Here is a 144,179-nt window from a genome sequence, read left to right on the forward strand (position 1 = left end):
TTTTAAATGGTGGTACTGAGACCTAAGAAAGTTAATAAGAATCAGAAGGAACTGGAAATACTAATCTTTATCCTTGACCCAACCTTCATTAAAAAAAAAGTCATATATCCCCTCTTTACCAGTTTTTCCTTGACATAATAAAGAATCAGTTATTTATCAATAAGTGAATTCTAGTCCAAGGTTTGAGGTTCCAGTTACAAAATTTTTGTTTTTAGAGATTTATAGTTGTGAGTCAAGGCAACCAAAAGAAGTTTTTGGGAGTCCCCTGAGGTTGTGTTGATGCAAGATCTACTGAGTTGATTAGAAGTAGTTCCAGATGATTGATCTCAAAAATTAGCCCGTTTATGAGAAAAGCAGAACCACAACACAAACTCCCCAACCACTCAACAATAGAAAATACCGATTTAAAAAGTTTCCCTTTCCTCATAGGGGAAAGGGAGAGGAAGTTTGTTTTCCCACCCACAGTTTCCCCAGAGATGGTTCATCTATGCTGTTTTAATTTCCCTACTCAGAGGATTTTTTCCATTTTTAAAGCCTCATCTCTTTGATTAATGTATTGTTGCATCCATGGCAGAGTTCTGAGACTTAAGAAGACATCTTCAAGAGTGCTATGGGACTCAGGACTACAAAGCAGCCTGGGCTAAGGAGAGAGCCACTCCCTGGTATGTCAAGCGTGTATGTCAGTCATTTGGTATGTCAGTCATTTGCTGGTTATTTTTGAGCTGATCAGACCAGGTGATATGGTCAATGCCTAGAACATGGTTAAGTGTTTAATAAATGCTTATGAGGTGATTGATATTAATATGTACTTAGTCTGTGACATTAACAATATCATGCGCTGCTACAAAAATGGTACAAATCCCATTTTTAGGCAGTGGGCATCCTTTGTAAACAATTTCTTGTAGAAAAGGGCAAGAAATTACCCAATAATCTATTTCATCCTTGTCTTCCTAAATATGAATGGCAATTAGGGAATATTACAATCCCGCCAAACTTCTACTTATTTCAATGTCACCACATATGTGTGGAAGCTATGTGATTAATAATGGCTTTTATGAATACTTGGAAATATAACTAATTTAAGTATATCTTCTTTATGTACATACATACATATGTACTACTACAGCTTCTATACATACATTCACATATATATGCACATATACATAAATATGTGTGTCTGTCTCTCTATCTACCTATGCCTTTCAGCATCATGGTTTAACCGATATACAGCCAATCTTGGACTTAGGAAGATCTGAGTTCAAGTCTTGTCTGTGACCTTTGATACATACTAGCTTTTGTGACCCAGGGTAAATTACCTAAGTTCTTACTACCTCAGGCAACTTTGAAAATACAAGTTATGGGAAAATTCCACACCAAGAGTTCCCTACACCAACAAAATCATAGATCCAGACCAAAATACACTGATTTGATTCAATTCAGCAAATATTTATTAAATGCTATGTGCTAGGTGTTGGGGATAAAAAGTCAATAAATAAGTCTGTGTCCTCAAAGAGCATGTATGTAGAAAATTTAATACAGAATATATACGAGGTGATTTTCATCAGAAGGGTATTAGCAACTGGGATCTGTATTGGGGAGATGAAGCTAGGCTTCATGTAGGAGATGACATTTGAGCTGAACTTTGAAGAAAGCTAAAAAATTCCATGAGGTGAGGTGAGGAGGGAGGGCTTTACTGACTAGGAAGGAATCCTAAGTCTCAGTTACCCTTTGTACCTGTGTGACTTTGGGTAAGTCTTTTAACCTATGTTAAGCATGAAGTTGTTTCTTCATCTGTGATCCCTCTGAAGTCGCTTTCACCTTCAGATCTGCCGTCATCATAAATTAAATCCTAAGCTTTCTTATAAGAATTAAACTTCTCCACACTAATTCACAGTAGCTATTTCAGTAAAAAGCCTAGGTACTGCTAATGAGTTTTGCCATGAGAATCATCTTTTCATTCTCTTTGTTGTAGTACTTCCCCGGGGGAGGTCAGGTAATGACTAATGCAAAAAAGAAAAAAAGTCAAAATAGAAATTATTAGCATGTACTATCATGCATCAGAACCCCGTCAACATAAAGATCAGGAAATTGCTTAAATATCAGACTACCGTATATATCCCAAAGCACGCCTGCTGTTCACAGGTAGCTCTGGGGTCCTACCTAGGGTAGCATCCGGTGAAGTTCCCTGCGGTCTGCCTTAGGTATAGTGGGACTACGGCTACCGTGAGCTAAGGTTCATCATCTGGTTCACCGTCCAACTCCAGAAGCCCGGTCCCGAGCTACAGCTAGCTGGGGCAGTCGCGGGATCGGTCCTCGCGGCTTCAGCGGGCAGAGGGGTGGGCAGGGCGAGCGGCGGGGAGCCCCCGCTCCAGCTCCGAACCTTCCGAGGGGAGGGAGCTAGAGACGCTCACCGAGGGGGCTCCTCTTCATGCCCAAGCAGGAAGTGAGGACAAGGAAGAAGCCAGCCTAGACACCAGGAGGAGGAGAAGGAGAAGGAGGAGTTGGGCTGTTTTTATCAGACCGACCCGGGAAAGCTGGAATTTCCATCCTTACCCTTCCCGGTCTTCCTTCCTCTTTCCTTTCGCTGCCCCCCTTTGCCTACGCTTCCCCACTTTCCAGCGGGCTCCCCAGCCCCGAGCTGGTGGTACTGGGTGCTGCTCCCCCACCCCGCTTCCATGGCTTCTGCGGAGGACCCTCTGCTTACAGGTAAGTGGACCTTGAGGTGGGGCGTCCGCTCACCTGCGGGTGAGGGGCGGGTAGCGGTGCGGGAGGGCCGGCCTCTGGGTCTAGGTGAGGGAGGAGGATTGAGTCTCAGCTGCTGCCCGGACGTGGGGAGGCGCGGGATGGGCACCCAGCGTGGCACACCCCCACACCCACATTCCCCACCCGGGGCCACATTTGGAGCAGTGCTTGCTGTACAAGGAGGGGCTCCGTGGTCGTTTGCGAACTCTTGAGAAACAAGGTCTAGGGTGGGCAGTGGCTGATTCTCCTCCTGCCCGTCCCCAGTCCCTACTCCCCATCCCGGTCTTCTTTGCTCCTTGCCCTCTTTCCATATCTTGGCCCCAGTCGCTTTTGTTCTGGACCGGGAGATGCCAGGTTGAAACACGTCCAACCAATCTGCCTGGCATAAAGCAGTTTAAGCGTTTGATTCCGTCTCTTATTTCCACCTTTCCCACTTGCATAGTGTGTAGTTCCTCCTCCCCCCCCCCTTCCTACCTTAGTCCCACAGTGGGGGGGTTGGATGAGGAGTGGAGAAAGTGAGATGTGTCATTCCCAACTGTAGTTACTAGAAAGTTTAACAAGTCAGGATCCTTAATCATTTATTAAGCTCTTACTATATGCCAGTCACTGTGCTGAGGGCTGGGCATACAGTGAAAGGCACAGAAGCAAGGGAAATGCAGCGCACCGTGAGTTCATATCTATGGTGGGCTTAACCGGAATGTTTTCTACTATATGTGTACTGCCTCTGATGCTGAAATCGAGCAAAAACCTTCCACTGAACTCACCATGAACTCACTACCTCTCCCAATTACATACTACGGCATCCTCTTGGTCTTGTTCTCTACAGAGTCCAGGCTGTATCAGTGCTGTTTCTCTGGAAGTTTCTGGGGTTGACCCCTTTAGAGAGAGCCAAAAGTAATTACTTGAAATGAGTATGCTTCATAGTTAGTTATTTGAACTTTGGCAGAAGTTGTAGATATTGTTACGTTGAACCAATCCGTACATCAATAAACACTTATTAAGTACCTACTCTGTGGGAGGGACTGTGTTAAGTGCTGGGGATACAAAAAAGGTAAAAGACATTAAGAAATGGAGATGAAGAGTGGACCAAAAATTGAAATCAGAGTACCCACTTAACTACTTGTTAATGTGCTGTGCCTTGAGGAGTTTCCTAGAGTAGCAAACAAGTATTTATTAAGGGCCTTTTATTTGCCAGTCACTGTCAAAAATGTCTTTGATTATTAAGCAGTGGAAAGAGAAAAATGGAAGAAAACGCTCACCTCCAATTCACTCCTTTCCCTTGAAAAGAGGCAGGAAATGGAGATAAAACATCATGGAAACTCCTGGAGTGGAGACCTGATCTTTTGAATATCCAAATGTAGAATTTAGTGGCACAAGTGCCATGTCCTGCTAGGTGATTTTTGCCTGCTCTTAGGCTATTAATGCTCATACTAATCCTTTAGGAGTCCCCACTTAACTTCCTGGATTCCTCCTTCTTACCTCCACAATCATTATCTCTTTTTCCCCTCTTCTTGTACTTGATGCTAGGAGTACCATCAGAGAAATTTAAGCACTCAACTCTTGGGGTTCAACCTCCATCCTGTTAATCTTTGTTGAATTCTAAAGCTTGATAATGGATCTAGTTTATATGCCTGGTACCCCAAAAAGTATTCAGTGTTAATGGTGAGGCAGCTGGATGGTGCAGTGGATGGATGGAGAACAGGCCCTGAACTCAAGAGGACTTGATTTCAAATTTGGCCTCAGACATTTTTTAACTTTGTGTTCCTGAGCCAGTTACTTAGTCCTGATTATCTAAAAAAAAAAAAAGTTAATGGTTATGCCTTTTTCTGATATTTCATTAAGACTTCTGTGATTTTCAGGATGGTAACTCCCTCATTTATATAAAGAAATCACAGTACACTACTATAGTATTATAGTATATTATTATATATATAATATATAGTATAGTATTATAGTATAATACTATAGTATTAAATAATTTGGTATAACTCGAAGCTGAAGAATAGATAGAAAAGTTAAACACTAGCTCTACCAAGCTGACAAAAGAAACACATTCTTGTTTTGGTATCTTTTTTTAAAACAGGGTTAGTACTTTAACTGGATTCATTACTTAAAGTAAATATGTGTATCTATATATTTTACATGACAGATACAGACACATATCTACATATACACATATACATGAGAAGTAGAATAAAAAAATATAATTTTTTTCCATTAAGAAAACCCATGTCAGTTTTGGGTTTTCCAAAATAAAAAAACTCCAGGACATATATAACCATTAGGAAACTAATTTGTTTTTATATTTATCTCACTAACTCGGTTAGTAATATTCAGCATGACCCTGACCAAATCAGAATTTTTCTCCTAGAGGGAGAGAATATGTAATTTTGATTTTATCTGAATTAATGATAAAGAAATGGTCTCTGATTTATATGAGTGATAGCATTTACTGATCCATTTTCAATCCTACTAGAAATTATATTCTTTCATTTGTGTTAACATTTAAGACTAAAATTTTAGTTTTTCTAAACTAAACTTTTAGTTTTAACTGTACCTACTGTACCTATCACTCTAAACCTGGTGTCAACATTAGGAAAAGCTTCCTGTACTATTGTATCTACCATCCAGTTAGTTATGTTTATCTATCATACCAGAATATGTCTACGTAAGGGCAAAGCCAGAAGCTTTTATCTCCTGCATTCACTCCTCACCACTGTGTTTGTTTTTTGCACTTGATAGTATTTTATTTTTTCCAATTATATATAAAGATATTTTGATAAGACTTTGAGTTCCAAATTTTTCCCTCTCCTCTTTCCTATCCTCTCCCCTAGACAGCAAGCCATGTGATAAAGGGTTGTACATGTACCATCATGTTAAACGTATTTCTATATCAATCATATTGTGAAAGAAGAATCAGAACAAAAGGGAAAAGCCATGAGAAAGAAAAAACAAAAAACGTGAAAATAGTATGCTTCAATCTGCAGTCAGGCTCCATTGGTCTTTCTCTGGAAGTGGATAGCATTTTCCATCATTAGTCTTCTGGAATTGTCTTGGATCATCGTTTTGCTGAGAAGAGCTAAGTGTTATCGTTGATCTTTGAACACTGTTGCTGTTAACGTGTACAATGTTCTTCTGATTCTACTCACTTCACTCACTATCAGTTCATCTGAATCTTTCCAGGTTTTTCTGAAATCCACCTGTCCATCATCTCATAGAGAACAAGAGTATTCCATTACATTCATATACCACAACTTGTTGAGCCATTCCCCAATTGATGGGCATCCCCTCAATTTCCAATTCTTGGCCACCACAAAAAGAGCTGCTATAAATATTTTTATACATATGGTTCCTTTTCCTTTTTTTATGATCTCTTTGGGATACAGACCTAGTAGTGGTATATTGTTAGGTCAAAGGGTATGCACAGTTTTACAGCCCTTTGGCCATAGTTCCAAATTGCTCTCCCAGAATGGTTGGATCAGCTCACAGCTTGACCAACAATGCCTTCGTGTTCCAATTTTCCCTCATCTTCTCCAACATTTATCATTTTCCTTTTCTGTCATATTAGCTAATATGGTAGGTATGAGTTAGAATTGTTCTAATTTGCATTTCTCTAATCAATATTGATTTGGAGCATTTTTTCATACGACTCTAGATAGTTTTAATTTCTTCATTTGAAAGTTGCTTGTTCATATCCTTTGACCATTTATCAGTTGGGGAATGATTTGTATTCTTATAAATTTGACTCAGTTCTCTATTTATTTTAGAAATGAGGCCTTTATCTGAAACACTGGCTGTAAAAATTATTTCCCAGCTTTCTGCTTTCCTTCTAATCTTAGTTCCCTTAGTTTTGTTTGTGCAAAACCTGTTTAATTTAACATAATAAAAATTATCCATTTTGCATTTCATAGTGTTCTTTGTCTCTTGTTTGGCATAAATTCTTCCCTTCTCCGTAGATTTGATGCGTAAACTATTACTTGTCCTCCTAATTTGCTTATGACATCACTCTTTTTGTCTAAATCATGTACCCATTTCAGCCTTATCTTGGTATAGGGTGTGAGATGTTGATCTGTCTATTCCTAGTTTCTGCTATATTATTTCCCAGTTTTCCCAGCAGTTTTTGTCAAATAGTGAATTCTTGTCCTGAAAGCTGGAGTCTTTGGGTTTATCAAGCAGTAGATTACTATAGCCATTTATTGCTGTGTCTTGTGTACCTATTTCACTGATCTACCATTCTATTTCTTAGCCAGTACCAAATAGTTTTAATAATTGCTACTTTGTAATATAATTTTAGATCTAGTATAGCTAGGTCACCTTCCTTTGCATTTTTTTTCATCAATTCCCTTGATATTTTTGACCTTTCATTCTTCCAGATGAATTTTGCTATTATTTTATCTAGCTCCATAAAATTATTTTTGGTAGTTTGATTGGTATGGCACTGAATAAGTAAATTAATTTAGGTAGAGTTGTTATTTTCATTATATTAGCTTAGACTACCCATGAGCAATTGATGTTTTTCCAATTGTTTAGATCTGACTTTATTTGTGTGAAAAGTGTTTTGTGATTGTATTCATATAGTTCCTAGGTTTGTCTTGGCAGATGGACTCCCAAATTTTTTATATTATCTCCAGTTATTTTAAGTGGAATTTTTCTTTCTATCTCTTGTTGCTGGGCTTTGTTGACAATATATAGAAATACTGATGATTTATGCGAGTTTGTTTTATATCTCACAAATTTGTTAAAATTAATTGTTTCAAGCAATTTTTTAGTTGACTCTAGGATTCTCTAAGTATATCATCACATCGTCTGCGAAGAGTGATAGTTTTCTATCATTGTTTCCTCAATGTTCTTCAATAGTTTCCTCATTGCCTATTTTTATTCCCTCAATTTATTTTTCCTTTGAGATACAGTTCTCAAGAGTTACAAGTATTTTCTTCCCCTGTAGGAATATAAACAGTTTAACCTTATCAAATAACCTGGTTTTTTTTTTCCATTCCTGTTTACCTTCTTATGATTCTCTTAAGTCTTGTATTTGAACATCAAATTTTCTGTTCAGCTCTGGTCTTTTCATCAGAAACGATTGAAAGCCCCCTATTTCCTATGTCCATCTTTTCCCCTGAAAGATTATGCTCAATTTTTTCTAGGCAGTTGATTCTTGGTTGTAATCCAAGCCCCTTTGCTTTCTGGAGTATTCCAACCCTTCCATCTCTTTAGTGTAGAAGCTGCTAAGGCCTATGTAATATTGACTGTGTCTCCACAATATTTAAATTATTTTTTTTGATTGCTTTCTCTTTGACCTGATAATTCTGTAATTTGGCTACAATATTCCTTTGAGTTTTCATTTTGGGATCTCTTTCAGGAAGTGATTGGTGTGTTCTTTCAATGACTATTTTATTCTGTGGTTCTAGAATATCACAGCAGCTTTCCTTGATAATTTCTTGAAAGATGCTGTCCTGGCTCATTTTTGGATCATGGCTTTCAGGTAGTCCAATAATTCTTAAATTATCTCTCCTGGATCTGTTTTCCAGGCCTATTGTTTTTCCAATGAGCTATTTTACATTTTCTTCTATTTTTTCATTCTTTTGACTTTGTTTGACTGATTCTTGATGTCTCATAGAGTCATTAGCCCAATTCTAATTTTTGAGGAATAACCTTTTCCATTTGTCCACTGGCTTGCCTGGACCCTGCCTGCACTGGACTATGCTTCCCTTTTACCCAAGTGAGACAGACTTTTCCTGAAGTTCTTATAAGTTATCTTAAGCTGGAAAATTGTTTCACTCTATCTTTTTGTGGGTTCTAGCTCTCTAGTATCTGTTTAGAGCCTTGATTTAACATTGTTTCTGAGAGAAACTAGGGAGAGTTTCCTAGAGAAGCAGCTTCCTGGCTTCTCTTTGCCATCTTGGCTCCCCCTCCTGCTGTTTACTATTTTCACCAACCATTAGAACAGAAAAAATACACCCTACCAGAAGCTCCCCTTCTCTCCAACTCCCTTCCCTAGCCAACCATACCCTTATTCTGGACCTGCTAGACAGAGAGAACACTTAATTTTGGCCTTCTTACATTACTTATTTCCTCTTTTTCTGTCTCTGCTTTTTATGTTTTCTTTTCCTCACTTGAATATGTTCCCCTTGTCCAGGTCTTTCTTTCATGTCTCTTTGTTATGTGTCTCCTCCCCCTTTCTTCTCTTCCTCTCCCTCCAGTTTGATCCTCTTGAGTATTCAGCAAACTACTGAGTGACACCTTTAAATCTGTGAAATACTGGCTGCATAGGTGCCAGAGAAATCAAAGTTAGAGTCTTATTTCTTTATCTCAATGCCTTTCTTTCTTTCAATCTGCACCTCCTTCTGAGAATTGTCATGTGCAGAGCCATTTCAAGAAACTGCAATATACTTCTACTTAAGAGTGAGATGAATCAAACAATGGGTTTGGTTGGCATATCCATCTCTCCTTGCTTTGGAGATGATTGTGATCATGGATATAATTCAAGATTTCAGGAGTTCTTTATAACCAGTAATGGACACAGCTCTAGATCAAAAGAAAATCCATGGTGCCCAGAAAATAGATTCTGCAATCACATGTTCAAAGAATCACCTTTAATTCTTCACTAGAAAGCTCAAAGAGCCATGATTTTGGCTTATGGCACACAGTGTTGCTTGAAAGCATCTAGTCATTCTCCTGCTTAACTGCATTTGCTCTGAAAGAAGCAAGCTAGGTGTAGTTCTTTGAATCTACTTTGAGTAATTTGTGATCTAGCATTTACTCTTAGAGGCACACATTTTATACATTGACTTGATGTATCTACTGTCTTCTCTCAGATTTTTCTAGCTCCACGTGGAAAAGGCATCAGATTATTTGGCATGGAACCAACAAATGATTCAACTTGAAAAATGTGACTATCCCTAATGCTTCCGTTTCCTCATCACTGATTCTCCTTGGCTCCCTGTAATCTGGCCAAAACCTCAAGTGTGGCCTTTTGACTGAATCCAAACAAATGAATCCTGGAGATTTGTTTTGTGAAGTTTGGATTCAGCCAAAAGGCTAAACTTGAGGTTCTGGAGGGCCATGTGTGGCCTTGAGTCTACATTTCCCACCCCTGCTTCACGAAGTTGGAGATGCAAACCTGGATTTTAGTTCTAAAGATAGAAATTCAGCAGCAATTTACAGAGGTGGTAATTGATGGTGTGGCAGTACAGGAGAATGCCAAAGGGGCTGGGTGAGACAGACAGACAAACAAGAAAGCTAAGGAGAGGTTTTCTGGATTACCCAGCTTGAGGGGGCAACAAGAAGAAAAGAAAATTTCAAAGAAAGAAATGCGACATTAGCCAAGAGAAGAGAAAATATGCAGTAGAGAAAGGCGCTCAATTGTATCAAATGTTAGGATGAGATGTAAAATGGCCACCAGTGATTACCTTTTGAGGCCACTCATTCTTCTTTTAGGCCTCTGTTTCTTAGGAAGTTTTTCCTTACATCAAGCCAAAATCAGCTTCTCTGCAACTTTCATCCTAACTGTTCACTGAATCCTAATTTCTCTTCCACATACTCTTCAAATGCTAGAATGAAACTGTCATGATTCTCCTAAATCAATCTTCTCTGATCAGGGAAAACTTCTGTTGCTTCAACAAGTCATTGTATGGCATGGTCTCTTTTCCCCTGTCTGTTGTCATCTGGAACCACTCCAGTATGTCAATATCCTTCTTATTATATGGGACCCAAAACCAAACATAATGCTTTAAGACATATTTTGACCAGGAAAAGATACCATAGGACTATCCCTTCATGTGGACATTATGCCTTTGGATTTCAAAGTCTAAAATCACTTTAGCTTTTTTGGCTATGTTAAACTATTGACTTATGTTGAGTTTATTAAAACTGCTAGTATTATTTATTGCCTGGCCCCACTTTCCCCATATTGTACTTATGAGTTTTTGAAGCCAAGAATAGGCCTTTGCATTTATTCCCATTAAATTATATCTTATTAGGTTTGGCTCTGGTTGGTTGAGATCTCTTTGAAAGCTGACCCAGTCATATAATAGATTTGCTATATCGCAGCATATTAGAGATAGGAACTAGATGTGTTATTTCATTGCTATAGGGAACTTCTGGGTAAGAAAACTCCTTCAACCAAAGCAGACTGACAATTTTTCTCCAATTTTTAGTCTTAAAAAGAGTTGCCTAGTGGAGCAGTTAGGAGGCAGCAAGTGGATAGAGCACTGGCCCTGGAGTTGGGAGGATCTGAGTTCAAATCCAGCCTCACTTACTAGCTTTGTGAGCCTAGGGCAAGTCATTTAACCCTGATGAGCTCCAAGAAAAAATTGCCTAGAGCAATAAAAGGTTAAGTTCCTTGTCTAGTGTCACATAGAAGATATATGTCTGAGGCAGGGCTTAAATCCAGGTCTTCCTGACTTTGAGACCAGTTCTCTATTCTCTTTGCCATACTGTCGCTCATCTCATCAGCAAAGATGAGAAGAAGCATAGGAAAGACAGTACAGTGTAGAGACTGAATGATGGATTCAGGAATGAAGAACTGAATTTGAACCCATCCTTTAAACACCTACCAGCTATGTGACCATAGGGGAGTTTGACACTTACTAGTTATGTGACCTTGGGCAAGTCACTTAACCCCAGTTGCCTCACCCTGGGTCATTTCTAGTCATCCTGATGAATATCTGATCACTGGATTCAGATGGCTCTGGAGGAGAAGTGAGACTGGTGACCTGCACAGCTGTCCCTCACTCGAAAAACAAAGTCAAGTACAAGTCATGTCATGATTTCTCTGATGGCATGGTCTTCTTCGACAGCAAAGGACAAACACAATCTGTCTGATTCTCAGCTTTCTCATCTGTAAAATAAGCATAATACCTGTACAGAACCTAAATCACAGAATTGCTATAAAGCTCAAATGATGTATCTGAAGTGCTTTGCAAATTTTAAAACACCATAAAAATGCCGCTTATTCTAAGTATGTCTTTCACACTTTCATGCAAGTCATTTGTTAAACAGCACAGGGTCAAAGGTAGAGCCTTGGGGGCACTCCATTAGAGACTTCCTTCTAAATTGACACAAGCTCATTCATGAGTGTTGGGTGCAGGCATTTAAACTGGTTAGGTTCTAAATTAACTTTTTTTTAAAGAAGGTACCTTAGTGTTCATCTAGTTTTATACTGCTACCCTCCAGTTTTATTTGCTTTTTTAAAAAAATATTTTTGTCAGTTTTCCCACCTGCCTTCCCACCCTCCCACTTCAACCCCCTCTCCTTCTGCAGTTGACAACACAAGAGAAACGAAGTCATTACAAACAAGGGGGAACAAATTTCCACACTGGCCATGTCCAAAAAAAATTTGTCTCATTCTGTATTCCGAGTCCTTTCACCTCTCTGTCAGGAGGTGAGTAGTATGTTTCAGCATTAGCCTTCTGAAAGTCTGGTTGGTCATTACTCTGATAAGAGTTCAGCACAGTAATATTCCATCACATTTATATCCCATAACTTGTTAATCTATTCTCTAATTTATGGATATTCCCTCAGATTCCCATTCTTTGCCATCTCAAAAAGAGTTATAAATATTTTTATATATCTTTTGAGATTGTTTCGCTTAGGGCTAATCCCTCCCTTAATCTATCCTTCCTCTAATTCCCCTATCACCTTTCCCTGCCACTTTTCTGTTGAGTGAAATGGACTTTTGTACCCAACTCTGTGGCATACAGGCATGTGCTTATGCAAGTGTGTGTGTGTGTGTGTGTGTGTGTGTGTGTGTGTGTTCTTCCCTCTTTCGACCAATTCAAGTAAGAGTGAAGTTCAAATGTCAGTCATTCCATTCCTCCCCATCCTTGTTTGTGTAAATGTCTACTTGTACATCCTAATCATATGAGATAATTTTCTCTAACTTTCCTTTCCTTTCTCTCCATATTCACTCTCACCCCTGGTGTATTTCTCTTTCCCTCTCTTACCATTCTTTTCTAAAGATCATCGAGATATAACAGAACCATTCCCAGGTCTTGTCTAATTGAAATATCTCTATGAACCCTAATGATGACAAGGGTTCAGAGGGGACATATGTATCATCTCCCCATATTTGAATGTAAGCTTGTCCTTGTTTAGTCTTTTATCTGTTTACCTTTTCACTCCTGTGTTTGAATTTTAAAGTTTCTCTGCAGCTCTGGTTTTTTCACCTGGAACACTTGGAATTCCTCTGTTTCATTAAAGATCCATTTTTTTTCTTCGTGGTATTATACTTAGTTTTGCTGGGTAAGTTATTCTTGGCTTTAACCCTATATCCTTTTACTTCTTGGATATCATATTCCAAATTCTCTGCTGCTTTATAGTGATGGTTGCGTGTGATCCTGTGGTTCCTCAGTACTTTCTCAGTTCTTTTTTTGGGGGCTGCTTGCACTATTTTTCCTTTAACTAGTTAGCTCTGGATTTTGGTTTTGATGTTTCTGGGGTTTCTTTCAATTTCCACTTTGATCTCTGGTTCTAAGAAATTTGGGCCTTTGTCTTTTAAGATTTCTTGAAATATAATGTCTGGGCTGTTATTTTGGTCATCGTATTCAGATAGTCCAATGATTCTTAAACTTTTCTCTTCGGTCTGTTTAATAGGTCAATTGTTTTTTCTATGGATTCCTTTATATTTTCTGCCATTTTTTCTCAGTCTTTTGATTTTGTTTTAGCATTTCTTGTTGCCTCATGGAGTCATTGGCTTCTGTTTGCTCCAATCAAATTTTCAGAGAGTTTGTTGCTTGGGAAATTGGAAAGAGTTTGTTTTGTTTTGTTTTATCTTTTGTGCTGTTATGTTAATTCTCCTTCCAGTTCTTTCTTCCATAGCTCTCATTTCTTTTCTCATTTTTTTCTCAAGTACTCACATTCCATTTATTACAAAAAGAAAAAAAAATCCAACCATTTGTAGACTTTTTTCTTTACCTCTTGCTTCTTTTCCAGGAAATCTTGTTGAGTTTATGCCCTAGCTGTGTTTTTTTTTTCCTGAGGTTTTTGCTGGAGTCACTCTCTTTTTCTGTGTTTGTTTCTTGAGCCAAACTGTTGCCCTAGTAGTTCATTATGTTGTGGGGTTTTTTTGTCTGCCCATTCTTCCATTCTGTGTCCTGATTTCACACCCAATATTATGGCTGGGCTGTGTAGCACTTCTGGATGGAAGGTGTTAGCTGGTTCTGTTGCTGCTCTCTTTGGGTTTTGAGAATTGTGTTATTCCAGGCTGGGGACTTTCAAACTTTCAGTGTTCCCAAAGGGTTTGATCCAGCGCAAAATCCGATCATTGACTCCTTTCTCTAAGCTCTTCATGTTTCTGAACTGTGTTTGAGTTGACTAATGCTGGACTCCTCCCCTACCAGTCAGTTGGAAAGCTCTGTTGGTTCAAAGTGGCAGAATTGTAGGCTCCTCTTTGGTCTGACTTTCTTGCCTTAGTCGTTCCTCTGTAGACTGGGCTATATGCTGGAAATAAGATCCTGCTTTGCACCTGAGGTCTCCTTTCTCAGTACGCAACCTAGGCCCTCCCCAATCTGTTCACACATCCCCTTTTCACTTCATCCTGGATCACCCAGCATGGTAGTGGGCAACAAAGTTATTGCCCCAGTTTTCATCAAAGTACCCTGATATGGATCTGGGGGTCTCTTAGTGTGGGTCAGGGACCCTCTTTGGGGCTAGTGTACAGCCTCTCCATAGACACTGGAGTGTTCTCTTCACTGTGTGCGCCTATCTTGATTCTGTCTCTAGTGTCTGCAGACCTCTCCATCTCCATATGCTGACCTGGGCCAGACAAAGAACCCACTGTGATTTTTTTCTGGATTTCTTTATCAGGGCTGGTGAACATTTAGGGTTAGAAATTGTGGGTGAGAGCTCAACAGCATTGCTTCCTTCATCCTCAGCCATCTTGGTTCTCTAGCATAAGACACTTTGTCTTATTTTTGCAGTTTGCAGAAATTCAGGTGTATTTACGTGAACTTCATTCCCCTGATCTTATCTAATAAATGTGTCATAAAAGAAAGTAGTCTGTCATCACCAGCTTTTTATGGAGCCATGTTATGATGGTAGAAGACTTTGTGATAAGTGCTTTCCTTTCTAAATCTTCATTAACCAAACACTGTTCTTTTTCCTTCTTCAATTCTCTATTATCTTTCAAAGATAACTGATAGCACCTTTATGATCTGTGATTCACTTAATCTCCCATGTCTGAAACTTTGGGGTTATCTTCAACCCTTCCTTCACTTCTCTTAACCAATAAACTACAAAGTCCCATGTGTTCACAAAAGCCCTCCATCATCTCCCCCCTTTCCTCCCTTTCCAGTCTTCTTATACCTTACTCCCCACCATATATTCTTTGATACCATGACACTGACTTCCTTGATGTTACTTGCACAAAACACACTGTCTCTGACTCCTAGTGTTTTCTCTAGCTGTCCCCCATTCCTAGAACTCTCTCCCTCCTCATCTCTGGCTTCTGGATTCCCTAGCTTTCTTCAAGTCTCAGCTAAAGTCATCCCTTCAGCAAGAAGCCTTTCCCAGTCCTCTTTAATCTTAGTGCCTTCCCTCTGAAATTGCCCTCCAATTTATCATATACATACACACACACATATACACATGTATATTCATACATATACACATGCACACACATATATACACATACATACATATAAGTGTATATGTATATTATGTACATATATATGTGTGTGTATGTTCATTCATAGTTGGTCTCAGGTTGTCTTTACCTAGATTTTGAACTCCTCAAGAGCAGAGACTGGTTTTTTGCCTTTCTTTGTGTCCATAGCACGTAGCACAGTGCCAGGACATATAATAGGTGCTTAAAAATTCTCGTTGACTGACCGACAGTTCTATATTTGTAACATCCCACGCATATCTCCCCACTTCTCTATTCCTACTACCATTGCTCTGGCCTAGGCCCCCATAACCCCTCTACTTCAACCCGGAACTACTACAATAGTTTTGTAACACGATTTCTGCTTCTACTCTCTTGTCTTTCACTCGTTCTTCATGCCTCTTCCACATATCTTCCTTATATAGACTTTTGGTTATTTAATTCTAAACTGAAGGTTTTTTGTGGCTCCCTAATGCCTGTAGAGTTTAGTTCCAATTCCTTTTCCTGGCATTCAGGGCCACATAGAATCGATCTGGAATTGCTCTATTTTTCTAGTCTTATTTCGTATTATTTTCTTCCATATTCTTTATGCCTAGCCATCTTGGACTATGTCTCTATCTTTTCTGTCCCTCTACCTTCTCTCAAACTATTTTTTTTATGACTGGAATATCTTTACTCCCCTTTGCTACCTGATGAATTCCTACCTATTCTTTAAACTCCAGCTCAAATTCCATCTTCTCCATAAAGTGTTTCCTAATATTCCTCCTTGTAACTCACAGAGCCCTTTCCATAACACACAGCTCCTACCCTCAGGGAGCTAATGGTCTAATAAGATGCATATCTAACAATAATTGTAAAAATTACATCATACCTGTATTTGAGAGAATTGAGAAAAGACCATCGGCTTTGGCAACTAAGAGATCATCTGTAACTTTGGAGAGAGCCATTTCAGTGGGACAATAAAGTCAGAAGTTGGATGTAAGGAATTATGAAGAGAATGAGAAGAGAGAAAGTGGAAGCATCTATTGTAGATAGCTTTTTCAAGGAGCTCAGTCACAGAGGACAAAAGCAACATAGGATGATAATGGGAATAGAAGGACTGAGATCCAATACTAACTTGGCCTATATCATAATTTGCTTTGGCTTAATCTGCCTTGATGTCCTGCCCATGTCCTTGCTTTCTTTCTATCATCATAACAAATACATCAGAGAAAATACAAAATAATGGAAAGGAAAGCCAAAAAAAGAAAAAAAATCACCCACTACAGATCTTTTTGTATCTTTCAATATGTAGCTGACCATGTGGTCTCTTCTCTTAATAGATAATCTAGGACCACAAGTCTGACTATGTCACATACAGCCCTTCCCTCTGCCCCTTATGAAACCTTTAGTGACGAAGTTTAATAAATTCAGCAAATGCATAAGTGCCTACTGATTTCAAAGCTGAAAATACAATTACAGACACTACCCTCAAGGCAAGGAATAGCTAGGTGGCACTGTGGATAGAGCACTAGACCAGGAATCAAGAAGACTCATCTTATCTTGCTGGACATTGTACTTTAGTTTCCAGAATTGAATGGTGATACCAGTTGATAAAAGTAGAGAATTCTGAATGAGTATTCTTGGTCTGGGTAAGAAAACAAGAGAATGAGAGAGATATCTCAGAGTAGATCTCTGGGGAATATCTATGCTAAAGACACAAGTGAGAGATAATGGTTCATCTAAGGATATTGACGAGGTATGGTCAAAAAGGTATGAGAAGAACCAGAAGAGACCGATGGAGAAAGAGAATGCTAGAAGGAGAATGTGGTCAATTGTATCAAAAGCTGCAGTGAGGCTAAAAGAGGATGAGAAAAGCCTGACAAACTTAGCAGTTTAGAGATCATTAATAACCTTAGAGGGAGCAAGTTCAGTTGAGTAGTGTGTTGAGAAACCAGGGAATTGAGAAAGTGCAGACAGCATTACGTGTGTGTCCTTTGCCTGACATTTAAGACTCCACAACCTGGCACCACTAAGGGCTGACTCCAATAAGGCAGACATTTCCGGCCTTGTTTTAGTCTACACCCTTCACACCCTCTACGTTCCACCAGCTGTCCCTTAGTGTTATCTTGTGCTCTCCTGCCCCTCAGAATGTACTGCTTATACATTTTCCCTCATTGAAATCCTTTTCTTCTTCTTCCTTCAAGGTTTATCTCAGATGCAATACCCTCCTAGAAGCCTTTCCTAATCTCTCTTTCCAAAGTGATCCCCTCCAGCCTCAACTTTCTCTAGATCCTTCCTTTGTCCTTATTGCATTCTATCATCTGTCACACAGGTTCTTGTAGTCATCTCCATTCCATCCCAACCCCACTAGACTGTAAATTTCTTGAGAGAAAAAAGCTGTAGTATTTTTCATCTTTCTACTTCCAGCTCCTACCACAGTGCCTCTGGCACCTAGTATGTACTTAATAAGTATGTGTGAAATTAATTGAATTGAAAAGTTTATAGGCAGATAAAGTATCCTTTTTAATTTTGTAGAATTCCTAATAAAAATCTTGTACAGTTAGCATCTTAATTAATTTTTGTGAATGTTGAAAGATTGCTACAGAGAAATAAGGCAGGTTCAGAATAAGGAGGCACAGGTTTAACCTTAAATTCCCATTTTTTGTTGTTCTGGTTTAGTCATTTCAATCATGTCCAGCTCATTTGGGGTTTTCTCGGCAGAGATACTGGAATGGTGTACCATTTCGTTCTCTAGTTCATTTTACAGATGAAGAAACTGAGTCAAACAGGGTTAAATGACTTGTTCAGGGTGACACAGCTAGTGTTTGGAGCCAGATTTGAACTCAGGTCTCCCTGACTCCAGGTCAAGTGTTCTCTACATTGCAAATTAGCTATCCAAATTCAGCATCTACCAGGATTTAAAATCCATATCCAGCATGTAATCTATCTTCAAACAGTAACAAGTATATTTCTCTATATACAATATGTATGCATCTACATATCCCAAAAATACATAGTTATGTTTAATTATCTGTAGAATTGTAGGAGTTTTTAATCAGTAGCCTGTCCTAAAAAAATTTTTTTTACCAATTTTTTAAAAATCTAACTTAATGTTATGGGGAAACTCTTTCCCCTTTGAGTTTGTGTAATAGGTTACCACTGCCAAATAAATCTGTCATAATGCAGAAATTATAGAGATTAAAAATCTAAGCTTTATTATGCTTAAGAATAGATTCCAGAGACAGAAGAATAGCCCTGAACAAAGATTGGAGTTCCTGACAAAGTCGTTTTGGAGAAAATTATGTCAGAGAAACAATTTTTTAACATATAAAAATTTTTATATCCATAAAGGTCACCCTGCCTAGTAAAAGAGATTTGTTATCTCATATTTCCTTCATCTAAGACTGAACAAACTGAATTAAACAAATTAGTAAACAGACTGATTTAAATAGTGAATCTGCAAAATCCTACACTTAAAATTACAAGGCTACATTTTAAAGAAGTCAGAGTAGGCTAATTGAGAGGAAGAAATTTACATGTCACAAAGATAAGCAGAAGTTTAACGTAAGGGAAATTCTTCCACAAATAAAATTAGCTTAATCTGCTTGGGAAGGCTTAAAAATTTCATAAATACCATATTTCCTTCTTCCTTTCCTTTGGCCTCATCTCAGGGGTGTAAAAAGTCTTTCCTTAATACTGTAATTCCATGAGTCAGGTTTTAGTTAGGTGAGGTTAATATTAACAGGAAACAGGCTTCAGTTAGCCAAATGTTCCAAAAGAAATGGCCCAAAAAAGCTGAATAAGAGGAAATTTAAAATTCTCATAAAAGTAGTTTTTAAAGGGTAGATAGGAGAAAGGCCTGGGATTTCATGAGTACAGGAAATTCCCGGGTGAGGAAGTTCCATCTACCAATGCAGGTTAACACTTTCTTCAATATTTATAGCCTTAGAAAGTTTCCTAGAGGCCTTAAAAGTTGCTTGTCCCAGGTCATAGAGCCTGTACTTGTGAAAAGCAAGATTTGAACCCTGGTCTTTCAGGCTTTAAATATGTACCTTGCCATGAAATCTCCCAGAAGGAAAAAAAAAAGTGGTTTAAAAAATGTGATTCAGGTCTTATATCAACTTGAAAATCATTATCAGAAAGTAAATTTCATTTTGCTTATTTATTTTTTACAGATCATGCTACAAGAGAACCAGTAGAAGATACTGATCCTAGCACTTTATCTTTTAAAATGGTATGTTCTCATTTTTGTTTACATGGAAATATGTCATTTGATTTCGACTGGCTCATTATTCAGTACTTAACCAAATGCATCAGGAAACATAAAGTGATATTTTTCTGAGATGAACATCTCATCAAATAAGATAAACTTTGTGATAGAGTAGACATTTTCCCCCTCAAGATTTACAACAGAACTGTGCCCACATGCAGGAAATAATTAACTGTAGTATATGCAATATGTGTGTGTGTGTGTGTATACAAAGTTATAAACAGAGATGTATCTAGAAATCCTATTACCTGAGACAAATTCACTTTGGGGGAGAAGGTGAAAGGAGGCGGAGAGGAGGGAAAGATAGCTATGATGAGCTCCTAGACAAAGGGTTCTTAATCTTTTTTGTGTCATGGACCCCTCTAGAAGTCGTGCAAAGTCTATGACCTCTCTTTAGGATAATGTTCTTAAATACAGAAGATTAAAAAATTATGAAATTATAAAGAAAACCAATTATATTGAAATATTTTTTTAAAAATTTAAACAGCTTTACAGATCTCAAGTTAGGAATTCCTACCCTAGTGAATATTTTTGGTGTTTTCAAGGATTTTGGAGGGGAAGGAAGGTGTGCTTGAGAAGAGTCCAACTATAGATACATCTGTGAGACAAGTAGGGACAGCTTTTTTCTTTCCCTCTTGTTGCAAACTTCACTGGCCCAATACCTCTTTGCCTCAGTTCCTCCTGGTGCCTGTCTACACAGAAACAAGAAACAATGGAGGAAAACGTGTCATGGTGACAGAAGTCTATAGTCCACTTTAAATCAAGGATGAAATTTACCTCTCCCAAGTTGGCACCTGTTCAGTTACCCAGCCCTCATTACGACTTTTTGTTAAATTTTGCTTGTGACTTCTATAACACATGCTCTGGAACTACGTTGAATGGGTTAGTGTGATTTGATGGGTTTATTCAACCAACCCCCTACCTTATAAATACTGAACTGTTTTTTTTTCCTAGAGACTTTAGAAGGAAATAACTTTTTGTTGATGAATCCATGTTTTAATATTTGGATAATAATACTCTTACTATCCCTGCTTGGGTATTGAAAATGAAATATTAACAGAAACATTAAGATTGCTTACATTTGTTTCCTATTATTAGAATATAAGCTCTTTGAGGAGGGGAACGGCTTTAGTTTTACCTTTCTATCCCCCAGCCCTTAGTACAGTGTATGTAGTAAGCATTTAATAAATGCTTTTTAATTGACTGAGTGTAACAAAGATTTTGTTGTTTTTTAAATATCTCCTTTGGGCCTAACAATATTCTGAGGTAAGTAGTCTTAGTACAATTATCTCCATTTTACAAGTGAGGAAGGAAATTAAGGCTTGGAAAAGTTAAGCAAGTTGACCAAGGTCACATAGCTAATATATGCCTGATGAGAAACATAAATTGCATGTTTTCTGACTCCAAATCTGATATTCTTTTGACTTTACTACACTGTCTCTAATACATGGGCATGAAAGGGAATATAACAAATGCCTTTGAGAAAGTTAATTTGTTTCTAACTATGATTATAATAGACAGCAAATATTAGCATTAGTTAAAGAATGGGGTATTCTGTTTAAGTAACTCTGGTAAATTCAGGTTTACCACAGGCCACATTTGGATTGTAAGTTTTCAAAAAATAATTATACTATAAAATATCCTTAGCACTGAACTAAACCAAACATAATTTAATCTTTCCTTGATGATTCAGAATGCATTTTTAAGGAGCTTGCCATTTCTAAGGCTTATCAGTTAACATTATTTAGTATAAGAGATACAGAAGGGTAGGAAATGAGGTTGAATATATACTGATCATGTGATGTAACCAAGGAAATAGTTTTATTTTATTTGGGGTTTTAGAAGATGTTTAAAGATAAACCCAATAGCATTTTGCTTGCTAGTTACTTGCCTCTTATAAAAAGTAGACTACAGAATGAATGCTTTTTTTTTAAAAATAGACAGCAGAATGTCAGTGGTATCAGTATTCTTATAGTGTCAGGCTAGAAAACTTGGATTCATCTCTGATGAATTAAACTATTATTATTATCTTGTCCAGTGATATTAAACTTAAATAGAAAGGAGAGCCGTTAAACCATACATAAGGATCCCTGTGGGATGCATGTTAACTTAGAAAACCATACATTAACATTACCTATGTTTTATTGCATTTTTATTTATTTTGTTAAATATTTTCCAGTTACATTTTCATCTGATGTAAGCTGCATTTATGAGTGTAGTAAGACTCATGCTGCCCATAATCTGTGCGTTTGACACCTCTGATCCTACTTTCATCCAATTTTTCAGATCCTGTTATAGCTTAAAAATATTTCCAAGATCCTCTTTTCATTCTTATTGCTGTCACCACTTGCCCTAATCCTACCATGGTAGTCTCCTAGTTGGTCTTCCTCACATCAGTTTCTCATACAGTATGCCCTGCACACTTCTACCAGACTAATCTGACTTTATGATTCCTCCCTCTGGAAATCTTTAGTGTCACATATAGTGAAATTCCTATGGAGGACCTGACATTTGAAAGTTATCCATGATTTTTCCTCTGCCTACCTATCTCACTTTATTTCTCATTGCACTTCACACACACACACACACACACACACACACACACACACACACACACACGAAAGTAGCCTCCTTGCACTCTGGTCAGGTCAGGCCAGTTTCATACCTCTCTTTAATATACTCCATGCTCATTCCTCTCTACTTGTCTGTTTACATATATTTTGTGGTATCCCCTCCTCCCTTTTCTCTGCCCATCAAAATTCTAGACTCTATTCAAATCTCACCTTTTCCATAAACACTTTTCACTCTACCTCAATCACCTTAGTCCAATTAACCTTCCCCTCCTTTAGATTAAAATTATTCACACACAGTTAATTAATGGATTATTAACTCTGTTAGATCTCGTTTTTCTTCTATATTTGCCATAATGCTTAAATGCTAAGCACATAGTAAGTGATAAATAAATCTTATTCATTTGTTGATTGAGACTGTGCCTCACCAAATCTGGCTGGAGCTCCTAGTAACTTATTTTCTAAATAAACATGTATGTGCTTATACTTTTTAAAGGTCACAGAAAAAATCCATTTAGATTAAATGGTTTGTTAAAAAAAACCAAAAGGTTAAAATCTGTACAGATATAACTTTCTGATCTTTAAAAAATGCTATTATAATAAATGTGGATAGAGAACTGGTCTTGGACCTAGAAAGGCCTCTGCAATGTACTACCTCTATGATTCTGTGCAAAACATTTAACCTCTCAGTTCTCTGAAAAACTCTCTGAGACTCTAAGACGCAGGTAGGTGTTACAAAAGGTAAGTGGCCCAGTGCATAGAGCACCAGGCCTGAAGTCAGGAAAACTCATCTTCCTAAGTTCAAATCTGCCTTCATACACTTACTAACTGTGTGACCCTAGACAAGTCATTTACTTAACTTTGTTTGCCTTGGTTTCCTCATTTGTCAAATGAACTGGAGAAGGAAATGGCAAACCACTCCAGTATTTTTATAAGAATACCCCAAATTGGGTCATAGAAAGTCAGACACAACTCAGATGATTCAACCACCACAAAAGGTGTCATTATTGGGTAATGAGGTGGCACAGAGGATAGAATGCCTGGAGTCAAAAAGATCTAAGTTCAAATCTGGCTTTGGACCCTAGTTGTATGACCTTGTGCCAGTCATTTAACCACATTTGCCTCAGTTCCCTCATCTGTAAAATGAACTGGAGAAGGAAATGGCAAACCATTCTAGTATCTTTGCCAAGAAAACCCCAAATGGTTCCCGATGGATTGGATACATCCAAATAACACAAGAAAGGTATCACAATGGGTAGACTGCTAGACTTGGAATCAGGAGTACTTGAGTTCCGATCTTACCTTAGAAACTTACTTAACTGCATGACCCTGGGCAAGTCACTTAACCTCTCTCTCAACTTTAGTTTCCTCATCTATGAAATGAGCATAATAGTATCTCCTACGTTACAAGGTTGTGGTGTGGATCAAATGACATAATAGATATAAAAGCACTCTGCAAGCCTTAAAGTACTATATAATTGCTAGCTATAATACTAATTATTATTCCAATCTAAATTAGAGAGAGTTTACTAGTCCAGAGTTCCATTTAATAATGAAATCATAGGTTGTATCCCTATTCTTATTACAACAAAAGAACCTTAAGTCCCAGCTGATGTCAGTGTTGGAAACAAAAATCCAAGTCCAGCAAGAGAATCTGTGGAATTTGTTGCAATCAGATTTATAAATTAGAAGACCTTATTACAATTCTCATATGTGCTAACTCTTCATCACGTATCCTTATGATTAAGGCCTGCCTGTGGAACATGTTCCGTCAGTATTCCTCCTGTTGTACTAACTCCTCATTCCCTATTATCCTGTCATTCTACCAGCAGGGTAAAATGGCATACCATTAACAACATTTCCCTAAACTCCCATCTCTGTCGAAATTGCTACCAATCAGTTTATCTTCACTGTGCCCTAACACTAATCTACTGCAAACACTCCTGCATTTTCAGATATTTCAACCAACATTTCTTATACCTCCCTCCTTTAACTGAAATGGGCTTTCCTCTGAGGACATTAAATCCTCTGCACCTTCTCTATCAAAAGCCATTCATTCTCCTAGTGCCCCTCACTCTCAGGTGCAGAAAGTGGGATGAGCATTATCTTATGCTCCTTTCCTGCTTCCATATTATTCCTCTACCACTGTCTCTCAATGACTTTTTATGTTTGGAGGTCCACAAAATCTTTATATACCACAGTCCCCACCCCATTTCATTTCCATGGGTTTGCCTTATAGTAGATGTCACCATCTCATGGAATTGTATCACCAGTAGCTGCAACTTTGAAATTCTGTTTCCCAACAAAGCCTCTCTCCCAATGTTATCTATCCTATGCCAACTCTCTGATTTTATTGCAACTTTACACCCCTCAGCCCATCCCTAGTCTCTCCATCTGGCTGACCCATTCTGCCTTCCCTTACCTCCCTACCCCACCTGAATACCATCTTTGACTACTTTGATAATTCACCAGATAATTCTTTAGAAGCTTTTGGGTTTTTTTTACCTCCCCTTATCCATCAACCTGCAAAATCATCATTCCTGCAGAATCTCTACAATTCATTCCTACTCTGGGACTAACAAGCATTGGTAGAGAAAATCATGAAACTAGACTAACTTTAACCATTACAAAGCAATAATGATGATGAGGGCTGATATTTACACAGAATTTTAAGATTTATAAGGTATTTTTTCAGTCATCTCAATCTTGCAACATAGTTATTGCATGTATTATTATCTTCATTTTACAGAAGTGGAAACTGAGGTCCAGAGAAATTAAGTTCAATTCAACAAGTGTACTTTAAGTGCTACTATGTGTGAGGCACAGTGCTAGGTACTTGGAATAAGGAGACAAAAATGTAACATTCCTGGTCCAGAAGGACAGTCTGTAGGGATTGGGGTGTAGGGTGAGGAGAAGATACAACACGTTCATAGAAAATAAAAGACAAAATGAATAAAAAGTAATTTCTATGGGGAAATCCCTAGTAATTGTTGAAGAAGTGGGATCAATATAGGTTTCCTACAGGACATGTCTCTTGAGCTGATCTTTGAAAAAAAGTAGGTAGTCTATGAGGTTGAGGTAGGTAGGGGGTGCATTGCAGCATGGGGAGATACTACAAAGGAAAGAGATAGAAAGTGTTCTCTCATATAGAGAGGCTGCATAGGACAATGGAAAGAGCACAAGCCTTGGAGTCAGAAGATTTGGGTTCAAATCCTGTCTGTCACTTATTTCTCCCTCACCCTTCTGAACCTCAGTTTCCCTGTCTATCTTAGAGCTTACCTGTGATTTGATAGGGCTGGACTAGATGGCCTTTCTAGCTCTAGATCCATGACACCATCTTGAAACAGTAAACAGGCCAGTTTAAATGGAACACGTCATTCAGGAAAAAAGCTGATTGTGCAGGATCCCTGGAGAAATGGGTTGACTGTAGATTCTGAAAGGATTGTAGAAGCCCAAAAGAAGGAATTACATTTTATTCTAGAGACAAGAGGAAGTCATTGGAATTCCTTGAGCATGGGAGTGACATGGTCAGGCCTGTGGTTTTAGAAGATCAATTTGGCAGCCTTATGGGGAATGGATTGAAGGTGGGAGAGACTGGAGGCCAGGAAGCTGTTAATTAAGAAGCTGTTGCATTTGTCAGTGTGAGAGGTATGAGGACCTAAATTAAGGTGGTGGCTCCTTCTACCTGAGGAAGAAGAGGAGAGAAATAAGGGGTATTATAGACGTAGAGTCAATAAGACTTGTCAGGTGATTGGAGGGTTGAAAAAGAGGGAAGAGTCAAGAATGGCTGTAAAACAGCAATGCGCCCTGCAGAGGTAGGGAAGTTAGAAAGAGGAAAAAATTATAGTTCATTTTAGTCAAAAGGCCAATAGATTTCTTTTACAGATTTTTGCTCTTAAAACCCTTGTTGCTTTATTTTTCCCCAGTCTGTTAGCATTTTCAATAACTGACTCATGTTACTTTCCAATTTAGCTAGAATTAGAAGAGAAGAGTGGAGGTGGGAGTAGGAGGTGAGGTCACTACCTCCCTTCCCCTATCAAGACTTAGCTATGAGGAAAGACCTTTATAAAGAAAAAAACATTTATTTAATGCCTTCATTTCAGCAAGTATTAAGGGAAGGTATGTAAGCTGGACACATGAAGAGTTCAGAGAAGGAAGGGCAGCTCTGCTGAGGCTTAAGTATAGTCTGAGGAAGAATGTTTTCCATTCCAGTTATGGAGTAAAGAACAGGGAATTGAAACAATGGTGAGCATTTCTGGGAGAGAGACTGTGATAGGGAAGCCAAGTAGATATTTAGCCCCTTCCAAGTATGTCACAATTCTTTATTCTACAGTATCTTAAATCCCCAAGCTACTAGATTCCAAATATCCATCAGTGGATGTGGGATCTCATCAATGTAGACACTTCATCTTTTGGTGTGAATTACAAACTATCCATGTGCTTTCTTGTTATGTGTAGTTTTTGTCCATGTTCTTCTGTAACACCCACATGGAGGATCCATCCCACGTGCCTTCCTCTAGTTGAATCTTTTGCTTGATGATGTTTTGAAGATGATGATGGGTTCTTGAAGGCTACCCAAGAGAGCCTAAACTTTGGCAACTTTTCTTATGCTAGAAAGGTTTCATTTATAGTATCTGAAGACTGAAAGACTGACCTAGCTAGGAACAGAGACAGACAAATCACCAGGAGGTTAACCACAAGGGGATGAATTTTTGGACCATGGTAAACCAATATGTGAAAGATAAGTAAATTTCAAATATAAACATAAAAATTTACTCCAGAAGTAAATATAAATGATTTTTAAATTATTTGCTCTTTGAAATGAGTAGTGGTTATATAGGAGCACAGGTCCTAGAATCAGAAGACTTCAGTCTGAATTCCATCTCCTATATTTACTTTTTGTGTGACCTTGATCAAATCACTTAACCAATCCAAGTCTCAATTTTTTCAGTTAGGATTATAATATTCTCACTATCCACCTTACAAGGCGGTGGTGAGGAAAATACTTCATAACTATTAAAGCACTATAAAAATATGGCTTGTTATGGAAATGAGTTCTTTAATAATTATTTTTATAACTCCCCTCCACTGGTACTGATCATTATGAACTGATTATAAGTCTTTATCTAATTAGATAGAAACTCCTACAAAAATATATAGTAGGTACCCAAATGTTTGTTCAATATAGAATAAATTGCATGCAGAAGTCATGACATGAAAGTCACAGCACCCTAGATTTGTAACTGGGAAGGATCTTAGAGACCATCTAGTATAAACCTTTCATTTTACTCATGAGAAAGATAAATCTCAGAGAGGTTAAATTATTTAATATCTATTCCCTCTCCTCTCCTCAATCCTTTTCAATCTGGCTTCTGATTTCATCTCTTAATCGCCAGCCTAATAGTCTATTTGTTTGTTTTGTTTTGTTTTTGTCTTTGTCTTCCTGAACCCTTTGTAGCATGTGACACTGATTGATGACTATCTCCTCTTAGGTACTTTCTCTTCTCTGAGGAAATCTCACTGTTTTTTGGTTTTCCTCCTACCTATCTAACCACTCCTTTGTTTATTTATCATCTGTACTATGTCACCTGACTATGGGTGTTCCTCAAGGCCCTCATCTTTCCTCTTTACACTGTCCCACTTAATATTGTCACCAGCTCCAACCAGTTTAATTATCATCTTTATGCAGATGATGACCACGTTATGTCTGGTCTTGGTATCTCTTCTGAGCTCCAGCCCTGAATCACCAACTGCCTGATGGACATTTTGTACTGAATGTCCTATAAACATTTTAAATTCAACACATCCAAAGTAGAACTCATTTCCACATACGCTCTACAAAAAATGTCCCCTTTTATTGTGGATACTACGATCCTTCCAGTCACTTAGTTTTATATCCTTCATTTCAATCCTGACTTCTCACTCTCACCTCACATTTTCAGTCATTGGCCAAATCTTGTTAAATCCACCTCCACAATTCTCTCCCATGTGTCCTTTCCTCTGAACTCGCACAATCACCACCATGTCACCCTGTCTCAATTCTTTTCCACCTCCAATCCAAGCTTCCTATAACTCCCAAAATAATTTTCCTAAAGTACAAGTCTGATTATGGCAACCCCCAATACAATAAATTCCAATGGCTCCTTATTAATCTAGAATCATTTGTACGTCTATGGTTATACAAATAGTAAGTGACAGAGCCAAGATCAGAAGTCTTTTACTCCAGATTCAGTCCACTTCAAACTAGGATCGTAATATTATAGATATGGAGCTAGAAGAGACTTCAGAAGCCATCTAGTCCAGTTCCCTCATTTTGCAGATGAAAAAACTGAGGTCCAGGGAGTCTAAGTAACTTATGTGAGGTCACACAGCATGAAAGGCAGAATTCAAATCTAGGTCCTCCAACTCCACATCCTGTGTGTAGTCTTTCCACTTACCACCGTATTGCCTTGTATAATGAATAAATGTGTAGTTACAATCTAATATGAAAGCAAGTGCCTCTCAAATGAGATAGGGATACTTAAAATACAGGAAGTAAGATATGTAGAATAATACTGTATAGAAGAGAAGTTTGGTTTAGCGGTCAGAGCCAAAGCTAGGAACTTAGGAGCATTTGTTCTACCAGCATCAACTCTTTGCCACATTAGACAGATCACATGGTTGTCTGAGCCTTAATTTCTTCTTTTGAAAAAATAATATTTTATTTTCCCTAATTATGTGTTAAAACAATTTTTAGCTTTTTTTTTTAGTTTTGAGTTCCAAATTCTATCCTTCCCTCCTTCTTTCCCCTCTTCTCTCCCCAAGATAGTAAGCAATTTGATATAGGTTATATATGTGCAATCATTTCATCATCTATAAAACAGAATTGATAGCACTAACTAAACCAGTGCAGTTGGTAAATCCTTAAGCAAAATGCTTAAAATGTTATAATTTTAATATTTGTTTCCCTTACCAAGCTTTCCAATTTACCTTTATCTGATCTGATTATCAAATATCTTGATATTGATACAACAGCTTCCTCTTTTTTATTGTTGTTGTTTTACAGTCAGAAAAATATCCTGTTCAAGATACAGGTCTCCCTAAAGGTATGTACAATCGTAATTATTTTAATTTTAATGTAATTATTTTTATTTAACTAAGTTTGGTTAAATGATAAAAGCTATTTTGAATTATAGATCAGTCAAAAAACTATCCTTTCTTCAGAATTCAATAAAATATATCATGAATAATTATAACTCCCATTTGATAAGCAGCAGCCTGTGTATGTATATGCATACATACATGTATGCATATATGTACATGTGTGTATATGTATATGTGTGTGTATTCTGTGCATGCATGTGTTTCTATATAAACAATCTGGCATATGACTTATTATACAGATATCTCTAAAATGGATTTTATCATCAAAATCTCTAAAATATTTCTTATTTTGTCTCATCAAAACTTAAATAAATTCCTTAATTGAATGACATTCCATCTATGACCTGCTTGTGCCAAATTATAAAGGGTTCCACTTGTGCATTTAAAACTAATGAACCTGAGCCCTTTTGACCTGCAGTGCCAATACACGGCATAGACCACTGAAATCACGTGGCCAGTTGTCTCTTGCTTACACTGCAGGGCAGCTTGCAAAGTTAGATTTTGTCATTGAAGCAAGCCAGGTGATTGTGAGACCACAGGCCTGAACACGTATATGGAACATTTGAACCTGACACCACTGCCAAGTCAGAAATTTTGCTTTCGATCTGAGAGCTTCCTTGGGGGGAGGAATGGGGTGGAGAGGGAGAGAAGGAGGAGACAGATTAACTCCCTGCAGTCAGATACAGCTGCAGATACCTGCAGTTTCTACAGAAATGGCAGAGGTAGAAAATCTCTCTCTCCTCTCTCAACATTACCCAAGTGGATAATTTTATTAGCTTTATCACTACCATGGAAACAGTGGGAATTCCCACCAAACTTGGGTTTCCCCAACAGTTTTCTTATACAGCACATTATCTCAAAGCTACCTCTTTGGAGAACTTCTGGGTAAAGTATAAGTACAAGCAAAGCAGTTGTCAACTACATAAAATGTCTCTGAGAAACTTACCCCTCCAATCTGATAAAAGTAAAACATAAAATGTATACAGAGTATCCCCCAAAGTCTTAGTACAATTTAAGCACTAAGGCTTTTGGGGATACCGTGTCTGTACATTTTATTCCCTGATGTTAGAATTTCCATAATTAGAGATTCATTCTTATTCTCCACTTCCATTGCCCTCCTCAGCCCCTATCTTAGCAACAACTCAGGGAAAAGAAACATATGACATTATTTACTTAGGGTAAGGAAACACATTGCCAGGTTTTTATACTAGTGAGAAGAGAGAGAGCGTGCAAGCTGTGGGTACCTGAATTGGAGGGAAATTCAAAGATGGGGCACCAGGGAGAGCACAAAGAGTGGCATAAAGGGAAGTCTAAGAGTGCCCAAGGTAAACTCTGTCCACTATATTTAAAAGAATTTTTCAGGAGAGATCAGATTTTCTAAACTACTTGGAGATTCCCACCACCACCATTTTTAAAAAAACAACTCCATTTTATATTCAAGAAAAATTGAAAATACCTCAAAAGAAGGGTGTTAAACCAAATTATTTTTAAGATACTTTCCAGCTTTAATTTTCCATGAAAAAAATAGTTGCTATTCAAAGATACAATTATTTACCTAAAGCTGCTAAATGTCCTGAGTGACGCCCCCCTCCTCTCTCTCTCTCTCTCTCTCTCTCTCTGTCTTTTTTTATTTCTTTGTCTTTCTGTCTCTCTCTCTCTGTGTCTCCATATATATATGTATATAATATATACACACACATACAAACATATAATTACATACTATATAATTTTAAAACTTCTTTGGAATGAATCACATGTATATGATCACACCTCTCTCCCTCTCTCATGTATAAATATGTGTGATTCATTTCAAAGAATATATACATATATATATATATATATATACCCACAGAGAGAGAGAATGTGATCATATATGTGTGTGATCCATTTCAAAGAAGTTTTAAAATTTTCACTAACAAAGCCATTTTTCATGTCTGTTTCATTGTCTTCCCATCTCTTCCCCCACCCCATCCCTACCACCTTGATGGTCCATGCCATAGTAGCTATGGTCCAGCCATCTTCCAGGAGATAGTCTGACTCTGATGGACTAGATAGCCCAATGAGTATTTCAGCAAAGCAATTAAAAGTACAAAGTTGGGCTTATCAGAGTTAACCCCACAGGTCTAGAGGCTTAATGAATTTAAGTAAATAAGGAGTGCTATAAAAAGGAAAATCGAGGTAGAGAGCAAGGCACATGGAAACAGAAAATAATCAAAGATTTTATTGTAATGCGTCAAAAGTCAACCATCAATGCTACAAACTGAAAACAGAATTGGCCAAGAAAAAAACCAAAGCTCTGAGAATAGACCTTATCATGCAAAATCACGGTTTAACTCTTCTAAAGATATTATATTACGTATACAAATTCCTGTTTTGAAGGCGAAAGCTTGGTGTTTATCATGTAAATACTATGTTAAATGAAAATTCCAGAATCTCCTAGAATTTGAATTTTGTGAAATCTTAAATGATTTAAAATTAGAATGATGTTCATGTGCTTGCCCTTACCTACTTGATTTGAAGAGATTATATGATTTATATCTTTTAAAATGCTACTTTTCAAAAGCAAAGAATTCTATAAGTTAATAAAATCTGCTTCAGTTTTGCATCAGGTGAAAAGTTTTAAATTGTCTCCTGTATTTATTGTATAAATTAAACCAACAAGAGTCAATTTTACTTCACAATTAAAATTAGATTTTGCTGATTCAAAATAATTGGGGTGTAGAAAAAAAGGTCTAACTGAATTAGTTAAAAAAAAATAGTTTGGTTTAAAAAAAAAAAACAAAGGTTAATTACTTTCACCTTCACTAAATTCACCCTTACATGTTTCCATGCCTTGGTGAGATGACTCAGTGTTCTCAAAGAGTGTGTCAGTGGGTCACAAGCTCTGGCAAGTCTTAACAAACACGAAGTTCTAACAAAGTAGAGATTTCTTTGGGCTTGCCTAATTTAATAGATGAGTAATTTGTAATTGTACGTATTTGTATATAGTTAAAATAATAAACTTCTTTAAAAGTTTACTGTTAGAGGTAGGTTAAACATACCCTATGTAATTTTAGCTAATTTATTAACAAAGCCTGTTTCCATAGATAATACAAAGGTAGTCTGTAGCCCAGCCCAAATTAGAGGGCTTCATGTTAATATTGTTTTACTTTATATGTCAAAAATAGACCTGATGGACTTGCAGTGATCAACATCGCTGATGAGATGCAAAGGTTCTTTGCAATTGTGTCACTGCCATTGATTGACATTTGAGTGACATTAAGCTGACATTTCTCTTGTGGCAGCACTTAGACTTATCTGATCTGCTAAACTTTTCCATAAAGTACATGAAAACTTTGTATGGGGACCATACTGAAGTTTGGAACAAAAGCTCAGAGGATTAATGTATAGGATACTTTCATCGGCATCTCATGGGAATGGCTGATTTTCAAACTTCCTGAGACAGTAGATCCCATTTTGTTGCAGAAGCCTCCCTTTTTGAGTATCGTAATCCCACCACTATGGAAGTACATAGTTAAGTGCTCCCTTCAGCTATACACAACCATGTTATTGAACATTTTATGACCTCTACTTGCCCTAATAAATTATTGCCCAGCTACACCCCTGCTATATTTTTATAGCATTCACTAAAACTTTGTTTTGGTGCCAGGTCTCTGAATGAATTTATAGCGTATTTAACCTCACAATGACCCTGGAAGGTAGGTACTGTTATTTTCATCCCCATTTTACAGAGGATGAAACTGAGACTGAGGAAATTTAAGTGACTTAGGGTTGAATAGCTAGAAAGTGTCCAAAGGCTGGATTTAAATTTATGCCTTCATGGTTCCAAGTTCATTTCTCCAATATCCATAATACTGTTTGTGGTAATAGTATTTTTTAAAAATACTAGAAAATCACACCTGTGTAGATCTTAATCTTTTGATTTTTCCTTAGGCTCTAAAAAAACATAGTAAACACTCCTTTATCCACTACCACACCTAGCCTCCCCCAAATGATGTCTACATTACAAATGTGATGTACTCTGTAGTCTACATTTGCATCTGATAATAATCCTTGCTCACCAACTTCATAGCAACTGGTCCAGTCTTAGGATGAGCACCCTTTCACTCATACTCTTTCCATGAACACCCCTTCTCACACAGACTTCGACTTCTTTCATTTTAGGTCAAACAGATTGATTAGAATAATAGCAAAAGGTTGAACAGTGTAATAGGAAATCACATTTGAGCCACTCCTCCCTGTTTGTTCTTTAGTTTTGGAGAGGGGAGGAAAGTCAGAGAGAGGAACAACCAGGGACCTATGTTCAAATGTATGTTCAAACTACTTCAAACACCTTATTTAAATAAAAGCTGCCAAACTCAAGTTGTTATAAATATTGACCTAGAAATTCAGGAAAACAAACAGAAAATACTGTGGATTTGTTGAAATGACAGTGTCAACTGTTATGAGAATGAGGATTTATGTCCAATATCTAGAACCTTCTGAAGTGAAGTGTAAGGAGATGCTAAGATCCATGCTTCCTGTTAGAATGGTTCAAAAGTCAACAGGAATAGGGGAAAGAACAAAAATCACAATTCCTATCCTAGCTTATTTTTTTTAATTAATAAGGTTCTGACTTTAAATGTGAAAGGTAAAGCCTTTGAAAATTTTAAGTATAAAGAATTAACAAATCTGCTTTGAACTTCCTAGCTTTTTTAAAAATTAAAAATAGTTTGAGGATGTACGACTCAACCTCATTTGGGTGATATAGAAGGAAAAGATTGTCTTTAAGTTATATGATTCAAGCTAAAAAGCTGGCTGAACCTCATTCTAATATTTAATTGATGTTATGACACATACACAATGGGACTCTTATCACAGGTTGGAAGCTGTGAAATGGAATCATGGGTGGAAGAAGCCCAATAATGAACATTTCAACTTGAAGCCATTTTTGGAAGACGTTATAAATTAACCCCCTCCTTTTTCCCCCCTCCCCCTCCCTCATTCCTTTCTGTCTTTTAAGTGTTCAGAAGGAAACCACATAATAGAAACTAGTTCGTTTTGATCCTTTAGGGGTGAGTCCTAAAGAAGCCAAATCTGAATGTACTGTCTAATTTGTAACACAAACAGTAAGATGCTGATTGGGGACCTAGTGCTACTTGTTCAAACAGCATTTGGCAAGCAAATGACCAAAGTCACTGAGAGTGCCATTTGTAGAAGGGATAAATGTGTGTCAGTTCTTTTGGTATTCCTTTATATCAAGTTTTGTGTCTTGTCTTTCTTAGCTGAGGAATATAATTCAATTACACTGAAAATGCCACCAAGTTCTGACATAATACATCAGGTAAGGAAAATACTTTAAACAATATTTTTTGGAACATTGTCTACTCTTATAGTTTTGATTTTTTCTCCCCTTTTGGCCTCCTTTAAAAATAATTGTGAGCTAAATACAGAAATGGTCCGTTGGTTCAAATATAAGAGAAAATAGAAATGAACACTTGGAAAACCAATAAAGGAATTAAAGAGTAAGAATTCCTGAAGCAAAATAAGTTCGATTATATTAGAAGAAGGTGCATTTAAACAAACCAAAATTTTTATGACAGTTTTCATCAGAGGCAATGAACAGATGGAAAACAGACTTTCTAAATAAAAATTAGTGGAATAAAATTTTTTTAAAATAGTTTTTGTAAATTTTTTCCAATTAGATGTAAAGACAATTTTTAACATTCATTTTTTAAAAATTGAATTCTAAATTTTCTCCCTTCTTCTCTCTCCTCCCTCTTCTCTCCCTGTTCCCTAAAAAGGTAAACAATTTGATATAGATTATATATGTGCAATTATGTAAAATATATTGGAATTGTTATTTTGGAATGTTATTGTATTGCATCCCAGTAAAACCAGTCGTCTCTATGATTTGCCTTTCTTTTAGTCATTTTGGTATTTTTTTATTCATAATCTCAATTTTGAAATACATGTCTGTCTACCTGATGAGGGTAAAGGATTTATGCTCTATAAGCTAGAAATGATAGATTTTCCACTTGGTGTGATGGGAAAGGAAAAGTATAGTGGTGTTTTGTTTTTGGTCTAGTAAAAATCGTTGTGATTATTTACAGTACTGTATTCTAGGAATCAGTTTCAATATGATTAGGAAAATAACCAGGTGGTACATGAAGAATTAAAAGCCAAGAATGGCAATAGAGGAAATTAAAGATAATTTAAGGGTTTTTTTTTAATTAGTGGGCCCACCTGGAGTACTAGGCTAGCTTGTTGGCCTCAGAATCTGGAGAACTAGAGTTCCACTTTCACCTCCAACACAGACTGGGTACATGACCCTGGGCAAAGCATTTCATTTCTCTGTGCTTGTGGGCATCTCTTTAAGATGATCAGTTGTAGAACCTAATACTTGTCTGAATTGGTAGATGAAGGTTCTTAAACAGGAGTTTCCCCAACAGTTGAAATCTTGGGTCTAGTCATAGAGAAAAAAAATGTGAGTGTAGAGTTAAAGGAAGCTCAAGTAAGACATATTTAATGGCAAGAGTTCATTCCTTTTGTGAATCAAAATGCCATTGGGGCAAACATTTCCAAATACTCATTTTGGGGGAAAAAATCTGATACTCAGAAATTTGTAAACCAGAGAATGTGATTTTAAAGTTATTTTCTCGCTTGTTGTATCATTCTGTGCAAAATCAGATCTCAAGGATAGATTCTGTCTTTTTAGTGTAGTTTGTTTTTCAAAGAAACATCTACATTTGTTATCAAACGAGGAAGCAAAATCTCAAGTTGAGGTTTTGGATTTTTTGGCTGGTTTTGGTTCTTTTTGCGTTGGTTGCACATGACTCAGCTTATAGAACTTTTTACCATAAGGCACTCTTTGTTATTTTGTTTTTGAGTTGTTTTTCAGTTGTGTTCAATTCTTGATGACCACATTTGAGGTTTTCCTGGCAGAGATACTGGCGTGATTTGCCATTTCCTTCTCCAGCTCATTTTAGAGATAAGGAAGCTGAGGCACGCAGGATTGAATGATTTGCCCAGGGTCACATAGCTAGAAAGTGTCTGAAACTGGGTTTGAACTCACAAAGAGGAGTCTTCCTGACCTCAGGCCTGATGCTCTATCCATTGCACCACCTATTTGCCCTCTATTGGGCAGTAAATACTTTTTTATTTTCAAAAGTTCTTAGAAGGTCCTAGAATTTCAATTTGGTGAAGGAGATGTTTTATGAAATGAAACCATTCTTCTATACTATAACCTTGTGAAATGGGGAGGAATTAATTGGTTTAGGGATGTTTACATTGGTCTCTTAGCACCTCATCACATTTTTAGTATTGTCCATTTCAGTAACTTAAAACTCATTAGCAAAATTGTGCAATGACTAGCATGTGCTAAAACTATATTTAGAGTATTAAATATTTCCAAAAGCATGTCTAGCCTCAAGGTATGCTGGTTCTGTCCTGCACCTTCCATAAACATGAAGTAAATTTTTAACAAGACAAATTTGTAGGTTTGTTTAGTCTTGCTTTTAAAAATTAGTCTGTAATAAATCTTTTATTATTAAATTGTGATATTCTCGGGCAGGTAAAGCACCTTGGTAATAAAATGAAACTGTACATTAGTTGTGGAATAGGACATTGTATCCCATTTACAATTAAACCTACTGCAATTAATGCTCTCTATCCTCTGGAATCTTCGGACCACATCTCCCTGTCTATGTGGCCTTTTCTCTTCTTTCTTAAACTTTCCCTGTCTATGTAAAATGAACAACATAATATGGCATAAAAATAAAAATAAAACATTTTTTAAAAACTTCATCCAATGCCATTATCTCAAATTTATTGCTTTTTTCATTTTAAGCAAGCTCTCAATTACCAAGTGTCAAGCATTGTGATAGATACTGGGAACAAAAGAAGTAATTAAACAGTCCCTGTCCTTAAGGAACTGACATTTTATTTGCAAAGTAAAGTGTTTTGTAAACCTTGACACACTATAAAAATGTGAGTTGTTGTTTTTATTTTGAAAATGTAGATTAGTAAGGAAGCTCACTTTACTAGGAAAAGTTTGACCTAAACCAAGGGGTAGTTTTGATAATAGACAAACTTTAAATTTTAGGTTTGTTGTTATTGAGTTATTACTCTGTGACATTGTGGACCATACTGTCTATGGGATTTTCTTGTTAAAGTTATTGGAGTCTTTTGCCATTTCCTTCTCTAGTGGATTAAGGCAAATAGAGGTTAAGTGACAGAGTCTTACAGCTAGTCAGTAGCTGAGGCCTGATCTAGGACCAGCGCTCAGTCTACTGAGCCACTTGGCTGCCTCGTAAATGTTAGATAGCATCCAAAAAATGTTGGTACCATACCTTGCTTGAATTTAGCTTCATAGCAGAGTGATGGATTTAGGTTGCTGTTTAATAAATATTATTAATTCAGATTAATTTTGAAGGGAAATTTCAAACTGATAGATGGGGAATTCTGTTCCAAGTTAAAGGAAATTAAGCTCACTCCCAACTCCAGTACTTACCAACCACGTGACTGTAGGCAGGTCAACTCTGTGAGCTTCAGTGTCCTCATCTACAAAATAGGGAAAACAGTATTAGAAGCACCTACCTCACCAGAGTTTGTTGTGGGGACCCTATAAAGTAATGGTATCACCTGCGATCGTTATTGAGAGACTATATGACTTTTTGGATATTGATTGGTCCTTGAAATCAGAAAGACCTGTGTTCTTCAGATATGTATTGTTGACCTGAAAACTTGGTTAAAGAAGAGGCAACAGGCTAAATGCATACATTTTATGATTTAATTAATTAAACAATTCCCCATAAAGTAACGGTTACATAATATTATGGAACCAGAGATTATCTGACTATCCAGTACAGAAATCTTCTGGTTTAAATACATTTTGCCACGAGAAAGGAGCTCTCTTAGTTGAACAAATCATAAATTTAGTAAGACAAGACAATTAACAAAGTAGTGTCAATTGAGTTTTATGATCCCAAGCTGTGTGAATTTCCTCTGTGTAGCATATGTCTCTCTGACATGATATGGAGAAAATCCTACCACTCTGGTGACAGGCCTCCTATCATAAATAGATCCTTGAAGTTGCTCATAAAAGAAAGGGTATCTTAACAGAGTTGACAAAGGTGAAATTACAACTCAGCACATCTGTGTTTTTCCATATCACTAATATGCCAGGAAAAGGGTCTGGTAAGGAAGTTACCATTTGGGACTGACTGGTAAGTCAGTCCCATTTGCTTCACTGAGACTTTCTCTGAGTTTACTTAAGATAACAAAAGAGACTATTAGGTCCAGACTCTTCTTAATTCAAGCTTTGGCCCTTATTAAAGTCCAAAATTTATATGAAATATTATCAGTATTAACTGTATGACCATGGTCAAGTCATTTATTTCTTAGCTCCCCCAGACAAATCTCTTAATACTGTTAAGTTCCAGGTCAGTTGCTGCGAGTTCTCTACCTGAATACAATTCAAGGTCTTAGACAACAAAAACCTATATCATGATTATCATATATCCAAAGTGCAGACTCTTTTCATAGTATCTTCAGATCCTTTCCCCAAAAATGTAATTTTTCAAAATGTTTTTGCTTCAAACTATAAAATCCCTAAATGACAATATTAGAGAAAAAAACATTTATTTCTATCCTTTTCATGACGCTTTGTAATTATTGTGTCCTCCTCCATCAGAATACCTTGGCCTGGAATCTGTGTGTCTAAAACTGAAAACTTAATACTTAAGCTCTTCAAAGATCTTTTATCCTAGAGGATTGTAAAGATCATTGTAAAGATCAGAACCTATTCAAACCTTGAGTAAAGAGCATTTGTAAGCTTCTGTGGCTGAAATAAATCTTGAACTGATGGCCAGCCTTGAAAGTCTTTGAACTTAGTCTAGATTAGAAAGAAGACAGACAAATAGTTTATCATGGGACCAACACTTGAAACTTTTCCTACTTAGTGGTACCTGCCAAGAATCATAGCTCTGGGCTCTGCCTTCATAACTTTTGAAAATCCAGGGTCATTTCCACGCTGCAAAAAGGCCTACAAGTAGGACTTTAGTAGAAGGGTTGATATCATAATAAAATTGATAAATTAAAATTCAGTGACAGAGTTGAAAGGGACTTCAGAAGTCAGCCTGTTTCTGAACAGGAATTCCTCTGCAACAAATCTTCTTAGCATTTTCTTTTGCCAAGTCCATGGACCACTTCTCAGAATAATTTGTGAAATGCATAATGTAAAATACATGGGATTATGGAGGAAGTCAATTATATTGAAATGCAGTTATCAAAATAGAAAAAACAACAATAACAATACAGATTAAGCTGCACTGTCACAATCCTGAAAAGAGATAATGCAATCTTTGCTTGAAAACCCCTGGTGAGAAAAGAATTCACTATCTCCTACAATAACCTATTCCACCATTAGACAGCTCTAATTATAGAAGGTTTTTCCTAAAATCAAGCTATATTCTACCTCTTTGCAACTTCTACCTATTACTACTAATTTTGTCCTCTAAAACCAAGACAAATAAAATCTATTTCACAGCAGGAATTTTCGAATATTTAAAGGCACTCGTCACATTCCCCCTTAAAATCTCTTTTTTCTCCAAAATAATTACCTCGATTTCCTTCCCCTGATCCTCCTATGGCATGGCCTCCAGTTCCTTTATCATCCACAATGCCCTTCTGTGAATCCAACTCAAGTTTATCAACAACTTCCCTCTCAAGTGATTTCTAGGGCCAAACACATACTCAAGATATGGCCTGGTCAGGACAGAGCACACAAAGCAGGATTGTTAGCTCCTGCATTCTAGACAGTTGAAATCTATGGAGGTTGCTTTTGGGTTTTTTGGCTGCCATGTAAAATTGTTGACTCATATTGAGCTTGCAGTCTGCGTTGATGTGTCATGCCTTGTTCAACTTGCATTTGTGCAGTTGAGCCTTTGAACCTAAATGAAAGAGCTTAGATCTACCCCTAAGAAATCTTGTCTGTCTTGTCTGTGAGGATATAATGACAAATTATCTGTAATGTTTACTAAAATCTGGGTATGTGATGACTTTGACATTCCTACTAGCTACCAATTTATTAACTCTGTCAAAAAGTAAATCATGTTTGTGTGGTAATCTGTTTTTGACCGAGTCTTACCTAAGTCATATCAAGTCAACATGGATTTGTTGAGCACTTACAATGTGCCAGGCTCTATGCTAAACAAAGAAGGACAAAAACAGTCCCTACCCTCAAAGACCTCATTGTCTAGTGAGGGAGAGCATGGAAGCAACTATATACAAACAAGATACACATATATATATACATATATACACACATATATGTATATATGTATGTGTACATATATGCATATTCAAAATACATACACATGTACATATAGAAATATGTAGATATTTCTATATTTGTGCATATATGTAACATATAAAATAAATTGGAGATAATCTCAGAGAGGAGGCATTAGCATTACAGGGAATGGGGAAAGTCTTCTTGCCGAAGGTAATCTTTTAGCTATGTGTAAGTTTTGCAAATGACTTCCATGACGGTCATGTTGTGTAAGACTAACTGTATTTCCCTCCATCCTATCCTGCCCCCCATTTCTTCTATTCTCTCTTTTGACCTTGTACCTCCCCAAGAGTGTTTACTTCTAATTGCTCCCTCCTCCCATTTGCCCTCCCTTCCATCATCCTCCCAACTTGTTTATCCCCTTCTCCCCTACTTTCCTGTAGTATAAGATAGCTTTTCATACCAAATTGAGTGTGCACGTTATTCCTTCCTTGAGCCAAATGTGATAAGAGTAAGCTTCTCTTTTTCTCTCTCACTTTCCCCCTTTTCCCCTCCATTGGAAAAGCTTTGAGATAATTTGCCCCATTCCAATTCTCCCTTTCACTTCCCAACATAGTCCTCTCTTACCCTTTAATTTTATTTTTTTAGATATGATCCCTTCCTATTCAACTCACCCTGTGCTCTCTCCTCTCTCTCTCTCTCTCTCTCTCTCTCTCTCTCTCTCTCTCTCTCTCTGTGTGTGTGTGTGTGTGTGTGTGTGTGTGTGTGTGTAATCCCTCTAACTACCTAGATACTGAAAAGTTTCAAGAGTTACAAATATTGTCTTTCCATGTAGGAATGTAAACAATTCAACTTTAGTAAGTCCCTTATGATTTCTCTTTCCTGTTGACCTTTTCGTGCTTCTCTTGATTCTTGTGTTTGAAAGTCAAATTTCCTTTTCAGCTCTGGTCTTTTCATCAAGAATGCTTGAAAGTCCTCTATTTCATTGAATGACTATTTTTCCCCCTGAAGTATTATACTCAGTTTTGCTGGGTAGGTGATTCTTAGTTTTAACCTTAGTTCTTTTGACTTCTGGAATATCATATTCCAAGCCCTTTGATCCCTTAATGTTGAAGCTGCTAGGTCTTGTGTTATCCTGATTGTATTTTCACAATATTTGAATTGTTTCTTTCTAGCTGCTTGCAATATTTTCTCCTTGACCTGGGAACTCTGGAATTTGGCTACAATATTCCTAGGAGTTTCTCTTTTTGAATCTCTTTCAGGAGGTGATTGCTGGATTCTTTCAATATTTATTGAGCCCTCTGGTTCTAGAATCTCAGGGCAGTTTTCCTTGATAATTTCATGAAAGATGATGTCTAGGCTCTTTTTTTGATCATGGTTTTCAGGTAGTCCCATAATTTTTACATTGTCTCTCCTGGATCTATTTTCCAGGTCAGTTGTTCTTCCAATGAGATATTTCACATTATCTTCCATTTTTTCATTCTTTTAGTTTTGTTTTGTGATGTCTTGGTTTCTTGTAAAGTCGTTAGCTTTCATCTGTTCCATTCTAATTTTTAAAAAACTATTTTCTTCAGTGAGCTTTTGATCCTCCTTTTCCATTTGGCTAATTCTGCTTTTTAAAGCATTATTCTTCTCATTGGCTTTTTGGACCTCTTTTTCCAATTGAGTTAGCCTATTTTTAAAAGTGTTATTTTCTTCAGCATCTTTTTGGGTCTCCTTTAGCAAGCTATTGACTCGCTTTTCATGATTTCTTGCATCACTCTCATTTCTCTTCCCAATTTTTCCTCCACCTCTCTTACTTGATTTTCAAAATCTTTTTTGAGCTCTTCCATGGCCTGGGACAATTGCATATTTACTTGGGAGGTTTTGGAAGCAGAAGCCTTGGCTTTTATGTCTTCCCCGATGATAAACATTGTTCCTCCTCATTTGAAAGAATGGGAGAGAATACCTGTTCACCAAGAAAGTAACCTTCCAGAGTCTTATTTTTTTCCCCTTTTTTGGGCATTTTCCCAACCAGTTAGTTGACTTTTGAGTCCTTTGTCAAGAGTAGGTTATACTCTGGGGACCTGTAAGGTCTCAGTTCCTCCAGGATGGCACAATCAATGGAGAGGAGTTTACTCCCTGGCTGTGCTTTTGGCTGTGATTTAGATCAGCTGCTCAATTCCCCCAGGGGCTTTATCCAACAATGGATGTTGACTGTGGCCACCATAGCCACTGCCACCAGCTGCTGCTGTTCCTACCACTGGGGCTGGAGCTAGGGGGGGACCCTGCGCTCCCTTGTCATCGATGTAGGTTGAGGTATATGTGAACTTCCGCTGCTGCTGCTGGGGATTCTGCCCCCAAGCCTGCTCCTACCAGTGCCTGTGGCGCCAAGGCTGGACTGGGCACTACTCTGTGTCCTGGTGCAACAGACCTTTCCTGTCAGCCTTCCATATCATCCTGGGCTGAAAATCTCCTCCACTGCCTCGTTCTATGACTTCTGCTGCTCTAGAATTTGTTGAGAGTCTTTCTTTACAGGTATTTTATGGGCTGTGGGGGAAGACCTAAAATATGTGCATCTTTCTACTTCACCTTCTTGACTCTGCCCCTAAAGGCAATTTTTAACATTCATTTTTTAATAAAATTTTGAGTTGATACTGAACTTCTTGATCCTCTCTGATCCTCTGGTCCTCAGTTTCCCTACCTGTAAAATGGGAATAATAATAGCACCTGCCTTGAAAAGTCATTGTGAAGACCAAATGTAAAACACTTTGCAAACCTTAAAACATACTATTAATGTCAGCTGTTATTCTCCATGATTTTTAGAAAATCTCAAAAAAAAGTTTATCTGTAGGTTCTTTCACTGTTATTAGATGCAGCTCATCCAAACTTTGTAACTTGAACTCATTGAGAGCATCTAGATGCTCATATAGCCATCTCCTCAATTATCTTGGTTTTCAGTTCTGTTAAGTACTCTTATTCTAAACTTTCTAGTCTGAAGGTTATTATCCTTAAACGAAAGAACAGAGGTAAACAGCAAATCTGATTTTTCTCCATCATTTATTAAATTTGTCCTGTCCACCCTAAGTAGTATTCTGATACCTTCTTTGATATACCTTCAATACCTGTCCTAGCTGAATAAATACTTTTTGTCTTAATTAGCATTCATTGCTCATTCTAGCTTTATGGGTCCTGCCAGACAAATCTACTTTTTCTGATTATGCTTTTCCTGGAATGTATCTTGTGTACCAGTCATCATTGGTAATGTTCTGCGGCTTACTTACTCACCATTTGTCATTCCACTAACCTTTGGCTCACCCATAATTTTCATTCTGTGGAATTTGTATTGTGCTGTGATTTGTAGGCATATAACATCATTAAGAAAATATTAGCATTAAAGAAATGAATCATTTTCAAAGAATAACTTTAAAGCATTAAAAATGCTATATGGTTCATCAGATTCTCTCTACCTTCTTTAGTTAGTATGTGATTGTGAAGATATGCTCTGCTATACAATATCGTTTGCTAGAACCTTCTTGTTTATTTCACATATGCTAATAAAGTATGTTTTTAACATACATTTAAAAGTAGGCATAAGTTCATGAGACTATATGGGAAGAGGGAAGTCAAGTGTCTGCTGCTCTCGTCACTCACCAGAGGGAAGATGTAAATTCCAAAGGAGAAACCGGCAGATGAGAAGGTGCACGTAGCAGCAAAATCATCATTCATGCCCCAACCCAGGGGATTTAATGAAGTATTCAATAACATTTGGTTACAACTTGATAATGATAATTTCAGGGAAGGAATAGCTCACACATTTGTAAAGTATATTATGGACCATTTTACTCCAGGGAAAATTAAATATTTTAAAGAGCAGGTATTCAATGGGTAGCTAGCTAAGTGGTGTAGACCTGGCGTTTGGAAGACTCATTCTCATGGGTTGAAATCTGGCCTCAGACACTTTCTTTCTAGTTGTGTGACGACCCCAGGCAAGTCACCCAGCTTGCCTGAGTTCCTCATCTGTAAAATGAGCTGGAGAAGGAAATGGCAAACTACTCTAGTATCTTTGCCAAGAAAACCCCAAATGGGATCACAAAGAGTCAGACACGAATGAGATTAGTGAACAACAAAAGTTTGGTTAGAGCATGAGGTTCAGTTAATCAGTCTTTGCTTCTCATTCCTGTTTCGTTGTATTCCAAGAAGATTATAAATCACATTGGTTGAAAGGCTTTTATTTTTTAAACTGAGAAGAGGTGAATCCTCAGGTTTTTGGTTAAGAAAAAAATTAGTGTACAAAAGCTATCTTTATATGCAGTAATCCAATATCAATGTCTTTTGTGGAATGGAGAGTTTTTTAAAAATTCATCAGATTCTTTTTAATGGGGTCCTAGGTGGTCCTTTATAGTTTACAGTATTTAATTGTACGTGTTACTCAAAAAAATGTCTCTTTTTTCCTCTAGCATTCCATGTATGTAAGATTGAATTTAAAGGGGAAGTACTTTCTATGTTATTTGTGTTTAAACCTTTCAAGATAATTATTTAGCTGGCTTAGTGTTTAACTAAACATTTTTTAAACAAGGTCAAGTTCTAATGTTTGAGATTTTGAGGTTAAACAAATATACTTACTTTAGAACTCTAATAATCTTTTTTCCTGTGACATTTAATCATTTGATGGATTCAATCTACCTTCAAGTTACTTGTTATCATACAACCACAAATGTATATAATAAGGCAAAGTTTAATACAATATGTCCCAAAAGTGTGGGTGCTTTTAAGTTTTAAGCTACTGAAGTTTAGAAGTTTTAAAACTATAGTTTTAACCTGTATCAATAACCTTATATTCATGACTCTGTCTCAGTTTTCTTTTTTCTTGGATTGAAATGTATTAAAAGTAAATGTGACATTAAAATGCAAATTTCCCATTTATATAAAAGTCCCTAGAAAGTTAAAAAAAAAAAAGTAAGCACAGAAGTTGTTAGTTGCTGATATCCTCTTAGTCACAGCTTTGAAAATGATACCATTCGTGTTTAATTCCCTACTCATTTGTAATCTATGTTCTTTTCTCTTTTTGAAATCTTGAAAATCTATTTCTCATTTCTCCCAAAATTGTTTTGCCCCCAGGGTAAATTTCTCCTATCTGTTTTAATCTTGGTTCAACCTGTCCTCCTAACTACATCTTCTTCTTTTTCCCACTTAATAGTATTTTATTTTTTCCAATTACATGTAAAGATAGTATTCAACATTCATTTTTGTAAGATTTTGAATTTAAAATTTTTCTTCCTTCCTCCTTCTCTCCTCTCCCCCTGCCCAAAGCATCAAGCAATCTGATATAGGTTGTACATGTACAATCATATTAAGCATATTTCCATATTAATCATGTTGTTTAAAAAAATCACAACAAAAGGGGAAAACCATGAGAAAGAAAACAAACAAACAAAAAGAAAATAGTATGCTTCCATCTGCATTCCAACTACATAATTCTTTCTCTGGATGTGGATAGCATTTTCTATCATGAGTCTTTTGGAATTATTTTGGATCATTGTATGACTGAGAAAAGCTAAGTCTGTCATAGTTGATCATGGAACAGTGTTGCTGTTATTGTGTACAATGTTCTCCTAGTTCTGGTCCTGGTTCTGCTCACTTCACTCAGCATCAATTCATGTAAGTCTTTTCAGGTTCTTCTGAAATTTATCTGCTCATCATTTCTTAGAGAACAATAGTATTCCATTACATTTATATACCACAGTTTGTTCAGCCATTTCTCAACTGATGGACATCCCCTCAATTTTCAATTCTTGGTTACCACAAAAAAGAGCTGCTATAAATATTTTTGTACATGTGGGCCCTTTCCCTTTTTTTATGATCTCTTTGGGATACAGACCAAATAGTGGTATTGCTGGATCAAAGGGTATGCATAGTTTTATAGTCCTTTGGGCATAGTTCCAAATTGTTCTCCAGAATTGTTGGATCAGCTCATAACTCCACCAACAATTCCTTAGTGTTCCAATTTTCCTGCTTCTCCAACATTTATCATTTTCATTTTGTGTCACGTTAGCCAATTTGATAGGTATGAGGTGGTGCCTCAGAGTTGTTTTGATTTGCATTTCTCTAATCAGTAGTGATTTCTTCATCTAAAAATTACCTGTTCATATCCTTTGACCATTTATCAATGGATATTGATAATGACTTATATTCTTATAAATTTGTCTCAGTTTCCTATATATTTTAGAAATGAAGCCTTTATAAAAAAAAACACTGGGTTAAACTACATCTTCTTAAAATGCTTTATTCACTTCCTCATATAATATATTGTCATGGATGATGAGAATCACTTGTCATAAATATGATGGTAAATCTGTTCCATTTGCTCTATTTTAGTTTCTTTTTCCCATAGTGTTAGGTAATAGAGTTTAGTTGGGTCTCATTCTAAACTTTCTGCATATATCTTTTCCCTTCCACTTTTTTTTGCTGTTTTCTGAGGTGATATTGTAAATAATCTTTAGGCATATTCTCTTGCAGTGGTTTAGAAACAAGTTTGTCCTTTAAAATGGTGAATCACCTTAATTAGAGTCTCACTATCTGTCAAAGAAAGCAGCTACTTGCTGAGTAGGGCAGTTTCTGGGTTCCTTTGGCATGCCAACGCAACACTGTTTTCAGTGGATGCAACTTTTGTATGTCAGAGTGATGGTCAGAGTCAATGTCTCTACCTTTATTTGTTACCCATTTTTCAGAGTTGCTGCTTCTTTGAATAGATCATATTGGAAATGTTATAACTGCATGTAGTATATTCCCATATTATCCTTTCTGCCCCTTGAGGTAAAAAATTGATGTGACTATAGATTACTGCTTCAAAAATTACTTCTCCATCATTAACAGCTTCCTATTTTTTAAGGTATAGTAAATTCTTTCTTTAAATACTGTTCCATGTTTATTATGACCATTATGATTATGATGATAATCATAAATTATGACCAAGTTATGATTTATTGTTTGAGTACTTTCTTGAAAAAAGTATTAATGATATGTAAATGAGTCTTTTTAGTAGTCTACAAATCTTTAAGCTCTGTCATTTCTGAATTTGACCTATAGTTTTGAACACATTTCCCCCTCCTCCAATGAAATCTCCTTAATATTCAAGTTATCTAGTATCAAGGTATAGATTGACTTGGGTTGTAGAATTTTAGATTCATAGTATTTCAAGCAGCAGAGGACCTTAGAGATCACGTCAACCAACCTTTTAATTCTATATTTGAGGAAATTTAGATCTAGCAAGTTTAGGTGAGTATTCAGTCAAGCAGTTAGCACAGACAGAACTTGAAATCCAGATCATGATTCCAAATCTATGCTTCATTCTACTGCAGCACTGTCTGGTCAAGTTTATCATAGACAAACTTCCCTGCTTTTTTGTGATTTCTAGTTTCATTTACAGTAAGAAATCTCAATATTTACATAATCCATTTTCTTTGTAAGTACCCTTTAGAAAAAATATCTCACATTTAGAATTCTAACAGTTAACTTGACATTTATAAATGATCTTGTGATGTTTAGCTTACTCCCATTTCTCTGTCACTGTCATTATGGAAATGGAAGAGGGGATACAGAGAACTGAGGGATATTTTGTATTTTTCTCTTTTTCATGGATTGCCATGGCCAAATAATTCATCACCTAGTGGTTAACCTACTGATGATGAGTTTTTCCATAGTTATCCAGGCTGGTCCTAAGATAGCAGACAGCCTGCCGCTAGGGTCACGTAGGAAGCTTTCTTGATAGAATCCATTCCACTGGCACAACTTCCAGTAATAATAGTAACTTATACAGTGCTTTACATGTTATCTCATTTGAGTTTCATTAAAACTGTATGAAAGTAGATACAACAGGCATTGTTATCCCATGTTTTTCAGATGAGGAAACTGAGACCCATAGAGGCTAAATGACTCACCTACAGTCATATAGCTTTGTTGTGGTTGTTCAGTCATTTCACTCATGTCTTACTCTTCACGACCCCCATTTGGGATTTTCTTGTGTTTGCCATTTCCTTCTCCAGTTCATTTTACAGATGAGGAAACTGAAGCAAACATGGTTAAGTGACTTGCCCAGGGTCACACAGCTAGTAAGTGTCAGAGGCCAGATTTGAGCTCAGGAAGATGAGTCTTCCCAGCTCGCCTCCAGACTGGGCATTCCATTGTGCCACCCAGTCACCTAATCACATCGCTCAATGTCTGAGGTACATTTTTAATCTGGGTCTTCCTAACTCTGAGTTTAGCATACTTTTCATTTTGCCATGCTGCCTTTCAAGAAGACAGAGTGCAGCATCAGAGCAGGACTTTTGTGATGTAAATGACTTTATCTTAATTTATAGATCTACTCCACCACCCCTTTTCTGTAGTCTATTCTTTTTTTAAATAAAAGATAACTTCCTTGAAAGCAGATACTACAATGGAGCAAGCACTAGAATTGGAACCAACGGACCTGGGTTTGAATTCTGACTACTACTTACTGGCCATGTAACTTTAGCTCTTGGTGCCTCAGTTTCTTCATCTGCAAAATGATCCCTAACATACCTTCTAGCTTTTGGTGCCTCAGTTTCTTTAATGTAAAATGAAGTAAAATTATTTCTAAGGTACCTTCTAGTCCTAAGTCCTATAAACCAAATGTTATTATGGTAAACATAGTATAAAATATCTGATTCATCTATAAGATAGACACTTCATTGTGTTGTGCCATAGTAAAGTGGTTTTTAAGATCTCAGTTGATCAGACAGCTAAAATTGTCTACGTATATGGCAGCTCCATTTTTGATGTATCCAGCAGTTGTAATTAGAGGATAAAGTACCAGTCATTACCACTGCTCTCCATTAACATCTCATTCTTCTGGCTAATGTCTCCAGTAGGTATAGGGATGATTAGTCTCTTCTCATTTTTTTCCTCCTCTATCCTCCAGGTGTGCAAATAGCTCAGACAAGTAGCAGTTGGATAGTGTCCCCACTCACTGATATAAATGGAAAACATGATAGACTTAAGTCAAGTCTTGGTTTCAAGGCTTGGCTCTGTAAATTTATTAACTTTATGACACTGGGCTACACATTAAACTTCCCCGATCCTCATGGTCCTCATCTATAAAATGAGGAGGCTGGACTAGTTAATCTCTAAGGTCCTTTTTGTTCTAAATCTGTGATCCTAGTTCAGGCAAGGAGTCAGATGGAGGGAGTCATTGGTTGTTTATTATTGGAGGAGAGGTGACGAGGAGAGTAGGATAACAAGAGTATGGATTTTTCATAAGGTGGGAAATAGAATGGAAAGAAGTTTGATGGTTGCTAACAGTCATGTTCTAACAATAGTTTAGTCAACTTATAGAAATAAACCATTTTAACCATAAAGGAAAGACCATTCCTTTAAGCTTTTCTTTTTGTTCTTAACTATTTCATTTGTTTGGGTCAAATCATATGGAAAAACCATTTGGGGTGGCAGGAATAGCCACTTTTTAAAGGTTCTATTACAGAGACTTATGTGAAGTCTAGGAAGACAGATAAACCTTGACTTCCTTCCATTATAACAGTTTCCAGTGTTTACCTTTTATCCCTCAATGACGATGATTTACTGATTGACTACTGTCTTGGCTGAGTTTAAACTGGCATACTGAACTTAGAATATGAATATCTCTTGTCTCTAACAAAATTTCTCCCAATTTCTTGCAGCAAACCGCATTCTCTCAAAAACTATAGGCTGTATTGTTTGTTTAGCTAACTGTGAGCAATTTTCCAGTGTTCTTTAAGGTGTTGTTGGGTTTTTTTTCATAGATTGTGTGATATCATAGATGTAGGCTGCTTCTGAGAAGGAACTAAAGAATTCCCACCTCTCTGCAATTAGAATTACTTGGAGCTCTGACTTCCTGCACTTCACACAGCTAGTATGTAGGATATGTCAGAGACAGGACCACCCACACTACCATGTTGACTCTGTCTTTTTAAAGTTTGGTCTGTAACACACTGTAACTAATTTAAGATTAGGTACATAATATTAATCCTTTTATACCTACTTGCTTTTCATAGCTTAGAATGAATTAGATTGAAAAAGACTCCCCTGAAAGATAGTACATTTACAAAAAAGCATAGTGAGGGGGGGAAACATTCTACTTTGAAAATAAAATTCCTCTTTTTTTTGTAGACACTGGAATGGAAGTAGCTATTTCATTAGTTTAGGGTCAAAACTCAGAGGAATTAATAAAGGAGAATGAGAAGTTAGGGAAGCTAACTAGTATAGCCTCATGGCTTAAGTAAATAGGAGGTCACTTGGAAATGAGAGAAGAAAATGAGAAAGTGGAGCTCAGAATGCTATTAGGGTAAAGAAGGTTGAGAATGGCTGCTGTAGATAGGGAATGAGATTGTGAGTCAACACAAAGAGCTTAAAACAGGATTGTCAAGCAGTACTGAACATCCAACGGAATTTTTATTTTTATTTTTAAATAAGTTTTTATTGTTGCCTTCTTTGTTTACATCATCATTATTCTCCCTAGCATCCCTTTCCCTCCCCCTCCCAGAGAGCTATCCCATATAGCAAACAGTATTTTTTAAAGACAAAGAAAAAAAGGAAAAAATCAGTACAATTAATTAATACATTGAAAACATCCAAAAATGTGTATGAAGTGCAACCCCTGTGGGCCATTCACTTCCACAAAAGGGTAAGTTGGAGCTATCCTTTCAAATCTCTTCATTCAAGTCAATAATTTTCAATTAAATAATCATTAATTAAGCAACTGCTCTGTGCCGAGCACTGGGGATACAATTAAGAGAAAGAAAGACAGTTCCTGTCCTCAAGGAGTTTACAATCTAAAGGGGTAAGACAATGTACAAAAGGAAGCTAGAAAGCAAGGGATTGGGGAGACAGACCCCAAGCAGTACCTGGTGGGGGGCATCATATTCTTTAGAGTTCAAACAGAGCTGCAGGTGGATAGTGGAGAGTCAGCTGGAGAGTCTAGATTCAGCCTTCTATAAAGGAAAGCATTGGAAGGAGATTAATGCTCTACCCTCAAGCCCTTTAAATCAGAGAGGAGAGGAGACTTAGGGAGGTTGTAGACTATCTAAAGCTGAGTTAAATATCATATTGATGAGATTTGAGGGGATCAACTTATCCAGGGTGGGAAATCATGTTCCTTGGAGTAAACCAAGCAGAGTTACTGATGGAAAGTGGAAAGTCATACTTGATCTTTATAATTTTGCTACCTTCACATTTTATTTTTTGCGCATATGGTTTTTCTTTCCATTGACATCACCCTAGTCACATTTATTGTTTTCTCATTGACAGTCATGTTTATTGTTTTCTCAGCTCTACTTGATTCAGTCAGCATCAGTTCATGTAGATCTTTCCATGCTTCTCTGTATTCATCATAAAATATCATTTCTTACAGCATAATAATATTCCATTACAGTCATATACCACAATTTGTTTAGTTATTTCCCAGTCAGTGGGTGTCTACTTTGTTCCCAATTCTTTGCTTTCACAAAAGTGCTGTTATAAATATTATATATTATTATTATAAATAGGAAGACTTCTTATCAGTGGGGGTATGAACCCGTTAATGGAGTCTCTGGTTCAAAGAGATCAAAAATAATTTCAAATTGCTTTCCAAACTGGCTGTATCATTTCATAATTCTACCAGCAATGTATTAGTTTGCTTCCAACATTGGCTATCATTCATTTTTGTTATCTTTGCCAATATTCAGGGTGTAATGTGAAATCCCAGAGTCCTAACATAGAATCTCAAGATTTGGAATGAACTTCAGAGTTCATTTAGTGTGTTCTTGAACCAGCCTAATTGACAAGTGGTCACCTAGGGTTCATTTGAATACATTCATTGATGAGGAACTCATTACATACAGACCACTTCCCCAAAACAACATATTCTATTTTGGGAATAGCTCAAAGTCTTTCCTTAGGTTTAAACAAAATCAGGCTCCCTGTATCTTTCACCCATTAGTCATAGTTTTATCCTTCCAAGTAAAGGAAAATGAGTTTAATCCATCTTTAACATGACAGGCCTTCAGTCATTTGAAAATAGCTATCATACCTCCATCTGCCTCAACAAAGTTTCTCTTCCACAGGCTAAATATCCCCAGTTCCATCAACCTATACTTATATGACAAAGTTTTAAGTTCTATCTCCACACTAATCTCCAACTTTGGATGTTTTTATTCTTATGACATTCATGCCTTCTAGATATGGTTTGACCACATCAGAATACAAAATGGGCAGTTCCTTCATTCTCAGCACTGTATTTCAACCTAAGATCATATCAGTCTTTTGCAGATTCTTCCTCTATTTCTGAGCCCACAGATTTATCAAAAGATTCTAGTTTTCTGGTTTTTGCTTTTTTTTTTTAAATACAAGACATGGGGTGGAGGGTGTGTGTCTTCACAAAGTCCTCCTCTAATGACTCATCATTATTTGGAGGTAGCCCTTGGGTTCTTGAAGGGTCTTCTAAACTGGAAAGACTTTGAGCGTGAGTCTCAAATGGAACCACCTATTAAAAGACCAGTCTAGAAAACAGTAAGAGACTCAGCCCCAGTTTGGCCACACGTAATGAATTATTTGTCCATGGTAACCCGAGAAACACAAAGTAAGTGAAAAATGTGTATTGCCAAGATTACACAATGTATTTTGACAAGCAGCCCATTGAGGGTGTGTGTGTGTGTGTGTGTGTGTGTGTGTGTGTGTGTGTGTGTGTGTGTGTGTGTGTATTGGACAAACACTGCAGACAGATACTGAACTGGACTCAGAATTGAATTGGATTGCAAGCCAGAGTGCATTTGGAGAATTGTGCAGCATTTTCAAGTTTCTTGTTCCAATAAAAGACTCTCATGTTATTCACTCTTCCATTGACCCCATATAGGCAACCTGGGATGGTGAATATAATACTAGCTTTGCTGTAAGGACATCTTGGGTACAAATCCTGTGATGTTTACTCACTGTGTGAATATGGGAACTAAACAGCCACTGTCAACTTTATAAGACAACTACTAAATCATAGATGGGTTGCTATTTTAATTAGTTGAAGGAATTTCCATACAGATAATTCTGCACCTCCCTCCCTCCTTAGAAATCTCCACTACCTCTCTCTGCCTTTGGAGACATCTGTTTGACATTTAAAATCCTTCACAATCTGGTTTAAGCCTCCTACCTTTCCAGGTTTCTCATACATTATTTCTCTCCTCTCCCTTTAACTTCCGGCCAAATTAGCCTTCTTACTGATCCACCTCCGTAACATTCCATTTTTTATCTCTGCAGTCCTCCATGTTCAGGCTGTCCTACATGCTTGGAATGCACCCCCTCAACTTCCTCCTAGAATCCTCAACTTCCTTAAAAATTCAACTCAAATGCTACTTCCAGCACTTAAAATTATCCTGCTCATCAATTAATAAATTAATTGATGTGACAATTAATAAATGTGATTTAAATAGTCAAGAAAACTGTAGCCCAAAGAATCTCTTGCCTAGTTCATTGCTTTTCTCCTACATCAAAAACTCTTCATCATGAGAATTCCACAACACTTTCATCTAAAAATCAGTCAATTAATCAAGAATTTATTAAGCATCTACTCTGTGCCAGGTATTGTGCTAGGTGATAAAGGTACAAAGATTAAAAAAAAAGAAACAGTTCTTGCCTTCAAGGAACTTATATTCAACAGAAGAAAATATTCTCCTTACTCTCTGTTTAACTCTACAGTCTGGTTTCCAACTTCATCATTTAACCAAAATTTTTCTCTCCAAAGTTACTCTTGTTGTTCAGTTGTTTCAGTTGTCTCTGATTCTTCATGACCCTATTTAGAAATGATGTCATTTCTGAGCCAAGGTACTCGAGTGGTTTGCCATTTCCTTTTCTGGTTCATTTTATGAATAAGAGGCAAACAGGCTTAAGTGACTTGCCCAGGGTTACACAGCTACTACGTGTCTGAGGCTAGATTTGAACTTGGGAGGGTGAGTCTTCCTGACTCCAAGCTGGGCACTCCATCCACTGTACCACCGATTTGCCCCACAAAGTTACTAATATTCTCTTACTTGCCAAATCTAATAACCTTTTCTCAATCCGTGTCCATGACCGTAGCCTTTGACACCTTTGATCATCCTCTGCTTGACACTCTCTTTTCTCTAGGTTTTAGTGATACTTTTCTTTCATGGTTCTCCTCCTACATATCTGATCACTCCTTCTCAATCTCCTTTGCTGGATCTTCATCTACATCATGCCCTGTCTATCCTGAACCCTCTTCTCTTCTCTTTCTTCACTATTTCACTTGGTGATTTCACCAGTTCCCATGGATTCAATTATCGTTCTCTATATTGTTGATTCTCAAAATCTACTTATCCACCCCCCTAACCTTTCTGCTGATCTGAATTCTCTACCTGCCTATTGGACATCTCCCACTGGGCATCCTATAGCCATCTAAAATTCAGTATATCCAAAACTGAACTCATTATCTTTCACCCTAAATGTTCCTGTCTTCCTAACTTCCTTATTATTGGTGAGGATATCACCATGTCACCCTAGGCTTGCAACCTAGGTGACATCCTCAACTCATTTTCTCTCACCCCCTATAACCATTCTATTGCCAAGCTCTGTTGATTTTACCTTCACAATATCTCTTCCCATATGATCCCGTCTTTCCTCAGACACTACCACCAGCCTTGTGCAGAACCTTATCGCCTCACATCTGGATTATTGCAGTAGTCTGCTGGTTGGTCTCTGTGCCTCAAGTCTTTTCCTACTCCAGTTCTTTCTCCATTGAGCTGTCAGTGATCTTTCTAAAAACTCATCTCTCTCTCTCCCCTACTCCACCCCTCTCTCTCTTTCACACACACACACACACACACACACACACACACACACACACACACACATACACACACACACACCCCACTGAATAAATTCCAATGGCTCCTTATCACCTCCAGGATCAAATATAAAATTCTTCTTACACTTTATTCTTATCCCCATGTACTCTGTGATCCAGTAACACTGGCTCCTTGCTGTTCCTTGAACAAGATATTCCATTTCCCAACTCTGGGCATTTTCACTGGGTGCTCCACCCATGCATGGAATTTTCTTCCTCATCTCTCCTACCTAAATACCAATAAAATAGAAGATAGAATTAAACATTTTTTTTCAAAGGATATAAACTCCTTGAGGGCAGGAACTGAACCTCACTTTTATCTTTGTAAACCCAATACATAGAAAAGATTCTTAAATCTAGTAGGTGCTTAATAAATGCTTCTTGATTGATTAGTAAATACAAAATTTATACAATATAATTAAGAATTTGGGGGTGGGTTCTAGTACCTGAGGAGATCAGGAGAGTGTAGATGGGATTTGAACTAAACCCTAAAAAAAGCTAAGTATTCTGAGCACCAAGGGTGAGGAGAAAGAGTATTACAGACATGAGACATAACTTGAACAAAACCTTCAAGAATAAGGAATGTTGTAGAGAACTTATATGTTTCTGTTGAAAGTTGGACTAGAGGAGGCAGCTAGGTGATGCAGTGGAGAGAGCACCAGCCCTGGAGTCAAGAGAACCTGAGTTCAAATATGGACTCAGACACTAGCTGTATGATCCTGGGCAAGTCACTTTAACCCATGTGCCCCTCCCTTCCCCCCCAAAATTGGACTAGAATCAGTGGTATGAAACTAAATAGAAATGGATCCCTGCTGCTCTGTATTGGCATTAAAAACCACGAATAACATTATTTATGTTGTCTTTATTTTTATTTATTTACAATATTGAGACATACAGAAGCTAAGTCACTTGTCCAGGGTCACACAGTATCTAAGACTGGATTTAAACTTGGGTCTTCCCAGACCCAGGCACAGCATTCTATCTACTCTGCCACCCAACTGCCTCTATAAAGTAACTTGTCAAGAAGATGGGTCTATTACTATTCTGATCACTTACTACAAGGAAGGGTACAGGAAACAAGGAGGGCTAAGGTCCTTCAAGAAAGGTCCTAAAGCCCTTGGGCCCCAGCAGAGAAAGTAGCCATCTAATATTCCCTTTTCATGTAGTATGTGCTATATTAAGCCTTTTGTAATATGTTTTGTTCTTTAAAAACCTAGGAGTTTTCAGGGAGATATGTTCTCCTCTTGAGCCAGGGCTTAAGCTATGAATGATGCACTGTTTCTAAATTGGCCCTCAATTCACATTTTATCTATACATTTTTACCTTTTAAAAAACTCTAGGAATGTGTTATCTACCTCATTATACTAGTGTCACCATTGTCCAATTTCTGTAGCAGCACAGACTACAGCATTATGAGGCTCCTCCCACCCCAATTAAGCATTAAGAACTAAGGTCTATTATAAATAATATGTATGCTATAAATTGGGCACTGCCAATATTTTACTCCCTGGTAGCCTAGTTGGAAAATGGAGTAGGAGATGGTAACTAACTACCTTGAGTATTCAAAGAGCACCAGGAGTTTTCACTCATTCATTCATTCATTCACTTGTTCATTCAGAAAACACTTGTTCAGAATACACCAGAAAGCTTATCAAAGGTGTTTGTCAGTATCACGTAAGATTACCCATGCCAAGTTCAAATAAAGATGGAATCCATGTTGATTGAGAGATTCTTTACATTCTCCTGCAGCTAGGTGATGCAGTGTGGATAGCACTCCAGGCCTGGACTCGGAAAGACCTTGAAATCAGGCCATAGACACTTACTAGTTGTGTGACCCTGGGCAAGTCACTTAACCCTGTTTGCCTCAGTTTTCTCCTCTATAAAATGAGCTGGAAAAGGAAATGGCAAACCACTCTGATATCTCTGCCAAGAAAACGCCCATTGGGGCTACTAAGAGTGGGACATGATTGAAATGACCGAACAACATTTTGGGGATCATGTTGTGCTGATCACATCAAGCTTAGAAGCACTAAAAAGCCTCTTCAGTGAAATATATAGTGGTTCACAGGAGATTGGCTTAGTCATCTGTGTTGGGAGAAAAGAAAAATTAGATAAAAATACATATTGTCTAGATTATGATATGAAGTTGGATGGGAAGCCCATAGAATGAGTCCATAAGTACATGTATTTTGAACATTCATTGCAGATAGCACGTGGTAACAGTAATAAAGGGAAGAACCCACCTCCTACTTTAGAAAAATCACTTTGGCAGCTGTATAAAGGATAGATTGGAGTGGGAAAGGACTTGAGACAGTCTCAAGAGAGTAGAAAGAAAGGGATATAACCAAAGATGGTGCAGAGAAAGAAACAATTTGACCTTTCTAGGCTTCCATTTACTCCCTTCTAAAATAAGAGTATGGGACTAAATGATCTCTAAAGCCCCTTTGAATTCTGAATCTACAACACATACAGGTAAATATATTACAAACTTGAATATGATGAACTGTATAAGAGGAAAAATAAATTTAAATGTTATGGAGGCTCTGATAGGGGAAGAAAACACTTTCTGAAGGAGTTGGGCATTTTCCAAGAAGAGATGGCTTTTGATCTGGGTCTTAAAGAAGAGTGAGATCAATCAATGAACCAACAAAGCATTTATTAAGCATATGTTAGGTACCAGGCACTATGCTGAGCATAGGGGAAACATTTTCCTGGGAGGATGTACCATGTACATAGTATGCCTATGACACAACCTTTCTGGAATAGTATGTGTTGGATCCTATGGGCAACTTGGGTTCTTGGGGTAGCCTTGTAGGTGTATGCTCTTACTCTTGTAGCCCATGAGCTCCCACTGATGTGATTCCCATTAATAATCATGCCAGTATATTTAATTATATTTTCGCAAAGACATTTACTAAGATAATATAATAAGAACAACTGGAATAAAACATACCTCAAAAAATCTGGGATGCACTCTCACACAAATAGACACATCCCTGGGGAAAGCAGGGTCATACTTAAAGTACAATGTTAATAAGGCATATCTGTAACAATGACAGCTTGATACTTTTGAGCCTAAAAATCCTTCCCCCTCTCCCCCCCCCCCCACAGAGTCCTTGCCATAGCTCTCCTTAGGTGAGGCATCTCTGCTAGTGGGCCATTCAGCTCAGCCCCCAGGCTCTGCTCCTTATTTGAGTTCATAGAAAGTATTCTTCTATATTGAGAAAGGTCACGTTCCTTGAAACCAGTATATGTGGGCAGAGGGGCTGACCTGAGTTCAAATACAGCCTCAGCTACTAACTGTGTGATCCTAAGCAAATTGTTCAACCTCTGTTTACCTTAGTTTCCTCATCTGTAAAATGGGAATAATAACAGCATCCTTGTCCCAGGGTTGGTGTGAGGATCAAATGAGATATTTGTGTGCACGGTTCCTGGCACATAGTAAGCCCTATATAAATGTTAGTAGTAGTAGCAGCAGCAGCAGCAGCAGCAGCAGCAGCAGCAGCAGCAGCAGCAGCAGCAGCAGCAGTAGTAGTAGTAGTAGTAGTAGAAGTTGGAGAAGTAGTAGTACTAGAAGTAGCTGTTGTTCTTATCTTGGGTCCCAACTGGATGCATTTTTTTTTACTGAACCAGTTGCCCTAATGATGTGGACAATTGAGGAGAAGGGATCAGAGAAGAAAATAGAGAGAATCCCCTCTTCCTCTCCTTGCTGTTCTACGGTTCTTGTTAAACCTATGTGTGATGCATTTGAAGAAGTCCACCTCCACAAAGTACTCTTCAAATTTACGTGTTGGAGAGATAGGTAGAGAGTAAAAAGAAGGTAAATTTGATAGTAGGACTAAATTGGGGGTAGGAGGAAGGGAGGGAAACTGAGAAAGCCTCCTGCAGAAGGGTAACATTTGAACCAAATCTTTTAAGCAGCCCAGCATGTCAAGAGGTAGAGGTGAGAAAAGATAGTATTCCAGTGGTTGAAAATATTCAGTGGTTAAAGTGGAATCTTCCATCACTAAATAACTTATTGCTTTTATATATAGACCCAGGGAGTATAACTTTTTCTCAGCCACTCCCAAGATATTTCCTGTGTGGTGTTGGTTGTCTTAATCCAATGGCCAAGGGCCTATAATTCTCTCAAACTGATTAAGTATGCCTTCACATATTGTGTTAGGGTTGTGGAAAAATTCCTTAACACCTACCTAATACTTTGTGATTACTTTGGGACCCTTCTGACCACATCAATTGATGTGGGGAAGGAAATTCCCCCTCTTATGTATAGGAAGTAAATGCAAGGTAATTTTTCAGGGGAGCCACCAAAAGCCACATGTAGGAGAGTGGTGTTTCCTCTCTTTTCTCTGAGTTTTCAAGACAATGCTATCTCTTATTTCTCTTGCTACCCGCCTGACCCCTCCTTCTAAGTCTCCTTTGCTCTATCTTTGTTATCTTTGTCACTCCACTGACTGTGGGTGTCCCATAAGTCCCTCTCCTGGGCTCTTTTCTCTGTTGTCTCTATACTGTCTTCATAAGTAATCTCATTAGCTCCCATGGGCAATTATCAGATTTATGCAAGTGATTACCATATCTAATTTATTCAGTCCTAGTTTCTTTTCTGAGCTCCACTCCCATATCTTCAAGTACATGTTGGATATTTTAAACCAGAAAAGATGTAGGCATCTCAAACTCAACACATCCAAAGCAGAACTCATTATCTTTTCCCTAAAACATACCCCTCTTCCATATTTCCCTGTTATTATCAAGGGCAACACTATTCTCCTAGTCACCCAGGTTTGTAATCTTGTCATCCTCGATTCTCCAAATTTATACAATACATATACCCTATTAGTTGCGCCATATTGTCTTTTCTATCTTCACAATTTGTTTCAGTCGCGTCCAATTCTTCATGACCTCATTTGGGGTTTTCTTGGCAGAGATACTGAATTGGTTTGTCATTTCCTTCTTTAGCTCATTTTACCAATGTGTAACCGGAGGCACACAGGGTTAAGTGACTTACCCAACTCACACAGCTAGTCAGTGTCTGAGGCTAGATTTGAACTCAAGAAAATGAGTCTTCTTGGCTCCAAGCTCAGCATTCTAACCACTGCACCACCAAGCTTCCTCTTACCACTCTAATTTAGGCCCTTAATATAGTTGCAATAGCTTCCTAATTTCTCTCTTTGCCTCCATTCTTTGCTTACTCCAATCTCTTCACACATCTGCCAAAGTGATTTTCTTAAAGTTTGGGTCCCACCATGCTATTCCCCTGCTCAGTAAACTCCTCCAACCAACCTGAGTCTAGCAATATTGACATGCTTACCCTTCTTTGTGCACAATGCTCTATATCCTCCTCCTTTGTACTGGCTCTGTACTACTTATGCAGGGAATGGTCTTCCTTCTCACCTCCACCTGTTGACATCCTTGTCTTCTTTCAAGATTCATTTCCAATGTTACCCTTCTGCAGGAGGTCTTCTCCATCTCCTCCAATTATTTCAGTCCCCCAGGGAGTTTCCTCCCTTCTGTGTACCTATATTATATGTCTACTTATTTACATGTTATGTCCCCAATTATAGGTAAACTTTTCAAGGGCAGGAACTGATTTTTTTGTACTTCTGCCTTTCTTTATATGTATGTGTGACCCATAATAAGACCTTAAGAAAATCTTGCGGATTTACCAGTGATTCTAAAATAGGTGGAGTTGAGAAGGAGATGAATTCTAGGCATGCACAGCTTGTGCAAAGATACACAAATGGGAGATGGAATGGTGTGTGTGAGAAATGGCTGAAAGGCCAACTTAGCTAACTTGTGTTTGTCCTTCGTTGACGAAGACCATGCCATCAGAGAAATGATGACATGACTTGCACTTGACTTTGTTTTGAGTGAGGGAGGGCTGTGCAGTTTACCAGCCTCACTTCCCCTCCAGAGCCATCTGAATCCAGTGACCTGATATTCCTCAGGGTGACTGGAGATGACACAGGATGCACTGGTAGACCCTGGGCCCTTTAGGTCAAGGTCTTCACAGGCATTCACTTAGGGCGAGGCAACATCCATTCATTGAGTAGGGCTGTTTGAGAAGTAGTCAAGGCATGGCCCCTTCAATGATGTCAAGAAAAAGAAAGACGTCAGGTTGAGAACCAGCAACAGTTACTATTGATGATCATTCTAAAGCTAGGAGGGTTCAGAGGAGCCCTTAGGCAGGGGCCCACTGGAGTCCCAGTTGCAGAGTGCAATAGGTTTAAGGTTTTAGGACAGGAGAGGAGAGGAGAGGAAAGATATTTTTTAGCTAACTAAAAAGTGTCTAAAGGGAGGAGTAAGGTATAATATGTTTGGAAAGGGAGGGCTTTGAGTGCCAAACAGAGGTGTCAGTGTTTGATCCTACAGGTTCATTGAAGCATATAGAACAGGGAAATGGCATAATCAGCCCTGCTTTAAGACTTTCACTTTGGAAACTATGGAGGATGGTTTGGCAGTGGAAGAGAATTGAAGGAGAGATACCAATTATGTGCTTATTGAAATAGTCGAGGAAACAGGTAATGAAGTCCTTACCTAGGATGATGGCCTTGTGAGTAGAGAAAATGGAAAGGATGTAAGAAATATTTTAGAGGTAGATCCAATAACAGTTGACAAAAGATTAGTTATGTGGGGTAAGGGGGAATGAAGAGTTAAAGAATGACTACAAAGTTGTAAGCTTGGGTGCCTGGAAATATAGTGGTACCCTAGAAAGAAATTTGAAAGAGAGATAATTTGGAGGGGGAGGGGGAGAGGGGAATAAAATGAGTTCTGGTTTGAAGATGTTAAATTCGAGATGCCTATGGGAATATCTAATTTGACATAGACTGTTGGTGCTGTAAGAGTGGAGTTCAGGAGAGAAACTAGGGTTAGAGATATAGATCTGGTAGTCATCCACTCAGAGATGATAATTGAACCCATTGGAGCTGAGAAAGTAGGTCATCAAGAAGCAGAATGTAGAGGGAAAAGACAAGAGGGTCCAGAGCAGAACCTGAAGATACCCTCAGTGGTGTGCTGCAACCAGCTCTATCTGGCTTCAAATGGCTCTTGATTATTAGATTTTCATTGTGATCATTTAGACCTCACAAATCGCATCTAGAGTTATTGTTGTATTGATTGTCTAGACTCAGGAGAGTGATGAAGAAAATGTGCATGCCTTCCCATCTTCCAATCGATATTCTAGCATCACCCTTTGGGAGAGCAGTGGATGGTGGCAATGTCTGAATCAGGAGTCAATTCCACAGTCATCTCAGATTCATAGCCTTACCAACAGCCCAGCAAAAATCTATGCCATGTCTAGGGGGAATCTTCTTGAGCACCTCATGGAGTGGGGGGAAAAAACTTCAAAGCAACAAGGAATTGTTAATTACCACTTGGCTGTAAGTGCTCACTAAGCTTGAGCCCACTTTCCGCTAGATTCTGTATAGAATGTTGTAAAAGTATGTTACAGACTTTTAGGGGAAAGAGGGACATTTTTGTACCAATTATTCTCACCGTGCCACTTTAGTAAATACCCTTTTCTAAAACTACATAAGTCTGACTGAGTAAATGATTCTCAATTAATAATCATAGCAGGAAACATACCACTGAGGGCCCATGAGCTGTATTGTATTAGAAAACCATTCCCCAACCCCTCAGGGGCATAGAGAAGATGGAAAGAAAAAAGATGATGATCAGAAAAAGAATTTTGGAGTTCTTGAACTTGAAAGGGGTTGATACTTGTGGTTGATAGCAGGTTCAAGGAAATAAGGCCATCCTTTGTGTAGCTTGGATGAAACTGAATAATAGGTCATAGGAGTTGAGTACATTGAAAAACTGTCAAGTTAAGATATTTGAAGGAAGAGCAACCTATATACTAAAGTCCCCTAGTGTAAGGACAGGAGTTGGGGAAGTAGAAAAAGTGAAAGACAGAGTCAGAGAGAGCACCAGGTACACTGAATTCATTGAGAAAGGAGGGAGGAGATAGCCTTACATCTGGAGTTACCTCACACAGGCAAGAACCAGAGGTGGTATCTCCTAAGGGCCTTCTGAAGGCAAGCATGAACAGATCCTAGTGGCTTTATAGCCCCTGTCATTGGAACCTTATTGAGGAAGTAGGAGGTGGTACATCCCTGTCAGGAAGAGCAGCCAGAAGGCAGGAAGTTATGTGTCCTAGGATCCACCTTGTGATCTTGTGTCTGGGGAGCTTTGGAAGCCTATCCAAATACTTGAAGTCATGGAAATAAATGAAATTTCCGAGAGAGAGAGAGAGAGAGAAAAAGAGAAGACAATCAGCCGGGACCTCAGAGAATACTCACCTAAACCAAAAAGAAAAAAAAACATTAAAGAGGTAACAGGAAAACCAAAGAAATGAAGGGAGAAGAAAATATCCAGAGGAGGGCATACATGGTCAAGTGTCCAGTGCTGCAGAGAACTCAAGGAAAAATAGGGACTAAAAAAGACCATTGAATTTGGCAATCAAGAGGTCTTTGGTTACATAATAATGATAGTAATAACTAGCATTTCTGTAGTATTTTAAGGTTTGCAAAGTACAAATATGATCTCATTTGATCCACACAACAACCTTGAGAGGTAGGTGCTATTAATTAACTCCATTTTACAGATGAGGAAACTGAGGTTAAGTGACTTGCCTAGAGGTCACCAAACATTTTTATACTTGAATGAGATCTCAGAAATTAACTAGTCCAGTGTTTCTCATAAGCAGCTAGATGGTGCAGTGAATTAGAGCGCTTTACTTAGAGTTAGGAAGACCTGATTTCAAATCCAGTCTCAGACAGTAGCTATGTGCAAGTTATAACGTCAGTTTCCTCATCTGTAAAATGAGGATCATAATGTCATACTTTCCTCCCTGGGGCATTGTGAAGAACAAATAAGTTAATATTTGTAAAGTGTCTCACAAACTTTAAAGTGCTGTATAAATGCTAATTTTAGTATTAGGTAATGAAAAATAGTAAAATTCACATACATAGTCACTTTCCAGCTTATGAAATTCTTTATAAAAGAAGTTGATTACAACAAAATTGAGTGACTTGTCTTGGGTCATATAATTAGCTAGACATAGAAATGGGACTAGAATTAAGTTTTCCGCTCCAAATGCTTTAGATAATACTCTAGAAAGAACAGTGTCTATGGAGACAGAAAACTTTAGGGTCAAGTACTGTCCTTGACGCTACTTGTGTGACTTTGGGCAAGTCACTTAGCTTCCTTGGTCCTGAGTTTCCTCATCTTTGCAACGAGGGTGTTGGGTTAGATCACTGATGTTAAACTCAAATAGAAAGGGATCATTAATGCATGAATAAGGACCTTTGCTAGCCACATATTGGCTTAGATAATAATGTAATATTATCTATGTCCTATTGTACTTTTATTTACCTTGTTAAAATTTTTCCAATTACATTATAATCTGGTTCTTCTGGCCCTTGAGAAAAGTGTATGATACCTCCGGATGAGATGTCCTCCCTTCCGGACCCTGTTTGTCTATATTCAGAGTGATTGGAGGCTTCTCTAAAATTACAGATTTTTTTGGCTGGCAGTCCTGACAGGCAGTCAAGACGTATTTATACTTACAATAATGCTGATAAATAATAACTTATCTTTTACGTGGCACTTGAAGGTTTACAAAGTGCTTTCCTCACAACCATCCTGTACAGAAGTAGTACAAGCATTACTATTATTTTTATCATTATTATTTCTACCACCATTTTACAGATGAAGGGTTTGAGGCACTGAGAAGCTGCCCAAGTTTACACCTAGTAAGTATCTGAGATAAAATTCGAACCCAAGTCTTGTGATTCTAAGCCCTAAGCGCTACCCACTTTCCCATGAGACTCCCATGAGAGGTGATCTTTTAAATGCTAGAGGGAAGTAATAGGAAAACTGTCCACCAACCAACCTCTTTGTCTTGGCAATAGAATGATTTGCCCAGACTATCTGCAAACTGAAGGGAATTGTAGTAACAGGGAATGTAACACAGCTAGTACTTGCTACAGGTGACCCCTTCGTGCGAGTCAACACAGCATGTTCTGACCTGCTCCTTTTCATATGTTGAAATCTTCTCAAGCTTCGGCAAGATCTACTTAATAGAATAGTAAGTTCTGCTGGGTTCTGACCCTAAGGATGAAGCTATCACATTTGTCATTTTAGAGGATAGTTCCCCAAAACAGTCTTTAATTTTAAGGGGGAGGAAACATAGAGAATTCATCCTTTTGTCTCCTCTTTCTGGGAAATATCATTTGTGATTAATTCTGAACTCTGGGAAAAAAGAAATCTCAACTCAGCTTCCCACTCATTATCTGCAAGTAGAATCAGACTGTCTTCTCAAGACAGGCTGTGGAAGTTTTCTTCATGTACAGTTATACAGGGGAGTAATTGGACTAAGCCTTCAAAATAATCAAAGATCTCTTCACTGACAGATCTCATTTTCTTTTCTCTTTCCTAAACATCTCAACCTATTTACTGCATTTGACACCATTGATCTCTTTTCCTCACTGGGTTTTCATGACACGATTCTCCTGGTTCACCTTCCACCTGTCTAATGGCTCCTCAGTATCCTTTGATGGCTCTTCATTTATTTTTTATATCATACCTTCTAACTGGGGGCAGCTAGGTGGTGCAGTGGATAGAGCACCAGTACAAGAGTCAGGAGAACCTGAATTCAAATCTCACCTCAGACACTTGACACTCACTAGCTGTGTGACCTTGGGCAAGTCACTTAACTCCAATTGCCTCATCTCTAGTCATCCTGAAGAATATCTGGTCACTGGATTCAGATGGCTCTGGAGGAGAAGTGAGGCTAGTGACCTGCACAGCCCTCCCTCACTCAAAAAACAAAGTCAAGTGCAAGTCATGTCATTATTTCTCTGATGACATGGTCTTCTTCAGCAACAAAGGATGAACACACACATCTCTCCCTCTAACTGTGGATATTCCCCAAAGTTCTGTCTTGGGACCTCTTCTGTTCTCCCTCAATATTCACTGTCAGTAACCCATCAGTGCTCATAGGTTTAACCATCATCTCTGTGCAGATGACTCCCAGATGTACTTGTCCAGCCTGTTTCTCCCCTGAACTTCAGTCCTATATCACTAATTGCCTATTGGACATCTCAAATTGTATGACCCAGAATCATCTTAAATTCTACATGTCTAAACCTGAACTCATTATCTTTCCCACTTAAACCCTCTCCTTATCCAGACTTCATTATTCCTACCAAAGGCACTACCATCTTGCTGTTTGAGGTTTGTAATCTCAGCACCACCCTCGCCTCATTATTCTTCCTCAGCCTCCATTCTCCAATCAGTGGCCAGATTCTTTCTTCACATCTCTTGCATCTGACCCTTTCTCTCTACTTATATTGCTACCCACCTTAGCTCAGGCCCATATCACTTTCTCATGTAGATTATTGCAACAACCTCCTAATTGGTTTCTTTACTGACTCCAGTCCATCCTATGTACAGCTGCCAAAGTAATTTTCATTAAATGCACATCTGACCATGTGACTCTGCTATTCAACCAAGTCCTGTGACTGTCTCTAGGGGAAAAAAATATAAACTCCTCTATCTAGCTTTTAAAGCTCTTTACAACCTGGCCCAAATCTATTTTTCCAGCCACGTTGAGTATCGTTTCTCCTTCTACACTCATTAATCCATTCAAACTGGCATTTTCTTTGTTCCTCATTGGCATTACTCCTCCCACCTCCATGCCCTTGCTCTGTGCAGCCATTCCCACTGCCTGGAATGTACTCCCTCCCTCTCCCTCCTTCCTGCCTCAGACTCAACCTTTTCCTTTGAGAGGCAGCTCGGATATCTTCTTTCACCTGAAGCCTTTCCTAATCCCCACCAGCTGGTAGTGCTCCTACCCTATATACACTGTGTGTGTATATATGTATATTTATTCACTACACACACACACACACACACACACACACACATGTATACACATGCTACCTGCCCAACTACCTGGCATAAACTGGGGATCATGATGAACTGAGATGCCCAATATAGTTTATCATTAAAATGTAGCTTGATCTGAGACTATCTGCAGTCATTTTATTTTTCCCTTAATACTGTCTCAACAAAAAAGGCATGGAACATATTAGTTGGCTTTCCTATAGTGAACTTATAGAAGTACATGGTCAAAGTCACATAGAATGGACAGGCATGGATGTGCTGCAATTTGCATCAGTGGAGGGACCATCCACATTGATAAGATCATAATGGATCCACCTGAAAACTTTCTCAGCATGAAGCACAGACTCTTGGAAAGCTTTCTGAGTTCAATGAAACTCAGATAATATCTGATCCAGCCAGTACCTCTTTTCTCATTTTCTATTTTGTGTTATACTTATCTGCATATGTATAATATCCCCCCACTGAATTGTAAATGTTTTTAGAAAAGGGATTGTGTCTTATTTGATCTCTGTATCTTCAACACCTAACACGGTGATTTATTCATAGCAAGTAATTATTTTTTAAAAATACAGTTACATAAAGAATTTAATAGGTGAGTGTAAGTGACTATTAAGTTTTTTATATAGGAAAAACTCTCTTAGAATGTTCAAGGACACTTGAAACATTCAGTTCTCTTAGCTTTTTAAGTATTCCCCTATAATCTTATTTCCATGTAATTTGCACCATGAAGAGTTTGTTAAACAAACAGCTTAGCCCAGTCCTGTCTAAATGATCACAGATTCCTAATTAGTGGAGTTGCAATTAATGAGGCTTATATACTTTAAAAGGAATTCCAGCTGATTATCTGAATGTGAATCTGACTTTTAAGTTGGATTTAATGTTCAACTCCTACTTTCCCAAGTACTCTCACTTAAATTTGGAATGTAAATTTTTATATGTAAAGTTGTAGTAGGGAAAATGAACTTGAGAAAGGTGAAAGTATATATAAAAGGAATGTGGTTCTCTCTCTGGTCCACAATTCATCTGAACAATGACTCCCTTGAAGAAAAGATGCCTTGACTTTTTTCAAAGGAAATCTAAACTCAACATATAATTTTTTTTTTAATTTATCTGAGCTTAAGTCTTCCCATATACTAGAAACATCTTAAGTAGGCCTCTGTTCACCCAACATGTTAATCTCAACATCAGAAGCTTTTCCTGGGTTGTCTGTCCATAGCTACAGCTTCTTTAGGTGTCAAATCACCAGGTTCAAAGCTCCATTTGGTTGGGGTTTTTTTTGTGTTACCAGTGGTCTTAACTTCCCTAGTGTGAGTGAGCTCCAACTCCATGCTTGTAAATTAATAATAGGAAAATGTTCTTTTGCTTTTGCTAATGTCCCATCTGCTCTAAGAGTTCCTGCCACTCATTGTTTCCATGGCCTCTCAGCCCCTTTTACCTCAATGGGGCAGAAGCCAGAGAGAGAAAGATACCTGTGGTTCCTTTTTCTCAAACAGAAGAGCTCTACAGCTCCTTTGTGAAATTCCTCCAACTCCCTCTTCTCATTCACACTCTTTGATCTTAAGTAAGCTGTCCATGAACTAAAGTTCAATTTGTTGTTTCCCTTAACAAGTAGCATTTTTACAACCCACTTTCTGATGGAGATTGTCTTCTTCTAACTCTTCCTTTGTGGGAGGTGGGGCAGGGTTTCAGTAGAGGAAAAGGGGACCTAACAAAAAAGAAAAGAAAGGAGGATCATTGAAGTTTTTATTTAATGGACAGAAGGAAATTCAGAAGGAAACACAGAGAAGCAGCACAGTTTTGAAAGAACTGAATTGATTATTTTCTTTTAAAGCAAACTATCTCTAATAGATAGTCACAGTCTCACAATAATCCTCTTTCTCTGTTCTACTTTGTGTATGGAAATATTATTTTAGAATTTGTTAAATTCAGGAGAATTTTTTAAAAACAAATCAACTCTTTACTTTTTTAGATAGAGATCCAAGCTTACAACAAGCTCTGTTATCTAAGAGCCAGGATGTTTTGCAAAATTAAACTATTTAGAAGATATTTAAATAAAACTTAGTGAGGTTTTTAAAAAGGAAATGAATTGTGGTTTTATGGCAGTAGTATTGTTAAAAAACATTTTTAAAAAATCATCCCAAGTTTTTCTGGGCTCACACAATTAAAAGTGCTCTCTCTGGATTCAGAGAACTTTGGTTTAGATACTGCCTCCTCACCTACCACATGACCATAACAAGTCACTTAAACTTCCGTAGGTCTTAATTTCTTCATCTGTAAAATTAGGCAGTTGGATTGCATGACTTCGGAGGTTCCCTGTAGCTGGAGAGCCATGATACTGTGATTCAATTTCAAGAACCATCAGGGATGGGGAACCTGCAGCCTCAAGGCCCTAGATTATATTTGAATTCAGAGTCTGAAATCATAAATTGTGAGCAACACCTCTGTTTCTAAGTTAAATGCTTAAGATATGGAAATGAATCTCTTTTTCTCAAAAATCTGTGATATCATTAAAGCAGTTTTATGAACCACAAACATTCCTATAATTCAAGTGAGAACAAAAAACCCACAAAACTACTTAATTTTATAATTGAAAGGCTACCTGAAAACAGTCTAGGGTAATGGTCAGAGCAGATGATCATTCTAGATTTCTAGACTTTAGTAGGGCAGCTAGGTGGCAGTGGATGGAATGCTGGGCCTAGTGTCAAGACAACTCATCTTCTTGAGTTCAGATCTGGCATCAGATACTTCCTAGCTTTGTGACCTTGGGTAAATCACTTAATTTTGTTTGCCTCAATTTCCTCATCTGTAAAATGAGCTGGAGGAAGAAATGGCAAATTACTCCAATATCCTTGCCAAGAAAATCCCAAATGGGGACGTGAAGAGTCAGACATAACTGAACAACAAGTACAAACTCTTCCATAACTTTAAGCTTGAGGTCATGTGTAGTAGTAGACAGTCAGCCTCACAGGGGAAAAAACCCTGGGTTCAAGACCCTCTTGGAAGAGGTTTTGAGGGTTCTGGACCCCGAGAGTGCCAAGGTAGAGTCCTACTCTTAGTCAAGTGGCAAAAAGTTTATTGTAATGCTTTAGCCAAAGTGGGAAAGGATTGTTATGAGAACCTGAAAGAGAATGAGGACGGTGCTAGGTTTTATATGGAAAAGGGGCATGGGAAAGGAACATCAGGGATATTAATTAGGTAATCTGAGGGTCCAGGTGTCTTTGGAACTATGCATGGGAAAGTGTAGGGAGTATGCCAGACATTGAAGCAGTTGTCAGAGGTATGGACCTTGGGGATCTGGTGGGAGGAAGAGTCCTTGGACTAGCCAGGGACAAAAATCCTTGGACAAACCACTCCTCTTGTCTGTTCTGATAAGGGAATGTGTTCTACACCAAGAGAAAATTTCCTCACAGGACAGAGTCCTACTGAAAAATTGGAATGCTTCCAGAGACATGATCTTAAGGCTGGGTCTGAGGACCTCATCATCTTCTAACACACATAAGCAAGTCACTTGTGTCACTCTCCAAGGCAACTCTCTAATAACTATAATTTTTTAGAGAAGTTTCTGATCTACATTGGAGGAGGAAGTTACCTCACTGAGAGTTCCCTAAACTAATGAAATTACAGGTTTGGTTAAAAATAATTTTTAGAAATTTTAAGCAAGTTACTTAATGATTCTTTTAACCATAATCCCCACCAGTATATTGAGGATGGCACTGCCCCCAGCATGTAGCTCAGTAAAATATTTTCAGGGTAAAGATTTGTAATACCCCAGTGGAGTTGTGATCTCATCAGTGCTCATCAGTGTGGGCATCCCCTCTAACCTCACAGCTCTCAAATTATCCACACTGGCTCATCATGTCCAGCACTCATCTATATCCTCCTCTAAATCTCCCATAGCAGTGGTCCAATCCAAGTTTATTCCAAGAACTACCCATTCAAAAGGCCAGTATTCTTACAGTTTTTAAACAGCATTCAAAGGTTTTTTCTTAATGTGCAAGGGTTTTAATTCCAGTAAAAATTACTAAAATATCTTACATTTCTCTAATTAAATGCTCCATATAACATATTAGTTATTAGTACCTGGATTTATATTTTTAACCACCTCTTCTTGACAAGAGGTAGCTAGGTGGTGAAATGGATAGGGCATTGGATCTGATATCAGGAAGGCCTGAGTTCAAAAATGACCCCAGTCACTTAATAGCTGTGTGACCATAGGCAAGTCACTTAATTTCTATCTGCCTCAGTTTATTCATCTATAAAAAAAGGGGGGGAGTGATCATAGCATCTACCTCCTAGGATTGTTGGAAGGATCAAATGAGATGATATTTTTAAAGTGGTTTGTGAACCATAAAAAAAACTACAAAAATGCTGCTGAAAAATGTGTCCAAGTACTAACATTCATGTCTCTTAGCATTACCTCAGAAAGTTTCTGCTTCCATTCCTTCAGCCCAAGTTTTCAATTCAGTGGTAGTAAGGATACCATAACTAAAACGGGGAAAAAAATCAATGTATCATGATCCAGGATTTCTGAAACTATGCAAGAAGTAAAAAGGCAGGCCTCTGCATGACCTGCTGAATGAGATCCTTAAAATTTTAGAATGTATGTGTATAGAGCTAAAAGGTCAAATGGAAAAGGATCTATTCTGTTCCTTCCACAACTGTCTCTGTACACATTACAAAAAAAATGCTACTAGGCTGGAGGGGCTGAGGGGAAATTACACAGCCTTCAAGTTTGTGAAAAGATATTGCATGAGTGACAGTGAGGAGTTTTTATTTAGTCCACTAAAGACAGTTTTGAGGGGAGGAGATTTAGTTGAAGCAAGTGAGTCATTTAAAAAAAAAGTCACACGCACAAAACACCTCTGCAATTGTTAGATGTGGGAATTCGTTTATCAAAGAGTTTAGAAGAAGAAAAGGGAACAGTCTTCTTTATAGACTGTCAAGGAGAACAAATCATAGATTTAGAGCTAGAAGGCACCTTCGAGGTCAGATCCAACTCTCATTTTATAGAGAAAGAAAAGTGAAGCTCAGGGAGGTTACAGTGACTTTAATCCAAGGTCAGAAGGAAAAGGGACTGAACTGGACTTGGAGTGCAGCTCCTCTTATGCCAAATGTAGAGGTCTTTCCATTGAGAAATCTCTTTTGTGAAAGGTCTTCAATATGGTGCTTTCTAGAGACCAGGCTTGGTAATTTCTTGAGCTCCCTTTCCCAGCTTTTCCTGTGATGCTTCAAAACTAAGTAATAAAAATAAGAACCTTGTTAATACTGAAACTGAAACACGGATGTAAGTACAGCTGCAAATTTAAGGATCAAACGAGATAGTAATTGTAAAACACTTAGCCCAGCGCCTGACATTCTTGTTCTCCTTCCTGTCTTAAAGACAGTCTCTCAAGTTGGAGGTAATAGCAAAGGGCATCAAATTAGAGAGTTTTAGTGCTGGAAGGGATGACCTAAGATCCTATAGACCAAACCTTTTATTTTATGGATTAGGAAGCAACATCTCAGAGAGACCAAGCAACCTATTCAAGATCACACAGCTAGCTAGTTAGGACTGGACTCCTAGTTGTCCAGTTCCCTAGAGGTTAGGAAACACAAAGCCTTGATTTTGGAAAGAACTATATTGAAGACATCTCCCACTAAATTTTGTTAATGGAAAGAATGCATTTGGCAGATGAGGAGCTGAGCTCCAAATCTGGTTCGGTTCCTTTTCCTTCCAACCTTGGGTTAGTTACTATAACCTCACTTTCCTTTGCTATGAAATGAGAGTATTGGACTTGACCCTCGAAGGTCCCTTCTAGCTCTACATATGTGGTCTTTTTTGTTCTTGACAATCTCAAAGAAGATGAGTCCCCTTTTCTTTCTTTCCTCTCCAGATTCTTTGGTGAATGCATTCTTACGTCTGGAGAGGGAGTTTTTTATTTGGTTTTGTTGGGTTTTGTGCTTGGTCTTCTGGTCACCACAAGTATAGGAGGAACAGGTGCTACAGAGAAGGAGGCTTATTGTACTGAGGTGAATTTACCATAAATGTGTTGCTTTTGAATATGCTGAGGCTGGGATATACTAAAATTAAAAACCTTTTTAAAATCCTTTAAAATAAAAAAAACTATATTAAGTTATAACCCATAATTAGGTCCAAATTATTCTCTCTCAATATATATATGTAGATATATAGATATATAAAATATATATCTTTGTATAACATATATACACACATGTATCCACATATATATACATATATACATACAGATAATATAAATATATAAAATGTATTTAAATATACGAACATGTAAAAAATATATGTAAAATTGTGTACAGCTCACCTGTACATTATATATAATATATACATATAGATTTTATAGATTTAAATATATTTTATATATTTATAGTATATGAAATATGTATTGTATATTTATATGCAATATAAATATAACTGTATGTATCCATATGTATATATTATATATATGTATACATAAATATTTTCCAAAGAATTTTTAGCTAAACCCTTTAAGTTGGTAGTGCAAATATTATTTATACTCCTCATTTTACAGATGGAGAAACTAAGATTCAAGGACTTGTAGTGACTTGCCCAATGTCAGATGGGCTTCAAAAGCTAGGTTCTCTGTCTCCAGTTTCAGTGCACTTTCCTTTCTACCACACTTGCCAAGCAACCATTAGGTTCTTTATCATCCTTGTGGAAACAGCACCACTCATCTAACACTTCACCAGTGGCTGCTACAACTTTGTTTGTTGATGGTTGAAGAGACTTAGGTGGTTGAGGAGGCACAGGCTTGACTTCCGTCCAGGTACCCCCCACCCTCCCCAGGCCATTCTCTAAGACTATAAATAGCAGAACTGCCCATCCACGTTGAAGAGGGAACTTCCTCACTAGGGATTGATTCCCTACATCATAAAATCCTAGGCCCAGAACAATAACAACAACAAAAGATTTGGGTTGGTATTTATGGTGAGAGGCAATAATTAAATAAGCAATGATCTATTCTGGACACAGCTCTGCTGAAAATTTAAACTACTCTACAAATCAGGGCATGATTTATTGTCTGAATGATTGTCACTTAAGGAAAGTGTTACTAGATTGTAGATTGAACTTTAAACTGTGTCATTGGGCTATCTTGGAGAGCATACCCTTGTCTAAAATGTAAAAAGATAATTAAGCAATTCTTTCATGCTTTAATTTTTTTTGAAAAAGAATATCTCCTTTAAATTTAAAATATATTTCACATCATTAAAGATTGATTATCTGTATTTTCTCCCTTATATGGCATATATTACCCTATTACAAAATTCTACATGTATAGTCATCTAGCTGATTAACTTGGATAACTGTCATTAGCTTTTTTCAACAGTGTACATTTAATGAAGTTTGCTCTTTTTTGTTTGTAGCAAGAAGAAAATGGCTATCCAGACAGCACTGGGGATCCGCTTTCAGGTAACCTCTTGACCTTAATTATGACTAAGCTGCAATGAAAGCCAAGTTCGAACTTTAAGAAGAAAAGAATTTCACAAAATAACATTTTCCAACTGAAAACAAATCTGTAAAACAGAAAGAAGTATTTTGAGAAATTGCCAGGCTACTATTTGTTAAGACTTGGTTTATACTAATATGAAATTTCAAATGGTTTAATCCAAGGAAGAATCATCGCAAACAAGTTTAAGTGACTTGCCCAGGTCACTCAAGTCTACTAAGTGTCTGAGGCCAGATTTGAACTCAGGAAAATAAGCCTTCCTTGGACACTCTATCCACTGTACCATCTAGAGATGCAGCATGTGCATGTGGCTAAATTACATTAAGTTAAGATAATCCTTAGAGACAGCAAGTTTTTAAAATTGAGCAACCTTAAAATTATTTGGCAGTGCCAGTTTGACTCACTGTGTGTACATATGTGTTAATTTAAGTTTTTAATTTCCTTTGGGTGTTCTATAATAAGTCAGTAGCTTCCAAGATCCCTGAAACAGCTTGGTTGGTATTTGTCTACATGGAAGCAAGACTTAATCTTTGTCCACATAGCCTCTTTTGTCTTTCTTTTTTTTATAGACAAATCCAAAATTTATTTAAAACTGCACTTTAAAGTTACTAAACAAATCACAATGAAAAATAAAAAAGAGAATGGTGCAGCAAGCCCTTGTGGATGTATCATATAAATTTTCAGAGAATCAATCTTAAATTCACTTCTAAAAGGGAATGTGATATTAGTGGAAAAATCATTGAATCTAGGAATCAGAAGACTTGGATTCAGATCCTGGTTGTACCTCTACCTCCAATTACTCTCTATATGAACTTGAGTAATTTGATTTAACTCAACAAACATTTATTAAGCACCTACTTATGTGCAAGACATCTTCAAAGAGCTAGGAATGATAATACAAAAATAGTCTTTTACATGGGTTATCTCCTTTCATCCTCACAACAACCCTGAAGAGTAGGTGCTATTATTATTCCTATTTTACAGATGAGGAAACTGAGTCAAATACTGGTTAAGTTATTTGCTTGGGGTCACATAGTAAGGATCTAAGGCAAGATTCAAACTCAGGTCTTTCTGATTCCAGGTCCAACGCTCTGTTCACTGGACCACTTAGAAAACACTGCCTTCAAGCATCTTATATTCTGCTGAGGGATGTGACACATCCATAGATGAGTAAAGATAATTTGAGAAGGGAGAGAGTGTAAATAAATTAACTTCTCCAAGTCTCGGTTTCCTCAATTGTAAAAATAGGTTAATTGGACCTAAAATAGGTTAATATATAGTCTCTCATATCCTTTCCACCTCTAGAGCTTATGATTTTTTCTAGCGTATTTTTTTAATGATCTGCAAATATGTGCTATCTTTCACAATCCTTAACAGATTAGAACCAGCTCATTGGAGTTGAGAGACAGGGGGAAGAAGGGGGTTTTAAGATTACTAGACAATAGTAATGATAACAGTTGAAAATGAAAGCCTGATTGACTATGAGATGGAGAAAGATGAGAATTAAAATTCTGACATAAAACCTAGAAAAGTCAGTCACTTTGGGTTATGTGATATAAGAGCAAATAGTACCATTAGAAAAATCAATATTCACAATGTTGATCCTAAGCTATTTAGAAAAGGTCAAATTATCATGGCATCCTGGGGTTTTGGACCTTAGCAATCATCTAGTCTCTCTTCAACATTTTGAAGATTAGTAAAGGAAATAGATTATCCATGTTCTTACGTATGCTTAGTATATTCTGTTTTGAAAGGTATTAAAACACGTGATTCACTTTTAAAATATTTCTATCAAAGATAATTAATAGCTTTTAATTTTGTCCTTTAGTTTAATATCTTTCACTCTCGTATAGCTAGTTCAGATTTTTTTTTATTTGAAAAGTACAGTCATGAAAGCTTAAGTCATTGTAATTCCAAAATGTTACTTAAAGTAATATTCTAAATAATAAAAGATGACTCATCCTGTTTGAAGCAAATAATTATGCCATTTTGATAGAAACACGCTCTCAAGAAGGCCTTCCAGTCCCCATTCTACCTAGGAAAGTACCTGTTACCTTAGAGTTTTCATTAATAATTGAATTAAACAAGGACAGAAATAAATAATCTTGCTTCCATATGTAGACAATGCAATATTTCTATCAAAGATAATTAATTGTTTTTAATTTTGTTGCTTAAAGGGACAAGAGTCAGTTACTTGGGTGTTCTAGTTAATTGTAATAGTTGGGACCTTCCTGAAAATATAAGATATCGCCATAACGAGGTGAAAAATTATTATGTGATTTTAAAAGAAACTTATTAAACGTAAATAGTTATGGAAGTGATGGGTATTATTAAGCTACTAATGCCTTATATTTTTATTTAGTAGTTTTCTTCCAGCAGAGCTCAGTTTACTTCATTTACGTTATTCCATGTCTCTCTCCAAACATTTCTCATTCCTGAGAATGAGACAGCACTCCTCCAAGAAGTAAAACGAGACACAGAACAATTCAAACAATTGGTCAAAATAGCTCTCATTAGCAATGGTTATGGTATTGGGGCCACAGCATCGAAGCTGATACCATCTCATAAGAGGATTTTGGGATAGAGGAGAAAACCCACCAGCACCCTAAGCCAGTTTCTTCTGGATAAAAAAAGAATCATCTCGTATCTCACCAATATGGGTACTCCCTCCAGTGATGCAGATTGCAGCCTATCCATGTTTGCAGACATGTTCTGTCTTTCTCTTCCCCATGTCCTCCCATAAGTACACCAAACTGGCCTCCTGTTGCTAGTTTGAGATTAATAAGAATGATTCTTTATCACCTTCCAGCTTTCAGTGTGGTAACTTCATCTGTTGTATATGTACCCATGACTGGACAGTTAATTTGTCAAAACCATGAAGTGGCATTTAAATAGTTTTTGTACCAACCACATTGAAAACCACATAGAGAAAAGCTGTGTGCTTGCACATCCATGATGAAAAAATAGCCCAACTCTGACACACAAATACATTTTATTTTACAAATCCTCTAGAATTTAAAGTCACTTATATATGATAAAGAAACATTTTCTCATCCATAGACTTTAACATCTCAAAATTCGCAAACATAAAAATGCTAACTACATCTTTTTTTAATGTATGCTAAAGGATCATTTTCTCATCCATAGACTCTGACTGTCTCCAAAGGCCCCAATATAAAAATGCTAAATGCTAACCACGTCTTTTTTTTTTTAAAGTTATCAGATGTCTCAGCTCCAGCCTCAGTTAACCTGGGGAGCATCACCAGGAGTGATTTGAGATCTAACAATTGTGCTTCAGTGCCTTCATAAAGTTCTGGGAAACACCTATATGGTAATAGGTCTCTAGCAGCCAGAACATACAAGATAAAAGAGCATCTCACCTGCAAGTAGATCTATTAACTTAATCTATGATCCACTGCCAACATCCTGATTGCAACCATTTTCTAGGCACAATTAATAATGACCTTTGTGATTTCTGAGTCTTGTTCAAATGCCCAATTAACTGTTAATTGACCAGTATTTTACAATCTGCAAGCCAAAAAAAAAAAAAGCTAAATGCAATCTAATTTTACGTTGGGTGTTACGAGTTGCTTCTAACTGCGTGCATATTTGGTGCCTGAATCCCTCATAAAGGTGTAAATTTCCACTGAAGTAGAAGTAATGCATTCAGCAATTTTCTGAATTACATGAGCACTAGGAAATATCTTCCACTCTCATATAGTTAGTTCAGATTTTTTTCTTATTTGAAAAGTACAGTCATGAAAGCTTAAGTCATTGTAATTCCAAAATGTTATTTAAAGTAATATTCTAAATAATAAAAAATGATTCATCCTGTCTGAAGCAAATAATCATGCCATTTTGATAGAAGTATGCTCTTAAGAAGGCCTTCTAGTCCCCATTCTACCTAGGAAAGTGCCTGTTATCTTAGAGTTCTCATTAATAATTGAATTAAGCAAAGACAGAAATAATGTAAATAAGCTGAAGAGTTTCTAGTCAACATTTGCTGGAGAGAACTTTTTGTGATATTGACCAGACACTGGCAACTTTATTATTTCATCCTTTTTGTTCTTCCCCTGTCTTTCTGCTTTAAAATAAAAAATGACATTTATATGCTATCTACTCTGTGATGCTATAATACATTGCCCAGAAGTGTGGTTCTGGGATAGAGAGCTGGCCTCAGAGTCGGGATGACCTGGTATCAAGGATCACCCCTGACACGTACTAACTGTGTGACTCTGGGCAAATTATTTAACCTCTCAATAATCTAGACAATTCTCTAAAACTTTCAACTTCAGTGAAGGTGTCCATTTGCATTGGTAGAAAGAATTTCCTCACCTGGGAGTTCCGTATGTCAGTGAAATCACAAATGAAATTGTATCTTTCATTTAAAATGCTATACCCTATGAAAATGGATTTTCATTGTGTGTTTTCTAAAATAGAATGAGAGGAAGAGATTGAAAGGGGGAGAAAGGGAAGAGAGAGACAGAGACAGAGAAACAGAGGCAGAGAGAGACACATACAGAGAAAACTTATTAAGTGTTTACTATGTGTCAGGTACCATGCTGCAGTACCTATATGATGCTATTTGATGATACAAATAAAAGCAGGCAAAATGTTTCCTTACCTGAAGCAGGTTTTGAAATTTAAAATTTGTCAGTCTTCTCTTTCTTTCTAACCCTATAATGCAGGGTGTCCCAAAAGTCTTAGTTCCGTTTTAAGCTAGTTTAAGCACCCTGTAGTTTACTTGACTTCCAAGAAAGAAAAAGCTTGGAAGTCAGGATCATAAATGTGGAACTGTCAAGGACCTTTGAGTTCATCATGTCCAACTCCCTTATTTCAGATATGAGGAAAATGAGACCCAAAAAGTTAAATAACTTTCCCAAGACCATACAGCTAGTAGGTATCTAAGATAGGATTCAAAGTCAGATCTAATTAACTCTTAAGTCCAATACTTAATACCTTGTTCCTCAAGGTATATGCATTATATTACCAGTTTTTCATTTTATGAAGATCTCTACCATGCTTGAATGTATATTACCCCTGGGAGACAATTTCATCTTGATGTAAAATCTCATAGCAATTCAAATGACTCCACTTGAGCTTGATTTAGACAGACAGATGGCATAGGCAGACTTTCCAAATATAGAAAATGCAAGACATTTCTCTCTCATCTAAGTAAGCATGTAATAGCCCTCATGGTTTACCTGCCTAACTGTCCTTTGGCAAACTGCTCAACCACAGTTTAGAGATTTTCTGTAAATCTCTCTCCTTATGATAGATTTGTTGTTGTTATTCGGTCATAATTCAGTCATGTCCAATGACTTTGTTACTCCCTTGGGGGTTTTTTGACAAAGATACTGGAGTGACTTGCCATTTCCTTCTCCATCTGACTTTACAGATGAGGAAACTGAGGCAAACAGAGTCACACAACTAGTAAGTGTCCGAGGCCAGATTTGAACTCAGGAAGATGAATCTTCCAGACTCCAGGCTCAGAACTTTATTCACTGTGCTACCTACTGCCCCATCATAGATTGCCACAATACTATTCTCAGTATTCTCTTTCTAGTTCTTCCTTATATTCTCAGCAGTATTCAAATTAGCATCTCTTACAGGTATCAAATCTTCTCAGTTTTGGCTTATTATAAGAAATGTCCATCTAATCTTCAGTACTTAATAAGGGTTAATGAATTTCTTGACTAATTATGTATGGTGGGACTCATTCTTGCTTTCAAAGTTCAAAATAGAAGGGCACCAGGCAAAAGCAAATCTAGATAATGGGGAGAAGACCCTATTTAGGTAATTGTTATTATAGAATCCAGTTGAGTTATGAACATTATTAGTAGCTTCATCCCTTTTACACCAACTTTAAAAAAAATTCAAAGGGCACCTACCCCTTTGAATCTAAATCTGCCCCTTCCATGAATTTTCTGCTATTTTCCAAAATTACTTCTGTTTATGTATTATTAAGCACCAACACCTTTTTCTCTCATCATCATTGTTCCTTTAGGTTCCAACATCTCTTTAAGCAATAATAATGAATCTGTCCTCTCATTTAAAGAAGATAGAAATCATAATCAACAATTAATGCATGCCTTTTCTACATGCTAATAAAATTTCATATGGCTTCAAAGTTATTTTTTGTCTAAAAAATTATTTTCCAACAATATTGACATTTGTTAAAATTGTTGATTAACTTGGATTTTGTGATTTCCAGGTCTCCCCTTCTTCCATTATTTTTCCTTTTGGCATTACCCACTCTACCCTTTCATGTGTGACTTTACATGATAGGTTTTTAAAATATGGCAGAACAAAATGTATCTGGTAGATAAAACATGTTCCACCTCCCACACCCCTCAGAGGGGCTAATTATAGTCTACGAGTCTCACGAGCTGCTTTAAATTCACTGATGTTGCCAGCTCAAATGAATTCCAATATACTAACTGGTTTGTCAATTTAGTGATTGAAGTACAAAGAACAAAACAAACCCCACAAAGGCAATCACTCTTTTGGCACATCATACTTTTTTAAACTGAAACTAATGCAGGCTCTCACCCGGGATTTAAAGAAATAAAATTATCTTACAAATTGAAGATTGAAAGTAGTTCTACTAACTTATTCTTTTCCTTGATTATTTCTTTTTCTTGAATATAAAAACAAAGGTAGCATAGAATCGTACACGCACATGGCCAGAAAAGATGATTTAAAACTCCTACCCTGTCTTCAGAAAACATTATACATAATCTTGCCATGATGGACATCAACACTACATTTAAAGGCTTCTAAGATAAATTTGATAATCCCCCTTACTAGTTCTTTCTGACCTTAAGTAACTCTCATTGTTGGGAAGTGCTGTCATATCTAACCTAAATCTCTTACATCGCAGCCAAAATCTGTGTCTCCTTCTTCTCTCCTTCATGAAGATAAGGGTGATTTTCTGCGTATTTCATTTAAAAGATTTCACTCCCTAAGCTACTGGATATTGCTGTTCCTCAAATTTGTTTCTTTTTTCCAGTCTTTTAGTGCATTCTAATTAATAAATGTGTATTAAGTGCCACGGTACCATGTACCAATTCTCCCTTAACAAACCCTTCACTAGGGACCCAAGCACTATTCAGACTGGAATTACTTTTCCAGATATCCAATCTTCCCAGAACATTGATGGTTCTGAAAATGCCCATCCTCACAAAGTGGTGGAGGAGGTACAAATATCAAACATGTTCCCTATCCTTTGGGAGATTACAGTCTAATCAGAGTATGACAAATATTACAAATGGAGTACATATTATCAGGTAACAGTAATATAAAGTAACACGTGATATGAGAGATAGGGTGGCATTGTGAATAGGGTGGGGAGGGTGGACTCAGAACTAGGAAGACCAACCCATGCAAGCTGTGAATCTGGGCAAATCCCCTAACTTTTCAGTACCTCTCAGGTCAACAGGGTGCTAACCTTCATTGGTAGAGGGAGTTTCCTATTGCAATGGGATCATAGGTCCAGGCCCTAACCATGCCAGTACATAAGATGGCAAAGTCCTTTTGTGAACAGAAGGGAAGCATTAGTAAGGATCTAGCATGGCTTAAGGGAGGAATCATAAAATTCACTCTGAGATACCTATTTCTTTCAGCTAGAGATGGCCAGAATGAGATGTGATATTCTACTAAGGGTCCTTTTGGCCACTACTCAAATCAACAAGAGCCTTTATAATGCCTTTGTAGTCAATCACAATTTTAACCTGCCCCAACTGGAATCTTGTAGGCATTTCATGGCACTGTGGCAGAATTAGCTTCTTTGCCCTGGTTACGTGGAGACACCTAAAGTTAGGTGGTGTGAATTGCTTGCCAACCACTATTGCCAACCAGCTCCATTTTCCTTTATCTTCTCTGTAAGATACTTAAATTCACCTTCAACATAAAAAGCACCTCAGATGTGAATGCTGTCTTGCACTGGATCAGAAAATTCAAGCTGCAGAAGAATTGTACTTTTATATAATGAGAACTTGGGAGAAGAATCTACAGCTGTTGGATTTCTTTTTTTCTTTTTTTTTTTCAGCTTGATTCTCATCTCATGTACATAGCTAAGGTTTTGGCTCAGCTTCAAAGAGAGCCCCATGGGTGAAGACAAAACAGAAGGATGATAAATTGGCCATAATTTTTTTAAAAATCAGTATTTTGACATTGTCAATTATCACTCATTTTCAAATATGTGTACAGGGTGGATTTTCAAGTTTGTGTGTATGTTTTTAAAGAACTGTTTAAGGGTTTTTCAATCATTTACACCCTAAAGTACTGTGTTTGGCATTTAAAAGCTGTCAGGCTTGACTTTTAAAATTGGAAGGGGGATGGGGCAGGGAGGAGTGGGGCTATGTGCATGCCTGGGCTGGTTAGTTCAGATGGGGTAGAGCATGGTGCTAATGAGGGTAACTTTGATACACAGATGGGCAATTTATCTTTGTTCAGAGAAAACCCTTTTGGGAATTCCTAACTCAGGCCAACTATCTCACAAATGCATGTTACTAGTTATTCTGAAAAAGTTATAAAAGGACTAGGAAAGGGATTCTTCTGCCAGAGTCCTCCTCTGATGCCTAATTGTGCCATGGAAGTTACTGTTGAACCTGGAAGTCTGTGCCAGCAGCATACAAGATCTGACAGGCAGATCCTACTAAGGAAAAAGGCTTTACATGCAGACCTAGCAGCAAACCAACCACTCTTCTGTAAAGAAACTCATTGCCAGAGAGGCCACAGAGGGTAAAGGTTTTTGGCCATAGCAACTCCCAACGACCATCTGTCTGTTGAGTCATAGAGGATTGTCCATTTCTGTCAAGAAAGGGAGTACAATCCTTGAGTTGTTAAAAAGGAAGGGGACTGTAGCTAGGGGCAAGCCCTTCGTCATTACTGATCCTCATGTAAAACAGAGGTCCACTGTGGCTAGAAGGCCATTTGCCTTCTTTTGTACTTCCTGAGAGCTGAGTAGTTCTTACATTTTTAAATATGTAAAGTATTATTTAAATTAAAATCTGTTCAGGCAATACAAAAACAGGTAGGTATAGTTCGGCAACCTCATTGTAGAGGAATGCAAATTCTTGTGTATGTAAAAGAAGATACATACACATATACACATAGCTCTGTGTGTGTATATACATATATGTATGCATATATTATATGTGCATATATTTGTATCTATAATATCCCATGAGATATACATACCTATCTCCTTTATGTATCCATTATTTATAATATACATCTCCATTACATGCATGCATAGAAAACAGTGGCAGCATAGTGCGGTAAATAGACAGCTGGACTTAGAATAGAGAAAATTTGGGTTCAGATCCTCCTTCTGATACATACTGACAGTGTGACCTTTACTTTCTCCAGATCTCTCTTTCTCTATAAAGTGAGGGGGCTGAACTGGATGATGGTCCCTTCTAGTTCTAGAGGAAGTTCCTCCCTGGAGTTCCCCCACATTGGAGAAATCATAGATCTAGTACAAAAAAAATGCTAGAAATACTTATTTTACTTGACCATTCCTGTCATGTTTATTCAAATGCTACTGACAACTCAGAGGATAATGGGATTAAAGCTAGAAGAGGTAGCCAGGCGTGTTGAGGCAGACTAAAGCTAATGGATCCTTGAGCTCAGGAATTCTTAGCTGCAGTGAGCTAAGCCTGTAGAACTAAGTCCAATTCCAGTATGGTGAGCTTCAGGAGTGGGGGGCCACCAGGCTATCTAAGAAGGGACAAACCATTACTGGGTGGAAATGCAGCAGATCAAAGTTCTCTGGTTGACCCATATGGGGCTAAGCCCATCAGTAACTCTTGCTGCCATTCCAGCCTGAGTGAGATGAGGAAAATCTTTTCAAAAAAGGAAGCAAAAAACCCACCTATTTGTGATTTTCTTGTTGACTTACTGGAACTTACTATTTCTCCCCTACAGATATAAAGAACAACACTTGCCAAGAAAATTGCACATGTTCCTTATGCTCAGTTCAGGTCCCCAACATCAGTGACTTACTCAACGATGAGGACTTGCTAGATGTGATCAGAATAAAGCTAGATCCATGTCACCCAACAGTAAAAAACTGGAGAAATTTTGCAAGCAAATGGGGAATGCACTATGATGAATTGTGTTTTCTGGAACAGAAGCAACAGAGTCCTACCTTGGAATTCCTGCTCCGGAATAGTCACAAAACTGTGGATCAACTGATTGAGCTCTGTAAGCTCTATCATAGAGTTGATGTGGAAAAAGTCTTGCGGAGGTGGGTGGAAGAGGAATGGCCAAAAAGGAGGCATGGAGGCTACCATAATCACTTTTAAAAGCTTTCTTCCTTTATTCCATTGGTTCTTTGGACATTAAAAACCACTATAGCTTGGGATGGAGGGGAGGATAGGACATTAGTCACTCTTTTTTAAAAAGTGTTTACTTCAAAAAAGATGACATTTGCATCCCCCTAAGCAGTTTTTGGTTTGTTTTTTGTTGTTATTCTATGTATGTATGTTTGCACATCTGTATTTTGATTTAATGTTTGAATCCAGAACTTTAGGAGGATAAAATAAAGCGGTAGGCAAGCTTATACGGTAACCAATCCCTATAAGCAAAATGTTTTTGTTCCTTCATAGAATCAAACTATCCATTGACTTTAATGATACAGACTATAAGAACAATTTCCAGGGCCCAAAGCTGCTGATGACCCCAAAGGAATCACATACAGTATCTGCCATCAGTGGCCTTGATGTCCATTGCTTAGAGGCCAAACACCACTAAATGATTGCTGTTTTATTTTCATGTCATTATCACTCATCCAGTGTAAGGTGCTATAATGTCCAGTTACTGGGTATTGCTATCATCTTGAGATTACCTTCAGTTGGTATATCCACCTGCTATCGCTGAATACCATTGTACCCTTTCAGGGATCTAAAGATAGATATTATGTGTTCATTTTTCAAAGAAAGAAATTTTTTTAAAATACAAGTAAATACAGTAGAAGTTAGAGTAAAACCTTAGAGCAAGATCTTAGTTCTAGGTATTTACGCTCTAGAAGGAGAGTTTTCCATGAGTGACCTTCAAAATGCTTTAATATTAGCTATGAATTATTTTAAATTAATATAACACTCACTTTTGCATCTTCCATGTGAGACTGAGACTGTGTGTTTTGCTAGTGAAAGGTTTTAAGGCTCCATTAAGAGGTCAATATGGATCTACTGACCTCTCACTGAAACATAGTTATCTCTGGCATCTGCTTTACCAGCTATAACATGCCCCAGCAACACTATAAAAGCACTTAGCTAGGAAATAAAAAACCTCCACTAGTGGCAATGAGAATCCAGGAATTCAAACAAGTTAATTAACAGTTTAACTGAGAGACTTTTTCAGTGTTCTGGCTTGATGGTTTAGAAAACAATATAGAAGCTGCGTTGGGTCATATGGATGCTAAGAAAGACTGCCCAGCTCCCCAAAGTATCATCTTTTCTTTATCCCTTGGTGGAAATAGATAGCATCACCTCTCACAGAATCATAGAACATTAGAGCTAGAAAGAACCAAGAGTGTCATCTAGTCATGGAGTCACAGTCTCAGAGCTAGAAGAAACCTGAGAGATCACCTAGTCCAACCCCCTTATTTTAGACAAAGAACTTCAGATTTAGATAAGTGCCTGTGTTGCTCATGGAGAACACAAACACAGTAGGAAATCAAGCCCATTTCCTTTGACTCTTTCCACTACACCATCCGTGCTACTTCCTACCCCTTCATTTGATAAATGAGGAAACTGAGGCCCCCAAAAGTTAGCTCATTTGCCCAGAATCACAGAGTATATTAATAGTAGAGGCAGAAATTAGACCCTAAATGCTCTGACTTTCAGTCCAGTGCTTTTCTCAGTATACCAAATTATCCTCATCAAAACTGATTAATTAGGCAACAGTAATGTGGTTTCTTGAGAAAAACAAAAACTAGTTCATTTTTAAAAGTGTAAATATTTACATTTAGTTCTGGGCTTAATATACATTAGGGCACTTTAGTCTGATATCTGGTATTCAGCTCTGTCCAAATCCCTAATACATATATGAAAAATAAGTGTCATGAGTGAGAATTAGGTACCAAAGTCCTGAGGCTAACACTTTTTTGCTTTGCTTTTCTTGAAGCACAATGGCTCTCAACATCAATAAAGTTTAAAGGTGACTTAGAATAAAACTGTTTGCTAAGCCACCAACACTTTCTAACAATGTCTTATGATAATTTTCATTTAGAGCCTAATGTTGCTAATTTAATCAACTCTACCATGGCAAGATGAACTTTAACTTTAAAATAAAAGAGATAGTTGCTAAAATTTCTGACCCATTCTTAATTATTCACAACTCACTTTCTTCTCTGGTTAGAGTTCCTGTAAGATGTGATGGAAACAATTTTCAATGAAATGTAATTTTTAAAAATAGATGATTAATAAGTTGTTAAATAGAACCGATAAACTATTTGTTGAATTTTTATTGAATGTTGACAATGGAGTAGGCATTATGCTGAACATTTAAGTGAAGGTTCCCCTCTGGGTGCCTGTTTAACATAAATATGGCTGTCTCATACTTCTTCCTACAGTTTATTAAAGGAAAATGTAATTATAATTGGTATTCATTTAGACCTTGTAAATATGTGAAACTAAAAGGGCAGTGGTTATTTAGTGGTACATAAAGAATATCAGAGATCTAGATATGGATCTCACTCACAAGCTAGATTCTCATTGCTTTTCTTTAACCTTTTTAAGGTATTCGGTTTTTAGAAATGTAGACCACCTTGAACATACTTCCATCCCCTTTGTAAAATGACCATCTCTGTTGCATGAGCATAGGAATTCCCTTCCCTCTCCACTATCCCAGGAGATTGCCTTCCCCTTTTTCCTTACTACTGTAGACTCCATGCTGCCTTAGATTCCAATTTAGCCAACCCCATTTCTAGGTTCTCACTTTGTCCCAGAGGCCAGATCTGTAGCAGATGAATATACTCATTACCATCCCTGTCCTGGGTTCTTAGCCACTGACATCCCAAAACCCATATTGCCATCCCTCAGCCTTCCCTAAATCCAACCTTGCTAGAGCCACCTATTATATATTATAGATTAGGAGCTATGGGAGCCCCAGACCCCAATACCCACCAGATGTAAAGAGGTTGAATCCCTGCTATCTTGTCAGGGCTTCAAGTGAAAATAAGAGGAGTCTATGTGGTACATTTTTCCACAATACTGGCAGTACATTATTAGGTATGACACAAATAATACAGTAATGTAACACTCTTCTTTATGTACATTATGGATAATTGTGAATATGGGAATCCACCATATGGGACATCATTTCCCTGGGAAAATGTGTTCTCGGACCCAAACAATCCACTTAGAAATGAACTTTTGTAGCACACATAGCCCTTTTGTACATATATTGGATATGTTCTGTGTTGTCATTAAATTTATAGACACATCGTGAAATGACCCAGTTTTTATTTATCTAGATTACCTTTCCTTTCTTAAGTTAGGTCAGAAAACTTAACTGAATTAAACAGAATGTAGACCAAAAGTTGTCCTTAGCTTTTCATTTAGGAATTAAAGGGAATTCCACTGAAACCTAAGTGAGAAATCAACCATAGTATACAACCCACTCATTTGCATCACTTTTTCCAAAGTAAGTAGATACTTGAGGTTAACAATTTCCACTCTTACATCTTCCAATTGCTTATTTTACCAGCATGGTTATGAAATTTAAAAGTACTTGGTGTTTTCCTTCCTATAGCAAATATAGAAGTTGACATCTATTTATCACTGGATTAATTTTTCTCTGCCCATTTATTCTAAAATCTAGCATACTCTGATCTTTTTGAGACAATGTTGACTATATTAGATAAAATCAGAAATTAAATGTGCACTTACCAAAAGCTTACTGCCCCAGGGCAATTAAATGTAGGGTGAGTTTTGCATACATAGATCCAGAAGTTCAAAGAGTAGTCTGAGCCTGAAAATGAATGTAGGAAAGTCAAATATGTGTGCTAATCCAAAACTACTTAATAATACTTCTTTACATTAGGTAATCACTACAATATTATAAATATGCTTGGGAAGGGTTCTATGGACGAGGAGAAATGGGAGCAAAGAGAAAGTGAAAAAGAGGATGGGAATGTAGAAAATAACATCATAGTAAGTGAATCAAATTATCTCTTATTTTTTAAAGTCTAGCATATGCCCAATAGCTTCATTCTAATGCTGTCCTCAGAGTCTACGCAGGGTGACCACTTTATGGATTAAATTGTCTTACTATGAGGTCCTTTTGATTTTTTGATAAATTAAGCTCCTTGGATATGGCGCACAACAGATTCTTCTTATTCCAAATTTTCATTTGTAGGGTTCTATAATGAGATTCAGTCAGTAATATGTGGCACAATTTGTAAATACGTAAGTAAGCAGCGTGCCTTCTGGTTGACTGCAGTGTATTGCTTCTTGGCTAGTTTAGGGATTTTAAGTCAATTGTCATTTAGACTCATTTTATGCCAAGGAAGAAGGAAAGAGAAGACATATTTGATGGTTGTCCTCTCCCTAAAATAAAGGAGAGAGATTACAGTGAAGTGCATTTTAAGACTGTACATTTTATGGTATACAAATTCCCTCTTCCCCCTCTTGTTTTACAAAAGAGCATTAGACTAGTATATCTCATGGGAACAAATAGAAATGGTGAGTGGAAGGCAGCAATAACAGCTGATGCTTAAGCTTTTCTAACCTTAAGATAATAATGACTTTTGATATGATACTGCCCTCTGCTGGAATTTAAAAGCTATGGAACTGGCAGCATTATTTCTGACATACTGCTCTATAGTGATCACAGATTTAGAGCTGGAAGGAGCCTTGGGGATCCTGTGACCCAACTTCCTTATTTTACAGAAAAGAGAACTTACCTATACAGGTTCAGTAACTTATCCATGAGTCTACCACAACCAGCCACCTTGTACTTATGTACTTGACTGCCTTCTCTAATTCTTACAGGTGGCACCCAAAGAACTCCTAGAATACGTCTGTAATACCCCCATAAAACAGAAAGAAGGCAAGGATCCATATTTTACAAATGGAGATACAGAGAGCCTAAGTGCATTGTTGAGTATCTCCTACTGAGTGAGTGGCTAAATTTTGGTCCCCTGAATCTGACATCATCCTACATCACCCTGCCTTTCTTAGTATCAACACGTAGCTCAGCTACTTTAATAGTGCTTGAGCTGAAAGTAAAAGTACCCAATGGCCACTGATAATAGCACCTTCATTCTGGGTCTTATTTCATTAAAACTTCTCCCATGTAAATCCTGGGCTTGCCATCTTTGATATTTTTTCTTTCAGATAAATGAAACTTTTGACACAACCTACATAATTAAATGGTGCAGAGGCCAAGGGTAGCTTTTCTTATTAAAAGGTATAAGCGTGGATTCAGTAGCACTAATCTCTCTGACCTGACTTTAGGATGTAATGCAAAAATGTGATTTATTTTACACTTATCCATTCTAGTAACAGCTTTCACACAGCCAACTCTTCTGCTTACCTTTTCTTCTAGAGGAGTAAAGCATACCTTTATGCAGTTTTTACTAAAAGCTACTACCTCTGTTGAAAAGAATATTTCATATCTGGTAGGCTACCTTCTTCCTTCCTTCTCCCTCTCCTTAGTTGTCCTTCTCACTGATCTTGGTGATAGGCCCTTGAAATTTTTCTCTGGTTTCAAGCATCAATATCTTTTTTATATGCACTACAGCCTCCTTCCTTGGTGATGTTTAGTGTCTGCTTGCTTAGCTTATGAATGCAGATGGGATTTGTTGAACTTTTCATGTAATAAATTGTTATTTTAAATAAATAGGCATATGACTTGATAATGTCATAACTTTTTCCCCCATTTTTGTAATGAGAACATATATACACACACACATCAGAATCCTAAAAACTACCCTTGAAATATATTCCATGAATTCTAGCTTAGTTAATTCTGTCTGTGACTCCACCTTTTAAACCACATTACTGCTGGTGGTAAGATGGATATGGGTACATCTCATTCCTGCTATATTCCTGTTTAAAGTGATGTTGCCAGATTTTGGGTTGGACATCTCTAGGCTACTCAGTTCCTGGCTAGAAGTGAACGACTCTGGTGATGAAATCAGTCCCAGAAGGACAGGTCCCTGTTTTCTACCTTCTCATATGCACATGGCAGAAGCTAATAGACCTTTTCACTGTTGTCCTACTGGCCATAGTTAGATCCAAGAGAACAGAATCTAGTTGCAGAAATGCACATTCTACAATCAAAGACCAGAGTTTTTATCAACTATTTCAGTGATTTGAAAGAGAACTATCTATTTCATCTTCCTTTAAACTAAGCTGGGTTTCCTTTCGTCATCTTGTAAAAGAAAAAAATATATTGCAACCTATGAAAAACAGTTTGCTCCTTTGAACTTGACAAACATTCTCTGAGACTCCATGGGAATATTTCTCCAGTGAGTAAGGAAGATTTTAGTTTCTAAACTATGGGCACTCCTTGTGGTACTCTCCTGTTGTGGGTCTTGGTACTGTACTTTTTTATTTGTGTTGTATGTGAGACTTCAATATGGATCTCCTTTGTTATTTTGTATTTCTCTTACAAATAAAGGCTTTTTTAAAAAAACAATCTACATAGTGATAGATGCTATCATAGCTTAAGTAAAGGTCAACTACCACCACGTACTGTAGTTCACTGTAGTTTCCTGCCACCTACATACGGGGAAACTTTTCCATTACACTTTCCAGGGCACAGAAAGGTGAAATGTGACCAAAAGTGAGGGAACACGCCCACTTATCAGAGCTCCTGTTTCTTCTACATTTTTCCTCCTACCTCTGCAGAGGGAGCTGCTTTAGAGGATCACAGGATTTGTCTCTGGAAAGAACCACAAAGATCATCCAAGTCACTTCTCATTTTACACATAAAGAAACTGAGGCCAAGGGGGATTGAGACTAACTAGCCCAAAGTCATACAGGGAGCAGTCAGTCAATCAACTAACATTTACTGTGTAAGGCACTGTGTTAGGTCCTGGGGACGCAGACCATCAAGACAAGGACTCTACTGGGGGTGTCCTTCATGGTCATAGCAAAATATAGTCTACATGCAAAGTAAATACAAAGTGATGAGGGGTAATGGGGGGGGGGAGACTAACAGCTTGGAAAAATCAGGAGAGATCTCTTAAAGAAGGTAGCAGTTGAGTGGAACCCTGAAGGAAGCTGGGGATTCCAAGACAGAGAGATAAAGAAGAAAAGTATTCAAAGATTGGGGTCAGTCTATATAAAGGCATGATGATAGGGAAGGGAATTCCATGTACTGGGCCATTAGGCCAGTTTGCTGGAATGTAGAGTTTATAAAGGGAAGTCAGTGTGTAGTCAACTTGGAATTATGGCAAATGTCAAAAAGAGTTTGTATTTTGTTCTGAAGGCAATGGGAAGCAACTGCAGCTTTCTGAGTCAAGGAGTGTCATGGAAAAACCTCTTAAGGAATATGAATTTGGTAGCTGTGCTGAGGAAGGTTAGAGGTGAAAGACTGGATATTGGGAGACCAATTAGGCATGTAGCCTATGTAAGACTTCTTATCTCAGCTCCTATTTCTAATGACAAGTCCGGTCCCCAGAGCCTGACTAGCTACATCTTCCCCCTTAGGGATTTAGGGTTACCTTTAAGAAGTCAGGGTGATTCTCTAGTGACATCACTTCACTGCCCCACCAAATTGTCAGTTGAGAATCATTTCATTAGCCACCCTTAAAACAGCTTTAGAAAAATATATTTACCAAGGTGGTGCAATAAGAACAGCTGATACAAAATATTTCCCCTGCAGTCTGTGATAACACTCTCCCACAGAAACATTCAAGACCAAGGGAGAAGCAAAAATGACAAAGGGGGTACTTCACAGCTCTCCTTGCTAGAAGTTCTTTTCTCTCATTCCTGGGGTACTCAACAAGTTTCCCCTAAGCATGGTGAATCTATATTCATCTATTCATGGCTCCTGATATAGACGTCAGCTGATCCAAGATCATTACTAGGACACAAGGGAAAATGGAAGGCTTTCAAGTATCTCCCCTGGTCAGAGAGAAAGGGAGGAAAGGAGATCCAGCCACGACTGAATCCAAGGCTCTCTATACCCCCCCCTTCCCCTCCACCCAAGTTCCTGGCAGGGGAGAGGGGAAGGGAGGAATTAGGGGGTTCAGCCAGAATGCCAGGTATTCTCCAATTTTTCTGGAATTCCATCACTTCTCAACTTACTTGATAATTTATAAATAATCCCTAGGGCATGGCCAAGTTTCCTCAGTCTACCCAAACATTGGGGTAGCTAGGTGGCACAGTGGATTTTTCCTGGAGTCAGAAAGACTCATCTTCATGAGTTCAAATCTAACCTTAGACACTGGGCAAGTTACTTAACCCTGTTTGCCCCAGTTTCCTCACCTGTAAAATGAGCTGGAGAAAGGAAATGGCAAATCACTCCATTATCTTTGCCAAGTAAACTCCAAATGGGGTTGCAAAGAGTCAGACATGGCTGAAAAATGACTCAACAGCAACAATCCAGATACGATTCTTGTGCAGTCAAAAGTCTTGTAGCACTTAGTTTGAGGTCCATGCATATTAGATTGACTGAGCATGTTCTCACCTAGTTAAGATAGCAAGGCAACAGTGGAATGGTATGGTTTAGACCCCTTTCTTTCATCTAACTATTTTCATAATCCTGAGAAGAATTGATAAGGGCCTGAACTATGGTAGTAGCAGAGAAAAGGCACCCATCTGATTCCTAACCCATGATTTTCTGCTACCCTTTCCTTCTTCAAGGCTGTCCTGGGGAAGAAAGCCAGAGAAGTCAGAGTGAGACTAAGGCAAGAGATTCAGTAGGAGAAAAGGAGAGAATCTACTAGCCCTTCATAACAGTAGAGTTACTACTGACCCTTTAACATTTAACTTGAGCAAATAACTTTCATGTATGTAAATTCATTAAGCTCCACAGAAACTGTGAGATTTGTGGTGCAGATATCATTCCATTTTGCTGATGAGAAAATTGAGGCACAGGTAAGCTAAGTGATGGACCCAAAGTCAATGAAGGTTAATTGGTGCAAAGTATAAAGGAACTGGCTTAGGAATATATTGAATAAACTCCACAAAGCAGAAATTTCAGCTCTCAGATTATATTGTGCTGAGGCTATGGGTGTGCTGGTAAGTTTTAACGATGGGTTTTATGAAAAAAATATACATAGGACACACTTTTTAAAGTTTAATCTGCATCATTAACATTTCCTCCATGATTTTTATTAAATCTAAACAATCAAAAAAGTAATAAATTAAGTCTAGGCTTGTAAAGTTTGCAGATTTCCAAGGCATAAATGCTCTCACTGAAAATTTAACAGTCAGCTTTCTCTAACTGGCACACTGGTTCCAACACACCCCTGTCTCAGGCTAACACTGATATCACTTGTATCCCCTGAGTTTGCACCATCTGGATGGTGAGGGGAAGTACCCAGTACTGTTACAGCTAGCAAAAGGAAGTCTCCTATAAATATTTTCCATTGGTGCTTGACCAGTGTGGTTCATTGACAAATAGGTGGGTGGTAATGTTAATGGTTGATTGGTTTGTAAGATAATAATAATAACAGTTCACATCTAAAGAGCCTTTAAAGAGCCATTTAGGGTTTTCAAGGTGGTTAATCCTCACCACCATCTTCTCCCATTTTACAGATAAGAAACTGAGGCTCAGAGTAGTTAAGACTTTAAGTCACAGCTCATAAGTATCTGATTCAGGAATAAACACTCAAGTCCAGTTCTCTATTCTACACTGCCTCTCAGATCATTAGGATATTTGGGGTTGTTATGAGTATCAAATAAGGTAACCTATGAATGCAAACGTTAAGCATTATATCAGTGCTAGCTATAATAACTATTACTCTCCATGCCTAGGGCAAGAGGAAAAATAATTTAGGGGTATGTTTTAAATGATAGGAAAGAGAAGATGTCTTAATATATATATATATAGGGAATGGTTACTACTTTCTACTGTTTTAAGGTACTTCTTCCTTGGGTTAAATGTAGGTTGCCATTTTAGACGACTCCTTGTCAGTGAGCTAATACTTGAGCTGCGTGTCTAGCTGAAGGAGAATTGTTGGGGGTGGGGGGAAGGAGGGGAGAATGGTCTTGGAAGCACATTTCACGTTTTCATTCAAGTCATAAATTGTAACCCATAATTGTCACTGGAGCCTAACTGCATTTCCCAAACTCCATCCAATTCAAACAAAACACCTGTGGCCAGAAGCAAGGATCTGTTCAGATCTTTGAAGAATCTATTTTTACTTCCTTTCACGAAAACAAAAAATCCTTTTACACAATATCCAACAGAACACTACATAATGGACAGTGGCTTAGTGGTGTTGGCAAGGACAACAAAGGAAGCTTTAGACAAGTTGGTAACCAAGTAGAGGGGCTGTGTTTGGCTCCAAGCTAACATTTGAACTTCTATTTGTTTCCCCAAACTGGGGTTTCACTGGGAAGTTGCCAAGGGCTTGGAGACCAGTCTTACCAACTACTCCCTTATTCCTCTCTTTCCACCAGCTACCCCAATCACAAGTCACCAACTTATCGCCCACAGCAGCTCTTTGTTTTGTCTTCTATTCCCATCATATTTCGTCTATGAATGCTGTACAAGCTGCTGCTAGCCTGGGTGAATGAGGTACAAATTGATTCCAGTCTTTCTAACCCATCCCTCTCCTACCCTAGGCTAGTCATGAAGGACATATGTAATGCTTTATGGTTTGTGGAGTACTTTTCTCATAAGGTTCTCTGGGGTGGATAGTACAAGCATTATTAGCCCCCTTGTTACAGATGAAGAAACTGAGTCTCTGAAGAACTAAATGTCTTTCCCATGGTCACATAACTAGTAAGAATCTTAGACTTGAGCTTGGATCTTCTAACTCTCAACAATTCTTTGAGGCAGATAGTTTAAATAATACCATCCCTATTTTATACAAAGAGTAAACAGGCTCAGAAAGGTTCAGTGGTTTATCTTAGCATCAATAAGCTAGTAAATGTAAGGACCAAAACCTGATGTCTTCTTTCTTCTAATTTCTCTTGATATAAGATACTTCTAGTCATCTTACCAAGATTGTTGCTTCAGTTTTGGTTTTGTATCCCCAGAATCTGTCACAGTACCCGATGTATAATAGAGGTCTAATAAGTACTTGTTGACTGATTGATGGAATGATTGTTTTCACTATAATACTTCAATATGACAAGGATCTGAGATTTCATAAGGAGGCAAGTAGCAGTTTCTCTGCAATTAAATGGACAATCTTTTTGCAGAGCTACTGTGGCTGAAAAATTCATTATTGAGCAGTCTACTTGATAATGAGTCACTGAACTTAACTAGACTGGTCTTCAAATGACAGACATGCTACAGGCAAGCAGGCCTCTACTTGAACCCTTTCCAACATGGTGGAACCTGCCAAGGTTTGTGTTTTGCTGGCATAGCTCTTGAGTGCTCAGGGTTGTCTTCACACCATGATGAGTCATCAAAGGAGGACTTTGAAGATGCCCCATCTTGAGTGAAGAGGCCTAAGGAGATGTACATCCAGATATGCTTCTGACCTTCTGCCTAAGTGGCAGTCAGCTTATACTTACAGCATAATAATATTCCATTACATTCACATACTGCAATTTGTTTAGTCATTCCCCAATTAATGGGTATCTACTTTGTTTACAATTTTCAGCCATCACAAAAAGTGCTGTTATAAGTATTTTGTTGTTTAGGGGACTTTCTTCTTATTGATGGCTTCTTTGGAGTTTAAACCCGCTAAATGGAATCTCTGGTTCAAAGGCTATGGACATTTTGGTCATTTTATCTACATAATTCCAATTTTCTTTCCAAAATATTTGTACCACTTCACAGCTTCACCAATCAGGATGCACCTTAAAAAAAATAAAAACTCTCAGTCATCTTATAAAACCTTCCCAGGTTACCCAAATCAGACATTAGATTTTCTACATGAATACAAAAAGTGACTTCTTGAAATGCCGCAACTACAATCCAAAGTGAGAAATTGACAAAGGCTTACCCATTCCATGTGAACAAAATGATAAGTTGGGCATCCAATGATGTGGTCACTTGCCACAGAATATACTGGTCTCTGTGTCAGTGGAGCTTTACCAGTTGAGTAAATACTACCCAGGAAAGGGGCAAGGTGGGGACAAAGAGGGTCCATGACCCAGACAAAAAGCAAGACTTAAAATCCTCAGGCATTCTAAGCAGGTAGTATACTTTCTTTTGATGGGAAATCAGGGCATTTTAAGGTTGGCACAGGAGAAGAAAGGGAATATGGTTCCTTTGGAGGCATAGAGGGGAGTGCCAAGCAAACTTCTACGTTGATGTCTGGAATGGAGCCAATCATTTTGCTAGACTTGCAATGTATCTTTGGCAAGTGCTCAGTTAACAATGCCAAGAAATCAAGGACTAAAGAGTCAAAAGATCTTAAATATTTGGACATGATCTCTTCCTTTAAACATTTCTTCCTTTCAACTTGGTCTAGATAACTGCTAAGGATCCTTCCAGTTCTAAAGCTATGAGCCTTACCCCATTCCCTATAAATCTCTGAGCATGGGCCCACCAGAATTAAGAAATACATGTGTGTGTGCCTCCCTCAGTTTTACTTTTATTTGCATAGCACTCCAGTGTAAGACTGAGTAAATAAATCAGTGACTGTGTGTACATATTCAGAGCTTAATCCTGCTTGCCACAATGTCTGGGTATTACAGCAGTTAGTGATGGAGGTGGTTATCCTTCATATTTAAAGAAGACCAAAATGATATCACTATTTTGTGGTCAATGTATAGTGTGTCTGGCTGTTGCTGATCATACCAACAGGAGTTCTGAAGGCTCTATTACAGACCAAACACAAATAGCCCTTATTAATAAGGATGTTTCTAAATGTCTAAATGTCTCTAAATTTGAGCATCTCACACTTCTTTTGGGCTACTGCAATTCTGCTTTGCTCATAGAGCACAGTGCCTTCTTTAATGTGGGCATCCCATGCTGGGTAGTCCTGTGTCAGTGTCAACCATGTCTAACAGTCAATACCAAAAAAGTTCTTCAGAGACTTCTTGAGAGTGTCCTTGTATCACTTCTGACCTCCGTGTGAGCACTTGCCTTGTGTGAGTTCTCCATAAAGTAATCTTTTAAGCAAATGCACATTTGTCATTCGAACAACGTGGCCAGCCCATCAGAGTTGTGCTCTCAGAAGTAGAATTTGAGTAACTGGAAGTTTAGGTCAAGAAAGGACCTCAGTATGTGGTAACTTATCTTGCCAGATGGTCTTCAGAATCTTCCTAAGACAATTCAATTGAAAATACTTCATTCTCCTGGCATAGCACTGGTAGACTGTCCAGGTTTCACAGGCATACAACAATGAGATCAGCACAATGGTTCTGTAGACTTTCTAATATCTCTTCTTTCCCAAACTTTTCTTTGGAGCCTCCCAAACACTGAGTTACCTCTGGCAATGCATACATCAACCTCATTGTCAATGTGTACATCCCTGGAAAGTACACTACCAAGGTAAGCGAACTTATCCACAACATTCAAAATTTCTCCATTTCTCAGTGGTTCCACCTTTGAATGGTGCTGTGCTGGCTGGTGAAGTTCTGTTTTTCTAATGTTCATTGTCCAGAATTGTAAGGCCTCAAATGTCCTTTCTGTCTTCAGAATCTTCATGAAATGCACTGCCATACATAACATCCGTGACAGATGGGTCAATCCCCTTGGTCCTCATAGGGCGCTCATAGTATATCAGCTGTATCGATGGTTCAAAAATATCGCTCCTCACAGAGCATGATACCTCTGCTGAATGAAAGGTTAATTGGATTTGCATATCACAAAGCAAAGCTTGTCTGCAACTGTCTCTGGGATACTCCTATGCTCTTTCAGAAAGAAAAGATACCCTTGACGTAGGATTGGCAGGTGCCTTTCTAATTCTGCTGTCTCAGGACCTGAGCTCATAGGTTTGCTCTACCACTGATTTCCTAGGGCAAATTGTATAATCTCTTTAAGTCTCAGTTTTCTCATCTATAAAATGAGGGAAATAATACCTACTTTCTTTCCCTGATATTTATTATGTAAGTCAAATGTAGTTAAAATAAGAGTACTTTGTGAGCTACAATACTCTCCATAGATGTCAGCTGTTATTATGAGACAAATGTAATGATGTTATTCTTATATTATTAATAAAACAATGGCTCATTATGAAAAGGGCAAATCAAAATCTGAAAGCCTAGGGAAAATGAGTTGCCTTGGTCCTAATAGTGCAGGGCTCAGAACAGTTATAATTAGCTACTGAGATGTTTACTAAAGACGCACCATTATCTTCTTTTGCCTCTTAGGAATATTGTTCAGAAAGAATTATTCCTTTGATTCCCAGTTATTGGGTGTTTTTTTTTCTTTCCCTTCTCTTCTCTTTCCTCATTTATTTGAAAATAGTTATATTTGTTTTTTGTGCCCCAAGGGAAAACTGTAGACTTTAGACCTGAGTAAGCACGAGCTTTGAACTATGAAGCTGCACAGGTCATGGTTCCTTTGCAAGTTTTCATGTGACTACAAGGAACAATGGACAAGTGCTTTCTATTTCTCTGAGTGTATCTCCCTTGGGGAAAAAAAATTCAGACTTTCCAGTAAGAAAAATAGACCATTTAACTCCAACCCTTTTTCTGGAATGACAGATATGGACTACTTGGGAATTTGTCTGCTTGGGTGCTCTCTGTTTATGGTTCAGTGACAGATGCTATAAGTCATGGGAGAAACAAATTACAATTTTAAGAGATGGAGGCCACTTTGTCAAAACTAAAGTTTATATATGAAATCTTCTGGCACCTTTCAGTCCCCAAGAGAGATGATGACATCCACCTGTCCTTTTTCCATTTAATGGCTCTACTTCTTAAGTGGTTCTTCTTCTATGGTTGTTCATCTATCCTTGCTCTCATCTGTTATAGACCATAATCAGTCTGTGCCTCTTTTAAGCCTACCCTTTCCTCCTCAAATGAAGCAATTCAGAAAGCCTATAAACTGCTCCAAAATAAGGAACTAGGCCACTGTAGCTCATCTTCATTCAGAGGTGGGGAACCTGCAGCCTTTTATTAAGGGGATTTCTTCTATGAAGTTTGTATTCAAAGAGCTGCACTTGGGGGGGCCATGTGTGACCTCGAGGCCACAAGTTTTCCCTCCCTTCCTCTGTACTTAGTTCATATGAGATACAAAGTAAGGACTTAATAAGACTTATTGAATGAATGAATGAGAAAGTTAAAGATCTTCCCCACCCATTAATGGGCCTGTCCATTAAGGGAAGTTTGATTAGGGGAGATTTGTTTTGTAGGAAGGTCCACACTTTTTGTTAATTTCTAATGAGACACTGATTCTCAAAGGTCATGATGTGCTGGCTCTGAAAAGTGTATATATACTCTGAGGTGAGGTTTTGTTTTGGAGCTTACTCATTGGAAGTGTTTGTTTGGCTAGAGGGGACTCTGGGTGGCTGCTAAGGAGCCCCCTGGCTTTGAAAACCCCAGATGTTGGTGCTTCTCTCTCTGGTAACTATGTATGTAATTGCTTATGATCAGACATTTGGAAGCCCTGTCTGTTGATCTTTGTTTCTCTGTTTGTATTTTCTCTGAAGTTCAGAGTGATGACTTTTTCCCCTGACCTAAGTGAATGATGTATGTGTTTGATTAAAGTGATTGTTGACCCCTCAAAAGTTGTTTTCCTTTTAGAAAAGCAGATCTAAAGAACCTGTACAGCAGGTCCTCCTGGGTATTCCAGGGTCCTTGCTGTTACAGTGTGAGATGTGACCAAATGCAATGTTAATAATAAACAATAATAATCCACATTTATAGAACACTTAAAACTTAACAAAGTACTTTCCTTCCAACAACAGTATGAGGCACTCAGTCCAGGCAAGCAAACATTTCTTAAGCATCTACTATGTGCCTGGCATGGGGCTAAGCACTGGAGGTAGAATGCTTAATCTCAAGTGTTTGTAATTTTTTCTTTCTGGTCATGAGAGTGTTCTCAATCACATTTCCTTTCCTGAAATTTAGCAGAATTGAAAAGCAAATGCAAAAGATTCAGGTCTTCTAATCTTCCTATCTGACCACAGTCTATCCGTAGACTTTGTGCTCCATTACTAGAAAGGTCTCCAAGTATATTGGTTGGTCCCTCTGTGACAGACTTATAGAAGGACAAAAATGAGAGTCAATCAGGTTGGGAAGGCACAAATGGATTGCTCTCTCCATTGTAGGCAGGATTACCCATATTGATTGGGTCACTGTTAATTTGGAAGATTGGAACCTACAAGGCTGACTGCATATAAGACTTCAGCCTCTCTTTTCATCTATCCATCCAACAAAGTAATTTTGATAATGGTAAGAAGGCTCTACCCACTTTTATCAAGTAACATAAGGGATAAATGAAAGATACACACAAAGATAAATAAAAAGCAGGGATAATAATCATGATCTCAGAGAAAGTTCAAGTTAAAATAGATTTAATCAAAAGTGAAAAATAGAAAAATTATATTACTCGATATTATTCAATATTGTTCTAGACCATTTAAAATACCTAGACAGTATAAAATACCTGAGCATATACCTGTCAAAACAGACACATGACTATAGGAGTTTATAGGAGACTATAAACATAACATTTTATACAAATAAACTCAAATCTAAATAACTGAAATAATATTTATTGTTCATGGGTAGGTAAAGCCAATATAATTTTTAAATGACAATTTTACCTGACTAATCTATTCAATGTCTCCCCAATTAAAATGCTAAAAAAATTATTTTACTGAGACAGAAAAAAATAATTAAGTTCATTTGAAATAACAAAAGTTCAGGAACTTCAAAGAAATCAGGAAAAAGAGAAATAAAGGAAATAGATTCAGCAGTATCAGATGTTAAAGTATATTATAAGAGCATTATTGAAGTATAAAAAGGATAATTTTGATGATTTTAAATTAAAATTTTCTTGTATAAATAAAACCTCCATAGCAAAGAATAGAAGGAATGCAGAAGATTGGGGGGAAATCTTTTATAGACAATTTCTCAGAAAGGATGTGATTGGGTTGGAATATTGCTGTGGTAATGATGAGCTGATTGATTTAGAAAAGCATGGGAAGATTTGGATATATGAAGGAAGATGCTATTCACCTTCACATAAACAGATGATGGGAGGAAATAAGCATAGTGTGGTCTTACATAAATGTGTACGAGTGTATATGTGTATATATGTGTGTTTCTAGGTATCTACGTATACACCCACACTTAATTGTAACCTTCCTTAAGGTGGTGCTGGGAAGGGTGAGGAAAACAAACAAGAAGTGCACAGCAGAGAACCAAAGAAAACGAACAAGGAAGCAAAGAAAAGCTGGGCAGTTTTGAAAACAATGTGTAGTATTTGTTACATAGATTTTCTTGAAATGGAAATCCTCTCTTATGGTCTACTATGTACATGGCAGTGTTGTTTTTTTTCTTTTTTTTAAGTGAAAATAAAAAAATACCCAAAATAACATAAGGTATATAAAAATACTTTATCAGCCTATGCAAGTATAGGAATTTATTATTATTTTAATTAATATCAAAAGGTCATCCTCTGAGCTACCTTGTATGCATAAAAACATATTTCTACTAATCTACTATTTCTACTGTTTCCCTGGCAAGATTAATCTTCTACATATGTATATGCATTTATACATGTATATGTTTATATACGTATATGTTGGGAGAAAACAAGGTTTTTCACTAGTCAAAATAAAGCAACATTATAATAAGATTTTGCTATTGACAGAGATTTTTAATAAAGTCAAGAATCGGAGCTTCTTAAGAAGAAAACTGGCCTACCTCCTTAGTTCTCCTTTTGTTTTAAATCAAACATTTCTGTGGTAAGCCAGAGAGAATTTCAGTATTATCTAACTAACCTAAGTCAGAGAGTTATCTGTAACAAAGGACTTTGCTCTCCTCCTAAACGTAGGGATAGAAAAAAAATTCATCTTAGCCTGTGGCTACTCTGCTTGACTTTTGTTGGCTAAATATATTGGCTATGACAAAGAAAATGAAAGAAAACAAAACAGCCTAGACTCATCAAGAAGAGATTCTAGCCACTATATTGTAGCCCAGTGGTCTCAAACTCAAACAGAAAGAGGAAACATTAGATCCTACCTAAGGGGCAGCTAGGTGGAGCAGTGATTAAAGTACCAAGCCTAGAATCAGTAAGACCCTGGGCAAGTCATTTAATCCTGTTTGCCTCAGTTTCCTCATCTGTAAAATGAGCTAACGAGGGAAATGGCAAACCACAACAGTGTCTTTGCCAAGCAAACCCCAAATGGGGTCAGGAAGAGTTAGACGCAATGAAAACAACCAACCAACAACAACAAACCCTACCTAAAGGTCTCTGATGGTAGCATGTTGACTTAGAAAACCACATAGTAACACTGTTTATGTTCTATTGTATTTTTATTTATCTTAAAAATATTTCCAATTATATCTTAATCTGGTTTAGGAAGCACTTGAGAGCACTGGCAGCATTTTTGACATCTCTGGTATAGCAGACTGGAGCTATGTTGACCAACTAGTGGTCCTTAAGAAATAAGCCTGGAAGGTGGTAATAGGCAGCAAGCAACAGACATCCAAGACCAGTAGATCAAGCCTCCATGTTGCCTAGTGTACTCAGTAGTCACTAGAAGACAGTGGAACATCTTTCAGTTTATACTCTATGCCTAGCAATTGCCATGAGACTATCAGAGACCAGTGGAATATCCTGCCCTGCAGAGATGCAAATCTGGGGATTTGGCCCAGGGAGAGCACCTTAATACTGCTCTTGTCCAAACAATATCAGTGGTCTTATAGTGTCAGAGACGTGGTTGTTCCTCTATGCACATACCTTGTTCCTTATTCTCTTTATTGTGATCTCAGGGCATTTAGATGGTGCAGTGGATAGAGCACCAGTGCAGGAGTCAGGAGGACCTAAGTTCAAATCTCACCTCAGACACTTGGCACTCACTAGCTGTGTGACCTTGGGCAAGTCATTTAACCCTAGTTGCCTCATCATGGGTCATCTCCAGTCATCCTGATGAATATCTGGTCACTGGATTCAGATAGCTCTGGAGGAGAAGTGAGGCTGGTGACCTGCACAGCCCTCCCTCACTCAAAACAAAATCAAATGCAAGTCATGTCATCATTTCTCTGATGGCATGGTCTTCTTGGGCAATGAAGGATGACCACATATTGTGATCTCAATGGGTGCCAACTCTCTCTACAGATGATGTGTGTATTTATGGAATAGTATGCCCTAAGTTTATTGGTGAAACATTCCACTGGAACTTTTCTTACTATGCACTTTCATTAAATGGCTTTTCCTTGAAATTATTTGGTGATCTGGTGACTAGAAAATTAAAGAAAAAACCACACTATTTGGGGCTTATGAATTAATTTTTAGTGGATACAAACACACAGAGCACCCTGAATCTGTGTGACTATTCTAGGGGCCTCACATGAGAAAAGTGAATGCCCTGGGTACCACATACACATGGGTGTATATATAAACATACATGTCTATATATGTATATGGAGACATACATGACAGCTGGCAGCACAATGCAGAACTTAAGAGTCAAGAAGAGTTGAGATACTTACAGACTATGAGACTGTGAGCAAATCTCTTCATATTTCTCATCCCGCTTTCTGATCCATAAAATGGAGATCATAACTCCTCTACCATCAACCTAGTGGAGTAGTTGGGAGGTTCAACTGAAATGACCTATGGGAGGCATTTTGCAAACTTTAAAGCATCGTATAAATTTCAGTTACATGCTGACAAACATAGTATTTATACAAGTGATTTAAGGTTTGCAAAGTGCTTTATATGTGATCTCATCTGATGCTTACAACAAACTTGTTAGTTGTTATCATCCTCATTTTACAAAGGAGGAAACGTGCAAATAGAATGAAGTGCTTTGCTCAGAACTACACAGTTGGTAATTAACTGTGGCTAGACTTGAACTCAGATCTTCCTGACTCTAGGTCTACACTGTATTTACTGGGCCACCTAGTTATGGGTATATATATGTATATATATATATATATATATATATATATATATATATATATATATATATATATATATATATGTAAGTATATAAATATATTTATTACATATAAAAATATTATTTGTATGTGTATATATGTTGTTGTTCAGTCATTTGTCAGTCATGTCCTACTCTTTGTGACCCCATTTGGGTTTTTCCTGGCAAAGACACTGGAGTGGTTTGCCATTTCCTTCTCCAACTCACTTTACCGATGAGGAAACCAAAGCAAACAAGGTTAAGGTACTTGCTCAGGGTCACACAGGTAGTAAATGTCTGGAGCCAAATTTCAACCCAGGAAGATGAGTCTTTCTGATTCCAGGCCTGACACTATATACATATGTGTGTATGTATGTATATATGTACACACACTTATACACACATATGTAATACATACTTACATATAAACATGTGTGTATATATGTATTACCCATTAATTTGAATAGTAATACCTTAAGTGGATAGGATCAATATAATACTCTTCTGAACATAATATTCCCTAAATATCCACCAGCTAAAATAACAAATCTTGCAGATCTGAGCATTAGGATTATCATGACTCTGCCAAGACTTCATCTCTCTTGAGCCAAAGAAAATATCCAGTTAAACTTATTTATCATTACAACCTTAGAAGGTTCAAAGGAAGCCCCTGGGACAGACCTCAGGGGAGACCCACACGTATCTTTAACCAAAATAGCGGCATTATTGACTATTTCATAATTAGCTCTCCATTGCTTAACTTCATTCTTAGACCATGCTGAAAGTGATCAAGTGCCCTTTAAACGTATCCTGACCCTCAGCATTGCTGAGTCTGAGGTTAGCCACAGGCCCAGCTGGAAGGGAATTGATTTCGGTTCTCATCCTGTGCTTCTGAGAGCTTTTCCACTGGGGATAAGCTGAAGTAAGAAGGTAGGTAGGCTGTTCCTGTTGTTATTCTTGTTGTTTTCCTTGGCTTTTGTTTGTGCCCCATTCATTGCATTTGCTCTGTTTCTTAGCTACCCTTCCAGAACATGACTGCCCCAGACATGCGCGCTACAGCAGCTGACATTCTCATAACATTTGAAAGCTTGCAAAATACCATGCATACATAATAATGTACTTAAGCCTCCAACAGCCATGAGGACGATTCTAAAGCTGAAGGTATTATCCCCATCTTACAGATGAAGACGTTGAGGCACAGAGCAAGTAAGAGATTTGTCCGTCATCACAGCAGTAATACATGTCTGACTCAAATTCAGGTCTTCCTGATGTCAAGTCCATCATTCTGTCCCCTATGCTACCCTTTCCTTTCTCAGCTCCAGGGAAGACATTATGATCACATTACAACAGTAATACTATTATTTGGACTTGTAGATTTTCTAGTTAATACAAACAATGTTAAAGTTAATTGGTCTAAAAAGAATTTCCTTTTCTTTACATTTAGGCAAATCATATCTGTTTTCATGAAAGCCCAAGGAGGTGCTTATGAGTCAGAAAGAGCCACTCAGACTGCAGACCTGACTAATGGGGCCAATCACCAGCACTGAGGGAGGGGAGGGGACAGAAAGAGAGAATTTGGAACTCAAAATTTTAAAAGAAAAGAATGATTAAAAAATAAATTGATATTAAATTAAAATGTTAAAAAAAAAAAAAGAAATCCATCCAAACTCAAGGTCAAGGCCAATATAACTTGAGGAATATCCAGCCTGAATGAATACCTCAGTCCCCTAAAGTTCCATGTCAGTGTTCCTGTGGGCAGGGCCAAGCCTATGTTTTTCTGATAAATCACAGGATCATAGAATTGTTACTAGATCGTCTAGTCCAATCCCTTCCTTTTTACCGATGAAGAACTGGAGCCCTAGAGAGGTTAGGTAACTCACCCAAGATCCCACAGTAAATGGCAGAGCTGGGATTTGAACTGAATTTCTCCAAATCTGAATCCTACAGATCCAAATTCCACTGTTCTACCGTACCTCTTCACATTTCATCAGCCTAGCTTGTTATTATAAAAATATAATGAAAAGTAATGACTACCTTTTTTTTAAAGAAAGTTATATAATGTCACTACTTCTGACGGGCCTGGTTTTTAAATAGTCTAAGTCAATAACATTTTTATTATCTCTATAGATACACAGGTTCATAGGATCATAGATTTAGACCTGGAGAGAATCTCAGAGGTCACCTAATCCAACCAATTCATTTTACAAAATGGGAAAATGAGGCCTAAAAAAAATGAAGTGACTTCCCAAAGTCCATGTAGTAAACTAGTGGATGAATCTTTAAAAAATGTATTTTGGTTTTTTACACTGCCATAATTTCTCCCAGTATCCTCCTTCCCCTCCCAGAGAACTATTCCATATAAAAAATAGTATTTTTAAAGATAGGAAAAGAAAAAAGAAAAGGACAAAAATCAGAATAACTGATCAATGCGCTGAAAAAAATCTGAAAATACATGCAATGTGTAACACGTGTGCACCTCCCATCTCCTCAAAGAGGCATGTGTGATGGAAATGTCTTGTCCTGTCTCTTCTTTTGAGACATGGGTGTATTTTATAATTTTGCAAGATTCACTTTTGATTTTTTATATTATTGCTCTTTCCATTTATACTGTTGTATACAGCGTGTGTATTATTTCTTGACTCTAGAAGATGTATCTTAATTAGAACCCATGTCTTTTGACTCCCAACCTGTTTCTACGCTTCTTTTTAAAAAGAGAGACTCAGGAATTTCCTCACACACTCTAATAGGCTGAACTTGTGAGCCTAGTGTCAGAAAGTGGTGCAAATCACACCTTTCACTAGACCCAAATAGGTGGTACCCTCTTCTGGAGATCTCTGGAGTGACTGCCAGTGGTAGTGGCTACATAAGCAAGAATGTTGTCTCTCTGAACCTGGGCAGAACTCGACCAGACTTGTGAATGGAAGTGATTGGATAGGGTTCTGACAGCATGGTTACATTCCACTCTCCTTTTCTTCAGTGCATCATTTTTCTACCCTTGTCTAATAATGCTGGAATTGGAATTCCTGTGAGCAGGTCCAGGAGAAAGATTTGCCTCACAAAGGGAGAACAAGAAATTTTCCCTTGCAAATATGAGTGAAGAGTTATTTATCATCCTTACTCCTGCTGGTGTTTGGAAAGAGGCATTCATCCCTGTCACCTCATGTGATAAAATTAATGAGTAAACCCTAGAATAAAAAAAGATTAAGCTAAATTGTACACAGAGGCAATAGTCAATCTTTCTATGTAGCACAAATGTCACCATGAAACTTCTTAACCCACAACACTTGGGACTAAAGAAGCATCAATCATTGGTTGAGATTTTGTGGGATATATTTTCCCAGAGGACTGTTTATGTGCCTGTGTGATGACATCACTAGGCAGAGAGCTAGGAAGTGTGCTCTTACATCAGAGGTTTTAAAGGAGTCTGCTGGGTGAAGGGAATAGACCTGGAGAGATAAGTCAGCACAGACCACTGTGAAGCAGTATAAGCATCGTGGCTCTGGAAATAGGAGTTATAGCTGGACCATCATACTCCAGAACTGAGACAAAAACTTTCAGCCAGCTTTCCAGTACACTGCAAGAAATGGCTGAAAAGGATGGGATGGAGATAAGCATTTATATAGAGACTACTATGTGCTAGGCACTTTACAATTATCATCTCGTTTGATCTTCACAGGAACCCTGAGGTGTGGGTGCTGCTATTATCCTTATTTTACAGTTGAGGAAACTGAGACAAAAAGGTTGTCTCCCCAGTAATAAGTGAGTGAGATTGGATTTGAACCCAAGTCTTCCTAACTCCAGGTATCTCTCCCTCCTTCTATTTACCTAACTGCCTCAGGTCGATGACATTGTACTGTGAACATTTACCGTTGAAGCTATGAGATCAAATGAGATCATATATGTAAAACACTTTGCAAACCTTAAAATGCCACATAAATGTTAGCGATTATGGTGAAGACGATGGTGGTGGTGGTGGTGGTGGGTAGTGATGATGGTGATGATGTTGAGGATGATGAAGATGTGACTGTCTCCCACTATGCTAGGGAATCAGGAATTAAAGAATTAGACTGAAATTTCCCTGGACATATAGGATATTGCAGAAAAACAATTTATTGTTTGATTCCTTTCCTTGTTTGTCTTTTTTCACATCTCAGTTAAGAAACTAATAAAACTCTGTTTGCCTCACATCTACAAAATGAGCTGGAAAAGCAAATGATAAACCACTCTAATATCTTTGCTAAGAAAACTTTAAACGGAGTCACAAAAAGTTGGACATAACTGAAAAATGATGAAACAACAACTGCAAAATGCTTAATACTTGTGGACTCACTATCTTGTATTGTATGTAAATATTATTATGATGTAGTGAAAGAGAGAAATTTTTCACTGGATTGGGGTTTGACTTGTGTTCACTAGTCTGTTTACCCCAAACAGCCACATTAAATGTGGGAATAGCATGAGGTGCTACAAGCATACCCATACAAACATCATGCTCAATAGGAGATTTTTAAGACACCTTTTTAAAATTAATGATGACACCATTTTTCTATTCACAATTCACAGCACATTTGTAGAAACTTGTAATAGCTGCCTTTTATGAACCCAAATGTATATAGAATATCCCATAAGTCTTAGTAAAGTTTAGAGCTATTAAGCCTTAAAACTACACTAAGACTATTGGGACACCCTGCATTTACTAGCATCCCCCGTAACCAACTCTGATCTTATTCCTATATGCTGGACTACACACCTTTTATTACTAAAGACTTCATTGGTTTTCATTGGGGTAACTGAATTGCTTCCATTTGAATTGTCTTAGGAAGATTCTAAGGATCACCTGGCAGGATAAGGTACCAGACACTGAAGTCCTTGCTCAAGCTGAACTGCCAAGCATTCAAACCATGCTTCAACTCCAGTGGGCTGGCCACGTTGTTCAAATGCAAAATGTACGATTGCCAAAAAGACTATTTTATGGAGAACTCGCATAGGGCAAGCAATCACATGGTGATCAGAAGAAGCGATACAAGGACACTCAAGTTCTCTCTCAAAAAGTTTGAATTTGATTGTGCAACATGGGAGACACTGGCGCAGGACCTCTCAGCATGGCATGTCCACATCAGAAAGGGTGCTGTGCTCTTTGAGCAAAGCAGAATTGAGACAGCACAAAGGAAATGTAGGATGCATGAATTTGGGGTATCCACCCCAAATATTCACACAGACTATCTATGCCCAACCTGTGATAGAGCATTCTGAGCTTGTGCTGGTCTGATCAGCCACAGACAGACACACTGAATTTTCATGTTATTATGGTGATGTCATTGTGGTCTTCTTCGAAAACGAAGGACAACAACCAACCAACCAACCATTTTCTTTGAAGTTCAAGGTGCTGATTCCCCTGAACTAGATGAATGATATATGTGCTTGGTTAAAGGAATGATACATGTGCTTGATTAAAGTGATTGTTAACCCCTCAAAAGCTGCCTTTCCTTTTATGAATGCAGATCTAAGAACCTGTGATAGCAGGCCTCCCTGTGTGTGTTGGGGTGCTTACTGACACAGTCTTCAAGAATGGCTGTGGCTGAAAAAGTCATTACTCTGAGGCCAACCTAGAGATTCCTTCTGAGGTCCAAATCTAAATATATGATCCTATGATTTATTTAAAACTTTGGTGTTTTCCAGTGAGGTAGGTAGTACAAGTATTATTACTCCCATTTTGAAGATGAGGAAACCGAGGCACAGAAAAAATACGAAGTGACTACTAGGGATACATAGCTGGTCAGAGTCAGCCCAAATTCTAGGTATAACTGAAGAGGTTTGGGGGTGCTTGGGGGTACTGGGACCCAAAAATGCCAGGGTAGAGTTCCCTGGAATGAATTCACATGCTCAAGCCGTCTTTTAGTCAAGAGGCAGTTTATCATAGAATAACAGAAGCCAATAGAAGAGGGCAAGAGTCCTTATAGAACCTACAAGAGACTGAGGATAGTGTTGGGTTTTATATGGAAAAGGGGCATGGAGAAGGAATGCCAGGGTAGATAATTTAAGGGTCCAGGTGTCCTTGGGAATTATGGATGGGAAAGTGTAGGGAGTATGCCAGACATTGAAGGAGAAAAGAAAGTTGTGTTTTTTGTTGTTTTTGTTGAGTTGCCAGAGGCATGGACCTTGGGCAAGCACCACAGACAAGATCCTTGGGCAGGCACCCTGGGAAAGAGTCCTTGGATCAGTATCCCTGTCTCTGTCTTAGTAAAGGAATTAAAGAGGGAGGCATGCAACAAGGGAAAATTTTCTCACAAAAGGAGTGGGGTGGAGCTGGGTTACTTTCAGAGAAGTGGTTTTAGAGCTTTTGCGGGTCCACATCCCACCTCCCCATCATAACTCTAAGCCAAATGTTTTGTTGGGGTTTTTTTTAATTGCATCATGCTCTCAAGGACATATCTTCATTCTTCTGGTATCGTCTAATGTAGGTAATTCTCAAGATCTTGTCCAGCCCTGAGATTCTCTGATTCTATGACATATAGCCCAAGGTTCTAGAACTTCGTGTCCTGAACGTCACTATAGGACTCAAGGGGAACATAAGTGGTATGTTTTCCACACCAAAGTCCAAGAAGGACAGAGTGAGGAGCAAAAGAAGTTTGGAGAAAGATCTCTTCTTAAGGATTCTTCTCTGGTGGCATCAGATTTGTAGAGATGATAGGATGTGTTGAACCTGACCTAAGAAAGGTGGATAGAATGAAAGAGATTGAGTCTGGCCAGACTGGAGAGGATTAATCCAGAGAAGCAGGTAAGATCAGTGAAATTTCCAAGAAAGGAAAAAAGAAATAAGAAATGTTAAAGGTTATGGTTTAACAAGTAAACTTGAACAAGGAAGGAAGAGACAGAGACAAAGACAGAGAGAGAGAGAGAGAGAGAGAGAGAGAGAGAGAGAGAGAGAGAGAGAGAGAGAAACTAAAAAAAGAAAGGCAAAAAAGTGATTCTAGTCTGTGGCAATGTTTCCTTCCTTTAAACTCTTGTGAGTTATTTTCAGTGGAATTCATTTGACAATCACACGTAGTCTTGCAACATCCCTTCTATTAACTGAACTACTCAAATCTTTCACCATCATGTGACTAGTCACATGCTGGTGCCTTGTTTCCCGCCTAAAGGGTAGGTGCCCCTGGAACACAGGCATTGCCTCTCTCTGGAGCCTCAGAGCACCTAGCACATAAGAAGTAATCAATACATATATGCAATTTGAAAGGGGAATGAGAAAGTAAAGCAAGGTCCAGGGCCCAGTGGGGAACAAGATGTGCCAGTGAGGAATATTTTGTAGCACTTATTCTCAGGAAGGACTAAAGTACAAATTCGGGGCTAGCTTGTCTGCCTGATCACTTGATTCAATCCTATGTTCCTACCTCTGAAGTCCTAAAATCATAGATCCTGAGCTGGAAAAAACTTTAGACATCTGCAAGTTCAACCCCTTCATTTCACGGATGAGAAAACTGAGACTCAGAGAGATTAAGTGACATCTGGCTCGTTTATTTTATCTAATATATGTCTGGGTCTGGATTGAATCTGGGTCTTTTGGACTGCAAGTCTGCCACTATCCACTAGACAACCGTTCCCCTCAAGTTACCTCTTTTAAGCTACCACCATCTCCAGAAAGATTTCCCTTTCCTAATTATCTAGGCAAAAATGAGCTGTTCCTCTTTGCACTTTTATCTGGATTTTACTTTCTCAGAGTCATTGTTTATTTAAACTACCCTCCTTCCTTCCCGTTTCCTTCCCTCCTTCCCCGCCCCCCATTTAGATCTTAAGCCCCTTGAGAATAGTATTTGTCATAGCTATCTTTGTGATTCCAGCTTCTAGCAGAGGGTGCTCTTCTTTCAGTCTCCCCCTCCATGCCAGACAAGCTCTTTGTCTGGCTCACTCTCTCCCCACTCCCTCCTCCGGCTGTGGCATTTTCAGCAGTGACTTTGCAGTGTTCTGGAGTCTCATTCCACTGGTGTCCTGAAGTTCATTGTGTCTCATTTTCTTGCATTCCTTCTCCAAACTTGAGTTTTTGTGCTTGCTCGCTGGCCGTAAGCAATGGATGTAGCAGTCAGTTGACATTTTTAAAGTTTCCCTTATGTGCCACGCACTGGGTTAAGCAATTGGGATACAAAGATAGGCAAATAAAAAATAAAAGAAAGCCATATAGTAATTAAGAAAATGTTAATAAGTAACCTTGATAAATAATTAAAATGTAGCAATTAAAAGCTCATTGATGAACCTGGGGAGAATAGTGGACAGTTAGATTGTGAGGGACTGAGGAATTAGTTGGGAAGGTTCCAATTTCAATCCAATGTTTTTCCAGTATGCAGTGCTGCCTCTCATAGCTATCTCTGGCTAGGTTCCTTTTAAGCAAAATAATTAGCCTCTGTAAACCTGATTAAAAGTATATTTTTTTTCCTTTTAGAGACTTCACTGTATTTTATCTTACAGCACAGGAGGGTAAGAGCAGTTAATACAATGTCAAATAATGGAAGAATATAAATTTAAAATTTGTGAATTACGATTTCTTTTTCTGCTCTAATGACAGAGTCCTGAGGGCCATTTCAGAAAAAAGCAAACAAAACCAAACTATAAAGACAGACAGACACACAGACAGACCATTCATTGCTAAGGCGTCAGATCACTGGTCCCCATCAGGTTAAGATGGCTAAGCAAAGAGAATATGACCAGAGCTGATTGGCTGGTGCTGTCATGATCAAAGGGCCGCTGTCCTGGGATTCTTGGGAATTCAGTGAGCTAGTTAGTGCCAGGATGCTAGAGAAGAAGGGACAAGTTACTTATTATTTACTCTATCTCCCTTCCACCCCACCTGCCTGCCTCTAGTTAGAAAGCAAACCTTATACAGTAGCAGATTTGCTTATTATTACTGTTATGACTTTTTAATACTATGTTTCTGCTTCTCCGCGAATGTGCCTTTGCTCATTTTGAAACTAGAACCGGCCGGACTTCCAGGAAGCTTGGGCCGTCAGGTCCGTTCCCCAGCTCAGCGGAGTGCGAAAGTAGAAAAGTGGCAGACTGCATACAGACTCTCTTAACTCTGCTTCTGGGCGATGACGTCACTGTGCAGGGACGCGAGAACCAGGAACTGGAAGCTGACTCATTTTTGCTCTCCTTTGCCACCCGGACACAACTAAGTAATACCTTCAGACCTGCTGGAAAAACAAGCTTCTGCTGGAATCTTCTGGAGGGTGGAGGGCGCAGGGTAAGTAAGACAAGAAATGTATGTTCCTGAGCCATGATGACTGTGCTGTGGCTGTGAGAGAGCTGGGAGAATTAGTACAGGACTAGATCTGTGGACAGCGCCCTCTGACACTGTCGAGGTAGGATAATGAAAAGCTTTAGAAAGACGACGTCCCCTAATTCACTATTTATTTGTTTGGATCTGGCTGCTACTGCTGGAGAGTTTTCCCTGTGCCAGGTCTGGTAACAAGTTACTTTGCAACGGGGAGGGGGGGGTAACTTGAAATGCAACTCTCCCTAAATTTCTTGCCTCTGTTAAGAGGGAAGATTTCCAGCATGTAGTGTTCCCCACAGTTCCCTCTACGCATCAGGAATTGGATTTGTTTAGGAAGGAAGTTTTACCTTTAAGGAGAAATTGTCAGCAGTGAGAGTAGTGGGGATGGAGAGATGTTGGGAAAGAATAGCCTTCAAAGAGTAAAAGATCCGCTTAGGCTGCTCTTAAACGTTCTCAACTCGGTTTGCACTGAAATATCAGGACATGTAAAACCTCTCCCCAGATCTCCCACCAGCTTGTTCTTTCCTGTCCCCATTCTTCTATGGGACCAATGTCAACTGCCTCCAGTCCATGTGGGGTGAAGGGACCACAGATCCAGAAGGGACCTCAGAAGTCATTTAGCTCAATCCCTCCCACCCCATTTATACAGATAGGAAGCTGAAATTAGGTGATTTGCCCAATGTCACACAAGAAATGACACTAGAGGAAAGATTTGAACCCAACTCTAGTGCCAGTGTTTTTTCCCCACTGCTTCCTAACTTCTGTAGGAAAGCCAGTGGTTGCAGGGATATAACAGAACTCCCTTACAGCTAGTTTCATGGCAGCTCCCCATGTTCCCTATTAATTGCCCCTTCTTTTCAAAAGCCTATGACCTCAGCTGCTGAGTCATCTTGTGGTTAATTTTTTTTAAAAGATAATAGTAAAGGATTAAAAGCAACAGGAAGCAGAGTTTCCCTCCCCTGACTTTCCAGAAACCCCCTAGTTATGGCTCTCTTTCTATTGAAGAAATGTAGTGGGAGTAATGACTGTTTTGGGGTCCTCCCAGGGTGATCCACTTAAAATAAGCCTTTCACCAAAAGAAATGTTGTTAATGGAATGTACCTTTAAATAGGTCACTGAATTCTTAATTGTTTCTTTTAATTAATGAATGTGGACATGCTCTTGTCAAATAGGTTGTCTTCTGTTCCTGAAAGCTTTCTGGATTTAGCAGAGTTCCAAAGCATTCTTCCTGGAAGGAAGGGGGAGGGAACTGTTCTAGTTTTGGTTTTGATTTTTGTCTGTTAAGCTGAGGGGTGGAGGAAAGGAAGATTTGCAGTTTTCAGCCGAGAGACCAAGCTATAGTTTTGGTTGATATGTGTAGACATACGGGGGGAAAAAAAGCAGAGTTTCTGAAAACAGATTTGATTTTAGCTTATTCCACTTCTACTGGTGGTCAGTAATTAGGGTTTTCCTGCAGACAGTGCTGTGCACTAAGGTGAAGTGGATGTTTTTCTCTTTAAAGCCCTGATTGGGTCTCATGCATCTTTTCAAGACCTTGGACTTCCCTTGCCAAAGAACTCGTTTATATTGGTAAAGAGACAGAAAAAAACAAACCAACCAAAAACCCCAAACTACTAAACTATCTTTTTTTTCACCTCCCCAATTACTGCTTCTGATAAATGTCCCAAGTAATAAAGGGCTGTTGCTTAAGTGTTGTTTGATATCATGGTTCTGTGTTTTTCAAGAGAGTTTATTAAATTCTTATCATGTATAGTGTGTACTGGTTTCTAGTACTTAAATTAGAGGAATTTTGTTTGTAAATAAACCAAGTAAGGGTTTGGAACATTTCTGTAACTGTTCCGAAGCCTAAATTGCACTGTGTTTTATAAGTATGATTAAGAATAAGAATCTTGCATGACAAATAGTAGATGGAAGAAAGTGGTGAATTTCAACCATGGAGAGTAGGGATTGCTTCCTTTTTTGTATTTGTATCTTCTGTGCCTAGCATAGTGTTTGGCATACAAGGAAGGGCTTGATAAATGCTTGTTGATTGATTGAGTGAATGTTTTCATCTCCATTTGTTTTTGAAATTTTCATTTTATACTGGGGGCATTCCCCAAGTTTTCACCATATGTAGTTTCAAATAAAACTTATTTAAATCCATAGGTCAGTGACAGAAGAGAAACGCAGATCAACAATCATTTGGAAAGACAATATGATGCTCTCAAATAATCTACAAAATGTTGTCCACAATCCGGTAACTGACTTTCATGAAATTAGTTGTTTTTTTGGGGGGGAGGGTAAGAGTACCTCTTAATATGGTTATGTTTAGTTTATTTATAAAGATCGGAATGAAATCAGGAATTACCAAATGCCAAAAATCTTACCTTATCCAAGAGATATAACTTCTTCCTCATGTTCTTCATCAGACACTTAGTAAAGAGCAAAATTAACAATGAATGGTATCAGCTCCTCTCATCCTTCTTTTGTGGAAGTATATGGTTAATAAACAGAGTATGGAGGGATCTAATCAGAGGATCATAGTTCTAGAGCATCAGAAAATCAGGTAGTCTGATCTCATTTTATAGAGGAGAAAAACTGAGGCCCACTGAAACTAAATGACTTACCCAAGGTCACACATTTAATAAGCGATTGAGTCAAGCTTTGAGTTCAGGTCCTCCCTCCAAATATAGCAGTCTCATCATTGTACCATAATGAAATGGAAGGTGTTGGGAGAAAAGAGGATATAAATAAAGGGCCTTCCCAAGCTACAGTATGTTTAATTATCCCCTAAATCTTCATCTTAGGTAGATAAGTAGGTAGACAGACAGATAGACAGACAGATAGGTAGATAGACAGATGATAGATAGATATATGATAGATAGATAGATAGATAGATAGATAGATAGATAGATAGATAGATAGATAGACAGATAGATAGAAACAAATAGAGACAGAGATAGGTCATGTTAGAGATAAGTAAAAATAGGTAGATAGAGATAGGTGGAGACAGAGATGGAAGATAGGTAGAAATAGATATAGGTAGATATAAACAGAGAGACAGAGACAGAGATAGGTAGATACAACTAGATATAGATATAGACAGAGAGATGGACAAATGGATAATAGAGAGAAAGAAAGAATGGCCAGCAAACAAAGCTTCGGAATTTATGTAATGATGAGACTATTGAGAAATGAGCCCTGTTTTTCAGGCTGAGAGGTGTTTGTGGGCCTGAGAAGGATCATAATCCTCAGGGTCTTTGCTCTGGAATCTTGGACAAGCAGAAGGTCAGCTCTGGGCATGCATCTCTGCTCCTTACATTACTCTAAGTGTGACCTTGGGCGACTCATTATGCCCTTCAACTTCCTCATCTGTAAATTTCATACAAACAAGTCTGTGCCTTGAAGAATAAGGCCATAACTTACTTTTCTTTTCAGCTGTTGAGTGTGAGAGTTGCTCCTTTTGCACCAGGTTTTTCTGTCTCTGGGAAAAAATATCGTACAAATGAGAGTGAGCTACTGTACTATTTTCAAATGAAGATAGAATATGAAGGAATCCAATTATAACAATAAGCATAGAGATAAGAAGGGGGAAACTTCACAATGATGATATTTGTAAGAAAATACAGGATAAATTTCATGCATTTTGGAATTGCAAGTCTCAGGGTTTCAGGTACGTTTACACGAAGATTTTGTGATTCATAAAGAGACAGGAAGGAACCATATAATGATAATAGCTAGCATTTATATAATGGTACGCAAAATACTTTACAAATATTATGTCATTTGAGCCTTATAACAATCCTGGGAGATATGTGCTAGTATTATCCCCATTATACAGTTGAGGAAACTGAAGTAGAGGTAATTCAATGAGTCCACCAACACTTACTGCATTCCAGGGACCATGCTAAGTGCTGGGAGTACAGACACACTCAGAAAGGAAGGCAACCTCTTTTCTTAAGGAGTTTATATTCTAATGAGTGAAGATAATCCAGAAAAGAAGGCTATAAATGGCATGGAGGTGGGGAGAGTAAATGAGGGTACTGAGCACAGGGCCATGGTAGAGAAAGTCTGGAGTCAGTAGTATAGTCTGGAGAAGAATGAAATCATGTTTGGCTTGGGCATCCTCCTTAAAATGGAGTGTCTGGGGAGAACCAGCTAATCAGAGAGAGAGGCCATCAGGTCAGATGGTACTTTCAAAATGAGAAGTAGTCCATGGGTGGTGTGATCTTCTTGAGTGAAGAGATTTCAAGGACATGGTAGAAAATGTCCACGGAGAATTCAGTGACTTGCTCAAGGTCACACAGCTAGAAGGTTAAGTGACTTGCCCAAGGTTTCATTTCTAAGTAAGTGCAGTGAGGTAGGATTTAAACTCAGGTCTTCCTAACTTCTGGTCTAGTGCTCTATCTCCTGCCCCATTGAGTTGCCCAGACATGGCATTCTAAATAATTGAGTCCCCTTGCAGAGCAAGGAAAATGGACTCCAAGTTAAAACCCTAACTTCTGCCCCTCACAGAAGAAATATCCTGTATTTGAATATCAGATTTTATTCATTCAGCAAACATTTATTAAGCACTTACTATATGCAAAGTGAGAGAGAGTGGATCCTGCAAGAGCCAGGCTTGGATTCACCTCAGACACACTGGCTGGGTGAGTTTGGGCAAATTCCTTCCCTAACCTCTGAGTGCTACACACAACTCCCTTTAGACTCTAAATTATGGATCTTCCTTCTCTTTCAGAAAGTTTACATATTGTGTATTCCCTATAGCAAGTAAATCATAGGTCTTAAGAAAAAAATATATCAAAGATACAGAGACCAGGCAGCATAATCTACAGAGTGCCAAGCTTGAAATCAGGAAAATACAGGTCTACATTCTAAGTTCTATAACCCTGGACAAATCACCCAAGCATTTGTATCTTAGGCACCCCTCTTTTAAGTAACAACATTTGCAACTAGTACCCATGCTGGGAATTTCCCACAAAGAAATCATGGGTGAGGTACCAGGGACACAAAGATAAAATGGTCCCTGCCCCCAAAGATTTGGACTGAAGGTAATTTTTATTTTCATCATTATTATTTTTATTTGTAAAATGAAAAGATAGGCATAGGTCAGAGTTCTTAATATTGTTTTTTGTATTATGAACCCATTTGGCAGTCTGGTGAAACCCATTTGGACTCTAAGCAAGTTACTTAACCTTTGTTTGCCTCAGTTTCCTCAAGTGTAAAAGTGAGATAACAGTACCTACCTCTCAGGGTTGTTGTGAGGATCAAATGAGATATTTGGAAAGCACTTAACAGAGTTCCTGGGCTTTTTGCTATTCCTTTCCTTCTTTTCTTCCTGAGAAAAATGATTTTTAAAAGCATAAAATAAAATATATAGGAATGTAAATAAATAAAAACAAATAGAATAATATAAATACAAAGAAAGAATATAAATATAAAAATATAATATGAAGAAAGAATAAAAATAAAACAAATGAAATCAATTCTATTGAAGTAAAGATGAAAATTATTTTCCCCATCCAGGTTCATAGATCCCAAGGTTAAGAAATCTATCCGAGAACCCCAGGTTAAGAGCCCTTAGCCTAGATCTTCCTGACTTCAGGCCCTCCACTCTGCAGCCTATGCTGCCTTGCCTCCATATCTTGCATTCTTCCAGCTTTCAGTACTGTGATCTTATTTACATTGTATGGGAAGAAGAATGATCCCATTGAAGAGGAAATTAATAGTCCCTAGAAGTCACGTTAGTGTAACCCTTGAGTTGCATGGCACCAAACTATGATAGTTCGCATAAAGATTCCTTAAAGCTCTCCAAAGGATGAAATTAGGTAGAACTTTCATAGTGATAGAGGCTAAGGTGCTTTTAGAAAATGTGGTAAAATCAATAACTCCAAGTCAAGCCTGGTGTATCCTGAGTTATGTACCATAATGATTCAGTGCAATAAAAGAAAAGTCCAGTGTAAAAGTAATTGGAAAATATCTTTAACAAAAAGAACTCCTTTTCCCTCCTAAAGATAATCTTTCTATTTTTAAACCAGCACTTTCTTTTTCAGGGTCTCTCTAAACAGGATTAGCTGGAAAATCTATCTAAATCTTTTGCTTCTTTCTTTACCCTTTAAGCTTTGGGAGATTTCTCTGTTCTGCAGTAGGATGAGAGGGCTGGGCAATTAGAAATGAATGTCTAAAATACAAACCTTGAATCTGATTTATTAGTAAATAGTACCATTTGAATGTCCATAATTCACTAAGCTTCTTCCTCTCTCTGGTTTGCAGTTGGCTGTCCTTTTAGAGTGTGAAACATATAACAATATCTTTCCTATACCTACTAATAGGTCAGAAAATCCACTAGGGTCTTTTATGATACAGACACGGAAAAGTTATGGCTCCCATTCTCATAAATGTATTATTTCATATTCACATAAACAACTCTTTAGACAGAACATAATGAACATTTATACTGTGCTTGGCTAAGTGCTGTAGTGGATAAAATAATTTTTCTCTTAATTTTTGTGTAGAGTTTTAAGGATTTACTCTTGTAGCCCTTGTAGCAGACAATGCAAATTGTAGCCATCTTAGAATCATAGAAAGCAAAAGGTAAATTGTGTATCTGGCTTCTGAGCCCCCTCCCCCCACCTTATTCATTTTACACATTTTTCTATCTTAAGGAAACTCCAAGAATTCCAATGCAAATTAGACTCATGTTTGTCTCCATTCAGATTTAGTGAAAAGGATGGAAAGGCAATAACAATTTATTGTTTTAAACTGTCTCATTCTTCGCACTCCTCTATTATTATAGCTGCTCATTGAATAACTTACAAGGTATATTATACAAGGATGGGGCCTTTGAGAAAATGACATGTCCTATACTGAGGTAGCAAAGAACCCTCTACTAACTCCTTACCCTGTGCTGTGGTCACAACTTTTTTATTCCTGAGGTGTATACTGCCTCTGGAGCATCTCCTCCCATCGTTACACAATCAGATTTCCATTCTGTTTTAATTTTGCCTCCAAAAACACACAGGTCTCTCCTATCTTTTTTTTTTTTAAGTTCTATTACTTGATCCTGCTATCCCTTTCAGCTACTGTGCATTTCTTTTGTTTAATAGTCATTTATTAAGTTGCTACTGTTTACAAAGCACTGTGGTAGGTTCTGAGGATACAAAAATTTTTAAAAATGGCACTTTCCATAAGAACCCCTTGGGTTGAAGGTATACATAAGATAAGTGCATTACAAAGATAAATAATGATGGGGTAAAAGAGTGTTCTAATAAAGTTTTAGGAGTAGGAGATTATTTGTAGGTACAGGAATCAGAAAAGTCTGCAGAGGGGAGGAGATCCCTATAACCCATAACCCTATAACCTATAGCACTGATCCTGGGCAGGAGAGAATCTTGGTTCAAGGCCATCCCTCAGATGTCTGTGCTTCCTGTGGATGTGGCCAGTGGCTGGTTATATCCCTGAGATCAGTCTTGAAAAGAAAGAAGTATTCTGAAGGATAAAGAAACATGGGGAGGCACCTAGTTGACCAAGTGTACCACTTTGAGAGGCCAAGACAGTTTAGAAAAATTGAACTACCAGTATCCAATGGTAGAAGCATAGTTTTTAGAACTAAAATAGACCTCTTGGTTTAGTGTAGGGGTGGGGAAGCTGTGACCTCAAGGCCACATGTGGCCCTCTAGGTCCTCAAGTGCAGCCATTGATTGAACCCAAACTTCAATTCCCCACCCCTGGTTTAATCTGCACTTGGCATACAGATTTTTGGCTAACATTGTTTAATAAAATTATTTCATTTCATATTAACATAAGTGAATTGAGAAAAAACTCTTATTTCCTTCTTCCTTAGGTGATTCCATATGTTGGTACACTTTATGAGCAGCTGGTGCCCGGGAAGTTGCTTGTCATCCATGGTCAAGTGCCCAGTGATGCAGACAGGTAACCCTCTCTCCTGATGTATAACCTGGTTAGAGTCCTCTAACTTGCTTACATTAGATGGGAAAAAACTAGGAAGAAAAATTTTTGTGACTAGGAGCAAAAAAAAAGTGAGAAAGAACATTCTGTTATTTCTTGCTCATTCTCTTCATGAAATTAATCTTATAAATAACAGCTTACATTTATATAGCATCTTGTAATTAAAAAACATTTTCGCATACTATTTTAGAAACTTTTCAAAAACATGGGCTGAAGATGGGGTTCATAGACTAGGGGCAGACAGCCTGGTTAGGATGCTATTACAGCAGTGGGAATAGATGAGATCACCAGGATTACAAGTTTGGAGAAAGGAGAGGGTGATTTAATGCAAAACTCTGCCTGATCTGCCTTAAGTAGCAGAGAAGTTATTGTATTATTTTCCTCTCTTCTTTCTGTTAAACTGGAAGCTGAGGTATACAGAATTATTAGTCAGATAAAAAGGACTGTGAGCTGCATTTGTATGGCATTTTTTTCAGGAATGCCTCAGATATTTTACATTAAGTTCATTGTACAGTATGTTACCTAATTTGTTGTTTTTTGGACTTGAAGAAAAGAATTATGATGTTATCTGAACTTTCATAAGTTCATGGCAGTTTGTTACTCGATTTGCTCCTCACAACAGCTGAATGAGGTAAATGGTGCAAGTATTATTCTTTATCCCTGATGGGGTGCTTGGGAGTCTGTGCCTGGATCCCAATTCTAAAACCACATTTCTCTCTAAAAATCACATTTCTCCCTAGCCTGTCCCTGGCAGTTTCTCCCCAGTCCAAAGACAGCCTGCCCCAGCAAAACTTTTCCCTCCCTTCCTGATACAGTAGCCAGTTGCACCTATAGAACTCATCAGTTTAAATCAGCTGTGTACTGGCTGAACTGGCTGTGTACTGGGTCATAAAGATATTTGCTGCTCACTGACCAATCAGATGCATCCTAGACTTAGACATATGTATACTCCCTTACATTTATCTTGTCTAATCAGACTTGGATGGAGGCAGAGTGGGTATTTTTCTGGCAGCCCTGACTATTAGTTGACTTAGTGACTTTTCAGACCTAAGATCACACCTCCATGTAGCCCCTCCTTGAGCTATTTCCCAGTGAACTCTGGGTAAAATACCTGTGCAGTAGATACTAAAAGTACATGTTCCTTTAAGAACTAACCACTCCTTAACCACTCCCTAATCCTGCCGTGAATCACCTAGTTAGCATATTTGGCACATTTTACTATAAAATATCCTATATGAACTTTACCTGTACCCCTCTAATGTTGCAGGTTGCCTAAGAACTCTTGCCCACTGAAAAGCATAACAATAAATCCTTAACACCTTGACTTCAAGAATGCTTGAGTCCGCAAATTCATTCCAGGTGACCTGCCCCTGTACTCCAGTCTTTGGGGTTCTTACCCCACTCTCTTCCAACCCTCATCGTCCCCATTTCATAGATGAGAAAACCAAAGCTCAGAGAGATTGACTTAATCAAGGTTGTACATGTAAGCAGACTGAGGAGGTGGGACTGAATCCAGGTCTTCTAGCTCCATATCATCATCCAGGAAAAAGGAATTTTGAAAGCTAATATTATCACCAAAAAGTAGACAGGGTTCTTCTTCAGAAACAATTATCTAGATTTTTACATTTTAATTTAGCATTTTCTTATGAGCTACCAGAACAATTTTCATTAAAATTCTTATAGACAATCTCTTAAAAATCATACTGCCTCCACATCTTCCCCCAAACCTTGCAGATCAGCATTGCTTAACTGCTGGTCGATTTACCAGAAAATTTCATGGTTCATTATTATATCCAGGTGATTATTCTGGGCTAATGTTAAGTACTTTTTGCTTTGTTCTCAAGGAGATTTTTGAGTTCTGTGTTTGTAGTATGAGGATTTTTCTTTTGTCAGTTAATGAAAGATAGCATCTTTCTGGTGTATGATTCTAGCCACCATGCTAAGTTTTTGGTAGGTGGTTAGCGTGCTTATCATCATCATCACCATTATCATCATCATCGTCGTCATCATCATCTCGTACTTTTCTTTCAATAGGGTTCAGATGTAACCAGTCCTGGGACAAGCTGTGATTCTGCTGTGACTATACTATGTAATCTTCTGTAGACTTCCTGCTTCTTGATGTTCATTGTTTCAGTCGTGTCCAACTCTTCGTGACCACATGGGGAGTTTTCTTGGCAGAGATACTGGAGTGGTTTGCCATGTTCTTCTCTAGCTTATTTTACAGATGAGGAAACTGAGGCAATCAAGGTTAAGTGCCTTGCCCAGGATCATATAGCTAGTCAGTGTCTGAGGCCACATTTGAACTCAAGAAGATGAGTCTTCCCGATCCCAGGCCTGGCATTCTATGCACTGTGCCAGTGAGCTGCCCAGACTTCATGCATAGTTGGATAAAATAGCTGCTTTTTTGGAGTTAAATAAAAGTATCAGGATGTAAATTCAAACTCTCTAGGTTCATAGAAAGTATTCTTTGTACAACTCCAGTAGCAGAAAAGACAGTAGGGATGATCCTGTTCCCTCATGCCTTTGATCTCCTCTGCTAGGCCTCTGTCTTTCTAATTTTTTATCCTAAATAGTTTGGAGACAATGAATGTTGCTGTGGTGACATGTTTAAGACGTTTTCATTTTTCTGGTGGCTATCTTGTTGTTCGGTTGATTATGCAATTTGCAGATGATTCTGTGTCTTCCTTTCTTTTCTCTTTTTCACAGTTTCACTTACTTTTGCAGATCTGACAAAAGAGTTGGGGAAGTTGAAAGTCATAGCTGAAATGATGTTTTTTAGATTATTTCTCTATTTTATTTATGTGCAGGATTCTTCCCTGGCACATAGTAGGTGCTTAATAAATGTTTGCTGACTTTACTTGACTTGATTTGTCTCAGCATCAAGAGTCAGAATATCCCCTACAAGGATAAACAAATATTAAAAGTTTCAAGTAGAGGACAGTAGATAAGTGAAATTACATATTAGAAAATCTGCTCCTTTCCTTCATATATACTTAGAGCAGGTCTACATAACATACAGCCTGTGGGCCACATGTTGTGCAGGACTGGCTTAGAGGATGGGATGGGTTTACAATTAACTATCATACAACTTCAAAAAATGTCAAACAGAAGGATCAAAGAGATTCCCCGAGAGAGGGAATCCCTTCTCCCTCAGATGTGAGGGAAGGTATGATAAAAGAGGTCCATCAGTCAAAACTAGCATTTATTAAGCACCTACTGTGAGCCAGGCACTGTGCTAACTGCTTAAGGTATGAAAGAAAGGAAGAAACTGTTCCTGTCCTCAAGGAGCTCGAAATCTAATGGAGGAAAAGACTTGTAAACAGCTACGTACAAACAAAATATATGCGGGATAAACTGGAAGTAATCTCAGAAGGAAAACACTTGTTCTAAGGGCATCTAGAAAGGCTTCTTGTGGATGGAATTTTAGCAGAGACTTGAAGGAAGCCAGGAGGCAGAGACAAGGAGGTAGAGAATTCCAGGCCGGTGAAGGTGCAAGATCTGTTTTGGGAATTTATCACTAATTAGGAGAATCTTGGTGCAACACTCCTTCTTGATGTAAAAGAGCTAGAGTGTAAGCTTAGACTGCAGAAGTGTTTCTTAGGTGAGTGACAGCTTCTTGGTTTGGCATGGAAATGGGCAGTGGGGAGGGCATTAAGGAAGCAAAGTACAAGGTTTGAAACTATCTTTTTTTCTCTTCCTAAAAGAAAAGGCCTGTCTTACATGCTCATCTCCAAACAGGTTCCAGGTGGATTTCCAGTGTGGCAGTAGCGTGAAGCCCCGAGCCGATGTAGCCTTCCACTTTAACCCACGGTTCAAAAGGTCAGGTCACATCGTATGCAACACCCTGACAAAGGAGAGATGGGGATGGGAAGAGATCACCTATGAGATGCCTTTTGAAAAAGGAAAACCTTTTGAGATCACAGTTATGATACTGAAGGACAAGTTCCAGGTGAGTTTGGGGGAAAAAGAAATTATTTACTTACTGCCCAGTGGAGGATCATAGCATCCTGGATTTAGAGTTGGAAGCAGCCTTAGAGGTGATGTAGACCAATGTCCTCATTCTCCAGATAAGGAAAATGAGACTATGAGAGCTACAGTGACTTTCCTCCCATGGCACCAATAATGAGAGGATGGATTTGAACCCAGATTTTTTGACATCAAATCTAGTGCTTTTTTACATAAATTCATAGAGAAGATTTTCAGTAAGTTCAGTCTTTAATTTAATGAATTTGCTGCTCTAAGCTAGCTTTGGTATGTGTTCCCTAAAGAGTTGTTGTCAGGTAGATCCTTTTGTTTTCAGCTAATTGTGCCCTAGGGAAGGTGATTTTGTCAAACATTCTATATTTCAGAGTTGAGGATGGAGGTAGGAGGCAGGGAAATGCCTCATCATTTTATTACATTCTGGACATTAAATTCCGAATCTCTTCAAAAGCCTCTTGCAAAGGGGCCTCACCCCAATTACTAAACGTGCTTTTAATTTTGATTTTCTTTCTTTTCCATTATGTTTAACTATTTGCCCATAAAGATTCACCTCCCCTAAAACTCTTTCAGTGGACAAACTTAGAAACTTTTTCTTAAATTAGCCAAAGTCAGTGTATCCCACTGCACATCATTTTCTTTCATGCAATTATTTCCTGATACCACAACCCTATCAATATAACCCTTTATGGTGGCAGAGAAAACTATGTCTAATACCATAGGCCTCATTCCCACCTATAGTAGGAGGAGGGAGTTATATTCCACATCAGTCCTCTGGAATCAAGATTGCTCAGTACGCTGATCCAAGTTCTTAAGTATTTTACAGTTGTCTTCCTTTATGTTATCATAGTTATTGTGTATGTGGTTCTCTTGGCTCTTCTTACATGGTTCTGTCCCTGATTTCTTTTAGGTGCTGTTTAATTATGGAGGTTCTATAATAGTGTGCTAGGCATTTTCATAAAAGAATAAGAGCTCCCTTTTTCAACCTTACCATCTTGGGCAACATAAGTTCATAGAACATTAAGTCTGGAAGGGATCTTCACTATTATCTGGACTGATCCCTTCATTTTAAAGCTGGAAACTAATACATAGAGAAGTAAAGTGAATGAATTTCTAATGCTCCCCCCAAATATTAATTTCTAAATGGGTTAAAAACCAACAGGCATAAAGTGTTCCCCAGCCATCCATGGATTTCATCCATGGTTTCCAAACCAGTTCAGATGATGCCTGCCAAGTTATGACCTGGATGATTTACAATTTACACACCAAAGGAAAATCTGCTCTTGAGAGGCATTTCATATTATACATCTTGTGTAAAATGAGCTGAATCTTTATACTGCTAATGCATGGTTTCAATAAGCTGTGCAGATATAGCCAATGACCTAGCTTCATGTCATAGAACATTGTGTTAGTGAGGTTGGCAGACTTCATCCCCATCAATATGAATTAGTTTCCATTGCACAGCCAGAGGTGGTAGTCTTAATCCTAGCCAGTCAGGGATTAACTATATTTTATTAATCCAGAGAGCCTACTCAGCACACTCCATTACTACTTTTAGGTTCAGTTCTCCCTTTCATTGAACCTGAATCCTGTATCTTTTCAAGTTCTATCCTTTGCTTCTAGCTCTGCCCTCTAGGGCCAAACAGAACAGTTGGATCTCTGTTTTACATGAATGCCCTTCTGTAGATCAATCCCTTCTGAAGACAGAGCTACCATCTCTTCTGTTTGGTCATCCAGGCTAAACATTCCCACTTCTTTCAAGTGACCCATATATGTGGAATGGACTCAAGTCCCTCACTATCCTGGTCTTCTTCCTCAGGACTCATTCCACTTTGTCAATGTTCTGCCTCAAATGTAATGCCTAAAGCTAAATACACAATTTGTGGTCTGTCCAAGGCAAAGTATACATAACTGGGTGAGCACCCCTCTCATTTTGGACGTCATGCCCTTGTTAATGCAACTCAAGATTGCATTAGGTTTGGTTTGGTTTTTTGGCCATCGTATCTTACTGCAGAATCATGGTGAACTTGAAATCCATTATCCCTGTGCAAGAAGGGCAAAACATTTGAAAAGTCATTGATTAGACTTAACTCCTTCGAATAGTATTGTGTGGGCGCAGATTAAATTATGCTTATTGTGTCTTATAAAGAATATTATTACACTGAACACACCATGAAAGTGTTTGCTGTAGCATTCTATTACAATTTCATCCATTTTATATGTCTCCAACTCTATGCAAGGGAAGTTAGTTATTGTGGTACTTCAATGATCACATTTATAATAAAATGTGTCCCCCAAATCATGGTATAGTTTTAAGTTTTAATAGAGTTAATAGCTTAAAATTACACTAAGACTTCTTGGACATGAAGAAGGAGGAGGAGAAAGGTGAGGGAGGGGCATTTAAGTAGTATTTAATGTTTGCCAGATGCTATATGTAGGTTATCTCTCTTGATTATAGTGTCATTTTAATATCATTATAGTAGAGCCTCTTCAAAAGTCCTGTCCTCATATCTTATCATATCATGGAAGTGACTCTGGGAAATATTATATATAAGGTACACAGGTTTGCCCATGCCAATAGAGCTCTGTGTACCATTCCAGTGACAGACTGTGTCTGTTTTCTCAGGACCTCCTAAGTTTGGTAAGGCTAATTACCAGTAGGGTGGCTACTAGGTGAGGAGGAATCCTTTAGCCATGGTAAGTGGCCCTCACTTCTTTATGGTTTTTTTTTTTCTTGCTTCTGGCAGGGATGGCAGCAAAAAGTTGGGAAGAAAATAGAGAACATGAGAATCACAAAGCTCTTAAACCCTCCATCCACACTGTCAGCACCCTAAATATGAGACCCATGCCCAATGACAGTTAAATTGATGTGCCCAGTGAGGAGCTCAAGCATGTCAATATTAACATTCTTATTACAAATGAAAATGGAGACATGCAGCTAAATGGAATGAGGGCCCACAGGTTTTCCTTGGAGAGGCAAATGAAGGGGTTGGGAGAATTGTTTTTGCTCTGTTTCTGAAGGAACAAGAAACATCGTTTTATGGGACCTGTGAAAATAATCTACATGGTATGAAGATTAACTTTTATGAAGGAAATAGGAAGACTTTTGCAAATTATATTCTCCACTAGGCCAGATCTTTATAGTCATAGAGTTGAAAGAAATGTGCTTATTGTATGTTAATATTAAAAAGGTATTTGGTTTGCTAAAGCACAGTGATACCTAAAAGCCTTATGTTAACATCAGACAAGTTTATCTAAAAGACCCAACAATGAAAATGACTTTGTTCAGTAACCTGATTATTTTCAAGTAAGGCATAAAACAGGAAGAAATGTTCCCTCCAAAGGAGAAATGTTCCCTCCAAAGATGTTTACCACTGTTATGGAGGGAGATTTAGAGAAAAGGTCAAGTTAACGAGGGATTTCCTCTGTAGTGAAGTCCTCCAAATGTTCCATTTACAGATAACATCATTTTGATTTTGAAATGTTGAAACATTGTAGAGAATCCTAAATGAGATTCCATAACCACTCAACAGAGTTCAGAATCAATTTCTACACAGATTAAAAACTCAGCAAATGAATGGTGATTGTACATACTCCAACTTGTTCTTGGATAGATATCCCATAGACCTGTTCCAAGAGAGCTGATAAATAATTAACAAAATGGTCCCAGAACTGAGTGAAATCATGGGACCATGTGTAGGAAACTGCTTCTCTCTAAAACCAAAAAGCAACTTTTTAATACCAACATTCTGCTAGTGGTGCTATATAGGTGCAAATCATGCCACAGTCTTTGAAAAGTAAAAATGGCAGACCACCCAAGGGGAAATGGAGAGACATATAAGTAGACTAACAACATATTGTCTTACTAATGGAGGATGTATACAAGAGGTAGCATAAAATCTAGCATCAAAAAGATGCAAGACTGAAAAAGTAAATGTGCTAGTAATGAAGTGAGGGGGAGAAATAATGGATGGTCAGTCTTGTGTGCTGCATTAGTACTAACTTAAATTCAGAAGTAGAAGGAGATCAGTCACACATTGGATAGACTTTCTCTGGATGATTTACGTGAGAACATGGTGAAGAATCATACAGGATGAGCTGCCATCTGTAACGATATTACATGTCTCTTGGAGTAAGTGGATATATACCCAACATGGTACAGCATTTAAGTGAAATTCAAACAGGGTGGCTATGACATAGTAAAAGCTTAATAAATATGAGGTAATTGATAATGTAGGCAAGGTTTAGAGGAAATATGATTTTCAATCATATTATGGTCCAATATATTGTGAGATCAAAGAAGAAAGAATTGAGACACAATGTGATATAATGGAAAGATTATTCAACTTGAAGTGTGGGACTTGGTGTCACTGGAATTGAGTTCAAACTCCAACTCTGCCCTTTACTACCTTTGGTCTATCACCTAACATCTCAGAGCCTCATCTGTAAAATGATGGGATTGGACTAGATAATCTATAAAATCCCTTCCAGTTCTAGTTATCTTGTCATAATGAAATTAATTCCAAGACTAGAAATTAAAACTAGAATACTAAGTTAGTTACCCAGAACTTAGAGATTTTAAATTACTTAAATTAAAATTAAATTTTAAAGCCTTGTGATTGCAGTGTATTTCTAGTTTTCTTCTTTCTTCATAGGTGGCTGTGAATGGAAAGCATCTATTGCTCTACAGACACAGAATTGAACCAGAGAAAATAGATACCCTGGGAATTTATGGCAAAGTACAGATCATGTCAATTGGCTTTCGCAGTAATTTGGTAAATACATCTGGTAACTTTATGTTCTTTTAGAATTGCTTTTCTAGGACTACTGTTCATCTTTAGAAACCAGGATCTTATAGTGTGGCAATTCTTCATCAAGTGTCCATGAACCTAGGTTTTGGGGGTTTTTTTAAGACAGATAGATAAGTAGGCAGACAGATGAAGAGATAGCTAGATATCCATATTTCAGTATACATAATTGATTTCCTTGGTAATCCACTGTATTTTATTTCATGCATTTAATTCTGAGATAGGCTCCATAGGACTCACCATTGTCAAAGGGGTCCACGACACAAAAAGATTAAGATCCCTTCATCTAGTGAGACAGGGCTAGTGCTGGTCAGGCAAAACCCCCATGAGTATGTTGGTCACCTCCTAGGGAGTTAATAACTCCTTCAGATTCCCAGAGGACCATTTAATAAACCTGGTTTCATTTGGGCCTTTCTAATATGTACTATCTCAGACCTGAAATATTTTGTTTTATACTTGGCCATCGCTGATACCACTAGCTAAATGGTCTATCCTTCCTTAGATTTTTCATATATTACTGTGTCTGAATCTCCTTTGCCTTTATCACACTCTTATTATACTTATTGGTGTATATATTGTAAACCTCTTCTCCTCCCACCCCCAACTAGGTTGGAAGTTCTTATAAGGAAGGTAACGTGTAATTTTTCATCTTTGTATCTTCAGCACTTGGCACAGTGTCTTATATACAACAGGCAGTTAATAATGTTTATTGATTTCAGTTAGCCAACTTAGGGCCATATGGAATTGGTCTTTGTTATTTTTAACTTAGCATTGCCAGAGAAATGCATAGTTTCTGGAAAAGTACTTTATCCCAAAGGTGAGAAATGGATTCCAGGGAGAATGTCATCAGGAGGACCAAGATCCTTTTCTTTTCCCACGTCTTTTTCAGTTTCATAGATGGAGAAAGCACAAAATACTTTAAAATGTCTCACTTGAAGTTACATTAAAGTACAGATAAATGGATATCTCTTGTCCTCTTCTGGGAGGAGAAGAAAATCACTATTTGACATCAATTAATAAATTCCATTTATACTTTAAGAGTATGTAATTCCTTAAGCACACTAAATTAAGAAAGAATGTTTTGAAGTGTCAGAAAATTTAATTCTTAATCTGTTCTTCAGTCTTTACAGGGAAACCAAGCAACTTCTTTGGGAACACTGAAGACGAATTCAGGAAATGTAAGTAGGAAACAATCACCATGGTGGTCAAGGTTCTTTGGGTCACTTTGCAGATAAGGTGCAGGTATTTATTTTTGTAATTATATCTCAAATATGAGACCACAAAAGGCAAATACATGAAAATGAAAAGAAACAGTATTTCTAGACTTTCAGGTTGAAGCAGAAACTTAGGCTAGTAATGAAAGGATAGTCTTTCATATGGAAAAATAACTCTTTCACTGCTATTAGGAAACTGCTACATTGTCTAGTTAAAGTTAGAATGCTGGCCAGATGAAGTTATTAGATTAACAGCTACAATAATAATAATAGGTGACATTTATCCAGCTCTTTCAGGTTAGGTTAGGGTTAGCACATTTTCTCATTTACAGTCTGTAACAGAAGGGATTTAATAAATCTCAGCAGCTGGAGACAGTTTGAACATAAACATCTTAGAGTTGTTTATGTGCCTAAGGTGAAGTTGTTGTTAACTTCAGCACATTTATACCTCATGAACAGCAATTCTGAGCACTACCTGGGTAGATAGAAATAGGAATAAAAAAAAGTTCTAAGTGCTTACTATATGCCAGGGGCAGAAATGCGTAATGTTCACATATGATTCTGTGAGAAAATATTATATCATGATGACACATAAAAGGCTGAGAAAAGCTGTCCTCTAACATACTGAATTATTATTCCTAATGACTAGCTTTTTGTATTCTCGATGAATCTTAAATGTATATCATGTGCCAGTTATAGAACTTGGAACACAAAACATGTGGCATTGGGATTAAAGATTTCTCAGCCCTCTCCAGTCACATGTTGGTAGAAACAATTACAGGATCAGACTTTACCCAGATTATAAAATATAATCCTTTCCTGTTGTCCTTATTCACGTTATTTCTTTCTCTTCTAGCAAATGGAAACATCCGAGGTGTGCCAATATGTAGGTATTTTTTATTTCTAGATGAATGGCAAAATTATTTATACAGTGGATTAGAAATCAGTAATGCTGTAGGCAAATTAATTTAACCCTATTTACTCCAGAACCTTCTCCATGAAACCTAAAGAGATAATGGATGATAACAGTAGCAACAGCAGCACAAAAAAACCATATTCACCATGAATGTTCTATGGTTGAATGTCAATTAACAATACTTGCTTATCTATCATACATTTGTTTACTTCTCTGCCACTGAAATGCTGTTTACCAATCCTGATTCAGTGGGATGAAAGCCAAAAAAATTCTATGTCCTTTACAATAAATCATAGAAATTTCTTAGTTCATCAGAAGCTGAAGGCAACCATTTCCCATTCATTTGCAGCATATAAACTTCAAAGGTATCATGACATCAAGTTTTTAAAAATATACAGGAGAGTAATTAGGACTGACATTTCCTAATGCACTTCCCTGTTGAGAAGCCTGCATTGTTTTGCAGAATGTTGTTGTTCAGTTATTTCGGTGGTGTTTGATTCTTTATGACCCCATGTGGGTTTTTCTTGGCAAAGATGCTAGAGTGCTTTGCCATTTCCTTCTTCAGCTCATTTTTATAGAGGAAGAACTGAAGCGATCAGGGTTAAGTGACTTGCCGAGGATCACATAGCTTACAGAATCCTGAATTAAGATTACCAGTGTAAACAATTCAGTTTGTGTCAGTTTTATGTCCCTCCAAATGCAGCCACATGACTGGTTCATTTTGCCCATGTAACCTGCCTTCTGTAGCTCATGCAGATCTACTGAAGATGGTTCTTTTTTTCAGACACTTCCTTATGTTGCAAGGTTGAACTCTGCACTGAACCGTGGACGAACCATTGTTGTCAGAGGAGAAGTGAAGAAAAATCCAAAGGGGTAGGTAACACTAAAACTATCACTCCTAAAATATTATAACTTTTTGCCTTTGGACAGCTCAGATAACAGTTTAAAGCACAGTAGTGCACTGGATTTGTGGTCCCATCAATATGTACATTTCCTCCAACAATACTCACTTCAGGGGGAAATCACTACTTATCCATGCCAACTCATACTGTATGGGTATGCTTTCCCAGGCATTGTGTGTATGCCAGGAAATGTTCATTAAATCTTGTTTGGGTCTAGAACTCAGAAGAGTTGTCAGGGTTGGAGGAGGAGATTTGGGAATCATCTTCATAGAGGATGTAGGTGTGAGTGAAATTGTATAGAGAAGGGAGAGAAGAGGATCAAGGACAGAACTTGTTGGAACAACCACATTAGAGGGACTATATTTAGCAAGGGTAGATATTATCTCCGCTTTATATGAAGAGATTAAAGTACAAAGAATTTAGGTAATTTACCCAAGATCACCCAGCTGACCAATGGCAAAGCCAGGAACCAGAACTTGGATCCTAGCCTAGGGAACATGAAATGGACACTGGACAAGGAATCATAGATTTAAGTTCTAGTCTGACTCAGCAACTAAGTAGGCTTTGTGAGTTTGGACAAGTCACCTTTCAAGAATAGGTAGGAGGAAAGGGCATTTAGGTGGCACAGTGAAATAGAGCACTGCCTCTAGAGTCAGGAGGACCTGAGTTCAAATCGAGCCTCAGACACTTATTAGCTATGTGATCCTAGGGCAAGTCACTTAACCCTGACTGACTCCAAAAAAAAAAAAATTGGTAGGAGGTCATTGTAGTAGTCCAGATTTGAAAAGGAAACTACAGTGACCGAGGTAGGAGTATAGAGGAGAGGCTAGATGTGAGAGGAATTGCCACAGTAGAATTTATAGAATTTAGCAATTGACTGGCTGTAGAGAGGTGAGGGAGAGTGAAGAATCAGAGATGACTCTTAAGTCATGAGCCCAGGAAAGTAGGATACAGGTGCCATCAACGAAATTAAGAGGTCAGGCTTTAGAGAGAAGGAGTTTCCTTTGAAATTCAGTTAGTTAGAGGCTTCTATAGAATATAGTGTTAAATGACTGACGTGAAAATGTGTTTAATAAGAATGTATGTGTAGAACCCATATAAGATTGGATGCCATCGTGGGGAAGGGGGGGAATTTAAAACTTACAGAAGTAATTGTTGAAAAATGAAAACAATTTGATTATATAAAAAAAGAACATAGTGTTAAGACTAGTTCCATCCTACATCAAGGCCCCTTGCATCAATACTGCCTTGTTAAAACATCTAGCATATAATGTAGAAATATGTTTTACATGGCTTCAAATGTAGAATGGAACACAGAATTTCTTGCCTTCTCAGTGGGTAGGGGAGGAGATGGGGGAGGGAAGGATAGTATTTGGAACTAAAAATAAAAACTTTTTTAAAATTAAAAAATAAAATTTTAAAAAATCTATCATATACTGACACCTTCCACTATTTACTAACTTGAATTTGTGTGTGTGTGTGTGTGTGTGCTTTTAGAAGCTTTTCTATTGACTTTATAGCATCCAGTACAAAGGATGTTGCACTGCATCTGAACCCCCGGCTAAATGCTAAAGCATTTGTAAGAAATTCTTTTCTTTGTGAGAGCTGGGGAGAAGAAGAAAGAAGTATTACCCACTTTCCATTCAGCCCAGGGATGTATTTTGAGGTAAGGCAATCATGTGAATGAGATGGGGGATATAGGAACTGTTTCACAACAGGTTCCATTTAAATTGATGTTTGGGGGCTCAGTTAAGTAGGGGGAGTCTGTTTTCAGTGATCTTAATACACAAAGATAGCCAGCTGGCTGACACATTAGAATTCATTCAGCTACATCAAAATTTATGTCCTTGAAAGTAGCTGTCATAAACTACCTAGGCAGCACTATACTAGTGAGTGGCGATTTTAAATGCACAAGTGTAAAGAGAAGAGAGTAAGAATGAGTCAGTTAAAATCACTGAAGTAAGTAGGGTGAAGCCAAGTTGGCTGGATGCCCTAGAAGGGAGTTGATACTTGATCCAGCTACTGTTATGGGGCTGATTCAGCATACTTGGGCAAAGTCTGTTTGGAATCAGGGAATTTTACAAGAAGATTATGGCACACCTCATGAGTTCACCAAAGCCTACTTCAGGGGTTTTCATTGTCTCATAGCAATCTAGAGTGATATAAATAAATACAACGTTGCTATAAATGAATATGACTTTTGCCCAAGGTCACATAATAGCATAAGCTATGATGAGTACTCAAACCTCTTGACTCTAAAGCCATTACTTGGATTGACTTTATTAAAAAGGATGCTAGGGTTTAACAGCTTTTCTGCTACAAAAAGAATTCCCATCCTTTTTGTGACAAGCTCTGTGATATCTCATGATAGGGGAAGCAGAACAATTCCCAGGTGGCTAGGGCTGAGGGTATAAAGAGTGCTAACAGTGGGGACTCTGAACTCTAGGGAATACAGTGGAATACCATTCCCCTTCCTGCTGGAAATCCTAGAAAACAAGGGAGAGGCCATTGTTGTAGCCATACCAAACTTAGAGAAAAGCCAGTAGCTTCCAACAACCTTGGCAGGGTCCCATCCAACTGAGTCAGAATTCTACTGCTCTTGACTCTGCTTAAGTAATTATTATTTTTACTCTTAAAGAGATGCAACTATATTTCTTTTTTTTATATTTCAGATGATCATTTACTGTTCTGCTAACGAATACAAAGTTGCCATAAATGGAGTCCATATCTTGGAATACAAATATAGATTTCAGGAACTTGACAAGATCGACACAGTGAAGATCGATGGAGATATTGATTTATTAGATATAAGGAGCTGGTAGTTGTAACCACCAGAACAGAATCAAAACAGGGGTTAAGTAGTAGGGGCTTTTAACATTGCATATGTAGAATTTCTCTGTTGTCCATTTTCCTTATTTTGTCAAGTTATCTTTCATAATATAAAAACTGAAAAGGGTATTTTCAGGAGTTACCACTAAAATACAGCTTAGACTGGAACAGGGAGAAGAAATCTGTGGCACAGGGGACATTAGAGCCACTACTGGTGTTCTTCTGACTCACTCGCCACCACAGGTTCCTCTTTTTCCTCTTTCTTTTTCCCACTTGCTCACCTCCTCCCCCCTTTTTTCCCTTTTCCTCAGCACTGTTTAACTGTATTGGTGCAATCAGGGTTAAAAAAGGATCACTAAGTTCTATTCTAAAGGAATCCCAAACCCAGTCTAAGCTGAACTATATGTATGGGATATGACTTAAAAAGTCGCTAATAATCTGATGCTCTAGTTTTGGCTTATCATGATGCATATAGAATATACTTAACAGCTAACTGTACCAAAAAAAAGAAAGAGAAAGAAAAAAGCATGACTTGTAGCTAATTCCTTTGTCTTAATACCCATTTAAATTGTACAATAGCCTTAAATAATTCATCTGTTACATAGACAAGGATGAATAACGAATCTCCTGAAGTGGTCAATTTATTTGAATTTTCATTGTATATATACATTGGGCTAGAACAGATGACTATATTTTACATAATTATAACTTTGAAGAGGATGAATTCAAATACATGTGACCATGTCAGGGGATTCATTATTCAGACTAATCAGGACCTAGCTATAGTACTTTTAACTCTTAACCACAGTAAATGAGCCAAAGTTAAAAAAAAATACAAAACCTAATTGCTCTTGAATCTGGACTGTAGTTGTGTCTGTGTAATACAGGCAAAAACAAATAGACTTAGGGTGGTTATTTGTGTATGAGCAAATGCCAGTTTCTTCAAAGATGTGAATGATCTTTCATTCACTTTCATTCCAAGTCCCTGTGGACCTGTGCTAAAAATACCTTCGAGAACACACCCAGGAACTTAAGATAACTTCACTGTAAAACAGCATGTCTATGTGAATTTTATTTTTTATTGGTTTTCAATGCATTGAAATGCGGATTCCATGAAACTTCAAGATCAGATTTCCTACATCTTGGGCATATGTGCCATCTTGAATGGTGATAGAGTAGAAGCTATCAGAAAACGCAGTACTGAATTTTGAGAAAAGACAGTGTGGTAGAAATGATGGGCTAGTTTGCATGAGCTTTTCATCATTCAGAATCTTGTAATTACTATCTGAGATCCAAACATTACCTAATGTGATTAAAATGAAACCTTTATTAGTAAGTCAAGATGCTTTATATTTCTATCTTTAGTACTGGCTAGCTGGTGGAAATTCAATTTCACTGTAAATCAAATTATTTAGCAAATTTCAAGGAGGTACCCAGATCATTTTGTTCTGTTGAATATTGCTGAAATGAACCATCTACTAGGTCCTGGAAATTTTTTCATTATGGTGAGATTTTTATAATATAATGTGAGAACATATCTGCATTCATATTTTTAAAGAGTATTTGACATTTTCATTTTTTAAAATACTTAGGGCAAAAACAGCTAGTCCAAATGTTTGGGGTTTTTTTTCCCCTCTCTCATTCTCTCTCTTTCCCTTTTCAATCTAGCCATAAACTATTTCTTCAGTGTTAATTTTTATTCAACAAAATGCACTGGTGCAGAGACACTAGTAAAACAGCACTTTCAAGGGTTTTCAGATCTCCCTGTTAACCTTTATGGGCAAAGTAGCAAAAGCTCAACTTTCCCCTCACTAAGTAAGGGCTGAGGTTTTATAGAAACACTAGGCTGGTAGTAATAATACAAGAAATCTAGTTATATTAAATGTTAGTCATGAAGATCATGTATATGGAACAACTAGATATTTCTCAGTTCAGAGGTTATGAAGACTGAATCTTTTTTTCATAGTGTGCATTTTAATAATAATTATTAATAATTCAGATAGGAAAATTATGCATCTGCATATATATGTATGTACATATATATATACGTATTTTATATATACATATATCAATTAATGATCTTGAAAAATTTGTAAGCAATGAGCTATAGCTGGAGATTGAAAATGAACCTGTCATTTCCTTTGTTAAAAGATTGTAGCTAGCCATCATCTAATGAAAAGCAAACCATAAATACTTTAATGCTATGGCTAAGTTAGATTTTGTATAAAATTTCTATATTCCATAGAATTTTAAGGCAGCTTCTTGAAAGAAAATATTGTCATGGCTGATATGTTTAATTTGTATAAAGTCTGTCATTTATAGGTCACATTAGAATGTTAGCGTCCTGGAAAGCCACTGAAATTGATTTTCTCTCTCATACCAGGAGTTCTTGATCATCCATCTATAGAAATCTCTGGCAAATTTGTAATCCCAACGTGTCTTCCTCATGGACCTTATCATTTTTCTTAGTCACTTCTTTAACTGTGTGCTCAACACATGTTCATTTACCTCAATAAAATCAGATTGGGGTGCCAGAATGCTGAAAAAATTTCCACAGCCAAATGGAAGAAATTGTTGGCTTTTCCGTTGTTTATTTTGTTGTTTCATATGCCACAATTCCCTTCTGTTGGCACAGATAACTGAAAGTTGATTGTAAAATTCTAAAATAACAAATAGATGATCTGATTCCAGTGTAATGTATAATGCTTAAATAGATTTTGAAATAAAATGCTTTTTTGGGGACATGATGTTTTTTAAAACTTTTGTATTATATAAGGCTAATTTGAACATTTTAAATTACCTTCTTCCATATGTAAAAGATCTGTGATTTCAACAGGGTTGGTCAGTGCTCTGTATGTGTGAACTACCTTCACTGAAGCAAACTGTAGCATTTCTATGACTTAGTGCTAAATCTTTGTCTGAAACAATGAAAGTCAGCAAGTAGTGCTTGAACTCAAGTCTTCCTGACTCAGATAGAAGGAAGTAGGTGGTACAGTGTGGATAGAGAGCTGGGCCTGGAGTCAGAATGACATGAGTTCAAATTGTTCCTCAGGCACTTACTAGCTATGAGACCGTGGGCAAGTCACATAGCTTCTGCCTCAGTTTGCTCAATTGTAAAAAGGCGATAATAATAGCACCTGCCTTCCAGGATTGTTGTGGATCAAATGAGATAATGTTTGTGAAGTTCTTAGAACAATGTCTGGCACACAGTAGGTGCTTAATAAATGCTTGTTTCTTTTTTTCCTTTCAAGTCCAGTGTTGTGTGTCCGTGACTGGCCTCTTCCACTGTTTCCTTTCTATTTTCATGACTTTTCCTCCTTTCCCTCAAAAGTAGGGTCTGCTCAACCCTAAGGCTTTTATATTACATCTCTAATGATTCCATTGGTAGGCCCTCTGTCTTTTCAGTTTGCAGTCCCCCTTCATGCTTGCCTTAGTAGATTTTTTAAATTCATTCATTTATTTTTAGTTTACACCATTCAGTTCCACAAGCTTTTGAGTTTAAAATTTTCTCCCCCTTCATTCCCTTCTCACCCCTCAAGACGGCATAGTAGATAGTCTTTAAGAGTTTCTATAGTGAAAACGAATGATCACTTATTGGCCAATTTTCCACCCTTAGCTAGGCTGGTTTTTGTGAGAACCAGGATCGTATTCAAAGTCATTTTCGACTGACTTTAAACTCACCTTGCATGTTACTGATATATCCATTGAGAAGCCTGGGCCACCTGTATGTAAAGATGAAGTACCCTCGTGATCTCACTGGCTCTCTTCAAGAATCAAGGAGGTACAAGAAACATCAGTAGGATGTTAGTAGGAGAAAGCTCCTATTATAAATTTAAAAGTTGGCCTGTCTCATAAATTAGTCTCTTTAGAATATGGTTAGCATGAAATCAGTCTAACTGGAGCCTGTCCACCTCTGCAGCTACTCTGCAGCTTGTTTTTGTATGGCCCGAGAGCCATGCCTTCCTCAAAATGTAAAACTTTTCTTACCTCTTTTTACTTTTTACTTTATTTAAAAATGTAAAAACTTCTTAGCTCCTGGGCCATAAAAAAGCAGACATTGGACTGGGTTTGGCCTTCAGGTCATATTTTCTTACCCCTGGACTAGACTTATAAACAGAACCTCAATAAGGTTCTGCCACCCTCTGACTCTTACCTTGTGTATGCATCTGGGTTGTCTTAAACATTTTGACTATAACAATAGTGTTCTAAAATGTCTATTTATTTTGTCAATATAGGTTCAAAATATTCTTATCAACCCTTCTGACTATGTAGCAAAAACCTGCATCAGTGTCTACCCACCATATCTCAGTTCTAATCTATCATAACTTTTCACAATCACCTATAATACCTTCACCATTCTGACATTTAGGAATCGCAAACAAGAAGGCATTCAGTGACCTGACAATAATTGCTTGAGGATTCTTGTGTTCTACCTACCCAAATTTAGGTCTTTAAAGGAAAACACAATCTTATAGATATCATATCTGAATAAGACTTTAAATGACCAATTTTACTGCCTTGTTATTAACTTGAAATTCCTCCCAGGAATATAAAAATGGGCATTATTTTGTTCTGAATTTTATCCCAAAATAATAATAGCTAACATTCATGCGGTATTTTTAAAGTTTCAAAGTTCTTTATAAGTATTATCTCATTTGATCCTGGGAGGTAGCCTCTATTATTATCCTTATTTTACAGATGAGGAAGCCAAGGAAACCAAAGAGGGTAAGTGACTTACCCAAAGTCACACAGCTAGTAAGTATCTAAGGCTATATTTGAACTTGGGTCTTCTCACCTCCAAATCTATCACTCTATAGGTGGCATTGGGCCACCTAGCTATCTCAGAATAGTATTGACCCTACCTACTTAGCTGCCTCTTTGAAAAAGAAATAGTTCATCAGAATTCTCACCTTTAAGCATAGAATTTAGAGGCAACATGTCCTACACAGGCCATTGTCATACACTTATGCTTCATGTCAAATCACTGTCATGAAATGAATAAGGTCTTCAAGGTTCAAACACCTCACTTCAAAATTTTATCTCTAGAAAGGTCTATTTTGTATAAGGAAAGGATAAAGTGTTCTTGGTTTGTAATTAATTCTCACTATCTCAAGCCACTTCAAGTGCACTGCTAAAGGGATCAACTTCCTAGAATAGTTTGTAATTTTATTATTCCATACCATAGCAAATTTTTTAAACCAATGTATTCACCAGATTCAGTGTGTATAGCACACCTGTGGCCAAAAGGGAGAGAAGATAAGCTGCCACTAAGAAAAAATAGCTTCAAATACTCTTATGTCATGCCAATCTGAAAGTTGGGGGTACCAGGGCGTTTGTTTGATTTCAAGCCAAAATTCCAAGTGAGTCGATAAAGGAAAAATTAAACATTGGAGGGGGGAAAAAAGGCAACCCATTACACCTTAAGCATTTAATTTTTAAGGTTGTTCCAAAATATAATCCTTATAATTAATAGTTGGTCAACAAATAAGAGTTATATTCTTGAAAAAAAGTAGAAAATATATTATTATAAATCTAAAAATGTCTGTGCAAGCAGGCTGCCACCTGAATATTAGGCAAAGTACATAATTTGTAATTCAGCTCAAAGGACAATGATTAAGGTACCCCTCTGCTTTCCAGCAGCAGTAGCACACCTAAAATGCAATTTGGGTCTTTCTGAGATTTAAATAACTCTTTTGCTTGCAGTCTTAAATTACAAAGTTACAAGTGGCATCATCACATTTATGGGTTGGTAATATATAGAAATGTTTATGTGTAAAAAGTGCCAATATTTCCACCGTTGTTTCTCCTTTCACCATCAATGTTTATACTCTACATTTGTACATTCTTTCTTTTGATTGTACTGGCAGCTCCCCAGAGTTAATGAAAATCCTTTAACTTACCTATGGAGTCCACTACAAAATGTCTTTGGATGTGAAGCATTAATTTAGCTCAGTATTTTCCAAATGGAATTAATATTTTGGGGCTTGAAATCTAATTGGTAGAAAGCAGGAATGTTGGTTGTGGTTGCAGGGGTGGAAGGGAATAAAATGTATCTGGAGAAATCCTGGGATATGAAGGAAGGAGAGAAGATATTGAAATAAGACAAGGAATTAAGCCTATTTTTATATTGAAAGATGACTGTAAAAAAAAAAAAGCATTTTATGTATCATTTCATATTTATATTTTAGAGGAAAAATATCACTAGCATTAAAATTTTCTCCTGGAATTCATACTTACATTATGCTGAACATCAGTGTCTTAGGGGACCCTGATCTGGGAAGTACTCATTTAGCAGACATTATTGAAAGATAAACTGTTTAGGAATACTATACATTATCTTTTGACAAAAAAAAAAATTACTTCCAGCAGCACAGATATGGAGTGAGGTGCGCAGTGAGAGGCTTGAGGAGATATCAGAGGGTGTGGAACAGTGGCTGTGGAGAGTGAGATATAGCAAATCAACAAGGTACAAATATTTGCCTTGCTGGAATGAGAGCCTAGTTGGGCTTAGATAAATTTGTAGTAGACCCAGCCAGCATGGTGTGATCTCTGTTCACCAAGGGGATGATACAGGGAGAGGTGGAGGAGTAAGTCATTGTGGGGGTGATGGCCCAGGGAAGAATCAGAAATGGAGAGAATGGAATTCATGAAGATGAGCTGGGTTACGGGACATATGATATAAGGAAGATGGAATGATACAGGACTGATAAAGGAATTTCAGAGCTTATGATCATGGAACGTGGAACATATGGGTTATGGAAGGTCAAAGGTCTGACAACTCTGTGTGCAGATGAGGTGGAGTGGAGTAGGTCTTGGAAATTGAGTAGATTGAGAAACAAGAAAATAGGGGTATGTAAGGATCTGTTTTTATGTTGAAGCCACTAGTGTAAGGAAGAAAGAAAGATTATGGGGTAGGCATGTGTGTTCGTCCTTCATGCCTGAAGAAGACCATGCCATCAGAGAAATAATGACATGACTTGCACTTGACTTTGTTTTGAGTGAGAGAGGACTGACACTGAATTCATGGAGGAAGGACAGAGAATGTCCTGAGGATATAGAGAAAAAACCACAAGGTTTGGTTTAGGTCATAAAGTTGGTAAGCATGAGACTCAAAGAAGAAGTTGTTTAGCAAACGTTGTTAAGGAATAGTCTAAAAGTGGCAGTGGGGATCAAAGAGTATTTCAACTCCCCCACCATGACCAGTGAACCAGTACAAAAAAGGATGTAATGAAAAGTGATGTTAGGAGGAAACCATGCCGCACTGTGAACTAGAAGATGGAAGGACTGAGAAAGGTTTAAGATGAATGGAAATTTAAAAATGATGGAGCAGGTATTCCAGAGGGCATAGTAAGAAGGGAA

At 37.8% G+C, this 144,179-nt stretch overlaps 2 protein-coding genes across 3 annotated transcripts; both read left to right on the top strand.

Annotated features, from left to right (window-relative positions):
- The first annotated feature begins 2,428 nt into the window (after positions 1-2,428).
- EDARADD (EDAR associated via death domain) lies at positions 2,429-85,406 on the top strand. The gene is given in 7 exon segments (XM_072647550.1): positions 2,429-2,650; positions 2,652-2,706; positions 19,501-19,559; positions 29,211-29,250; positions 34,573-34,631; positions 74,746-74,791; positions 84,762-85,406. Coding segments are annotated over 7 exon segments (861 nt in total). The 3' UTR covers positions 85,142-85,406.
- Positions 85,407-111,512: 26,106 nt separating this feature from the next.
- Positions 111,513-139,562, top strand: LGALS8 (galectin 8). Of its 2 annotated transcripts, XM_072647551.1 has the most exons (11): positions 111,513-111,742; positions 113,926-114,193; positions 116,372-116,462; positions 122,049-122,137; positions 125,912-126,122; positions 130,807-130,926; positions 132,081-132,137; positions 133,030-133,059; positions 133,874-133,962; positions 135,489-135,657; positions 136,664-139,562. In XM_072647551.1, the coding sequence occupies exons 3-11, from the start codon at positions 116,421-116,423 to the stop codon at positions 136,811-136,813; spliced, it is 957 nt and encodes a 318-aa protein (XP_072503652.1). In that variant the 5' UTR covers positions 111,513-111,742; positions 113,926-114,193; positions 116,372-116,420; the 3' UTR covers positions 136,814-139,562. The 2 variants fall into 2 exon arrangements, with proteins under 2 accessions (XP_072503652.1, XP_072503653.1); XM_072647552.1 differs by lacking the exon at positions 111,513-111,742 and having other exon boundaries at positions 114,175-114,311; positions 136,664-136,886.
- Positions 139,563-144,179: the final 4,617 nt, after the last annotated feature.

Source organism: Notamacropus eugenii, chromosome 2 (genome assembly GCF_028372415.1).
Source record: "Notamacropus eugenii isolate mMacEug1 chromosome 2, mMacEug1.pri_v2, whole genome shotgun sequence".
Classification (NCBI taxonomy): Eukaryota; Metazoa; Chordata; class Mammalia; order Diprotodontia; family Macropodidae; genus Notamacropus; species Notamacropus eugenii.

Bases quoted from the DNA above. Each gene is read 5' to 3' on its own strand.
- LGALS8 (XM_072647551.1), top strand. From the start codon at position 116,421: ATGATGCTCTCAAATAATCTACAAAATGTTGTCCACAATCCG. The intron at 132,138-133,029 runs GTAAGTAGGAAA...TTTCTCTTCTAG, and splicing joins TGAAGACGAATTCAGGAAAT to CAAATGGAAACATCCGAGGT. The intron at 133,060-133,873 runs GTAGGTATTTTT...TCTTTTTTTCAG, and splicing joins CATCCGAGGTGTGCCAATAT to ACACTTCCTTATGTTGCAAG.